Here is a 144,179-nt window from a genome sequence, read left to right as displayed (position 1 = left end):
GATGCTCTTGAACGCTGTCCATTCTCTCACCTTCTGAGCTTCTCTCATCAGACCCCTCTCCCCTCCATCCTCCTTCCTATCCCACCAAAAAGGCAACAGGACAGTCCCATATCAGCATCCCCATACAGAAAGCGACATCTTATGCTAGGGTCAGCAGCCCAGCTGCCTACCAAGAGGTAGAAGCAGCTTCACATCCCAGGCTGCCTTGCCCCATCATCTCCTTTGACTCCCATGATGTGTTTTTGTCTTTCTCTCCATTGCCTTGGTTAAAAGTACACGTGCAGGCCAGGCGTGGTGGCACACGCCTTTAATCCCAGCACTCGGGAGGCAGAGGCAGGGGGATTTCTGAGTTCGAGGCCAGCCTGGTCTACAAAGTGAGTTCCAGGACAGCCAGGGCTATACAGAGAAACCCTGTCTCGAAAAAAAAAAAAAAAAAAAAGTACACATGCTACACACCACTGAAGTCTTTTCCTAGGCCAGGGCATTGTGGCTCCGTCTTGAAGGAACTCAAGTCCCCTCTCTTTAATGTAGACTTTACTATAAGGGTACCTACCAGGCAAACGGGACTGGTTATCCTCATTTCAATGGCAAACTGTAACTTCTGCAAAAGTCAGCTCCAGGGGAACCCAGCCCAACTCTGGGTGACAGAGATAGACAGTGGGCCGATCAGCTACCTGGCTGATTTCTTCCCCAGCCATGCAATTCACCCACCAGTTGGTTTTCCATTAGTTCCCAGGTTGCCTCCTGGAAGTGCTTGTATGTACCATTCTCTCTGTGTGCCTGGTTCCCTCAGTCCTCTGCAGAGACAAGGCCTGCCACCCGCACCTGAGGATCCCCGCTGACCCACTCTGTATAGCTGGAGATGTAGTCACGTGACACCTAGTAAGACCTAATCAGCTGCCCAATGGCAGCATCCCCACACAACACATTTTGTGAATGGAGCATACTCTTGCCTCACAGACACTGGTTTCCTTCTACACTCCTTAACTTTTTAAATGCCAGTTGCATCTTTTACAACTGATTTTATAGGTCATAAATGGGCTTAACCCACATCCTTAGAAACTTCGAACCCCATGGGAAATTGAAGCCGTGGATGGGACACCGGTAAACTAAACTCCATGGGTAGGAAAATTGGAATTTTACTTTACAGGCTGATAAACATCTAAGATGACGTCTCCATCAAAGGCCATATCACTGGCACCTAGCAACTTCTCTGGGGGCTTAAGGTAGCGCCAAGAAAGCAGGGGCCGTGTGAGCCTATGGGTCCAGTACCACCTTAAAAACACTGAAATAAAACAACTCCTTCAGAGGACAGTGAACAGGAGGCTGGCGTGTTTTTTTTTTTTATGACTAGAAGGAGCACACAGACCTTTTATTAATGAGATCAAGTGAACCAGGTCTCGTTTCAGTATTAAGACGACAAGCTGTAACGCAGCGGCAACGGAAGCCTGTGGGCTGCCCACAGCCGCATTGACTTCTCTCACACAAGGTCCATGCAGGCTGGAGAGGGCTTTGGTCAAGGAGTGGCTCGGTATCCAGGTGCCTTAGTGACAGAAGTCATCTCAGCAACAGGTAGAAGTCGGAGGGCAGCAGATCTTGCCTTGGCCTAGAAGGGGCATCTCCCTTCTGTCACTACAAGGACCCAACTAGTCACATGACCTGATCTGTTCTGAAAGGAAGTCTGGCGACATTAAAGCGCAGATGATTATTTGGTGAGCTCTGCTTCTGGAAACCTTCACTCGTGGCGCTCTCTGCACACTGTGTAATTACAGGGCTTTTTAAATTGAGGTCTGCTTTCTGGATGCACCTTGTCTTGGGTACTTAGTCTCACCATGCACCCTTGGCTTCTGGAGTTGCTCTCTGCTGCACAGCTCTCAGTTGGGAATTGCAGCCTTGTGCTGGGTGCCCCTGGAAGGTGATCATCTGGTCTATCACCCAAGCCAGGATACTTTTTAAGCATGCAAGCACACACAAAAATGAGTATTATTAATAATTCTAATAAGACACCAAAATGAATACATTGGGGCTGTTCCAGGTACAGCAAGAGTGAAAATTGTCATCTCAGAACATTGGGTTCAAACAGGTTTGGGAAACGTGGCCCAGGCAGAAATAAGTAAGCAGGTTATGAAACCCAAGCTGCCAGGCTTCCCCATCAGCTGCCAGGCTTCCCCATCCAGAGACAGAAGAGTGAGATTTTTTCACGTTTCTCTCTACTCCACCCAAGAGAGAGATGGTGCCCGAAGTTCAGGAACTATCCATGAACCACGCAAAGAAACAAATGACTAGCCCTTTGGTGAGTACATGATTTTGGCAGGGCTCAAGCCATAGAATGTATATGAGTATATATGAACACACGTATTAAAATGTAGTCTGCCTGAAAGCAGTCCAGACCCAGATGTCTCCCGCCTCTTGGTGAAAACCACCCTACCCCAGGGCCCAGCAGCTGACTGCAGAGCCCTGAAGAGCGCATGTCTCTTCAGCACTCTGGGTGGGCAGCAGGCTCTACCTCTCCCTCGTAGACTCCTCAGAGCCCCATAAAGCTCAGTGTCACAGAACGAAGTTATAGCAACAGGCCCCAAGATCTCAGCAGGATTAAGAACAGCTACATGCAACCGTATTTCTATACGGAATAGAATCATAGAACCAGGCCAGGATTGGAATTTTGGTCCTGGGTTTCGGCCCATGGCTTTGTTTTCTGGACCTCAGTGTGCTCACGAGTGTGTTTAAAGATGCCTTGACACTGCCGGGGCTGTTGTGGAGAGCAAATGGTACAATGTGAGTTACTCTGCTTTTTAAAAAGTGTAAACACTACATGAATTATATCCATAGTTATCTACCTATAATTGCATGTATAATCAGCTGACGATCTTATAGTCATCTTATAATAATTGCTAGTCAAGATAGTCTCAGGGGGCCCTGCACAGGGAACATTTTGCTTCGTATTCAACATCTTGACCAATCTTAGGACATGCTGAGAGCAGCATGAGTGCCCAGGATGGATGGTTTGACTCGCTGGCCCCACTAATGACAAAGTGTTCCTATGCACACGCTGCAGTCAGTTTCATGTTTCCATGTACCATTGTTCTTTGTAGTAATATATGAATGTGGGCTTTAGGTAAGTCTCAAAAATAAATCTAGGCTCAAGAATACCAAGGCATCTAGATTACCTACCATGCCAGCCTCTTTGCAGCCTGAGCTCCAGTCTGGGGACTTAATCTTTCCCAGCAACTGCCACAACCATACAAGGGTCCACAGAGAACAGCGCTGCTCCTGTGAATCAGAGCCATTATGTGGACAGAGTCACCAAACCTGATTTTCAGAGAACGTCTCCATCTTTTAGGCCTCAGATTGGCCTGCATCCTTGATGGGGGGGGGGGGGATGCTGACCCTGGGGAAGTCCTGCATCCTCAGTGAAACCCCATCCTCAATCTCTAGCATCATGGCCACTCCCCCGAGATGATGGTTTATTTGTGTTGGAAAAGCTCCTGCTGCTTTCCACACTAGACTCTCCCCCGGGGGCAGAGAGGGGAAAGTCGATGAGGTAATAACCCAGCTTGAATTTCCCTGCCAGTTTCTGGCACAAGGGCACAGGAGGAAGCCAGTACACAGCCTTCCCATGGCAGTTAGGCATCTGAGAACCAACCAGCTGAAAATAGTCAGCATATCTCCACAGCAAGGCCGCCACCCTGGGCAGCATGTCCCTAAGGCCTGCCTCCGCACCACTGCCCCTGCTCATTGCTACTTTGTCTCTTACAGGGCTACTTATTTTTGCCTTTCAGTTGCAAGCTTTGCCTAAGCTGTGGCCTTTAACACGAGTATCTTCTCAAGCTTCGCTAGTCTTGGCCCAGGACACACTCACATACACACCCCAAAATGACTAGAGCTTCCTTCCCCAAGGCCAATTGGCAGCACTCAGTGGTCACAGAAGCCTGGTCTCCTTTAGTTTCTGCTATTGAAACAGAACACAGCAGGGAGGGGCTGGGGCAAACACAGACAGTTACCTGGCGTGGTTATTTGCATTGTTAACACAAAGGTGTTCCAGGAGTGCCCTCACTATATCGCTCCCTGGCACACAAAGGACAGATACAGTGCAGAGGGGAGCAGGGTGCTGGGACCTGCCTGCCACCACAGCAGCCAGCCTTGTCAGGAATTAGGCCCTTCCTCCCCGACCGACCTCGCTCTTGTCCATCTCCATCCAGTAAGCAGACAGAAAAATGGAGTTTGAAACAGTCACGTTAAGATGTCGTAAACCAGCCCAGCTGGGGTGACTTCAAGGTCAGGTGTGTTCAGAAGGAGAGAGAGTGTGGTATCATTGCAGGCCTTGGAGGGTCAAGGGTCTTTCTCTGTCCCTTAATCACGCATATCTGCAAAGAAGTCTCTCCTCCCCCCTCCACCCCACCCCCCAACAAGGATGAGGCCCAGATGACTTACGGGGACAGCAAGGAGCTGAGCTGAGGGACCTGGTTGGCGGGCTGAGCCACACTGCAGCTCCTTCAGCGTGATGTCTCAGTGCCCTGTGCCTGCTGCCAGGCACATTCTCTAAGCTCAGCCTTTTGTCAAATTGAGGAGGCTTCAAAAACAAAATTATTCTCTACCTCTTGCTGCCTCTCTACCCCTTCTTTTTCCTCTCTCTCTCTCTCTCTCTCTCTCTCTCTCTCTCTCTGTATGTGTGTGTGTGTGTATGTGTGTGTGTGTGTCTTTGCCTCAGTAATAAAACCCACTGCCATAACTACTCCTGTGTGCCAGATATTGTTACCAGCACATCAGATTGCTCAGCCTAGAAATCTGTGGGTAATCTTAGTTGGGTCTCTTACTGCCTCAGTCTCTGCACGTGTGCGCGCGCACACACACACACGATCTTGTCCACACCAGTAAGCTGATCCCCTCCTGGGAAGAAACTGTCTCAGAGCATGTGGAACTCCTTCCATGATGCATCTGGGGGAAGCCAACAGGTGAGCTCCAGAGAGGCCACATTCTAGACCTGGCTCTGAGCTGACAATCATTTGCAGAATCTGTCTCGCCAGGCACCCCTGGGTGGAAGCTGTGTTCCTGCAAGGGTCCATTCTTCCTCCTGCTCTAAGAAGGAGGGAGACAAGCAGAAGGGGGAGCTGAGAAACAGAGGAAGATGCTTCGGTCATCTCGGACAGCTGGCTTGGTGACAGCAGTGCTCACTTGAGACAGGGAGCCTGGATTCTGTCCTGGCCGAGCCACTTCTGACCCCAGGATGTCTGGCAGGCCGTTTACTCTGTGGGTTTCTGTTTTTCCCATGGGGGGATAGATTAGATCTATTTTTATTTCAGGAGCAGAATTGTCCTTTTCAACAAAATCAGAGGCACACACTGTGTAGAAATGTGTGACAACAGGAGGGGAGGGACACACACTTCCCTGCACACTCCTCACCACCCCCGTCTGCACCAGCCCTGCCCGGGGTTTGCCTATCCAAGGAGCCTAGTATGGACCCCACCTTGCACCTTACACAGCATCCAGATAGGAGATGTAGTTGCAGGCCCTGTGCTGGCTAAGAAACACAGCAGAGATGGAAATCGAGAGTCATTGGAGCCATGATGAGCAGGGTTTGTGAGCAGAGTGGACACTGCTCCTGAGATTCTTCTCCTGCTTCTGGATGTGGCGCCTGAGGAACTGAAAGAAGGGCCTGAAGAGAGAGATTCTTGGACAACTGACCTCCTGGCAGCATTAGCCACAGCAGCAAAGCAGGGAGCTCCCAGGGGGACAGCAGCCAGCAGCCGTGAGGTAAACAGACAACCCAAGTCAGCATACTCAGAAGCAGAGCTTTATTCGGCCTTAGGCAGGCAGAAGGTTCTGGAGCCAGCTGCTTCATAGATGAACCTGTAAGGCATGGTACCAGGTAACGTAGGGCTACTTTAACTCATCTGACTCTTAGAGACAGAAAGGAAGGGGGTGGCGATCGGCTAAAGGGAGAGGCTGCAAGTTTCAGCCGGGGATGGGGAAACCAACCATTCAGGAAATGGATTGTGATGACAGTTTCGTGGCTCTGGTGAAGACACTGCCACAGATCTATCCACCTCAGCGCGGTTCGGATGACAAACTTGGCCATGCAGATTTTGACCACAATTAAACACAATAATTTTAAAGGCTGGGCTATAATTCGGTGATAATGATACAAGGTTTTCCGTCAATCCTCATCTCTGACAAATGATGATAATAATTTAGAGGGTGACTCTAGGGATTGGACCTAGAGTAGTGCATGACTAAGCAATTACTTTACTACCAAGCCATATCCCTCGAATTAACCATTAAAAAAATCTTTGTGTCAGAGCTGGAGAGATGCTTCAGTGGTTAAGGTCACTCATTGTTCTTGCAGAGGACCAGATTCAATTCATTCCCAGCACCTGCATGGTGGTCCACAACTCCTTGTCACTCCAGTCCCAGTAACCTTTTGATGGCTCACAACAGTCCTTACCTCCAGTTTTAGGGAATCTAACATCCTCTTCTGATCTCCATGGGCACAAGGTACACATGCAGTATACATACATACATACATACATACATACATACATACACACAGGCAAAACACTCATGAATATAAAAAAAAAAGTCTTTCGAAAAATTTAATAAAACAATCAGGGTTTATGTGCCAAAATATTGCCTACTGTTTGCCATGAGCTGAGGGGAGGTGACAAGGGACTGAGACAGCCACTGTTGAGTCACTGAGCTCTGCCTCTGGCTCTGGGAGAAAGTCACCTCTTCATCATCTTCAGTGTCTTAGGGTTTCTTTTGTTTGGTTGTTTGGTTGGTTAGTTGGTTGGTTGGCTGGTTAGTTGGTTGGTTGGTTGGTTGGTTAGTTGGTTGGTTGGTTGGCTGGTTGGTTTTTCAAGACAGGGTTTTCTCTATGCAGTCCTGACTGTCTTGGAACTCACTCTGTAGACCAGGCTGGCCTCTAACTCAGAAATCTGCCTGCCTGTGCCTCCCAAGTCCTGGGATTAAAGGCGTGCGCCACCACTGCCCGGCTGTCTTAGGGTTTCTATTGCTTCGATAAAACACTTGTGACCAAAAAGGAAGTTGAGAGGAAAGTGTTTGTTTGGTTTACACTTCCAGATCATAGTCCATCATTGGAGGAAGTCAGGACAGGAACTCCAGCAAGGCAGGAACCTGGAGGCAGGAGCTGATGCAGAGGCCATGGAGGGGTGCTGCTTACTGGCTTGCTCCCCATAGCTTGCTCAGCCTGCTTTCTTATACAGTTCAGATCTACCAACCCAGGGATGGTACCATCCACAATGGGCTGGACCCTCCCTGCACCCCACCCCCAGCCCCCCATTGATCAGGAATCAAGAAAATGCCTTTCAGCTGAATCTCATGGAAGCATTTCCTCAGCTGAGGCTCCTTCCTCTCTGATGCCTCTAGCTTTCGTCAAGTTAACAGATAAAACCAGCCAGTACATTGGGCTTTTCCACAGGACCATCCTCTCACTGGATGCACCTTTTATTTCAAATCCATCCCTCTTCACCTAAAACACCACCTCTTCCTGAAGCTCCCCTCCCATGGTGTGGGTACACCACTAAATGCAGGCACGCGCGCGCACACACACACACACACACACACACTTGTGTTAGCTGCCCTGCACACACCCTTGGGGACTCATGTGCTTAGCATATCTTCTATGTTTTGATACACACCTAGCTTATCTGACTCTTTTCTGTTTCTCCTGCTAGAGCATGAGCACAAGCCTATTTTTCCCCCTGTCCTTCACTGCAGTTGTGTCTGGCCTATTGCAGGTCAGTAAACTAATAGTGGGTGATAAATTGGCAGCTAGATGGTTGATACAGCTTGCCAAGGCTCCTTTAGAGACAAAGACTAAATCCCTGCCTGGTCATAGGTCTACGCACCTATGCCGTACCCTTTCCAGTTCCCTCTCAAGAACCTTGTAGAGTTTATAGATTTGATTCAAAATGGCAGATATATATATATATATATATATACACACACACACACACACACACACACACACACACACATATATATATATATATATATATATATATATATATACACACCTCTGGCTGTTTTCTGCCCTATAACTTGGCAATTTAGATATCAAGAGAATAACAGACAGGTAGTGACTCCAAAGAGAAAATTGGAGTTTTTTATGTGTTCTGTGTTCTGTTATGTAACATATAACTCAGCCATGAACCTTACAATTTTGTGTCAGTCAGGCCTGTAGACTGGGATGGAGTTAGAACTGTTGAAGGATCCTTGAGTTGTAAGTGGAGTTTAAGGCCCTGGCAATGCAGGCAGACAGACCCATGTTCTCTGCTGGTCAAGCAAACAAAACCAGGCATTGGCAAGGAGGGGCTGCTGTGACAGTGGGGCACAGCGAGCAAGTCCCAGGCAAGCATCCATGATGAGCTGGCTTCTCCAGGCTTGCTGGAGCCCACTGTACCTGGCCAACACAGAGACCTAGGGTTTCCAGGCACAAACTCTGATGAGCAGGAACTCCAAAAACCGCTCATATTAGCAGCTTGCTTTGTAAGGTCTAAAATTAGATCATTCCTAAATCAGGCTGAACCTTTAAAAAGAAAAGGCTAGCACTGCGTACACCTATGAAACCCTTAGGATAGCAATCGCATCTGTGGCTGATGTTTGTTTTGGTTTGTTGTGTTATGTTTTGTTTTTGGCAATGACACCAACTCTCATTAAACGCATCACCATTAAGATGCTACTAATGAGGCTGGGCTGGTGAGTTCTCTCTGATGGGGGGACTCACAAAGGCGTCCAAGCCAATGCTTTCTAAACTGTAGGTTGAATTGGCTTGTAAGCTATGAAATCATTTTAACACTCTATAATGAGAAGTTAATTGAAAACTGAAATGGAGCAAAATTAAATTAAAAAAAATTACACTGTATCTCACATAGCAAAGATAAGCCCTTTCTCCTCAGCTTCTCAACCTGTGTGTGTGTGTGTGTGTGTGTGTTACATTGCAGTATGATATCTCTTACTGTGAGTCTTAGTCAAAATTTTTTGAAAGTTTCCCAGTTCATTTTTCATATAGTACTTACTATGCCTCATCTTTCATATCGTATTTTTTAAAACATATCCAGCCAATGCTTAATCATTCCCTATTTCCCTAATTTATGGAATGCCTGTGATATAGGAGGCACTGAGCTAGGTCCTGGGATGATAAAGTGGAATAAAAGCCAGTGTTCAGCGAGGAGACTGGCGGAAGCCAGTGGTTTACTCTGACTGTTTAATGTGAGGAGAGCAAAGGGCAGGGTGGGAAAGCCTACAAACACAGAGCCACCCCCAGAATGTGATGAGCAGGAAAAGACTAGAGAGGACAAGTGAAGAAAGCCACATTCAGAGCCCAGCCTGTGTGGGAAGACACACAACAGAGACTGTCACCAATACAGGACACTAAGAGAATGTAAAGTTACAACTACTATCTCCCGTCTCTGGAAAAAAGCTTCACACATGGTTTCCTAAGGGAAACTCAGGGCAGGATAGAGGTGCCTCTGGCTGGGATGTGTTTTACACGCTGAGCTACTTTGTGTTTGAGTCTTGTGTTACCTTTCTGTTACAAGACCTGGGATAACCACCTTGAAGAGAGAAGAGCTCTCTTTATGGCTCAGGGTTTTAGAGTTTCTATTGCATGATTGATTGGCACCTGTGCTTTGTGCCTGGGGTAAAGCAATGCATGATGACTGAAGCAGGAAGCAGAGCTAATCTGCCCACCTGATGGTCAGGAGGCTGGAGGACTAGGTTCCTATGATCTCCTTCAATGACATAGCTTCAATGACATAAGGACCTCCCAGTAGTCCCCAAAAGATCTCACCAATCCCCGGTAGTTCATCCTGGGGACAAAGCCTCAGAGTTGAAACTAGAGCTGGCATTTACTGTGTATGGGTTAATATGGTCTCCTTCTGAGTGAGTTTGAGTGTCTGTCCTAGCTCCCCATGTAGAGGAAAGTGTGGGTGTGGTAAGATGGAAATGAGAAAGGACTTGGCGGGGTATGTGTCCTGCCGAGAGCCTAAGATACTTGAGGGAGGACAAATGTCACTAAGCTAGGCTATAACCATGGGCCTAGGTCAGATCATGAAAGTCTTTTGAGCCAGGTGGTAACCATACAGATGTGTGTTAAGAATCACACCCGGGGGTGATACACATATGATCTTCAGAAAGTTTGGCCTGAGAGTTCTGTGAACAAGATTGGAAGGGTACAAGTCCCAGATGGAATAGAAGCTTGTGGGAGACACATGGGTATCAGAACTCAGCAAAGTGAATGAAGAAAGAGTGTAGAACGAGTAGCAAGGGTTGGCTTGGGAGTGAATGTTTGGGACATGCAGAGGGTCTCATTCTCCTTAGTCCCCCTGAAAGCATATACTCAGCTCCCCCATTTCTCTAGGAAGATAAAGAGGTACACAATGGAACTCCATCTGAGCCAGCCCAAAGAAAGGCACCATGATACATGTTCGTGAACATAGCTGGGAGGCTCTAAGGATTTCCTAACCAAGCATTTCCCAATCCTGACTCATGTGCAGTTTAATTATCCCGCACCTTCCTGGAGATTAGTTCCAGGAACCCCTGCTCCAGTAGATAGCAGAGTCCATAGCTGCTTAAGTCTCTTACATAAAATGGCTTAGTGTTTTCTTATGATTCATTACATCTTCTCACATGTGCTAAAGGATATCTAGACCCTATCAAGCTTCACACGGTGCAAATACTATTCTGTTGTTATACTTCATCGTTTATGGGATCATGACCAAAAAAAAAAAAAAAAATTATACATGTTCACTGTGGCTGCAATGCTTTGTCCAAATACATTCTGTTGTATTGGTTGATTGGGTCTGTGGGTAAGGAAGCCATAGTTATGGGGTGAGGAGTTAAATGCACAGTTTTCTGTACTATAAATCTCTTTTCATGTAGGCTCGGGATTCCCCTTTAACAGACTTGGAGATGTAGCCACAAGTGAATAACTCTTTTTAGAGGACCTCCAATTCAGAGTTTCATCATGAAGTGGACCATGACGTCCTAAGTCCCAGGTAATCCTGTGAACTCAAGAAAGGAGTTGTTGAAGACTCTGGAACAGAGGATGGGAAGAGTTAAGAAGAGAACATGGTCCCACTGTTTCAAAGTACATTCCAATCTGGGAGTGGGGGAAGAGAGACTGGCGGTCACAATCACTGCCTGTGGAATGTTTGTGAGGGTTACCATGGCTTCCCGGCATTCTGAAAGTGCTTAGCCTGAGAGACCCCACACAATCTTCACAGTTCAGTGGTCTCTGAATTGTCACCATGTAACCTTCTTGCCTGTTATCTGTTTACTCTGGGGATGACTCATGATTAGTCACTAGCCCAGTAACTTTGTAACCTTTCCCCCGGAGAATGTGTCTGGATGTCACAGATCTGTGCCACCTTCAGCTTTCTCTTTTCAGGGCTCAACTTGCTTCCAACAATATCACTAGTTTTTATGAGTGTTATGTGAAGCCGCAATAGACAACATCTCCTCATCTGCCCTAGGTAAATTGTCAGTAATTGACCTAGAGCTCACTGTTTTTCTCATCAGTGGATTCCCACCTCGTCTTCTACCTCTCCAGAGGTTTTCTCCAGGGAGCCCTGCCTTAGTAGCCACCGTTTTGGTTTCTCTTGGGTCACCATTTACTCAATCCAACACCTGGCTGCTACTGGGTGCTGTGTCCTCTTTGAAGACGCATTGGGGCGGGGGGGGGGGGGGAGACCCAACAGATCTCCAGACAGCAAGCTCTCAGATCTACTCCTCGCACCCTGCCTCTTCAGCAGGCAGGATGGGGTTCTGTCTTCTGCGTGGAGCATGATGGGTGAGAGGAAGCAGAGGCTGGAGAGATGGAGGACCCACAGTTTGAAAGGAGATGAACCCCACAGGACACTTCCACAGAGTGATGCTGGTCAGCCCACCTTGGACCACAGGAAGCTCCCTAAGGAAAAGGTTGGGTGAATTGAGCAGAGAAACAGTTGTCTCAGCAGGGAAGAGCTTTCCTTCAGTTCTCCATGATCCAGAGGATGAGGGTCTGTGTGAGGGGCTTTGAGAAAGAACCTGTGAGGAGGAAGGCGTTTGCTATAGTTAAGTAAGCCATTGACAAATTTTAAGCCAGAAAGGATAGCCCAAGTGGATTTTATTTTCTTCTTTCACTGACCATTTGGAAGCCACTGGCCTAGCAGCCATTGTGAGACTGGGTATGTACGTAGGAGACTCATGATCCCTTCTGTTCTCATTTTATCCCCTTCCCCAATGACTCGTGCTGTGCTCTGAATATCTCTTTATGCCCCAGTATATGTATGTATTTGTGTATGTATAGTATGTGTGTTATATAGCATAATAGATGATACTTTAGCATATTTACTCTCATAGACCCCGAGACACACATTCAGAACCCTGTTTTGTGGAAGAAACCAAGGTTAACAGAAATCTACTAACTTGTCTTTTTTAAAAAGACATCTCATTCATTATGAAACGTTGTTCAACTCCTCTCTCCCCAGTCTATTGTAAACATGAGGGTAACCACTAGTGCAGGTGTCCATTGTGGTCATGGAGCTTGGGACCACCCATGAACTCTCAGAACCAGTTAGAAACAGAACCCAGGCCCCCAACTCCTGGACAGAGCACCTTTGTTCTGCCCTACCTCCAGCCCTGACTGTGCAGGCTCTGGGCCTGCTGCGGATGGAACCTTCTCTGCTGGCATACAGACATCCCTTACAACCAGAGCCCTCATTGCTCTCTCAAGTCCAACCAAATACTTGGAAACAGGCTTTCGAGCTAGATTTCCATCTAGTCAGAAAATCAACATTACAGAGAGCTTAGCGCAGGCTCGGAGCTGGTGGCTCTTCAAAGTCACACAGCTGATTACCAGAAAGGTCCTCTCTCAGTGGAGGTTGCCACATCCCTTGGAAACATACCCTGTGGTGCTTAGAGTGTGGCTCCGTTCATCTAAAAGTGCAGAGAGTATATTTCATTTGGCTTGCTTCTAAAACTAAGCTATTGAATGTATTTCAATAGAAGAGGTGAGAATTTATTTTTAAAAGATTTTGAGCTACAGTCTTTTAGTCATCAGTTTGGCTCAGTAGTAAACTGAGAGAACACTCTTTTTATTTAATTATTTTAAAGTTGTTGTTGTTGTTGTTGAGAGACAGGGTCTCTTGCAGCCCAGCCTGGCCTCAAACTTGCTGTGTAGCTGAGAGTGGCCTGAAACTTCTCATCTTCCTACTTCCACTTCCTTCCCAAAAGCTAGATCATAGTTGTGTTTTATGTGATGTTGGAGATCAAACCCTGGGCACCAAGTATGCTAGGCAAACACTCCACCAACTGACTATACCCCAAGCCCCAGGAGAGAGAGAGCATCTTACTTGCTCACGGTCCCAGGTGTCCCAGGTGTCCCAGGCTTCTCCCTACTCCGGCTGCCTACTCCTGGGCCACTCCAGCCATCACAACCTTCAGCTGTGAAGAGTTCCAGTCAGCAGCTAACCTTCCTTGAGCTTCCTCATGCACCATCCGGTGTGACCTTCACCACAAGCATCAGCCATCTACCTTTGACAGTGGAAGAAACAGACATGATGAAAGAAAACCAATTCCCCAGCGCTGTAGGAACTTGCACAAGAATGGCCCCTCTGCCTGCCTCTAGCTCTACAGTGGGTCCCTTTCACGTGACAACAGAATCTTTTAAGTTTGACCCTGACTCAGAATTGGTCTGACCTCCCTCCTGAGCTTCAACCCCCAATCCCAGTGTCCACTGGGCTCCCCCAGGGCTTTCCCAGAACCATCTCAATCCCAAGCCTCATCCTCCCCCATCCACGCTCAGCTTGCCTGGTAGAACACAGTCATCCTGGCTCCCTTCTTTACCTTCACATCCTACCTAGGCCCATTACCCCTCAAATCTCAGGGCTGCTCCTTCCTTTCAGACAGGCCACAACCTCACATAGCTAATCTCCCAGTTTTCTGTACTACAGTGTCAGTCAGGTATGGCTTCCTACTGAAACCCTTGTCTTCACTCCACCTGGCCCACCTTATCAACACAGGACTTCTAAAGGTGAGTCTGAGCAAATGCTGTCTGTCTGTCTGTCTGTCAGCTCTTTTGGTGGCCCTCAGAGCCTGTTGCCTGCCCTGCTACTGGATTCCTGCGGTGACCAGTTTTGGCCGCAGGACCCTGTTCCCAAACTCAGCAGCGCTATTTTACAGGGCTCTGCTCTTACACTCTTCCTTCTGCGCAGACCTCTGCCCTCTCCCCAGCCCCTCAGTTTAGCTGCTGTGGCCTTCTTGGCTCCAGCTCTCCTCACTGCATTCCACTTACAGTTGTTTGCTTTCCTGTCTTCTTCCAGGCAGCAGAAATTGTCTGAGGGTGGTCAGGGCTACACAGACTATAGAGTAGTTACATAAGAGGAGTGTGTGTGTGTGTGTGTGTGTCTGTATGTCTATATGTCTATGTGCCTGTGATGTGGTGTGGGCATGTGTGGGGAGAGAGAGAGAAAGAGAGAATGTGCATGTCTGTTCCTGTGTGTACATGTATATGTGTATGTATATAAAGACACATTCTTATGTGTGTGGAGGCCAGAGTTCAACTTCAGGTGTTGGTCCTTAGAAACTGTCTACCTTACTTTTTGAGACAAGGTCTCTCCCAGGGTCCTGGGCTCACTAATTCAGCTAGGCTAGCTGGCTGGCTGGTGGGCCTCTGGAGTCTCTCTGTCTCTGCCTCCCCAATGCATGCATCACCACGCCCAGCTTGTGACATGGGTGCTGGGGCTTGAGCTCAGATCATCATGCTTGCTTGGACCAACCCCCAGCCCCCAAAAGAACTCTTTAGATACAGGTGAAGGTGTGATAGTTAATCTCACGTGTCAACTGGACTGAGCTAGAAGATAGCCAGAGAACTGATGAAGAGTTGGTCCTGGGCGTGTCTCTGAGTAGTTTCTGGAAAGAGCTCAGCATCTGGCTGATAAACCTGGTGGTACCATCCAGTCCACTGAGGGTCTGAACAGAACAAAGACATGGTGGAAACAAGTAGTTTGCTCTGTCCTTGAGGGACATATCCACCCTGTCCCAACCTGGGGCTTGTAGTTCCTGCGTCTGGGAACTCGGTGAGAATCACCAACTCTCCCTGTTCTCTAGATAGAAGATGGTGGAGAACTCTGGCATCCCTAATTGTGTGGCCAGTTTCCATTATAAATCACCTCTGAGTATCTTCTATTGGGTGTTTCTCTGAAGAGTCTTAACACAGGCTTGAAAGCCTACTGATCTGTCCCATGTCTGTGAGCCCAGGTCACTCCTGCAGAGCCCATGGCCTTTACTACTGTGCCCACCATAGTCCCTCTGGGGTCCTTCCATTTGGGCATCACCCCAGAGCAGCATCCACTGAGCTGAGACATAGATTCCTCCTCTCACAATCCATCTACTTTATCTAAGGACCTCCCTTTAACCACACAGAGGAAAACAGCTGGAATCTGCTTTTTGACAATGGAGCACAGGCGTCCTAAGGGTACAAGGAGCCACAAGCCATTTACTGTCTCCGATGAAGATGCTTAGTAAATATTTGTGGAGCAGAGGATGAAGGTACTAAAATGTTTCTTCTTAAGATGCAAACAATCTCTGGGAGCGGTTTCTCATGCGAGCAAAGTACCACATCAGGAATTCCAGACATCTGACGTTAGCAGGTTAGGAGACTCCAGAGGGCTAAGGTCTTATCAGCGGTGCCCCTGCGCTCCTTGCCTGGAGTTGTCTGGACCCTGACAAACACTTCAAAGCCTACCACCCTTGCCTCTCCCGGAGTGAAGGAGGTTGTCTTGGTGTTCCATCGCTGTGAAGAGACACGGTGGCCACGGCAGTGCTTATAAAAGAAAGCATTTAGTTCAGGCCTGCTTACCGTTTCAGAGATTCAGTCCCTTTAACCCCATGACAGGGAACATGGCGGCACGCAGCTAGAGAAGTAGCTAGTGTTCTTCAGCCAGTTCTGAGGGAGGGCGGCAGGAAGAGAAAGACCCTGGCCAGGGTCTGGCTTTTGAAACTTCAGTGACCCATTCCCAGGGACATTTCCTTCAATAAGGCCACACCAACAAGGTCACGCCTCCTATCTCTTCCCAGGTAATGCCACTCCCTGATGAGTAAGCATTCAATTACGCTGGAGCCATTCTCATTCAAACCTCCACGGGGTGGAGAGGAAGGTATTTGGGGTGGTCTGAAGGCAGGAAAAACTCCTCATCCAGCCACAATGGAAGCCTGGGATGAGTGTCCTTGCAAACTGGGAGAGGGAGCTCTCTGCATGGACACCCAGACTTGCTGCTGTCAACCAGGGAAGAATCCTATCACACCCAGACATTCCCTTCTCTTGTGGCACCTTTCCTGTTCCTTGTCTTCTCTCCTCCCTCCCCCTCCTTCTCTCCCACCCCAGCTCTCCCTCACCTTCTTCTCTCCCTCCCCTCTAGTCCCTTCTTTATTTCCCTTTCTTTCCTCTTCTGTCCTGTCCACCTGCCTTCCCTTCCTTTCTTCCTCTTTTTCCTCTCCATGCTGCTCCTCTTCTTCTAGACTGTCACACAATGCCTGCTCTCTGCCAGAACGTCAGAGGAGCAGAAGGTGACAGTGCATGAATCCCTGTAAGGAGAGAGGCAGTGTTCGCAGTGCTGCGGGCATTGGTCCCAACACACGTCAAGTTTTCTGGTATGCTCTGGTATTCTGGTTCTCTTTTGGATCCCAGTAGCATTTGGTTGTGTAGGTTTTGCAATTATATTGTGAGTGACGTCTTTGGTTTTCTGTTTACTTCATTGTTGTTGTTTTTTTTTTTGTTGTTTTTGTTTTTTAAAGCACTGACTGGGAGCCCGGGAGATAGCTCAGTCAGTACAGCCATGAAGACATGAATATAATCCTTAGAACCCAGAAGAAAATGCCAGGTGCATGCTTAGAATCCCACTGCGGGGAGGAGGAAACGGAAGATCCCTGGGATAGCTGGCTGGTCAGCCTAGCTTCCTCAGTGAGCCCCAGGCTCAATGCTTCCTGTGGCAAGCTCCCAGGGGCCCCATCTCAAGGGTGCCTCTTCCTCATGACCACCTGTGACCTTCAAAATGACAGCTGCCAAGGATGCTGAAGATGGTCAGCCTGGCTCATCACCAACTCTGGAACTCAGCAGCTGCATCAATGTGGATGGGGGAAAAAAAAAAACGTCTCGGTTACATTGATCTTTGCCAGTGTCTCCTTCAGCACCATACATTGCCACAACCACATCTCCAGTGGTCTCTGGGAACAACATCACTATTTTCAGATCGGTGACAGTTGTGTCAGGTGGTTGAAAATGTCATTAAACCCATTACTGCTTCAAAATTACAGTCATTATTGAAACCTGCTCCTAGACCTTGTTATTTAGTGTGTTAATAAACAAGGATTCCTAGAACCATAAACTTTATTTCTTAAAATATTGTGCTAACTGTATTTCAGAACAAAAGTTCTCTTTTAGTCCTCTGTGTCGTCTCTTTACCTAGAAAATTTGAAGAAGTTATGTGGGTTTCATAGACACCAGGGGGCGGGGCCACAGCAAAAAAAAAAAAAAAAAAAAAAAAAGGAGCCTTGGCTAAGAAACCTAAGTTTGGGGTTTTGTGGGTGAAAGTTTTCTGTTTTGGGTGCCCAGATTTTTTATTTTTTAAACAAGTCTTGGTAGTGGCCCTTCAGTTCCCTTCCCCAGACATTCAACTGACACTTTAGTATCTATCTACAAACTGCTGAAGCATAGCGCACTCGGCAACCTGTCCGACTCTCTCAGCTGAAAGGAAGGAACCTCCATTCTGAAAAATCAGGGAAAACTCAAATTCAGCTAGCTGCTCATTGCTTTGAAATCCACGGACACTCCCTCCCTAAGGTGTACAGTCTATCAGAATAATTAATGTTTCCGAACCCCCAGAGTTTCCCATCACTCTGTGACTCCCAACCCCTTCTGTCAAAATCCTCCACATTCCTCTGCAGCCTACACCCCCCCCATCATTCCCAGAGGAAGTTAATCCCTTCCCCCCTCTCGCTCTCTCTCTCCTGCCCCTCCCCTGCAGATTTTTGCTCTGTCACTTCCAATTGTCGTTATTCACCCGAGTCTGACTTGCCTCTGGGATCTTGAGCCTTCTGGGTTGTCTAGTGAAGAGGAACGAGCCCCCCCTTCAACCCAGACCCCAGCTCATCCACTCCCGGCTCCCTTTCCTCCAATTCTTAGCAAACAGATTCTTCTCCATAGACAGATTTGCAGCTCCCAGGAGCAAAACTGCTACTCTTTCTCCAAGGCCTCTCTCTCCTCTCCGCCTATGCGGAACTTGATTTTGAGACCTTGCTCTCACACTCCCAAATCCTCCCCGACGGGGCATTTCCTTCTCAGGCCAACTCCGTGTTCACGCTACCCCACCCCCCTCTACTCTGCCACAGACAATGTCCCCTTCTGCTTAGTTCCCCTGCCATCTTTCCACTCGTGGCCTCTTTCAGAAGCTCTTCATGATCCTCAATGTCCAACACCCAGGCCCCAAGGATCCCATCGCCCCTCCATGTCCCCTGGTCTCATAATTCACAACAGCTATCACATGTCAGTGACAAAGAAGTTGTTTGACAGGAGTACCAAGCCATACCCACATTGCTGACCAAGTACCTAAAAGCTATCCTGAGCTAAAATAAGGCAGTGGAGGAAGGACCAAGTGAGCCTGTGCTTCTCCTCTCTTCAATGCTTCTCTTTAACGTGTGCTTCTCCTCTCTTCAACGCTTCTCTTTAATCCAAGTTGGTTTAGAGCTGCCTGTGAGCACATGAGCATGCATAAGTGACGCCACCCCTCTGAGAGTTGTCCCTTTTCAAGGCAGAGGACAGGGTGGAGCTCGGTAGCTCTCCTACTCTTGGTCCTGTTGTGTGTCCCTGTGTGCTGGCCCCGAAGAGCCTTTGAGACAAATCACACACTGTCGTCCTAGGCACCCATGCAGCCCCACTTCCTGGATCTGTGCAGTACTGGCTCATCCAATCCCATCCTGTCCTCTGCCCAGCCTAGAGCACAGTCTCCAGGGCATTAGCTTTGGGAGTTGTCACCTGCATGTAGGCGCTACCAGGAGAACTTCAAAGTTCGGATTTGCTTTTGGGATCACAGGCCATTGCCTTCTGATATCTCCGTCTGTGGATCCTGTAAGTCTCCCTCCTCTGCTTTCCCAACCTTGACTTCTGAGCATCCAGTCCTGCTCAGCTCCAAGTGCTTAGACCAAAGCAGCAAACCAAAAGCCCGCCCGATAGTCACAACAACAGGATCTAAGTTTTCTTCTTTAAGAGGTCAAATCATATGAACCATTATATGATTCAGCCACAAAATTTTAAGGAGCAGCTATTAGGGCTGATGAGATGACTCAGTTGGGCAAAGGTTCTCGTTGCCAAGCCCGATGACCTGAGTAATAAACTCTATTCCCACACAGCAGGAGGGGACCAACCCCCACTGTTGTTCTCTGACCACCAAACGTAGGAATAGCATGCACTCCACCTCAAAATAATTTTTATTTATTTATTTTTAATAAAAAAATAATTAGCTGGTATAATTAGGCTTTTAGAATACAATTTCAAATGCCTGTCTGTAGCAGGTACTGACTGGATGAGTGAGTGGCAAGTAACAACGGTTGATGGTGGAGGCTGCCACCGTGCCTTAGCAAGAGTGGAGGGCTGTGGTGGCTGAATTCTCAGGCCTGGTCCAAGGGAACAGTACTCCTGACTTGGCAGGGGCTGGGGACTGTCAGAGAGAATTAGACTCAAGACAGGAGGAATGCCACAAATTCACGTTAATAAGAGCATATCTGAAAGGCAGATCTGGCCACCGGTCTCGAGATGATCCAAGGACCCCCAGACTGACAGCTGATTGTGGTATTTCCCAAACTGAATTACACATTATGACTTTATCCAGGCAATTCTCGCTGCATAATATTTTTCTAAACGATTAGAAAAATATTTCATCCCCACCACATAGGGAGGCAAGGATTTTGATAACTATGCCAAAGATTACTCTTCTCATGTGTTATTTTCGTTTCTTCCGAGTCAAACTCAAAATTCCCTTAAGGGTCGGGCACATAGCTCAGTTGGTAGAGTACTTGTGCTCAGTTGGTAGAGTACTTGTTTGCTTAGTACCCAGGGAGCCCTGGGATTGATCCTCAGTGCTGCATAAACTAGGTGTGCTGGCACCTGCCTATAATCTCAGCACTCAGGTGGCAGGAGGCAGAAAGAGTTCAAGGTCATCTTTAATATACTCATAAGTCTGAGTACATGAGACCCAGTCTCATTGAAAGGTTTTGCTGTGACAATATTTAAGTCTGGATTGGCTTGTCTTCCTCGACAATGAAACTCCTTGGAAAAACCAGTGGGCATCTCCTTTCTCCCTTTATAGTCAACGCACTGGGTAAACTTCTGTACATGCCCAGTTTTCATTCATTTCGTCCTCTTCCTAACCATTAGGGGCACAGGGACCATCAGAAAGACATCATCTGAAACAGTGGCTCTCAACCTTCCTAATGGTGTGACACCTGAACACAGTTCCTCGTGTTGTGATAATCCCAAGCCCTAAGATTATCTAGTTGCTACTTCATAAGCATAACTTTGCTACTGTTATGAATCATAATGTAAATGTCTGATATGCGGCAGACCTGATATACAACCCCTGAGGATCGGTACCCACAGGCTGAGAACCACTGATCTAAAACAAAGACACACCCCAGGAGCCAAACACTTCGAACCTGCTCTTTGCTAAAGGGAGAACACTGGTCATCTTGGCCCCCACGACACTGGGTAATACTTCAGTATTTACTGCCCTCAGGGTGGTATCCAGAAGCAATGGGCTGGTCCAACACTGGACAGCCCCAAGTTTCTTGCACTATTTATTCTCTCTTCTTTCTACTTACAGAGCAGCAGTACCCTGCTCTATCTTCTCCGAAACAGGAGATGTAACATTGTGGTCTACTTTTTACCACCGAAAGGCCTCTCAGTGGTGCACGTTTTCAAAGCGCCCGGCTGGCAGGCTCCATCACCACAGACCAGAGTTCTACCGAATGGTTTGCCACTTTGTAGTACGGATCTCCGACTCCCGAAAGTTCCACCACCCCCGATGGCTCACCCACTGCATAGTTTAAAGTGTTCGTCAGAAGCCACGGACCTCGGGATACTCATTTCCTCCTTAGCATCCCAGGCAGAAGATTCTAAAATGCTCCATGGTGACCCATGCTTGCTTCTAGGGCTGTGCTTCCTGACTCAGGGCAGCAGGGCAGGGCCTTCTGCTTTGGTCATTCCCTCATGAAGGATGGCAAGTGCCTCACCTCCATGGGCACTAGGTCTTCATTTGCAGATGGGTGGAGACCCAGAGGATCATTGAAAATGATTTTCTTCTAGGCCAATTTGGCAGAATTCAAATCCTTCAGCACTCACTCACCAGGAAGGAAACCCAAGTCTCAAAGTGATACCTAACTCCAAGGCAGGGACAGGGAAGAAGACAACAATGGATCTAAGACAACCATCTTGTCCCAGTTTGCACTGGACAGTGGTACAGTGTTTAGAACTGAGTGCTACCTTCTGGGAAGACCCCAGCCAACCAGTGTGGCCGTTTGTCACAACAGGTCGTCACAGCAGTCCTGCTTAAGGAAAGACACGGAGCACTTATGAAGCAACGGAGACCATCTTCACTGCAATGTATGTTGTCCCTGGAAACTCAGAGAATTGGTTTTGAGAACTACACAGTCTTGTAGCACACACATCCACAGTCACAATCTTGGTCCCTGGGTTGACTAGAGAAGGTGGGGGTAGGGCCATCCTATCAAGAGACATGGCTTCTCGTTTAGCAATACTTTTTTTTGTTTGTTAATTTTGAGAAATGTCTTGTTATGTAGCACTGGATGGCCTTGAACTCAAGATCTTGCTTCAGCTGGATCTACAGGCATGTATTTCCACAGCCTTAACTAGAGCTCTTAAAGATGTCTGTCTGTCTACCTATCATCCCCCCTCACCCCGGGGTTCATACACACACACACAAACATACACGCACACACAAACACACACAATTGGCAGAGATGGATCTTGGGCAGGTTGAAGATACTCGTTGATATTCTCTGAAGAAACTAACACAGCATTCTAAGACCCTGTGCCCAGTCTCCATGAGAAGGGCTTTTCTAATTTGAGCTGAAGTTTAGCCAAGTTATGGGTCTTGAAAGCTCTCACCCAGTGACTTCATGAATGGGGAGGTGGGTCTGTGGATTCCTGTTCCCTCCAAAGATCAAACAGCCGGTTTCCACAGCACCTCAGGCACAGTCGGCTAGTGTCTTTCTCCCACACACCAGAGCAGGAACCTCATGGCACAATCTGCTCCCCAGTTCTGTTGGTAGGCAGTATTTGCAAACGATTTTACCTGGGAGGAAATTTCATTTTCTGCTTGTGTCTGATCTTACTGCTGTGATTACTGTCTGAATGGATGGGAAATGGACAGCTAAAGGCTGTCACTGCACAAGGCTTCATCTTGTATTTCACTCAGCCTGAGGGACAGTAGTGCCTGCATTGAAATTCATTTTCATTCCTAATTATGGTTATAATTAACTTTTATATGTTTCCTGAGCAAATATAAACCCGATTTCAGGCACGCTGTATTCATCACAATTATTTTTAAAGTATGCGAAACCCAAAAGCACAGCTCCTGAATTCTGAACATTGTTAATTTGAAGCAGAAAGCAGGCATTCTTAGAACCACATGGTGCCGTCGTCTCTCCGGCACTGTGCCTGGGTCTGTCCTGCAGCGATGTCACGAACACCCAGTGCTCACACTAGATCTCCTTCGGCTTTAGAAGTCACTCCTGCTCCATGGCAGGTGAAGTGTGACTCTATCAACTCCATAGTGACCCACGGGCCCAGGGTGCCTAGTTAGGTTTGTAAGTTAGCAATAAGATGTGCTTAGAAATCAACTTAGATGTTTAAATAGCAGTCAGTAAAACTGTTCTGAATTTACAAAGGTGAGGAAAGGCCATAAAAATATATCTCTTGATGTTAATAATTCATTACTATTCCACATATCAAGACACCACAATCTTGTGAGATTTCATATTAGTCAAAATAATGTCTATTTAATTCATCAAGGATGGAGACTTTAAATTCTCCACAGCTACATGAAAAAATTTAAGAGATGAAATGGCTACTGTCTAGTTTTCTTTAGAGAATCACCATCTAAGCTTCCCATTAGATCAGTTATGTAGATCTAAGTATGAGACACTGTCAAGTTCTTGCTGCCCTCCAGTTATCATGGCAACTGCCATCGGCTTACAGTGAGGACCACCGCTTTATCCTTCCCCCTAATAAACTATGCCTACTGGCCGGCCATTCTTCCTAGTGAGCCCTGATGTGTGTCCTGTTCCCCAGCCCACCTCCTCCAGCTCTGCATTAGAGAACTGAGGGACCCAGGACTTAGGTAACCCTCAGAGGGTGCACAGGATGGACCCAACTCCCACCACATCCAAGAGCTATTGCCGAGGTCCTGGGGCAGACTACAGAGCCAAGCCTGTCCTGCTACGCCCCTGCTTCTTCCTTAGGTTCCACTGTGTTTACACATCACCCAGAAGGGAGAGAAGTCCCAGGTCCTACCTAGCTCAAACCCAATACATCCTTTCAACCCCCAGAAGAGTGTCTCAAAACACAACTACTCTCCCAGGGGCCAGAAACTCATTCTGGCAACAGAGCTGTCAACGTGGAAACGAACCTGTCCCTCTTCCTTTAACCTTCACACACCAACCAGGCTTGTTCCCTCTCAGTTCAGTAACTATGAATAAATAAGCTCTACATAAACCCTCGAATTTTAAATAGGGGAAGTGAAGATGCTCTCTCTTATCAGTCCAGAGGGGTGAGGTGACTTAGTCACAAGAGAATGAGCCCTTCTGCCTCCCCCCTCCCCCCTCCCAATCAAAGCAATGTCTCCTCTTCTGGAGTCAAAGCACTGGTGTCAGCGCCCTGAGACTTTACTAGGCAAACTGCTGTTGACTTCATGAAGAGCAGCTGTGGAAATGAATGTATTAATGGCGTCATGTAGAAACACGTGTGTATCAACATTTGATATGCTTTATTGAAAGGTGACAAGTAGAACAGGTAAATACAGTGGGGACTGTGTGGGGGACATGCGAGAACGACTATACAGGTGAGGTGCAGAAACCCCTACTGGGAAATCCACTTCCTTAGCAACTGACCACTTCTCCGGGTATCACCAGCTTAACTGACATCGGTCACGGGGAGTTTACTTCGCAAGACTTCAGCAGCTAGATTCCGGGACTACACAGAGTGACTAACTGGGCCAAATCCTTAAAATTTCTTCAGGTGTGGTTTTTGTCACAAAGCAGTTTTTAAGTAGATCTCTCTAGGAAGGACAAGGCACACCTTTTCAGACAGCCAATGGAACATCTACATTTCAATCTGTAGAAGCTAAACAGTAGTTACAGACAGTCCTCTATGGTACAAATTTGTTACACTACATACACAAATATACAACAAGCAAAACAACCTTCATAATAAGATAGCCTAGGTCCCAGCTACCTGTCACCGTTGTGTCACTAACAGTTTTGTGTCTTCTGATGGTTCAGAAAAGAGGGACAGTACTATCGTGTTTTATAAGCTTTGGTGACAGTTGTCGGTTTTGTATAAGGACTGCATCATCCCCCCCCCTCTCCCATTGCAGTCTTGTTTCTGGCCTCTCGAGTTCTTTGAAGGGAGAATCCAGGAGCAGCCCACTTTCCGAACCCCACGCAGGCGAGCCCCACGCAGGCGAGCCACCGAGCTCTCGGAAGCAGGGTGGGCGGCTGGGGAGGGTTGAAAAGGCACAGAGCTCCTCAGGGTCATTTAAACCATTCCTCAGACATCTGCCACGTTGCACAGGGCACATCCATGCTCACTCTCTGATTAACCTTTAATTCACTCAACTAGTACATTTCTTCAAGCCAAAAGCATATGAGTGCTTAATACTGGGGAGAAAGCGAGAACAGCGTGTGAGTCTCACGTCTCTTTCGTAGACAGCAATGAAATGGGTGACTGTGGAGGCGGCTTCTCTCTAGCACATCTCTTCGGTCTGTTCAGTTCAGACAGCAGCAGCAGCAGCAGCAGCCAGTTCTGTTGGGGCCTAGGAGGCTATGCGGTTGATCCCGAGCCCTGGGATGCTGGCTGTGCAGGGGGCTGTGTGGTCCCCTGTGGCTGCGTGGTGGCCGGAGGGGAGCCAGTCTGCAGCTGGGCCTGGAACTGGGCGAGCTGCTCCGGACTGGCCAGCGTCTTCAGCAGATTGTTCTCCTGCTCCAGCTGGGAGTTTTTCTCTATTAGTTCTTTGATCTGCTCCTTCAGAACTTCCACTTCCTCCCTCACCGCATACATCAAATGGCTTTTCACCAGATCCTGAAAACAGGAGGCAAAGAAAGGCTTTAGCTTACTAGGTCCTGGACTCTCCCTAACCAAATCTCCAAAGAGCATTAAAGCACACTTGTGGAAATCTGCGCATAATCACAACCGCGCAATACTTAAGTTTAATGTATACGTGGCCAAGCTCTCCAAAAGTCTCCAGACTTTCTCTGCAGACATTAATGACGTCTAACAGTCCAGTTTCCAATTCAAGATGGCAAACCGCACCACACAGGGGGACTCAGGCCCTGTGTTCGCTCTCCTCCAGGCCCGAGGCCCAGTGGCCGCTTCCCCGCCCCCAAGGCCCTCTCGGAGGCGCAGGGAGCGTCCCCTCCCATCTCCTCCCTCCCTTGGCACCGGCTGCAGCCAGTTCCTACAGAGCGTGTTGCCGCATTTTCTTCCCTCCACCTCTCTTCCCCCCCCCCTTGATTAAGCTGACATCACAGAAACCTGGGCAGACGTCGTAGCCAATGGGAGCCCGAGTTATTTATAGCTCTGAATTAAAGGTTCAGAGTTTGCCTAGCAACAGTGGGCAGAGAATCCCGTGAGAAGAGCCACAGGCGCTGCTCCAATAACAAAGAACGACCAAGGCGGAAATAAAAAATCGGAGAAATCCAGGCGCAGGCCGAGAAAGAAAAAACTTTTCTCCCATTCCCCCACTTTGTGCGGCCGCAGCACCACCGGAGAGGGTCTGGTGGGGTCTAGGGACCCCTTCCCCAGCAGCCCTGGGGGGGGCACCCTCCCTCCCAGCTCCCCAGTAAAATTTCAGGGTTCCCAGTAAAGCCACACTGCTGAAGGTGCTCCCAAGACCAGCAACGAGGAGGCTGGGCCACTGCCTTATCCCGACACAGAGTGAATGGGTCCAGGGCAGGGCCCGCTCACAACCTGGGGCCCTTCTCCTTCCCTGGCAGCCGTGGGGGGATGTGGCTTCTCTCCACGCTGGCAGGAGAGAGAGAACGAGCTAGCGCTGGCATTTCTGACTGTATGAAGAGCAATCAGCACCGTCTGGATTTAGCTAAGGGATGCGCTAGTCGTTTCCAAGACATGTCGGTTTTTGTGCAGTGCCCACATTGAGTACAAGTAATTTTAAATCAGTACATACCATAGCTTGCTCTATTTTGTTGTCGATAGCTACCACACTTGCACCAGAGCTGGAAGAGAGAATAAAAAAAAAAAGAGATCATCGATAAATGGAATTGATCTTTAACATCCAGGATAAGGACAGATCTCTGAATTCGAATGACGTTACTAGCATCCTATTTTGAGTGTTCTTAAACGCTTCAAAATGCATCAGACTCCAGAAAATACCAGCCATACTCTATCCAGGCATTTCCCTATTTTAGGGAGCCACAAAGGACTAAATTACATAATGGAAGAAAGCCTGTTCTCGAGCCAGATCTACGAAAATAAGGATCTTTTGGCCATTTCAAAAAGCAACATCTATGTCTCTGTAACCCTAGGCATGGACAAAGGAATTCGCATGGCTATCCTGTACCTGTAATACCGCAAGTCAATTTTACTCCGAGTCAATTTAAACCAACTATCCCAGCTGACATTTACCTATTGTCAAGTCTCACGGAAGCGTTTTCGGTTCCCAGCAAAGACGACAAGAAAGAAATGGAAAAATGTCTCAGTTGGTAAACTCCTAGATCCATCGCCACTGGTCTACACCATTGGGATTTCATGCAATTGCAGCCAAATTAAAAAAACAGCCCCGTGGAAAAAAAGAGAGAGGGCGGGAGGGAGCAAGCTCCAGCAGCCTGGTTCAAACTAGATAAAACCGCCTAGCTGTCTGCAGCTCGGGGCGTGAGAACGGCGGTGCTGGCTCGAGTGACCCGACCCGGCGTCTGCAGCAACTCAGTCCTACTCGGCTGCCGGCTCCACTCCTCTAGAGGAGGCCGCCCGGCCCCAGCGCCACATATAGGCGGGGAGGCGCCGCGCCGATTGGCTGCGCCATAGGCCCGCCCCGCGCTCCCGGGCTGCGGTCCCTCCCGGTCCCCGCGGCGGCGGCGGTGGGGCGGGGAGGGGAGGGGGGGTTGGGCGCCACCTCCTCCAAGCCTCGCTCGCGTCAGGGTCCCCGAAAGCTCCCGGTGCCCGCACGCTTACGTCTAAGGGAGTCAGACCCCGTCTCCAAAGCAGTCAGTCCCTGCGGCGGCGCTCAACCCTGCCCGCAAGCTTGCTCTTTGCAACCAAACCCAGCCGAGCTACTGGGCATGCCCAGTCCCACCACTAAGACTCAGAAACGCCAGCGTCTCGATTTCAATTATTGGGTTCTTATAAAAAGCACTAGCGGGAGGCTACAGAGACTGTGTTCTGTGCAAGGATAATAATCCTGCTGCAGGAAGTCCTTTTTCATGCTAATGAAATTCATAGGAATATTACATTTGCCTTTTTGGTGGGAGATAGCCCCACATAAAGTTTATCAGTTATGTACAAAAAAAAAAAAAAAAAAAAACCCAATATTGTATTTTTCTTTGGTAGGCAAATAAACAAGTCAAAGGAATCTACAAGATGAAATGCAGAGAACCTTCCCCAAACGGCCCTGGAGTTGTAAGCCTTAAAATCTCATTACCCTAACTGCATCAGTAATTATGTCTTCTTCCATTTATTGCTAGAAAAATCAATCTACAGGTCCAATCCCAAACAGATCTATTTTCAGCTAGTCCCTAGGGCCAAGGGTTCTTGAAACGAGATCGCAATTCCGCCAAGACGCAATGCTCGGTCTTCTTAAATCGGAGAGAGTGATACCGTCAAGGACGTTTTCCAAAAAGCATGCAATTCCTTAATATGTAGCCTTTGTTCATTTGCAGTGTGGCCTGAACCAGTAAAAATGTGGAGAGAATCTAATGGTGGTTAAACACAGTTCATCAGTCAAGAGATGCTGAAGGCGTTCTTCACCTAACAGTCACAGCGAGCAGATTAATGCCATCAAATCATGGTCCTTAGATAAGGGTTAACCCGGGGCAAAATTAATAATTTAAATATCTGTGAAGATGCATCAATGAAGATTATGCTTTAACATACTATAAAACTAAGGGCAGACGTCTGATTACAGGTTATATACAGTCGGCAGTATGGTTGAGGAAAATTTAACCTCTGCAATACTGCCCTCTAGTGGCAAAAGACTACAATAACAAAATAAGTACCAACAGCTTGGGACCTCTCCATACATAGGCAAGTGGTACTCAAATAATTCCAAAATAAAATTTGACTATGATACATAAATACGCACTTACACTCACGTGAAGAGTGAACCCCTCCTCTATCAAGATGAGGCTTCCCCCTCAAGGAATGAACTTTCCTAAACTGTGGTCAGAGTCTCTTAGACAATCTCTGAAGTTTACCCAAGGCTGGAGGGGGCATTTGGTTTCAGAAACTGCATTAATTCAGTTAAACACCAAATATATTGAGCACAAATATATATCAGCACAAGAAGAGGAGAGTAATTCTCTTCTGTGTTGAAAAATGGGTATCGTTACAAAACAATATTCTTTTTTATTGTGTTTCGTGTTAGGCTTTGCTTTTGAATAAAAGTGTTAGTGTATTTGTAGTTTATGATGTGTGTTGTTTGAAGGCATTGCTCTCAGTAATGGGAAACAAAGGAGGACTGGACAATCCTAGTGACTCGTGAAATAGGATGGAGCTCCCATGTCCATGAGTGCTAAGTAGAATTATTATTAGTTTCTGTAATTTTAGAGTTTACATTTTAACTCTATCAACCTGTATCTTTTTAAATATTTTAACTGAGCAGCAATTCCAGAGCAAAGAATATCACAGAAAGGTACACTGTAAATGTAAAAGAGCTAAACACAGAAGTAAAGCCCGCTCAGGACATATGAAGAAATGGGTTAAGATTCCCAGCTGGAATGTAGAAGGATCACATGATTTTATTCTTCATGTTGTTCTTGAACATAAATAAAAGAGCTAAGTCGGTTCTGTTTCCTACCATTTTTAACTGCATGACTACCCACAGTATTAGCAACAGAAGCAAATATGAACAACCAATCTGTCTAATCCACACCCCTACTGGAGAACTGGCTGGACCAAGGAATACTGAAAACAATGGAGGCTTTTCATCTCTTACACAAATGTGCTGGATTCCCTTAAAAACTGGCTTTTTATATGAACAGAAGAATAAATAATCTAAACCAAAGGCAATGGAAACGGAGGAAATCTTCTCGGGCTCTAACCCACTGGGTCAGCATGTCTGAGGATTCCCCTTGAAGGTTCTCCTGTTTACCAGACAAGTGTCCAGGAGTCTAGTGCCGTGTCCGAGACCCCAAGAGGTTGGCTGAGGTTGTAAAGAAATGCAACAGCCCTTCCCGAGAGACTCCTGAAGGTGTGGGCCATATAAGCCAGCCTCACCAAGTCTATACATACAGGGAAAGGTATAGACATTTGAAATTTGCTATTGTGGTCCGCATGAGTGTTTGAATGGATTCAACTTCAATCACCTCTGACTCTTGTATCAAATGTGGGGAATGAAGAGGAGGAGAACAGGAAAGGTCTGTGAGGGACTCAGGTGACTGGAGCACAGGCAGGGTCTGTGAGGGTCTGCCTGACGCAGAGACCCGCACACCTACAACAACCTCTTTTCCCATCTAGACATGTTGTTAACCTATAGGGACTGCCAAGGAAGCAAGCAAGGGATGCATCTTGTAAAATTGCTCGTCTAGGTCCCACCCCACCCCACCCTTGCCCCCAATCATCTCACTTTCCCAGGTTCCTAGGAAGCAGAAGTAGAATACCAAGTTTAACAAAACCACAGATTTTATGGCCAAAGAAAATGTGGTGAGCACAGAGTCAGAACTGGAAATGGGAACAGAAACAAAAATCCTACTTAGCCATTAAACATAAAATCTTAGCCAGGCGTGGTGGTGCACGCCTTTAATCCCAGCACTTGGGAGGCAGAGGCAGGCAGGCGGATATCTGAGTTTGAGGCCAGCCTGGTCTACAAGTGAGTTCCAGGACAACCAGATATATACAGAGAAACCCTGCCTCGAAAAACAAAAAAAAAACAAAAACAAAAAAATCTTATCATGGCTACAACATGGATGGAACCAGAGTCCAGTCAGTCAACAAAAAAATTCCACATGATCTCACTCTAAAGAAGTAGATCTCATTGAGGTAGAGGGCAGAACAGTGGTTACCAAGGTGACCGAGGACGATGGATGAAGAGGGGTGACTGAAGGGACACTGCTCAAAGGCTACACAATCTCAGATCGGAAGCATAAGCCAAGAGACCCACTGACAGCACAGCAGCCTCAGTGAGCGAGGAGCAGAAGAGCGGATGCTGAGCGCTCTTCTCCCGACAACTCAGAGCATGGCAAGGCGTGCAATTGTTAGCAAGCCGTATTAAACTAGCCCACGTACATTTCTATGAACACAGAAATAAATAAAAGCAGTTAAAAATCACCGTGGACAATTTTACCTGTCAATTTAAAGCAGTATTTCAATATATAGAAACACATTAAAAATTCACAGATGAACCATGAATAATGCTTTAGTGATATGATAGTTCCTCTGCATACCACTGGGAGAAATGAATGCCATCAAACGATGAACAACTGCTACGTGCAGCCTTCCTTTGGGTTAGAAGATAACACTGAAAAGTCTTCTCCAACAGAGAACAAAAGGAAGGGAGAATGCAAAGGAGACAGACAGGAGAGAGCAATGTGCAAACAGGATGTGATCCAAAGACACCACGCTGGGAGAGGGAAGTTACCAGACAATCACCTAAAGCAGGAGTCTCCAGGCAAATGCGATGACCAAACACCTAACCAAACCCAAACCCAAACCAACCATCAAAGCTCGTCGTAGTCGTCACACAACACAAGAACGCAGGGATAGAGAGGAATCTCTAAAGCACACAGATAGAAAAGGCAAGTTACAAACACAACAGTAACAGCAGAGAAAACGTTTTTTTCTACCGCTGCCAGAAGACCGTAGAGAAAAAGGATTAGGGTTCTGAGAGGAAAGGGCTGCACTGACCGGAGTTGTCACTTGGCCAAATTCTCTCTCTGGTGCAAAACTAGAAGAATAACATGTTTAGGTATTTTGTACAATATGCTGGAGACCGAAATCAAGAAAAGCAGTGGTCAGGGGAGACTACAGCCAGAGCCAGAGATCAGAAAGGGGGCTGACAGGCCAGAAGGCTGTGACCTCAGGAGAGGCTGCCTGGCAGGCTCACACAGCAGCTGGTGCCTGGGCGGCCTGATGGTGGAGGGAGACTGCAGGAGTGGGAGAGTAGAGAGAATAACCAGGCCTGCAGGGCCTGGGCAGCTGCTGCTATGGAGGTAATCAGTCCTCCTGGAGAGGAATCAGTCGACAAATGCAAAGAGAGCACACACCTCCCCCAGTCTACATGGCCATCATTTTAGAGATTAAAAAAACCAAAATCAAAACCATGAATTTACCGAGAAGGTGGTAGGAAGAATGTTTGTAGTGTGTGATAGCTCAGAGGAGCTAAACCGCATCTACATTGATCACAGCTTAATCATTATTCTCAAAATTGAAAAGTAAAAGAAGAGAAAAAAGGAATGTTACAGAGATAAAGAAAATAAACATTAAGAAGTAGCTGCCCTTGAGAAATAGATAAGGGGCAAAAAGGGGGAAACGCTAAGTGTTTTGAGTATGTATATGAAATGCCTGGATTTAAAATAAAGTCTTTAAGTAAAAGGGAAGAATGCAAACACAGGCTTAGCAAAATCACCCACCAACAAGCTTCTATAAAAACTACCCAAGCTTTGAGACAGTCACAGGCAAAGAGCAGACCAGCAGTCAGAAGTCAGAGAGGGTCCTGGCTGGTGAGGGCTATGGAAGCCGAGTGAAGAAAATCTAAGTCTGGAGCGGCGAATGCTCAGGACACTGCCGCCCAACTACAGGTGTGTGTGTGTGTGTGTGTGTGTGTGTGTGTGTGTGTGTGTGTGTGTGTGTGTGTATGTGGGGGGATGCACGCTCATGCATGAGTCTCTGTGTATGTGTCTGCGTGCATGTGTGTGTAAAGTAGGCATCCTGTGTGCACACATGTATGTGTGTTTTGTTCCTATGGAAAGCTGTCTAAAAGCAAGCCTTGAAAAACTAACAAGTTACTCACTGCAAGGTCATTTGTTAAAAAGTAGCAGACATACAACAGGAAGACAGGACTCATAAAACAAGAAAAGTCAATGAAAACGACCTGCATGTGACAAAGGCAATAGAACCCGAAGTCAAGGATATTACATTAGAGACTTACCTGTGCTTTATACGGTCAAAGGTAGCAAAGAAATTAGGATATTAAAGACAGGTGTAAAAAAACAATGAAAATTTCGATTAAGATAAAATGAAAATTACAGTATCTGAGAAGAAAACTCTACTAGACAGGATGAATGGGATGAAGACGGCTGATCCGAGGGCAGCAGTGTTAGCATGACTTGAAGATGATTCCAAGTGAACCACAGAGGAAAAAACAGGGTAAGGAAAGGACCGAGGGAGAGCACTGGCCACAGCAGGAGACAGGCCCACGGGGACAGCTTCAGTAAGGGAGCCCCAGAAAACAGGTCGAGGAGGGGAACTATGTCAGGAGAGGACAGCAGCTTCCCCAAGCATTATTACAACACTAGCCACAGAAGCTAAGACGGCCCTGATGACAGCCAGGGTAAAGTGCCTAAATCCAGTCACAAAGAGAAACACAGACAGCAACTCTGTCACACAGGGGGACAGCAGTCTACAGCTGGTCTTGTGCTGGACACGATTGCAGGCAGGAAGCAGTTTCAGAAATACATTTATGGTTATCAAAGAAAAAGTTAGCTCAATACACGACATTGAGTTGATTTTCCACACCAATATAAGAGTTCTGCGAAGAACTGGTAACTTTTCTGTAATTGCTCCTTGGTCCTGGGCCAACTGGATAAAGTAAAAAATAACAGAAAAAAGAAAAAGAAAAAAAAAAAACACCTCAAACTTTCCCTCACACATATGAAACATTAAGCACAAACAGGTCACAGAATAAATGCAAAATCCTGAACTACAGTGCCTCTGTAAGAAAACCCAGAAGAAATCTTTCAGTCAGTAGATTAGAAAACACTTCTTAGATAGGACCCTAAAACCACAATCCGTGAAGGAGAAAAAGTGGCAACCGAGCCATTACTGAAATTATTCTCTGAAGTTAACGCCACAAGAATATTGGAAGCAAGTTAACGGTAAAAGGGGCTGGGAACAAAACCCAACAGCCAATAAAAGAAATGAGCTAAGACTGTATATATATAATACATACTTATATAATTTATATATTATATAATTATAACACAATATATTTATATACCGTATATAAATATATTTTATATATAAATAAATGTGAAAAAATACTAAGCAGAATCAACCATTACAAAAATGCAAACCGAGGCTGTTAGATGCTCCCATCCAATATACCTGTATATATCCAGCTGTGAGATGCTCCCATCCGACACACCTGTATATATCCAGCACGGTTAAAATCAAGCCTTCCAGTCCTTTTGTGAAAACAGCAGCACCAACCGTTGGGGTGGGGGTGGGGGCACAACAGACCATCCATCTGTTGGCAGTGGAAATGTAAATGCCACAATCACTTTTCAACCATTAGACACACTCTCTGTATCAAGGCCAGTAATTCCAGTGCAGGTTATGAATTCAAGTCTGTGTGTACACATTCACATCGGCTTTGTCGTAAGCACCATGATGTCATTCAGCTGGAAGAAAGACAACCACATCCCAGCAGCCAATCTAATGGGGTCTACCACTCAGCAGTAACGAGAAGCGAACTACCGACAGCATGAATGAATCTCAAAGTTAACACAGCGAGTGGGAGAAGCCATTAAATGCAAAAGGCTACAGGATACATGGTCCCACTTAGAAGCTCTCCTAGGAAAGGCCAAACAGTAGGGAAGAAGACGGCTCCACAGCTGAGCCGTGAGGCAAGGTCAGAAGGTGCCGGGGGGACCCTACCCGAGGACCCCTGCACTGGGGCCCCCCTCAAAGCCTCTCCTCAATATCATTCAATGGTTAATTTTGTTTTTACATCTCCAAGAGAATAATCATTCCGAAGCCAAATTTCCTCATAAATACCACTTCTGCTAAATGGTGGCAGATTATGAAAATGGCACCCCAGATTTAGAAGCTAAATGACTTCTGTAAGAAACGTCTCAAGTGAAAAGTTCTCCTGATTCTGCTTCTATTCCAGGACCGTCACGTACCTCTCCTATCAAAAGTGACCAGTATTCCGTCTTCACTTTTCTGCAGCCATGGAAATACATGATTTGGCAATATACTTACACCTTACACCTTAAAAATAGTCACTTCAGCCTAACATTTCACGAGAAATTCCTGAGGTAGCGGCGGGAAGCAATAGAGATGAGGCCAGTTTCTTCTATGTACACAGAATCAGTCAGTCTCTTGGTGACCTTAAAGTAGACAAACTTAACTAACGAAACAGTTCTTTTTACAAAGGTAAAGATAAGCTGGAGGGTGGTCCACAGCCACTGAGCGCCTAGGACAGCGCGGACTCGGGGAGAGAGCTCACTGCAGTGTGAGCTCTTCTGCTCTGACTCATTCCCTATGATGGCCTCTCTGGACACTGGTGGTGGAGCTCCGCCCGGAGGCTTCCTCTTCACTACGAATTAGTCAGAATTTTAGAGAGGAAACGAGCTTTGTGGACCATTTTGTTTTGATAGCCTTAAGATACATCGTGTCTACACAATTTATTTACCTACACAATTGGAGGATGGGCACAGAAACAGCTTATCAGTATATTGCCCAAACGTGGCACAGAGCCTACAGTCTAGTGCAGCAGGGTGTCTAGGTCTAGTGTGCAGTGGAGACCGACCCTCCCAGCCCTCTGCTAGGATGATCAGAGATGTCAGTCCGTCCCAGAGGCAGCTAGCTCCTCAGTTAGGCTCACCACAGCTCCAGGCTGGCACATTACAGTGCAGAGATGGCAGAGAAAGGTGTTCAAATGGTGACCTCATGGGCCTCCTTCCGAGAGCCCCCAGGAGCTGTGAGAAAGGCCAGGGGGAGTTCAAGCAGCAGGAAGGGAACGATACTTTGTAAATAAGGCAGGCTGTGTGGCATTAGCAGTGTGCCAAGTACTCCTGTGGATCTTGGCTCACAGCAGGCAGCACCCCTCTAATCTCTAATCTCCTCACACACCGTCTATGTGTGATGCTAACCTTGTTATATTCTCACTAGTGACAACTCAGTAAGGGAAAGGGGACAAGAGGGCAAAGAGAAGTAACAATGGAGTGGGCCCAGGCCAATAAAGAGGGAGATATGGGTCACCTTCAACACTTTAACTTGCTGCCAGTGTGGGCAAGGCGACTCTGCATATGTAAAGGCACATGCCACCACACAATGCCAGTCCCATCCATGTGAGCACCGAGTACACACAGATGTCTCTCTCTGACTTTCACACATGCACCTTTTCTGTCTCTGTCTCTGTCTCTCTCTCTCTCTCTCTCTCTCTCACACACACACACACACACACACACACATTTTAAAAATAAAAATTGTTAACATTTTTAAAGGACTAATATAATACATTTTGGCCGGAAGAATACAAACTAAAATTTTCGAAATTCTCTTTGGGCACTCCTCTCCCATTCATTTATCCATCCTTATTCAACAAGAACTGCGAAAGGCCAGGAACTAAAGTTACAAAGACAAATGAGTCAGAGGGACTGGGGACAGGTGAAGGGGGAGACAGAGGAGAAGCGTATGCTATCTGATGTAACAGGATATACACACTGACCGGATGACGTTCAGAGAAAGAAGTGGAGGGGCGTGTCTAAGAGCTCAAGATGCCCTCCGGACCTTGAAAAACAAGGCATTTATATGGTACAAGGGGGGTGGGGTGGGGTGGGGGGAACGTTTGAGAGAAGGAAATGACCAGACAAATGCCTGGGTCATGAGGCAGCTACACCAGGGCTTGATGTCATTCTGGAACTGACTGGCGGCAGTCCAGCAGTCTGAAGGTGGAGGTTGTAGAGGGGTTGCAGAGAACTAGCAATGGGGAACAGGTTAAAACAGGCTGGGGCCTGGCAGGCTCCAGGAAGACTGCGATTCCTGGTAGTTGGGGATAAAATGGGGTGTGTATTTTATTTAGGAAGGTCACTGCCGATGTACAAGATTCCTGTAGGAATGGCAGAGGGAGACCATGCAGGAGAGAGAGAGAGGTGATGACCAGAGGCAAGTTCAGCAGGTAGGCGATTCTCGGCTTTCCAGGTAGGAATGTGCGGAAGGTGAAGTCATTAACCAATCAGATTCTAGGCCGGCTGGTGAGAGAGACACTTGGTTTAGGGAAAGGATGGTGACTGGTTGGACCCAGCAGCCAGGGGGAAATGTGGTTTGGAACTCAGGAGAGAGTGGGCCTAAGAGAAATGTTTATAGTTGAGAGACGGCAAAACTATCCATAGGACTCGCTGTAACCACCTCAGGGCTGTGCATGGGAAAGAGAAGTGGAGCGGAGGCACAGGTCATCAAGGGCGGCCATTAGGCAGAGACTTGAGCTTTCTATGGGTCTGGTGGACACAACAGAAGGTGGCGTGGTGTAAGCTATGTTTTCAAGATCCTAGCATACAACAGTAGGCTCTTGAATGAGAAGACCAAAATGACAGAGATGATCTCACAGTGGAGGGCAAGGAAGAAAGAGACAACTCAAATAACAATGCCAAGTGGCCCAAATGTTCTTCAGGAAGCCACCAAATGTGTCCTGTGCGAGCCCACTAAAGAGTAGCCAGTCAGACAGGGGCAGACACACACTGTCACAACCAATGGCTGCAGAGAGCACGGTGAGCCGCTGGCCTCTGTTCTCACCTCCTGAGGGCTAGCTGGCACAACCTGCTGGGAAGACAAGGCAAGCACTAGAGTCAAGCCCAGCTCGGGGTCCAGGCTCCCGATGGTTCTCTTCTGTGGGGAAGAGAGGGCGAGACTCCTCACAACTCAATAGGAACAAAACAGGCAGGATCCTGTGCTGACAGGACTCACACTGAAAAGTAAGCCTGATACAAGTGTGTGTGTACATATATATGTGTGTGTGTATGTGTGTACATGTGTGCATGCATGTCTGTGTATGTGTGTATGTGCATGTGTGTGCGTGCATGTGTGTATATATGTGTGTGTATGTGTATATATATATATGTGTGTGTGTGTGTGTGCGTGTGTGTGCATGAGAGAGAGACACACACATAGTGTAAGCACAGAGGGGACAAAGCCTGGAGCCGAGGAGTGAGGTCAGAGAAGATATGGAATTAATCTTCAGGGAAGAACTCCTTGAGAAGCGAGTTTGGGGCGGTCCTGGAATGGAGTGAGTCCATCACAGAAGAGCTTTCACGCAGAAGAGCTAAGGACGAACACCTCAGACACTCAGGGAGCCCATGACAAAGCCATGGCATATGAAGCAGCAGCATGAAAATCTGCAGCAACCAATGCATGGTACCACTGCTTCTCTTGCTCCTTGAGCTGCATATTCCCAGGACGGCCTTCTCTTAGAGGAGAGGGATGTGCGGCTGACATCACAGTGTCCCTAACAACTCCAGTGTGGATGTGACAGCAATGGGTATTACAGCCCTTCCCACAGCCTAGGCTAGCTTCTTCAACAATCATTGTGGGATACGTCTCACCTTCTGAGAAACATTTTCCTGTCCAGAAGTACAAATAACTAATGTTTCCCAACCATAGAACTGGTTGCCTCAGTTTATGCAGTTGACACAAGAGGGAGGGAACTTCTTGTTTGATTCTTGGTTTAGATAATTCCATGAAGCCCTGTGATTCTTATCAGGAGTTCACATGTTTAAGTAGCTGTTAAAAATTACTTCTGACCAAGTAAGGCAGACTCAACACATACGTCAATTTCCACCTACATACTACTAAAGACAAAAAGAATGCAGTTTTAGCCACATAAAGACAAAAGAAATATGGTAAAGATATCAATTCTGTCAATTTTCAAAGACGAGGGGGGTGTCATCAAATCAAAGTCTAAACAAGCCATAAGGTGAACTGGAAGACAGTTGAAAGCCATCAGTGAGCCCAATGTTTAGAACGCACATGCTCCGAGAAGTCCAACATCCAGGTGAGCCAAGCCTGGAGCACAGACACCCACTCACGCCTGCAGCAGCTCACGAGCCTCTAGTGTCAGCAGCGGTCACTGCCAGGGAAACGATGCAGTGTGGGACGCTCACAAGGCTTCACATCTCAAACGTCTGCACAGATTCAACATGGCAGGATAAGAGTGATCAGCATGGAGGAGCTGGCCTTCAAAGTGACACTGTGAACATTGACAGAACTAAAGAGAAACTGAGGACATATCTCAGACAAGAACAGAGTGAGGGAGGGGAGGAGGGAGGACACGAGAGAGCAGCTACTCAGATGAGCTGACATCGTCAAAGAAGAGAACCAGGCAAAGGTTAAGGATCATAAAATAATCTGAGCTTCTACAGCTACAGGTGCAGACTCTGGTCTATCAAGACAGCATGGACCATGGATGTTTCTCATCTTCTCATTTCGTGTGGATTTCGGTCACAAGAAACCCGACAGTGCCAGCAGCAGCTGCACCAAGCCACCAGGAGTGTCTCACAAGGCCGACATTTCACGCTTCTCCAAATCTTAGCGCTTCTATATCAAAAAAGTATGATTCAACATCCCAAAGCTGGCTAGTCTCCCTGTTTTAATATCAAACAGCGAATGCAAAGGAAAAAAGTATTGAGAAGCCAGGGAGAGATCAGACATCTCCCCTGGAAGAGGCAGAAGGGAGAAGGGAACCCTTGCCATGTGCATCGTCAGTGGTCTATACACCCTACCCCTAACCCCAAGAGAGAGACAGAGACAGAGACAGACACCGGGGTGGGGGGCGGGCGGCGGGGTGGAGACTGTTGTTAGCAAGTGCTGCACCATCATTTGGGACAATGACTGAAAAACAGAACAACTGGAAAGTGACTGACATGTAAATGGCAGTGAATAAGAAATCAATCAGAAATAGCCTCTTCCATAATCAGAGAAATAATTTTCTACATAAAGATCAGAAATTGGCAGATCCAGGCTAATGGTGGCTGAGTAGTTTCAGGCCCCTCTGGCTTCCAGAGCCTTCAGCTACAGGTGAGACAGATAAGAAAACAGCCAGAGTACCGGGCGTGGTGGTGCACGCCTTTAATCCCAGCACTCGGGAGGTAGAGGCAGGTGGATTTCTGAGTTCAAGGCCAGCCTGGTCTACAAAGTGAGTTCCAGGATAGCCAGGGCTACACAGAGAAACCCTGTCTCGAAAAACCAAAAAAAAAAAAAAAAAAAAAAGAAAACAGCCAGAGAATTCACCAGTGAAACCAAAGTTACCTGAAGAAGGCAGCCACACGTCCCACCAAGCTTTCAATCTTACTGAAACACCACCTATCATAGTCATATCTATCTTACAGACCCAAGAGACAGGCCCACTGGCACTTCTAGATGATTATTTTATATTACTGGATAGACTTGGAAAACTTTTAATGTCTATTTATGGCAAAATAGAAAAAAATTCTAGGGTTTGCTTTTATTTTCCAAGGACACCAGTGACGTCTTCTTACTTCAGTCACTGTGCCCATCACATCTGATCTTCTCGCTTCTCACGGAGGATGACAGAAGTCACTGTACCCATCACTTCTGATCCTCTCGCTTCTCAGTGGGAGGATGACAGAAGAAGTTACTCATGTTCTCCTAACAGCACAGTCCTACATGGCCTTGGGAGATAAGCCGAAGTAATGCTAACCTCTCCATTTCATCTCAATGTACTGTGTCTCAACTGCGACTTTGTTACTTTGGACCTTCAACTCTCTCTCTCTCTCTCTCTCTCTCTCTCTCTCTCTCTGTGTGTGTGTGCATGCACACCCATGCTTGTGTGTATCTCAAACCTTACAGCACATTCGTGGAGGTCAGAGAGCAATCTGTAAGTGTGGGTGCTGTCTTCCACCCTATGGGTGGGGTGTTCTCCATCAAGTGCACAATGTCAGGTTGGCAAGCAGCCCTCTGCCTGATGTTGCTACCTAGTTGGACAATACTGATTGCTTTTAAAAATACAAGGCCAGCCTGGTCTACAAGGTGAGTTCCAGGACAGCTAGAGCTATACAGAGAAACCCTGTCTCGAAAAGCCAAAAAAATAAAATAAAATAAATAATAAAAAAAAATACAGCCTTGTATACAATCAGATTTGGGGCTCTGGAGTTAGACCCTGATTTAAATTTCCCCAAAACATTTCTTGTGTAAAACAGGGATATCATATTTTATACTTTTGCTCTGACAATGAAAAGAAATGACATAAGAATCTGGAGTTTCCTATAGGAATTCCAGCCATGATCTTGTGCCCTAAGTTACCTGGCTTCCGCCGTAATTGGAGCTATTTAAGAGACCTACACATTTCTCTACATAGTTTTGAAAGTAGAAAGTTTCTTGAGAGTGCCCAATACTCAAAATTATTGTAAATTACCACCCCCACCCTACTTTTTCTCAACTATGACATCCACCGTTTTACAATGTGTTACCCCTTTCTAAACACCGGACCGTTACCTAACTGTCCAGCTGACTCAGGAGTTTAGTGAAGCGGAAGCCTGACGCTGGCTTCCACAGTAGCTCCAGGCCAAGTCTTAGCATCTTTATTTGACAGCTCAACCAGAACACCCTCAACTTTCCTAACACTTAGCTGACATCCTAAACTATGCTGCAGTTCTCTTGGCTTCTGTCAAGGCTACATGGACTCCGTGCCCTCTCCTGAAGGGAGATGTTCTTCAAGGTTCTCCTCTAGTAGAGCGAATGTATGTTCTCCAGAAAGATAATAGACTGTCTGCCCAGAATAAAGCATGGGGGCATGTGTATGTGTGTGTGTGTGTGTGTGTGTGTCTTTCTTCCTTGTGGACTATTGATGTGCAAATATCTACACAAATACTAATTCCACAAACGTGTGACTGGCACAGCATTAATCCCTGGTGCCTCTGAGGGGTAAAATAGACTTACCCTAAAAAGCTTTCACCAGAAATCATTCGTAGAAACTCAAAAACGTTTTAACCTGTGTAATGCAGAAGAACCGCCATTTTACATGGTATTAAGGAGAACCTTAGGCAATCCCAGGATACACGGAGATGTACAACTCCAGAGCTCACCACGCGGACCTACAAGGTGCACCTGGAACACTCCAAGCTGTAAGTGCTATCATGATACAGGCTCTATCTGCACATCAAAATGAGCACAAAAGGGGACCCTCAAAAAGCATGTCCCAGGTACACACACCATAAACACAACCCCTCAAACCTAAAGAGAGGAAAACAGGGCAAAGAGACAATGTCAGTTGGTGAAGATTCTTAGAAATTAAAAACACCTGTTTACCTGAGAAAAGTAAAATGTTGCAAGTTAATGCATAATTTTAATCTAAATTTTAGGTGCACTTATGAACTCGATCATTTAAAACTTTGTAAGAGAGATCGCTTAACCAGACGCGGTAGCATGCACCTTGTCCTCAGTACTGGGAGGCCCAAACAGGAGGGCTGCTGACAGGAGGATTGCCACCAAAAGCCGAAGCCAGCCTGAGCTACATAGTGAGACTGAGACGTGTGTGTGTGTGTGTGTGTGAGAGAGAGAGAGAGAGAGAGAGCGAGAGAGAGAGAGAGAGAGAGAGAGAGAGAGCGAGAGAGAGCGAGAGAGAGAGAGAGCGCTCTTAGTTACCTTTTAGTCCTCCCTCATCTAAGCTAATCTGAACCCTAACTGTAAAAACTCTAGTTTAACATTTACTCTGTCACCAAAGCAGGTCTGCAGAAGAGCGGCCCAAATGAGCTGCAGGTCTGTGGCTGACCGTACCAGGCTCTGAGTTAGAAGTGGATGCGGCTTTACAAGTGGAAGGGGCGAGGCTGTCCACTAAGGCTTGGTCAGAGACACACTTGGTCAGAGCAAAAGCAATCAACTGCTGAATCCCATGACAGGGAGATCGGTTCCTCTGCAGATGGCATAGAACAGCCATTTTGATGTGTGGCTTTTGATTAGAGGATTTCAGAAATTTGATATGAATATATTATACTTAGGACCACATAAACCTCTCTCCAGGGTAGAGGCTGAAAGTGCCAAGCGGTTTAGAAACCCTGACACGGTCTTTCCCTGACAGCCCAAGAGAGAGCAGTGTGCAGCAGTCAGTGAACACAGTCCTTCCACTGTAGCCAACCAAGCTTGGAGTCAAGCTAGCCACCAGGAGTCCTTACCAGGTTTCACCGCCATCCACTCAACCTCCCCCCAGCCTACTGGCCCGAGCCCCCCTTCTCTCTGTACTGCATCAGGCCTGGAGCCCCGAACTTCAAGCTTCTCTCTGTACTGTATCAGGGCCACCTGCCACCCCTGCCCATCACAACGCTGTCAGCATGCCACTCTGCTCTTTTGGGCAGCTTTTATATCAACCATCAGAGCTCACAGATAGAGGGAGCCGGAACCAGCTTTGTATCTACCAGGTGCTCTGGTTACAGGGCAGCTCTTTTTTGTTTTTTTACAGTGTGAACAGTAAACGATAAAGACCTTCACTCAGTGTGGGGACAGCTCACCCAACAGACTACAGCAGGAAGACAGGGTGGAGGGAGTGTCTCCCTGAACCAAGTCGGGTTAAGTGACCTTTTGCCTTACCTTAAAGCCTTTGTCATGAGCTCTCTCCTTACCCACGCAGATCTTGGCAGAGTAGGGAGCTCTAGTCACCTAACAGTGACACAGTCTCTGCCTAATGGAAGGGCTACGGCTGAGTGGTGGCTCTTAACTGTGGCTGAACTCTACAAACAAGCAGGAAGCTTTTATAAAACACAGATGCTCGAATCTGACCCTGACCCTCATTTCCCGGTGTGGAGTTGGCTTCCCAGGTGATTTGCTGGTGTGAAGCCAGGCTAAAAGGCTAATAAACGGGCTCCAGCTGGAGCTCACTGGCTGGGGATGGGTAGAGAAGCCTTACCCAAAAGGTAAGTAAGCCAGTCACAACGATGAGACAGCAGTCCTAACCACAGGGTGAGCCCAAGGCTCTGCAAGACAGAAAGGCTGTATGGCCCACAGCTCTCCAAAACCTCCCGTCCTGCTCCGGCACTGATGAGACAGTATCTGCTCTGTCTGGCAAGTCAGCAGAGGACAGGAATCCCATTTGGCCTTCTGTGATCAAAGGACTCTGGCAAGGACCCATCTTGAGGGGCAACATACAGATACCCCCTGGTGCCCAAGAATGAGAACAGTCCTGAGCCAGGGATTCTGAGTTCAAGCTCCCCAGCCCCATCAGGGGAGACAGGAAGGAAAGGCAGCCATGGCAGGGAAGGCCTGACACTGCCGTACCAAAGGCACAGGCAGTGAAGCGTCCGGGGAAAGGTAGCCTACCGTTGTTGAGAAAGAGCAGATTTTTATCAACTGGCATCAGCTCTGGAGCTGGACGGTCCTGGGCCTGAGGTTGTCAGGTAGATCAACCTCTGAAGCCACCCTCCTGCTTCGAGGCTCCCTGCTGTGAGGCCTGAGAACTCGGGGGGGGGGGGGGGGCTCCCGTGAAACAGCAGACCAGCACAGCCTGGTGATTAGGGTTAAAGTACACTTTCACTTTCAAGATTTACAAAGGCAGGTCCTGTGCGTGAGAATCTCACTGCTACACTCTCTCCCACTCCCTTCACATTTGGAAAGACACCTCAAAGCAACAACTTGCCACAACAGGGGGCTAGAACTGGGGGGTCCTGCTCGGTCCACATAGAACACAGCTAAGGAGGACTAGCAGAGGCCCCTCACAGGCAAGGAAGGAAAGCTTCCAAAGGGCAGGATTCAGGAAAGCCTCTTCCCCACTGCATGCTCTGAAGTCTCCAATCCCCAGCACCGCCGTCTCCACCGCACCCTAACCCTTCGTCCTACTCCTTGGTACTTACTTTACTGACCTGGTCCAGCAGCCTTGCTGTTTTACTTCTCACCCCAGTGGGTGGGCGTCTAACTTTGCTTCTGCACTGTTTCACTTAGGCAACCTTAACTTCTAACCCGTTTATCTTCCCCCTTTCCCAGCATCCTTCTCTGCTCTCCTCCTCTTTTCTTTTCCTTCCTTCCTTCCTTCCTTCCTTCCTTCCTTCCTTCCTTCCTTCCTTCCTTCCTTCCTTCCTTCCTGTCTGTCTGTCTGTCTGTCACATCTTTCTTACTCAGAGCCATCATCTCTACACTCACCCTGGGAAATGAATTGCTACCTCCCCAGTCCCATCTATGTTGACTTCATGGTTCTGTTTCACAGCCGTTGGTAATGATTCTCGGCTTGTAATCAATCCTAAGTGCATTCCGTATCTTGCTCAGCTTGGTGGTGGTACAGCAGTTACAGTGTTTGCCCCTGGCTGGGTGGTACTGGGGATTTACCCTCAAGAGTAAACCGATGGTAAAAAGAGCCCCAAATAACACTGAAAGCTAGCCTCACCAACAGATGGACAAGCCACAGAGCAGGGACCTACACAACACAAGTAAGCACAGCACGTGACTTCTCCAACAGACCCAGCCCCTGACCGCAGATACAGGCCTGGGGAAAACAGGGGAGGATGAAGACTTCAACTCTATTTGTAAAAATGTGAAACGACACCCGCCCCACAAACAAATGAGAGTAACGGAGCAATCAGTTCAGGACCTGGAGCAGAAAGCCAGCAACACAGTGCGTGCGTGGCCAAGTGAATGAGGAAAACCAGCAACTTAGGAATAGGACAAAACCCAGCAAACAAGACGGCAACATGTAACACAAATTCAGTCCAGAAACAAAAATTCTCAAGGACAAATAAGAAATGTGGGGAATGAAAAGGCCATGAATCAAATAAAAGCCAACGGACGGACCAACAGACAAAGGTTACCAGCAAATACTTCATGCACACATCAGTAAGGAGGAGGGTGTGGTCATGAACCCCAGTAAGGTCTAGAGAACACAGCTAAGAACCCATGGGACAGAACAAGGAGCTGAGAGAAAAGCTAAGGGCACAGAAATGCACCCGAGAAAATTCCAGGCACTTGTGAAGTCTGCAAAAGAACAGGCATCTAGGGCCCAGAAGAATTCAGAATCCTAAACAGATGTGGCCAGAGACCGACCTCTCCATCACACACCAGGCAAGATGCCAAAGCACCAAACTAAGAAACAGCATTGAAAACACCAAAGAAAACAAACAAATCAGCCAACCAGATCCTCTCACCTGGGAAAGCAAGCACACTAAGAACACCAGGCTTCTCAACCAAAGCATTACAACTCAGGAAAGTGTGGCGCTGTGCTTCAAGTCCCAGAAGTAAATAACTTTCGGGTAACGGTCTCCCACTTAGGCTAGAGAGGCTGGCTCTAGAGTGAGCTCTCCAGCCACCTGTCTGTTTACCTAATGCCGGGGGCTCCAAGTAATCACAGCCACATTGGCTTTTTGTGCTGGGGAATTCTGAAAGACAGTCTTAACCAAGAGACTACAAGAGGGAACAAATGTTATAAACTAAAAAGAAATCATGTACAACACACTTATATGTGAATATAAGGGAAGAGAAAAAGACTTAATTCTCTAACCAAGCAGAGAAACAATTAACCAAATTAAAGAAATTCACTGATAAGTGGATATTAGCCCAGAAACTTAGAATACCCAAGATACAATTTGCAAAACACATGAAACTCAAGAAGAAGGAAGACCAAAGTGTGGATACTTCGTCCCTCCTTAGAATGGGGAACAAAATACCCATGGAAGGAGTTAGAGACAAAGTTTGGAACTGAGACGGAAGGAAGGACCATGCAGAGACTGCCCCACCCAGGGATCCATCCCATAATCAGCCACCAAACGCAGACACTATTACATACGCCAGCAAGAATTTGCTGACAGGACCCTGATATAGCTGTCTCGTGTCAGGCTATGCCAGTGCCTGGCAAATACAGAAGTGGATGCTCACAGTCATCTATTGGATGGAACACAGGCTCCCCCCAACCCCAATGGAGGAGCTAGAGAAAGTACCCAAAGAACTGAAGGGGTCTGCAACCCTGTAGGAGGAACAGCAATATGAACTAACCAGTACCCCCCCAGAGCTCGTGTCTCTAGCTGCATATGTAGCAGAAGATGGCCTAATCGGCCATTATTGGGAGAAGAGGCTCTTGGTCTTGCAAAGATCATATGCCCCAGTTCAGGGGAATGCCAGGGCCAGAAAGTGGGAGTGGGTGGATTGGGAAGCAAGGTATGTGGGGGTAGGTATAGGGGACTTTCGGGATAGCATTTGAATTGTAAATGAAGAAAATATCTAATAAAAAATTGTTTAAATAAAAAAAATTAAAGGAATTAACAAACATCTCTAATAACATTCCTAAATATAAATTGAAAGATGAAACTTAGTTGAAAGGACAAAATCCAACTAGCTGCTGTCTCACGGGAAAGGGTCTCCTAGACAAAGTCTGAAAGTAAGAAGTCAGTTTACTAAGCAAACGGAAGCCTAAATTAGCAAGCAATCCAGCACACACACACACACACACCATACACACACCATACACACACCACACAGACACACATCAAGGCTGGATACCTTAGAAAGGAAACGTCTAGACAAAATCAGAAAAGTAACGAAGGCAGGTTCACCAGATAGATTCCGACAGGAACAACCCATTCTCATCAAGAAGTCGTCTAGACTAAAAGCCAATGAAGAAACTTGGGTTGATCTACAGCACTGACGTATTTACCAGAACATTGCGCCCAAGGCTGCAGAAGACCTTCTTCTCAGTACTTCCTGGAGCTTTCTCCAAAATGCATCACATTTTAGGTCACAATGGGACTACACACACACACACACTCCCCTGAAATGGTCCCTTGCCTCCAATCAGGTCACAGTGGAACAAGACTTGGATTTAGCAGTAAGATAAACCACAATGGTCACACAAATACTTGGAGATTGAACAACATTGTCTAGAACAGTCATTAAATCAAAAGGAAGATTCTGAAGTTCTAATAATCAAGTGAAAATGAAAGCATGACTTAGCTCTGGCATGTAACTGAGGCAGCTCCAAGATGAAAGGTCATAGTTGTAAGTGCTTACATTAAAAAAAAAAAAAAATCAAGTGGAGGGAGGGGTGGGTGGGGAGGGGGTGGAGGCAGGGAGCTGGCAGGCAGGTGAAGGTACTTGCTGGCCAGGCTGATGACCTGAATTTGTCCCCTAGAGCTGGCACGGTCTAAGGAGAAGGCAGAGGGCACTGCAGCAGGTTACCCTTTGACCTCTGTGTGTGCCGTGGCATGCGCACATAGACAGACACACAAGTCAATAAATTAATGATGGACTTCCAGGTCTTAAAAAACAAGAAGAAGTCCAACCCCAAAGCTGTGGACAGAAAGAAAGAATGGTGGAGCCAGAAGCCTGAAGAAATGCGAACACGTTGGTTCTTTGAAAAACATAAAATTAACAAACTTTTATCCTGACTAACCAAGGGAAAGAAAGACCTAAATTAATAGCCGAGATCAAATTCCAGTAAATTCAAATGAATTCAAATGAGCACTAGTGTTTTGAAAATTATAACAAACAAACAAATCTATGGAAAAGAAATGGAGATGCTGAAGTACAGAGCGCCGACCAAAAACTCAAGTCAGGGGGCACCAGCAAGCTGAGCAGATCCGGAACAAGCAATGATACTGAAAGAGCAACAGAAAGACGGTCCAGGCTTGGAGGCTCTCACTGCTTTTACCACTTTTAATAAACTGAGAGCTAACTGATGGTCTGCAAACAATTCCATCAGGGCGAAGTCCCTTGACCTGAAGGGGGCCTGAGGACTTCACTACATTACAGGGAACTCTACCAAAGCCGCTTTTAGGAAGCCACTACTATTGTGCTATCAAAACCAGGTAAGGATGGGGACACACATGGTCGCTTATGCGCACACGCACCCCCCCCCCCACACCACACAGACACACATCAAGAATCCAGATGAACAACAGCACACACAAAATTTCAATAAAGTACCTGCAAACCAATTTTCAGGAAACAGTAAGATCACGGCTACCATGACCACAGTGGCTTCCTTCTAGGGAATACAGAGATCAACATAGGCAAATCAGTGAAGGACCATATGGATGGCTTCCCCCACGGAAAGGACAATGCCTTGTCCTTGCTGGAATAGAGATCTACTCTGCTTATGCCATTTGCCGTTCCTGATTGTGATGCTTTTGCCAAAACCACCACCGGAGGACTGACAGAATGCCTTCCTTCTCCACCATCACAGCACGCTGCACGGTATTGCTTCTGACCAGAGAAATGCCAGTGGCCTACCTGCCTTCCCGTGCTCCCAACCCCCCTGAAGTAGCTGGCCTGACAGACAGATGGGATGAACTGCTGAAGACACAGTTACAGTGCCACTCATTTAGGGGACAGCAGCTACAACCAACTTGTGTTGGCAAAGCTGTCAGAAGCATACAGTGGGGAAACACAGAGCTTTTAATAGAAGATTCTAGAAGAAATAGGATATCCACATGAAAAAGAAACAAACCAATCCCTAACTCCAGCCCCATTCCCTCCCCCCGCCCCGTCCCTCATACACACACACACACACACACACACACACACACACACCAATTCTAAACTGATAAATGACTTTAATGTGTGACTGGAAACTCTGATTCTGTTACACAAAACCACAGGGAACACAGTTCTAGATACGAGAATAGGCAAGGACTTTCTGGAGAGAATTCGGTTAGTACTGAAAGCAATCCAGTTTCCCCAGTACATGTAGGAAATTAAAAGATTTCTACACATCGAAGGATACAATCACAAAACTGGCTTCTGCTTAAGTGTTCTGTTCCTGACTCGCCCCCCAAATAATAATAAATTCTACTTAACATTCTTTTTCTTAACCTCACCTGGCAAGCCCTGCCACCACCCTGCCACAGCCTTATACAGCAAGGCTTCTAGATTAGTGTTACCCCGTGCTCTAGGGGGATGCAGGCCTATGTATTCCTGCAGCCTGGTTTGCTGCAAGCCCTCGAGCGACTGTGGACAACCTACAGGGCAGCCCTTCAGTCTGAAGCCTGGGACTCACAGTCTGCATCCAGCTCAACTTCTTTATTAGACATACAACAATTCACTCTAACAAAATTCTTTCATTAAAAACAAGTGGATTTTAAGCTATATTAAAGATAACAAAAATTACTTAGGTGTGTAGGCTAACACATTGAGTCCTTATAATAAGATACTAGCAATGTGAGAAGTAAATGTCAGACTCCCTACTATCTTAGACAAGCTACATCGTTGGATAACGTGTTCTAAACACAGCTATATCCTGGACCTGATTCGTTCTGGTTCGTTTCACAGTGTAAAGTTAGTTATACAAAATTCTGCCCTAGAGGCCCCAAGATTTTCGGCCAATGTAAGGCTGTTACAGGATTACTGTATTTATACAGTCTACTAAGGCAGTGGACCAATTACTCAAAAGCATATAATACCTAGCTAAAAGGAAAATGTTTACATTTTATAGTTATGAGATAAAGCTATCCATATATTTTAAGCACCGAGCCACCGTATCTACACACCTGCCCACCACAAGGTTAAGAGTCCTGCTACTAGGGAGAGCTGGGAAGAGAAGCTCAAGTGTCCACCGTCCATGGTCAGGCAAAACGTAGCTCCTGCATAACGGCTGGTGGCTTCTCTATAGTGTGCGTAAAAAAACTGCCTGTCACCCAAGCGAGGGACAGTGCAGCCAGTGCAACACTGGGGGAAACACTCCCATGACTTGGTAACTACTACAGCCATGTGTAAAGTCCACAGCAGAGCCAGTGTTGGGACATTACAGAGACCCAGAAAAGCAGAGGGCTGCCTTGAATCATCAGTACCTTAGCCACTGCTCTCTCAGCGCTCATGAAGCTCATGAAACCACAGATAAGATCTTTTTTTTTTTTTTTTTTTTTATTAATTATATGTAAGTACGCTGTAGCTGTCTTCAGACACTCCAGGAGAGGGCGCCAGATCTCGTTACGGATGGTTGTGAGCCACCATGTGGTTGCTGGGATTTGAACTCTGGACCTTCGGAAGAGCAGTCGGGTGCTCTTACCCACTGAGCCATCTCACCAGCCCCCACAGATAAGATCTTAATCTTGGGCCAGTGAATTCTATGTATTACTTTTTTTTTTTTAAAGAATTACTTATTTTATGTATGAGTACACTGTCACTGTCTTCAGACACAGTAGAAGAGGATATCAGATCCCGTTACAGATGGTTGTGTGCAACCATGTGGATGCTGGGAATTGAACTCAGGACCTCTGGAAGAGCAGTCAGGGCTCTTAACCGCTGAGCCATCTCTCTAGCACCTATAAATTACATTAAGACTGGAAAAATATGCAAATAACTAATGGCGGGAACAAAGTCAGTAGACAACTTGGCTACCATACAGACTCACAAAACCACCACAGACCCGGAAGCAGGGAAGAGTGAAGCTTTGGTGAACACTAATGTTCTGGTCCAGGAGATAGACGACTTACCCAGTGCTGTGTCACCAGAACCACAAACTGCTTTGAACAGCCAAGGGCTGGACAGGCAAACTCAGTGTGAGCCACCCCCGTACTCCGTGTCATCTCCTCCAAACAAACTGTCTACACACGAGAGGCTCAAGGACTGCAGGAAAGATCCCTTAGCATGCTTTAGATGAGACCTTACATCTACAGGCCGCCTCTCCCCGCACCACGGTGTGTCACCTTGCCACAGTGGCCTGTGATAAATAAAACTCAAGACGTCATAGGGCCTTCCTCCCCTCAACTATGTTCTATCACACTAGACTAGAGACCAGCACTTGGCATTATTAATAGGAAAACTAATGCAAATTAAGAAAAAAAAAAAAGCAAGATGGAATCAGGCAGCGTTTAACTGCCCAGGTCCACGCCCTTGCCAGGGCCTCTATCCCTTCCCTTCCACCCCTTACTGCTCCATCTTAGTCCTTAGTCTACGCAGTCACTGCTATCTAGAGGGTTCCCTGATAACAACCACACTACATTGTACTGTTTAAGACACCAGGAAAGCCTGGGATGAGGCTCAGAGAACATTCCATCATAAAAGTTAAACTGTAAAGCTCTGCTATATAAAATGGTTAACATTTAACCATACAGAAAAACTTTTGATTTCTGCATAACCACGAGCTTGCTCTGTACTGAACTGAAGGGAACCTACAAACATACAACCCTGCCACCTTGTGGAACACATTCAGAATTACAACCTCTGAGCTAAATGTACTAAAATATACTAGATATTAAAAAGCAGTAATCAAGATAACATATCCATTCTAAAACATTAAATATTAGTGGAGAGGTTCACTAGCATTCATTCAATTGGTTGTTATTGTTTTATTTAGTGAAATCATTTGGAATCAAAACTAAAGTTTCTCTTTAGACATGAGCACAATTGCTCCCGTAGATAGTGAAATAAACTCGGGGTCTCATCCCCTCTGACAGTTACAATAGCCACCACCTGTGCTTAATAAACACAACACGGCAACTCCACTGCCCACCAACAGCACCACTGGACCAATTTTACCCTATGAAGGAGAATTCCTATACAATCTTTACTATTTCATAATTAGATTGCAGTGAGTCCAAACTATTCATTACTTCTTGATAACAAATTGCCACAAAAGAGCCTGGTCTAAAATAGTGAATAAAAAGACAAAAAGAGCCATTGACTTTTTCCGAGTACCTGCTGCAGTCAGGAGTTTTTCAGAAAGCAGTAGTCTTTGGGGAAACACAGCCTCCTTTGATGCTGAGGGTTAACCGTGGCTCTTGTGAGAACATGGGCTGCCAGGTTACAGAAACGCACAAGGCCAAGACAACATCAGACCTTGTGAATGTGGCTCAGTGTGATCCACAGAGCTTCCGATGACCCTGCGTCTGGTCCTTTCCGGGTTCCTATAACAGTCTGCGTGTCCGCCTCGGGGAGGAAGTAAGCCTACCGCCTAAGGGACTGACAAACTCTTAGAACAGTGCTAACGTTCTTCCTGCTTCCAAGGATTTAGTTATGAAACCTGGACAGGATGGACAAAAGCTACAGAGACAAAAATGGAGAATCTGTTCCAAACGTCTTTTTTTCAGATAAGGATTCCATCTTTTGGCGAAGTGTTTTCCTTTGTTCTGTTTTGTTCTTCACAAACAACAAAACAAAACTTGTAGGCGAGAAGCAGGGAGATCATTACTTCTTTTCCTGCTCTACAATTCCATCTGAAGGAAACTGGAAAACTGGCTATCTCCAAATCTCCTGAGAAAGGCTTCTCTCTCCCGTTGTGAGTCAGCATTCCTCACGATTAGTCAGCATTCCTCATCCCGAGTCAGAGTCTCCCCCACCTTCCTGTCCAGCCCTTCAGCCCCTCAGCCCCTCAGCCCCTCAGTCCCTCAGCACCAATGGCATACAAAGGTATATCTGTGTCTCTTTCCCTCTTACCCACGTACACAGCAAACATCTAAGCACTGGGTCTTAAGAACGAAAACATGAGGAGCCACAGTTACCCTCCAAGTATTAATAATTCAAAATGGTTTAAGCTCTGGTATCAAAGTTAAGAGCTAACTGTGCTATTCAACTCAATTTCTTTTCTTTTTTTTTAAAGTCTCACTCTGGGTGTGTTAGCACACACCTTTAGTCAAAGTGCTAGGGGTTTAGAGGCAGGTAGCTCTGTTAATTTGAGGCCAGCCTGGTCTACATAGCAAGGAGAGCTAGACAGTGAAAGTGCCTGCCTTTAACAAAGAAAGGGAGAAAGGGAGGGAGGGAGAGAAGGAGGGAAGGAAAAAGGGAGGGAAGGTCTCACTGGATGGCACTTGCTGGTTGGGAACTCAATGGAGAACAAACTGTCCACATTTCCCTATCCCCTGCCCCTGCTTCCAAGCTGCTGGACTTGCCCATGGCCTTGTACCATCACACTAGGCTTTAGAAAGAATCTCATGTAATTTATCTGCCAACTGAAGCAAAAGACTCCTCTTGTCACATCGCCACCCAGTCCTCCAAGTATTTTTAAAGTAGCTCTTAAGATTTCCTAACTAGGGCTGGCAAGATGGCTCAGTGGGTAAGAGCATACTGACTGCTCTTCTGAAGATCCTGAGTTCACATCTCAGCAACCACATGGTAGCTCACAACCACCCACAATAAGATCTGATGCTCTCTTCTGGTGTGTCTGAAGACAACTACAGTGTACTTATGTATAATAATAATAAGTCTTTGGGCCAGAGCAAGTGGGGTTGACCTAAAAATTCAGTTCCCAACAGCCATATGAAGGCTCACAACCATTTATACAGCTACAGTGTACTCATATATATGAAATTGTAATATCCAAAATAAATTCAAGACTACCCAGTACCTTCCCCCTTCAAAAGGACTTTCCAAACTGTACTAGCAGGCCAAGTACAGAGTCAGATAAAAAGCTGGCTGACTAAACAAATATAGAGACATAGTTTTGACGGTCAAAATTACTAAGCTTCCAAAACAAGATTAACAATCCCCCTGCCCCGCCTCACACTAAAAACCTCATGGACAGACAAAATGAGAGTCACCCTATAAAAACCAACCAATGTCTAAAAAGGTTATTGGCTACACCAATTAAAATAAGCCAGTCTACTCTGGTGCCTATATCTGGCCCTTACAAAGGTATAAAAACTGTGTTCTTTCTTTGTTCTGGGTCTCTCCTCCAGCCTGCGTGCTGAGAGGGGGTTCCCCAACCTGTTGGATAAGTAAATTCCTCATGCGTTTTGCAACGATGGCGATCTCTGTGGTCTTTGTGAGTGAGGGTCTTTTGATAAGCTACAACAAAATAAATAATTAAAAAAAAAAAAAAAGATTTCCTAACTAGGAAAAAGAAAACAAAATGGCTGATCTGGACTTAATGCCAACCTCCAAGAGGGCAGCAGCCAACTGCCTCCCCAGGTAGAAACCAGTGTGTGGGAGAGGGGGGTGGGGAGCCAGTTCATCCCTTACTAGAGTTAGTACTCACAGCGCTCTTAACTCTAGATCACAGTACAGGTTTCATGTGTAGACACAATGGTGGCCGTCCTCCAAGCCTGCCTCTGCCCCCCCGCTCGCTCCCCCCACCAGGTCCAACTGACACTCCTGGGGGACCAACAAGTGCTTCAGATGAAAGTTCTCAAGTTCCATCTGACCCTCGAGGCAGTTTCTACTTAAAGGGGAAGCAGCCTAATTTATTTATGGTGACACACTATGACAGAGTAAAAAAAAATGCCATATACAATGGTAGAGGTATCTGCCCCATTTCAAGGGGTTAAGGGGCACAGGAGATTGTCATGGGGCTTTCCGAAGTTAACCCTTATGACCTTTGTTGACCATATCTACCCAACCCTAGACCTCAGAGAGATTCAGTGCGAGTTTCCGCAGGCCTTGAAATGTGTTTGTATGGCGAGATGAAAACTAGTGGTAAACAGCAAAAGGATTTAGGAATGAAGGAAGACTTGGGGAGGAGAAAATCTAACAGGGAAGGAGGGAGGAGAAAAGATTAGGAGGGAAGGAGGGTGGGAAGGAAGACATGAAGAGGGAGAATATGAGGGAAGGGAGGGAGGACAGAGGAGGGAGGAGGGAAGTAAAGAGGGGAGGAGGGAAAGAGGAGGGGAGGAGGGAGAAAGAAAAGAGGAAAGAGCTGACAGGGAGAGGTAAGGGAGAAGTTGAGGGAAGGAGAGAGGGAAGAAAGGAGGAAGAGGAAAGAATGGAGGAGGGAGGAGAGAAGAGGGAGGAGGGAGGAGGGAAAAGGACCCAGTGTCCCAAATAAGCCGATGATGACAACTGCCACCAAAACATAGATCATACAGTCACTGAAAATAAATATTCTAACAGAGCTTGAGGGCAAAACAGATTTAGGGTTTTCAAACTCAACCACAATGTGATCACTGGTGTACCAGGAAACGAGGCATTGATGTCCACCCAGCTTCCCACTTCAGCCACCACAGAAGCAAACCCTATGCGAACCGTAAAGCCATGGGTGCAGCTTCTTTCCAAGAACCCAAGGACCAAAACATCAAAATCCCCTCAGAAAACACGAGTGTTAGCTCTACTTCCATGGACAAAGTATACATTTGTAACATAATATATGTAGGTAACTATTAAAGTTGACTCTTTTTGTTGATTATCTAAAAATCGTCAATATGCAAAAGCAATGATCATGTGCGCTAGCTAGTTTTTTACTTTTATATTTTAATTGTGTGTTTGATATCTGTGTGTTTGTGGTATGTATGTGTGAACACAGTATGTGTGTGGGGGAGGTATGTATGTATGCGGTATGCACAGGCATGCTCTCCCTGCGCGTGTTGTGGGGAGGACAGACATCAACACTACCTGTTTCCCCACCACTCTCCACCTTATTCTTTGAGACAGGGTCACTGAGCCGGAGCTCACTGTTTTGGATCTGGTCACCTCCACCCTCCCAGCTTTTACGTGGGTGCTGGGAAACTCAACTCAGGTTCTTGTGTCTATGTAGCAAACTTGGTGCCATCTCCTCGCTACATATTTATTACAAAAGAGTATCCGTAACTACATGACTCAACACATTGACCATTATGAATAAATGCCGTTGGTGAGTACTGCACACCTATAGCCCCAAACACTTGGAAGATTGAGGCGGACAGACCATAAAGTTCTAGATCAGCCTAGGCTATAGTGAGACCCACTAAAGAAGATGCATGGGGGCTGGAGAGATGGCTCAGCGGTTAAGAGCACTGACTGCTCTTCCAGAGGTCCTGAGTTCAACTCCCAACTCCCACATGGTGGCTTACAACCATCTGTAATGGGGTCTGATGCCCTCTTCAGATGCCCTGGTATCTGAAGAGAGCAATGGTATACTCATATACATAAAATAAATTTTTAAAAAAGATTTAAAAAAAAGAAAACACATGAAAAAACAAATAATAGAGGCCTTCTACTCAGAGATAATCCTTAATTTTAAAACATAGTCAATGTTAAAGTATAATCGCTTAAGATTTAATAATTAAAGTTAGCATAAAAATAGACTTTTCAGGCTGGAGAGATGGCTCAGCAGTTAAGAGCACTGACTGCTCTTCTGAAGATCCTGAGTTCAAATCCCAGCAACTACATGGTGGATCACACCCATCTGTAATGAGATCTGATACCCACTTCTGGTATGTCTGAAGACAGCTACAGTGTACTTAGATATAATAAATAAATAATAAAAAATGTTCCTAAATACATCGTACTAAGAAATTAATCGCCATTGACCAATCAAAGTTAAAGTTAAAAATCATTCAATGTATTTTCTAAGATGGAGAATAAAAATAACATCACTAGCCAGGCAGTGGTGGCGCACACCTTTAATCCCAGCACTTGGGAGGCAGAGGCAGGTGGATTTCTGAGTTCGAGGCCAGCCTGGTCTACAAAGTGAGTTCCAGGACAGCCAGGGCTACACAGAGCAGCCCTGTCTTGAAAAAAAAAAAAAAAAAAAAAAAGGGAGAGAGAGAGAGAGAGAGAGAGGGAGGGAGGGAGGGAGGGAGAGAGAGAGAGAGAGAGAGAGAGAGAGAGAGAGAGAGAGAGAGAGAGAGAGAGAGAGGAGAAAGAAATTAAATTCTGGGGGCTGGAGAGATGGCTCAGCAGTTAGGAGCACTAACTGCTCTTCCAGAGGTCCTGAGTTCAATTCCCAGAAACCACTTGGTAGCTTGCAACCAACCCCAACCGTAAGGGGATCTGATGCCCTCTTCTGGTGTATCTGAGAACAGCAACAGTGTACTCATAAATAAACAATTTTTTTTAAAGAAGTTAAATTCAAAAACAATGAAATAACAGCTATAACTTTAGACACAGCTTCCCCATAATTACTGTGCACTCAATACTGGGCAGACCTGTACACCAAGGTAACAACAATAAGTTTTCATGTAGTATAAAACTACAAAATGTGTTAAGAAACACAAGAAACAAAATGTAGCTAACCTTGAGGTTTAAAAAGGCTAGAACAAGCTAACAAAATCTTACATAAATTGTATGTCAACATACTGAGGTTTGGTTAGCCTGAGAATTTGAGATTATTTCTCTAAACCAAAGTATATGGAAGGACCCAGAAATGGTGAATATGAGAAGTGGAAAGGCAGCAAAAGAACTCAAGAAACTCGAAATAACCCCGCTCAGCCCGTTTTAATCCAGTAGTCTTTGTCATTGTGATCGATTTGTGTGTTTTAAACCAAGAACGCCGTGTGAACGGTAGCCTGATCAGTTAGTTATAAAGCTATCGAGACCATTCCTCGGACAAGTCTGAAGCCAAACGTCCAAACACTGGCTAACCTGGAACAGATATCGTCGCTAGAACAGCCAAACACCCAGATTCCACACAGCAGAGACTAAATCAAAGTCCCCCCAGCAATGCGCCAGCTATGGGACAAGGCTTCAGGGGAAAAAAAACAAACAAAAAACAAAACAGATCCAGATGTACACCAAGAAGAAATTATGCCTACAAGACAGCAGGTGGCGCCAACACACCATGTCCTATTAGAATGCCTTCCATATCCTACAACATTTCTATACGTAGTACCCATGCTACCTAATGATTTTATTTATGTAATACTTTGTAATTTTTAGCACATTGCTTTCATTACTCTGAGTACACAGGCATTTTATACACCCATTACAGCTATATTTAAGATGCATTGCTTTAATAAAAAATAAAATTAGGAAATGTTAAATATAAGAAATATATTGCCACAAAGCTCCACGTTTAAAAAAGAAATGCCTTGAGTAGAAAGCCATCTGTGTGTGAAAAGGCCGTGATGAGACCTTACTCTGTTAACCTAAACTTTAAATTTAAAGTACGTGTATATAGTAAAATGGAGTAAGAACGGAGAGAGTACGAGCAGGTAAAAGCCAAAAGTGCATGAATGCACTGAAGCGCCCTCAGCTCAGCCTCACAGTCGGAAGATAGCTCCCGTCAATTCCAGAAATGCTAACATCGTCTTTTAAACCAGTGCCTTCTGTAAGAATTTCATTTCTACATGGGACTGTGCAGAACATGATCTTTTCCAAGCTGCAGAGTACACCACACAGTCCTTGTCCCCTGCCCCACTAACCCATCCCAAGAGCTTCCGACTTAGAAGCCAACAACGTCTCTGATGTAGACGTGCACCGAACTTTAGTTGGTCTGTGGCAAGAAATGTGCCAAAGCATTTCTTTCTTGTTAGTCTAGGATGGAAAGGCAGCTAATGACAGAAATGGCTAAGTCTGTAATAATCACAGCAAACACAACGGAATGTTGATAGCACGAGGTAACGACACACCATTCTAAAAGTTAGTCCAGTTGTAGACTGCTACTGCACCACACTGACAGTGCTGGCTGAGGGGTGCCTCCCACGGCACTGTAAGTCAACAGAGGCTGCTCACCATGGGGTATGTGACTTGAAACCACAGAAAACACATAGCACTCCACTTACATGACATCACAGGACGACGGACAGAAAATAAAACTTAAGAGAATGGGAGCTCTGCCTGTTTGTCATTAAGGAAAAAAAATATGATACAAGTTTGCTGGGGGAAAAAAAAGTAATATAAACAGAATACTAAACAAAAGCTAAGCCCTCTCCTGCTTAAACTTTTAGTTCTCAACATTCTCATTTTCGTAGAAGCCATCTGAAACCCCACTAGTTGGTAACCACACTTAAAATATAATCTTTTTCCAAGAGAGAGTTTGAACAGAAGTACCCTACATTTGTAATTGCTGTTCCCAGAAGGACATGAATTACTAAATGAAAATTTCAGTGGTAGGCAGGAATCTCCTCCCCGAGTGTTACTGTGAGACAGGTCTCAGAGGCACCCAAGGCAGCACAGGCTCCTGTCACCACTCCTACCTATCCACAATAGCTCTGCAGCGACAGCGTGCTGCAGAAACTCCACAGGACGCAGAGAATCAATCTGAAACTGTCCAGAAAGTCCCTGCTGTCACAGTGCTGAAGGGGTGAGGCGGACTGCAGCCAGAGAAAGACATCAGTGCCCTGACTTCAGGGCTGGACCCTCACTTGCTACAGTAGCGCTTGTCATTCCTGACATATCCAGTGGTGGTGCAGCCACAAGACTGTCTATCAGGGTAAGCAACAGCAATCCTGACTGATGCTGGCATGCTCCACGGGAGGAAGTTCATACTTGATACTATAGACCTAGTCAAAATCCTTATCTAGAGATGTAACAGGCCAGGATGAACCTACTGGTATCTGTTGTTACTGTTGTTTTTCTACATGATCACTTTACCAAACTGCCTTCTAAACATTTCTATCCATAGACTGGCGTGGCTCCCAACCTTAGTCAGAGAAGCATCTATGCCTGACTGTTCACAGTGCCGCTAAGAAGCAACTGCAAGCCCTCAGCCATGAATGGGACAGGGGGAGGAAAGGATGTAAGGACAGATCGCGGGGCAGAGTCTCTGGTCACGACGTGGCTGCTGCATGCTTGAACACTCGGGAAGATCTGCACAAGGTCGAACCTGAGCGTGAGGTGGGAGGGGCTCCCGAGGCCCCGCCCCTAGTGGAGCAGCTACTGCCTTGGGAGAGCCACTTTCTCTAGGATGGTCACTAGTAAGGAGCCGCATTCTCCGGTGGATGAGCCCACACCTATGCACACATGGATGCGCTAGCTGGACTCGATGGTTTTCAAAAAACGTACGTTCATTAAAAAATTATGAAAGGAAGGAATGGACTCAGAGATGTGAGGGAGGGATCCTGGGGAGACGTGGCCGGAGGCAGTGACGGTGGACGTGATCCAGAGACGTTGACACGACCTAGACATACACATACTTGTAAGAGGGTTTTAAAAGTAACGTTCCAAATACAGCAGAGGTGGCCGTCCTGACATTTACAGCCGATTGAGTTATTTCGGTCTTTCACCGCGCAACAATTCTGCCAATAGGAGTGGTCTTCTCAGCTAAAAAACAAACAAAACCTCAAAGCCGTATGTAGTAAATACTAGATTTCTGATTAGTTTTCCTAGGAGACATTTCAAAAACATACCGCTGGTTCAGAGAGACTAGCTAATGAGGGTAACTTTCAAAGCCAGAGTGGGGGGCCCACGGACTGAAGACTTGAAGAGAGTGAAACAGAGAGGATGCAGAATGAAATCTTCCTGCCGTTTGTTGCTGTGAAACATCTAAAACATCTCATTAAGAAAAGGAAGCCAACCCAATTAGAAAGGTATGAATCGGAAGGTACAGTTGACAAACCATTGGAATAAAGGGAAATGCAACTGTTGCGTGGGTAACATCAAACTTGTAGAATGACTAAATACGAATTTAAAATTACAGGACGGTAGTTCATGTACATCGTGAGGAGTGGAATGGGTAGTAACTGGGGTTGAAATCTAAGGGATTCGGTTTTGTTTTCCTTAGAAAGCTGGCCTTAGGATAATCTCAGACTTTTAAAGTTGATAATACAAATGGTATGAATGAGAAGACCAGCAGTGTAACCCAGAGCACCTAAGCTAGAAAGGGAGTAAAGCAGAATAGGTAGAAAAGCAAAAAACAAAACAAAACAAAAAACCCCAAAACAACAGATTCCTGAATCTAAACCAAGAATTGGAGGCAGGGGGTCGATGGAAGTCACACCGTGGTCCCAACTCGCCAGGGAAGGGACTTAAGCTGCCACTGCCCGCACCGAGCACCTAGGAGACAAACTGAGCCTCACAGGCGTAGAGTTGGCAAATCTGGAAAGTAGGGAACGGGAGTACTGACCATATTAACCTGGAAAGATTATATGCTTTGCAGAGACAAAAGCGAGTCCAGTAACAGTTAAGATGATAAGCACTACACCTCCATGGTTTATAATATGTTAACTCATTTACCTCTTAACTAAGGCTCTTCACCAAACCACTGCATGCAGAAGACTGAGAGGTGGCTTTCCCACCACCCAAGGACGGCCCTTAAGTAGTGCCATGCTAGGACCATGGAGCAAAGGTCAACCCATTCACACAGACGCCATCAAACTTCCCAAGAAACTCCAGTAAAGAAATCCAGCAGGCAGACTGCTCTGTTCCCACTTGACAGCCAAGTAAACGGAGACTGGAATCGAGTTACCCGACCAAGCTCACCTTGCTGGCACATCACGGAACCAATATGCAGACTGAGCCTGGCTCCAGAACCCTTGCCACTGTAGTCAGGCCCCTCTGCTACCTACTATGAACCCTTCTTCCACATGGCGATTTTCTCTGGCCTATACCTTAAAAACCTGCCCTTTTCAAATCTTTATAAATTAATCTCAGTGATTCACAGTGAACCACCAGACACGTAAACTAAAGACCACAGACAACGTCCCCTGGACCCCTGCAGCAGTGGGCTTACCAAGGGTATTCAGCATTTGCCTGGTTGATCATTGCGACTAACTGCAGTTGTAAGACAGTGATAAACAGAGGAAAGCGAGACTAGGCAGGCAGGCGGGCACGGCTCGCACAGCACAAACACGCCTTGGGAAAGTCGGCCACAGGACCCTATTAGCACAGGGAGCACTCTGGACAGCCTTACAATGCAAACGTCCATAACCGGTACTTCTCAAGTTATCTAAGCCTAGGATGAAGGCTGCTAGCTCTGCTCCCGGGCAGGTACCCCCAAGATACAGATTAAAGCAGAGGACATAAAGATGGAGCCCCTAGAAGTCTGCTGGGGCTCCATTCTTGGAATCTATAAACCTAAGTAAACTTGGTAGAAAAAGGGAGAAAATAAATGGTCTCTACCCAAAGTACAAGAAGCCATATGCAAATACCTTTGAATTTTCACAGAGCTGTCGTTGCTAATAGGTTTGTAAATCATCCCGAGGCCCAAGATGTCGTCAGTTTGAGAAAAGAAGGGGTGAAGATATAATCTACAACATAAAAATTTTTTTCGGTATTTCCAACTCTAATGCAGAGCAAACCCGAGCGTTTGCTGTAGAGACATCTTTACTCTGAGACAAAGGCGGCATAGGCAGGTGACACAGAAGCAGAGCTGGCCACTGATAATGTGGGTCGTAAGTATCCCATCACAGTCACTCGATCCTCTCCCACCCTCCCTCCACTTGAGCTACTCAAACCCAACCTCAGACTCCTGGCTGTTTCTGCTTTTTATTTCAATGAGAAACACTTGAGACACTTCACCACTAAAAATACGCTAATACTGTCCTGGCAAAACAGAGCTTGCATTCCTATAGAGAGACAGAGTGTTTCAAGTCAACCCTGTCAAGCATGCCAGTTAATATGCCTGGACTTCATGCAGGAATCCCAGCCAGGGTAAAACCGAGCCCCTGCGGGTGGTTCCTACCAGTGCTTCCAAACACATGAAAAACCTCCAGCCTGGAAGAGGGAATACATTGTAACCTGATGTCGTCCAAGGGAATAAAACCGGCTCAGGCCATTCAATCCGGCTTTGCTTACTGGGATAAAATTCTTCTCCAGGAGAAGAATTATTAGCATTATTTTTAACCCGTTAGGTACTTTTTAAGCTTCCAGAAACTTTCCATTTAAAGTCTTCAGTGAACTGATGAAAAATAATCTAAAATGAAATGAGGGTATCATTTGCCCCAATGATAATGGCTATCATTCCTTCAATCAAGATCATGGAAAATAAAACCGATACCCAAACTGACATCATACGTTTAAACCGTCAGAGATTTAACATGGAGGCCAGCAGCAAACCTTAATCCTCAACGCCCCTTCTTAAACACCCTCGTTGAATTTGCTAGCGAAATGCATGAGCATGGGAGGGAGCTAGAAACCCTTGTACCGGGAGACAGTTCCACACTGTGCCTGGGCAGCTGTGCTCTGCATACAGGCATGCAGAAGGCTGTCTCCAACAGAGGCCGCCGAACGATTGAGACTATGTTCTCCAAGTATTAAAACTGTGTGCTGTTCTGGCATCCAGGGGCTCCATAGTCGTCATCTTTGTATGGTTTCGGTTAAAATGTGTATTTTTGTTAAAACGACATTAGGCTTGTTTTATTCAAACCATATAATTAAACAAGGAAACCACATGCTCTTTGTTAAATGATCCCAGAAAACTTCAGTGACCTCACTTTGACTGATGAAACTGCCTTGTGCTGGCTTAAATGACCACATTTCAAAACACCCTTCGCACATTTCAATACTCATCTCTGGGCTATTGTGAAGACTAAGTAAATTAATATATGGTTAAAAGACTTTGGCTGTTATTGGATAACTCGGCTTTTTTATAAACTTCAATTTGATTCAAAAGGTACTTCAGGAAGTGCCAACTACGTTTAAGACACCATGCTAGATTCTATGGGGCTAGTCACAGAACGATTAAAACATGCCCCATCCTGGAGGTACTTAGGGGTGGATTTTTAATCTTAACATGTATTAATGGAGCTAGGAAGATAATTCAATCAATATAATGCTTGCTGCACAAGCAGGAGAGGACTGGAGTTCATATCTCCTGCACCCACTTAAAAAAAAAACAAAAACAAAACCAAAAACTGAGCACAGGGACAGACCCTTTGACCTCCAGCACACAGGGAAAAAGCTGAAGTTGGTGGCGGGTATCTGTGACCCCAACGATGGGACGCAGAGGCCGATAACTGGACTATCAGCAAGCCAAAGTCTTTTAAACATATACTAACTTACTTAGTCCTCACAATAGCCCAGAGATGGGTATTAACTGCTCCCAACTTAGAGATGAAGAAAGCAAAGCCCAGAGAGATTGGATAAGCAGCTGGCCCTGGTGCTGGCAAGAGGAGCAGCAGAGGCAGGAAATGCGGAGAGGGTGGTATGAAGCGAAGGTAGGCAGGAACTTGTTAAAAGCACAACAACAACAAAAAATGCATGCTGTGCTTTCAATGGAAGAGGACATCTCGTTGGGTAGAGCCTGCAAGATCGTCCCTTAATGGGGAAGAGGAAGCAAGGATCCTGAGAAAAGATAAACAAGAGAAGGAGCTGTGCGGAGGCGCTGTGTTAGATAGGAGCAAGAGGGCCCCCTAGCGGCCACTAATGCTGTCTAAGCTGAGTGCTGCGAGAGAGGGTTTTAGTAAAGGAAGCTGCGGCTGTGAAGGAGATAAGTGATCTTAGAGCCTAGCTCATCACCAGTTTCTCTCGCTAATAATCAAGTGTGTCGACTGTGGATGCTAAATGAGGACAATGGGGAAGGCCCTGAGAAGACAAAAAGAAGACGACCAAGGCAGTTATAGAACTGCGGGGAATGTGCACTGCCCGCTGTGTCCCAGTGCTGCGGCTCAAGAACCAGCAGGCTGGAGGCCAGTGAAGACAGTCTGAGCTGACCAGGCTGTTGAACATGGGTGACTAGAAGACCAGGGCAATCCCACACGGGGGGTGGGGTGGGGGGAGGCGCTCAGGCCACCAGGAGGCAGAGCGCACGCTTCTTCGAGAGATGGCCAAGAAGAGTTAGGGTCATCTGTGCAGAGCAGAGGAAGATGAAGATGAAAAAAAGGCAGAGGCCTAAGGGAACGACCCTCACATCCTACACAAGAGTGTGTCCGGCGAGGGAAATAGCCAGGAAGAAAACAGCGGCGCCACAATGCCCAGATGAGGGAGGAAAGGCCAAGCCCAGGCAGAACTGTCCCGAATCAAAACAACATCATCATGATGAAAGAATCAAGAACCGAATTATTTTACATTGACCTTAAATACCTTACTGAAAATTACATTTTTTTTTCAAATTTACAAAACGCAAGAATTGGAGGCCAACTTAAAAGCAAGCAAATGTTACAGAACTCTAAAACTCTTCATTTTGAGAGACGAGGGCCCTGTTTCCCCAAAAGATGGTCCCATGATAGAAACAAAAAACAGTGCCCTGCAATGTCAATTTCGTTCAATTTCACTAGGTGAGGTGCTTCCTATCAAACCGCAACACAGAATGAAATAAGTGGATTACATGACTTGGGAGGAGTCTCACCCTGGCCCCTCACCCTGGCCCTCGTACTCCATGTAACTCAGCATAATGGATGCTTAGCACAGGGACCACATGGGTCCTGTGACAACACGGGGAGTACAGAGGCCTGTCCCTGTGCCTGGGGAGTCAGATACATACATGAGGTTGTCAAGATAATGCAGAGCAAAGCACATGTCAAACTCTGAGCTCATCTACTGTGAGCTGAAGTTACGACAGGACTGGGAAAGATTCAACCTCTGATGCGATTCATACGATGCTTGAGGTTGGGAGAAGCTGACAAGCGCTTTCCTTTCTATTTCAGTACTGCAAATGTCCCAACTTTCGGCTCTTCGGATATGAAACAGGAATACGGGCATCTTTCTAAATTCATCGTACCATTTATAGCTAATCTCACAGGGATGTTCAACGACAGCTGACAATAAGCCTCTGAGATTGATGTGTAAACGGGTTTTGCCCGGGTTTAGCTGGTTAGACTTGGGCAATCCCCTGGGTACAGTGTTTCCATTTGGCAAGCTTTAGTTTTCCATGGGGCAAACCTGGCAGTTAGTTATCTTGACTGTCGATGGTCACAATGTGAGTTTAGCTAAAAGTGCAGGGGAGGTGAATGAATCAGTATAACCTTGTCACCAGGACAACAGAAGTGACTTTCCAACATATCTCCCTGTGTCTGGGATCACTTGTCTGTTATCTCCAACCCAGCAGCCAGAAGGATCTTAAGAAACAAAACAAAGGAACAGGAGAGCCGGTTGCCTCCTCTTCTAGCTCCCCTCAAAAGTCCTTAGCATGGCTCCAGCAGGGCACTGGACCCTCCCCTCTGTGTATGCCCCTCCCCTCTGTGTATGCCCCTCTAGCCTCTGGTCTCAATGCTGGCTAAATCGCTGGCCCTTTGCTCCAGACACCCAGGACTCTCTTCTGAGCCCTGAGCAAGCTCACTTCCTACTACAAAGCCTTTGTCTCTCCTGGGCTCTCTGCCAGTGTAGACGCAGAGTCAAGACATGCAGCCCCCATCCTCTGAGAGACTTCTGGGGAGTGTCTCCTTAAAAACTGACAAGACATCACACAGGACACCCCACGTCCTAGGCATGGTGTGACAAGTTAACAATCTTGCCAAGACATGTTAAAGAATGCGTTAAAATAAAAATCAGTAAGTCCGGTCCACTGAACAAGGGGGCTCTAAATTTTTGCGGCAACTCCAGACCCAATATAAGTTAAGTCAATGGTACTTCCACCTCCCCATCAGCCAGCACAGTTATCAGAAACAAAATAGCAATAAAAAGAATGACCCTGGAAACGAAAACTCATGGCAGGACCTAGTAAGGTCTGAAAGGAACCTGCTCCCGCTGTTGCCAGTCTTCATAAAATGATGAAGTCCGTAAGATACGTTTGTATTCTGCCAGCAGATCAACTCCTATGAATTCACCCAAGGCAGCAGCAATCCTGAGAGAATGCGCAGAGGACTGCACAGACTGGAGTACTCCTTACTGCGGGGGGGGGGGGGGGGGGGGGGGGTGGCAGGGCAAGGAGCGGGAGAATGAAATCAACACGTGGCAACATAACAGAGAAGGCAACGCTGGAGGGTCCAGATGTTTTTATACAACAACTAAAAATGTTTCCAAAGAAAATTTTTGATAAAACGGAGACATTTTTTAAGGCGAAGAAGAAGAAGAAGAAGAAGAAGAAGAAGAAGAAGAAGAAGAAGAAGAAGAAGAAGAAGAAGAAGTAACCTGCAAAGTTGTATATACCAAGTGTACTTTCAAACATTTCCAAACAACATGAAGGAAATCTCTGCCCGGTGTTCTGCCTTTCTACAGCTGAGCACACGTCACTATCACGGGGGAGGGGGTGGGGCGGCGGTGGGATTAACAATAGAGTTCAACTTATATGTGGGTGGAGAAAGGGAAGCTGTTAACTTTATACAATATCCACCCGCCCTTTATTTTTGTCATTAAGTTGTTGGTACACTAAGGTTAGGGTTAAATCTGATTTCTAGCATCTAACACACAGCCAGCCTGGTAGTTGTCCAAAATGACTATATATGCAAACAGTCACCCACTCACTGAGCCAGCTAAGCAAAAATACACACACATGCTTTTTTTAAACAGACAAGAAACAGCCTGCCAAGTCAAAAATCTTTTGTGTGGAGTATAGTTGATTATTATTAAGAGCAAATGCTGACTCCTGTAAGTGCCTTTTTAAAAAGCCTTTTGAAAAGAAAGAAAGAAAAAAAAAAAAGATAAGTTTCCCAGCTGACATGGGTTCTAATTTAAACACTGAGGACAGATGAGACGTGACTGGGTTGGAGCCTGGAAGGAAATCTGGATAGTGGAGTGGTCCTGGCCACAGCTCTCCTGAGCAGCCTCCATCCCTCAGGCTGCAGTTCTAACCCCAGACTTCTCCACACACTTCCTGGGCAGTCACACTGCTTCTTACACTGCATTAATGATCACCATTAAGATGGCAGCTCCCAAGCCAATGCCTTCATTTCAGATTCTTCTCTCGAACTTGGGGCTCAGATCTGAACCCCCACCGACCAATGCACTCAAAGGGACTTAGTGTTCCCTCTAGACACAGAACCAAGTCCCCTTTACTTCATATACATCCCTCGGTAAGTCTTAGGAATTCACAGAAATTGTCAACCTCTCCTAGTCCAGGTTGATATTAGCTCTTCCGGGAACCCTGAAGCTGCCTGCTAGTTTGCTTGCTTTCAGTCCTAACCCTTAGCAGCCCTCCCCAGGAGCCATTGTCAATAAACGGGCATCAGTTTCTCAGAAAGGTCTTCCCAGTCTCCAGACCAGGCTGGGTTTAACAGTGATGGATCAAGCAGGATCCCTCGATCTCCGTCAGCCTCACAGTGACCTGGTGTTCTCTGCTGTGGAGTGGGCTTCAGCCCACGGGATTTACCCCCGCTAGCCTGGCTCGCTGGACGGGATCTAATGTGTGACTGGCACTTTGATAGGCCTCTCTCTGCAAACCTCAACCACAAACCTTTTTATTCCTATTTTCAAATGTACACACAATTTTGTGTCTGTCAACTAAAATCTCACTGCTAAAAATGTTTGCCATATACCTTTTAGTCGCTATATGGAACGCAGAGACCTGCAACTGTTGTGACACATGAAAGAGGTCTTCACGGGTCAAAACCTAGAGGTAATCATTAGGAACATACTGACTGAAAGAGAGACTGTCTCATAGGCCTTGCCGCTTGTCCATCTCATAAGCCACGCTTGCTTCCTTAGTCATTCTCCTTTTGATCCTGAACTTGTATAAACCACTAGAAACAGTGCCTAACAGAAGCTATTACCGGAGACTCGATTCCAGTCCCCACGAGTCAACCAGTGCCATGAAGCAGCCCGTGGGAAGCCCTCCCACCTCTTCTACCCGATCCTCTGCTTGGCAGTTTGCTAGAAAAGGCCTTTGTGAAAGATCAGGCTGCTAGACGGCTCCTGCAGGTTCCAAGAAGCAGCTCCCAGCAATGTGGTAGGAAAGCCAGTGTAACTCATGAAGGAAGAGCATGACTCACTAGGTCTACGGTTCTTACAGTCAGGCTCTTGAGGGACATTCTGGCTACAGTGCATTCTGTTGACCTGACGGGCAGTTCCATGGTTAGCACTCTGAACATGATCTGACCATGGAAGGAAAAGTATAAATTATTCACTAAAGGCTGTTAGAACAACTGGGAGCCAGAAAAGTAAACAGACACAGTGTCAGACAGAGACACAGGAAGAGAGAGACAGAAACTGACAGACAATTTGGCCCCCAAGTGGGTCCAAAAAAAAAAAAAAAAAAGGATAATTTTCTTATATCCTTAAAGTAAGTCTTGACTCTTAGCTCCAATCATGGAGGAGAACTTTGATAAATTTTACTATATATAAAAGAAGACATAACCTCTGCATGACCTAAACACAGTACCCACCATAAACAAACTTACAACAGCCAACTGTCAAACAGGGAGAAATATTTACTACTTTTCATATCATGTATAAAAGGCCAACACCAACAAAAAATCCTGGCTGCGTACAAATAAAATACACATGTAAAGAGAACTTTACTTTAGCAAAGAGCATGTGAGTTAGAACCGCTCTGTGCGGGCTTCAGGTCAAGTCGTGCAAAGACACAGCAGTAAGAAAACAGATTCTCATGCATTGTGTCTAAGCAAACTACAACTCTCAGGCTGGGTGGTGGCGCACGCCTTTAATTCCAGCAGTCGGGAGGCAGAGGCAGGTGGATTTCTGTGAGGTGAGGTCAACTGAGTGACTTCCATGAGAGCCAGGGCTACACAAGGAACTAGGGGTGGGGGGGATTCCACTGGGCATTTAACTCACACAAATGCATATGCAGTTAGGAAAGGGCAGGTGCAAAGTCACTCATTACAGAACTCCATTTGTAGTAACAAAAGAAAAGGCCTAAATATGAAAGGGTGACTAAGGAACAAAGGGACTGTCAAGGGACAGGACGAGCCAGCTGTGGTGACATCCTAGGAGATGCAGAACAGGACAGACAGGAGGCCAGCCTGGGCTGCACAACAAAAACTAAGAAGCTGTTGCTGTCTGTAAGGGCTGCAGTGGAGAACAGGACAGGCAAGATGACGTGTCGTCTGATGGCTGCCATCGTGTACAGAAAGCATCCACAAGAACACACAGCAGGCAAATGTCTTCTCACATGCTTGCTCTACAACAGCTTTTCAAATGAATGGCTGGAACAGAAACTGAGGCTGATTCAAACAATGGGGGTGGGGAGGGGGCTCACACCCTAAAAGCAGGTTTTTAAACAAGTTAGCTAGAATACAATGTCCCTGAAGTGATATGTTACTTGGTCTGCAGATTTTTGGCATTTATACTGCTAAAAGAAAAAAAATTAATAAATTACAAACAAAGCCAGTTCCATGCTGAACATCGTTACTACGCCTGAGAATCTTGGAGGGCATTAGAATAGGTCAACACTCACTACCAGCTCTCTGCTACAGTTTTTCTTCATTCTCCTTGTCTGACTTTAAAAGGTCTCTTAACGTCCTGAGGACCTGAGTCTCACACGGGCATGTACCAGGAGGGTGACAGGCACTATTTACATGGCAGGCAGACGACGACAAGCCGGAGCATCCGATCGCAAACACAGCCAGGCTACTTTCAAAGTACACTCAGTGGCTGCATTTTATCAAATAAACGATATTCTTCCTTGTCACAAGAAGCAAACGTCCCAAGTGAAATACTATTTGACTTCTATTTGTGGAAAAACTCAGTGTGCCACCTTAGAAAAGCCCCGGTCCAAAATCCAGTAGGAAAGAATTTGGCAGAGGCTCGGGCAGCTTCCTCCCTCAAAGCCAGGCTCGCCCAGGATCCGCTCCTCGTTTCTCTTTTTATGTCTTAGATTCAGCGACAGTACTATCAACAGGAGCATCTCAAAGCAGAAAATGAAACACTCCATCTCACACTGCACCATGGAGGATGAAGGGAGAAAGGGCGGGAGCCTCTCCCCAAGTCTTCACTGTCGGGTGCCACGCCCCTCTTCTTCCAGCCACCCCCTCATCTCTCAGCTCTCCCATGCCAATCAAGCTATAAAAAGCAACTGACCATGGCAGCTGTCAGATCCAGCACACCCCCTCTGACTTAGGATTTGTACACACGTGTGTTGTGTGTGTGTGTGTGTGTGTGTACACAGCATGTGATAAGATTGTCTGCCTATGTATTAAGTCTGATTTATGGATCGTTTTCACTATTAACCTGTGCTCTAAAAAACCTCAAGTTCAGGAACATGATGAAAATCATAGTTACTTTAAGAAAATACCCCCTTCTCATTAAACATTACTAAAAACACTTGTTGAAAACTGGAAACGTAGGCAGCTCCATCCTTGATCCATGAAACCTAAGCTCCTTTCCTCCAGCCCAATGGCACAAATGGAGCATCAATGACAAGTTTAAAGAAAAAAAAAGTTTGAAGTCCCCGAAAACCTAATATGGTGGCACACACCTGTCATTCCAGCACAAAAGGGGTTAAGGCAGGAGAATCTTAAGTTCAAGACCGGCCTAGGCTGTGAAGTGAGGTTATGTCTAAGAAAAACACAAAATTGCCTGTACACAATAACTGGCTCTGTCAAAATGGAGGTAACTGGGCTTAATATTAATCCACACACTGTTCTTCTCGTTAGGTTCTAGGAATCTTTCTTTCTTTCTTTCTATCTATCTATTTATTTATTTATTGTTTTTTTGGGACAGGGATTCTCTGTAGACCAGGCTTCTATCTATCTATCTATCTATCTATCTATTTATTTTTGTTTTTTCGGGACAGGGATTCTCTGTAGACCAGACTGTCCTCGAAATCCGCCTGCCTCTGCCTCCCAAGTGCTGGGATTAAAGGTGTGCACCACCACTGCCCCGGCACCTTCTTTCATTTCTATTTAGAGACTTAACTAGAGACCACAGCAAAGGATGGGTGAGGGGCTTGCTTTAACCTAACACTGTAAAATTCAGAAAAAGCTATGTGACCCGATTTCTATTTCTTCCCACCCCCCCCCACCCCCCCAGGTAGGGTTTCTCTGTTTAGCCCTGGCTGCTATCCTGGAACTCACTCTGTAGACCAGGCTGGCCTCAAACTCAGAAATCTGCCTGCCTCTGCCTCCCAAGTGCTGGGATTAAAGACGTGCGCCACCACCGCCCGGCTGATTTCTATTTCTTAATCATGGCATTAAGATGGTAGTAAAAATTATGGATTGGTAAGGCTATAATTTATTTTTATATGCAAAACACTTTAATTTCAAAGGGCTGTATGTGGAAAAAAAACCTCAAATTTTTAATTATACTGTTACCCAGTTATCTGCAATAGACTGATGAATTTGGTGCAGTAAGAAAATACTAGAATTTGGTACTTGAAGTTTGGGGAAACTGACAATTGCTTTACTTTCTATTTACATACTGTAAATACCCAACTTTCTGCTCTTCAGATAAACAGGAAAATAATTTTTGGTTAATATTTAAAGTTCAGTTAACTTCACAGGGATGTTCAAAGATAGTTGACAATACACCTCTGAGATTATCACATAAACTGTGTTTGCCTAGCTTTAGCTTGCTAGGGTGGAGAAGGCACTGACAAGCTCACGGTTTCTAATGGGTAAGCTTTATTTTTTCCGAGGAAACAAACTAAGAAAATTAAGCCGGGCGGTGGTGGCGCACGCCTTTAATCCCAGCACTTGGGAGGCAGAGGCAGGAGTGTTTCTGAGTTCCAGGCCAGCCTGGTCTACAGAGTGAGTTCCAGGACAGCCAGGGCTATACAGAGAAACCCTGTCTCGAAAAACCAAAACCGAAACAAAACAAAACAAAAAAACCAAAGAAAAATAAGTTAACACTGTGCTATCCACACATAAACTGGCACTGCACACTTGGCGTCCACTGTCGGGTCTCCTCACACCCATAGTGCACAAGTTCACACTACACATGCCCAAGCTGTTTCCCAGTGGCCTCACCAGGGTGTGGGATGGATCTCTAATGGCCGTTATCTGGTAAGCTGTGATACAGAGCTTTCACTCCTCAGCTGGTGGGCACTGGGCTGAGTTAGACTGTTAATGAAGGAAGCAGCAGCTTCTCAAAGCTCTTGCAAGGAACACAGGGTCAGGACCACTTAATGCCGGGCTGAAAATGGAAGAATGGCACGTCAGACCCATGTCCCCTGTTAATCTCACCAGCTCACCGGAGCACCATGAAAGCCAAACATTCAAGAATTCTTTAGGAAACACATCTGACCGCCAGTAAAATGATAGTTCTAAGCCCATTCTCCATCTCCAGACACTAAAAGCAAGACCATCAACCAGACCTAAAAATTTTAATTTTTACATCCAAGGATACAAACTGGTCTAAAGCCACACAATACTCAATGTAGCTCATTTAACATTTTAAAATACTTACTACATATTACTAACACTGTGGAAAGACTTGCTGTTTAATTTTTGTTTTTTTTTTAAAAGCATCCTACTGAAACTAAATTGCAATAGTGTATCAGTCCAGGGGTACTGGCAACTGTGAGACACAGAAGTTGGGATATAAAAATTAGACACGAGATTCTGGATATGGCTGGGCCGCCTGTAATCACCACACTCAGGACGTTAAGGCAGGCTGATGAGACAGGAGACTTAAGACCTCTTTCTTACACAGCTTGGCCTCTGGAATTGCAACACTGTTTTCCAACACAAACACACAATGGACTTGGTGATGGGTTGAAGGCAAGTTTTACTGAAGATATAAACTCAGTAACAAATTCCTCCTTTTAAATATACACTGTATGTGTAGGACTTCTACTTTAACCAAAGGGCAATTCTCTGATAACCTTAGAGAGCGAATCTAGAGAATTACCATGACTCACTGAGCCATGCAAGTTACTGAGAAGAGAAGCAGAAGTGTGACCTGTGCCCAGGAGCCCATCAGTGGGCTTAACGTACACAGATCTGCGCATGTGCATATGGAAGACCTTTAAACAAAGGAATCTTTGGGACATTTTAGTCAGAGGGTGGAGTTGAAAATTCCCCTTTCTCTCTCCTACAGTTCACCACCAGTCACTTACTATCAATAACTTGAAAAACAATGTGTGAATTAAAAGACAGGCTAAGTGGGTGGGAAAGATGGCTCAACAGTAGTGAGCACTGGCTGCTTTTTCAGAGAAATCCGGTTTAATTCCCAGCATCCACACGGCAGCTCACATTTGCCTATAACTACAATTCCAGGGGAGCAGGACTCACACATACATGCAGGCAAGGCAAAAATGCACATAAAAAATAAATAAATAAATTAGTTAATAAAGATAGGCTATAGGTCTTTCTCTCACGTGGCACAAATCTTAACAGCATCCTGAATCTACCCTCTCTATAAAGAAAAGGTTTCAAGAGTTCATGAGGGCGATTGCTCCTCGAACATCTTGTGGAAAAGCTTTATGGATAGATGCTTGAACACATCTGTATCATGCAGTGATTTGCATTAAACACGGGGAAGGAGTAACTTAAAAACTCACTTGCATACTCAAAAAGCTGAAAGGAGAAATTTAATTTCTTCTTACAAACTCATTTATATTAGGCTTTTATTTCTTTTAAACAAACAAAAAATGTTTTAAACCTGTATTTGTGTGTTTGTATTTGAAGGTCAGAGGGCAACTTCCAGGCACTGTCTCTCCTACCATATGTGCTCCAGGGATCGAACTCGGGTCTTCAGGCTTGCTGGCAGACGCCGTAAGCCACCATGCTCTCACCAGGCTAGGGGTTTATTTCTTAAAATGATGGATACTTATAATTTTCAAATTGGGAGCAAGGGAAAACTGAAGCCAGAGAAGAGAAAATTCACTCGGTAAGATCCCTGGGAAGCAGAGGCACAAGCCAGGCGGTGTTAAAGCCTCAGACCCCTGAGGCAATGTGCCACCTCCTAGGACTGCTCAACTGTGTGAACTGAGCTACCAAAGCCATGAGTGCTAAATCAAACTCACCTTAGATTCATTCAGAAAAACTTTTCATTAAAGCCTGTTAAATCCTGATGAGTGTTTAGAAAAATCACCCATCGTTATTTGGTGCATTGTACTGAGACGTCAGAATGACGTGGGAAAGACCTCACATCTGCACAGGATGAGTGGTGAGCACACACACACACACAAAAAAAGGGCAAAACTCTTGACTCACAGATAAAAAAAATCAACCAGGGTACAAATCTGGTTCTCTGAAAACCTGAAGTGATACCCAAAGTGGAGCCAATAAATAGCACCTAGTTTTCCACTGGAAATTTCAGTTTAAATGTATATGAACCCATTCATTTTTAGTAGAGTTCCCAAGCTACACAATTCAGCAGACACAATCTTTGCAGTGACCTGACCTTTTCAGCTGAGTGGGTGGAGAGGACAATCCAAACAGGAAGCTGATGTATCACCCACCTAGTCCACCTACTAGGGCAGGGCGCTGCTACTAGGGCAGGGCACTGACCGCTGGGAAAGGGATGCTAATTAGAAAATGTGCATACATTGTATCCGGCTGGATCCCAACATCCAGGAAGGGATCGCTAGTTGTTATTAGCACATAGGAGAAGTGGGAGCCAAGCCGTGTTCTAAAACTACATTATCTCCACAGGACTGTTACTATGATCGCTTAAAGTACTGGTGAAAAAATAAGTCTGATAGTATTACAATCACATTTTCCATGGGGGAAAATGAGCCAAGCTTATTTGTCACGGACAGAACGCTGAGATGGTGAACTTCGTATTTGGGGAAGTATCCACTTACGATGTTTCCGTTACAAGTACTTAGGGAAAAGTTACTGCTTTTAGGATTAGAAATTTTAGGAAACATGTAATAAGCTATTTTGCACGGAAGTTTTCTTCAGCGAAAAAATAAACACATCTCTAACTTTATCAAGAAGAAGAAGAAGAAAAAAAAATACTTCAAAGTTGTCAAGCAAGCTGGAGAGGACCAGGGTCCTGTTAACCAATTCTAGAGATTATCTTTTCCCAAAATAAACTTGTCAGTGCCTGAGCAGGGAGTACTAGACTCCAGTCTGCTCTGTGCTCCGCAAGGGGCACCCCGCAGGCCCTGTTATTACTTGGAATAGTTTGTGCTCTAGATATGTATTTTGGCATTCATCAGTTGTGAGGGGTGGCCCACACATTAAACTCACAACTGTCATAAAACATCCCCACTGGGTAAGACAATTCAAGCAAGAAGAACAACAAAGACCTACAATGTAGATGATTTCAAAACCATGACTCACTCCTAATGACTGCCAAGAGGCTCGAATGATACATTTATCCCAAAGGCTAAATAAATGTGAGACTACTGACAGTTTATCACACAGTTTCCTAGCAAGAAGGCCCTCCTATAAAGGCACCAAAGAGTTTTTAAGTTTAAGAACGCTACAAAGGTAAGAGCTGATGACTCTGCCCAGTATAATCTCCACTCTGCAGAACAATCAAAAGGCCCCCAGGGGGCAGGAGTGGAGCCCTGCAAACAGAAATGATGCAGTGATGGTATTTCTCCACCAAAAGCACTGGGGAGGGGGAGGCATGGACAGAATCTAGGCAGGTTTGTGGAATTCCCGGGCTCCCCGTGAATGCACAAGGCTTTTCAGGAACAACCATCCCAGTTTCCTGTTCCCACACTACCGCCAAGCCCGCCAAACCTACTCTGGGCACTTCCCCACAAGTTCACTTTCTTCAGCTTTCAAACACATGAAAAATGGAAAAGTGCCAATCCCTTTCTTGAGGTGCCACCAAGCCTGAAAGGGAAAACATTCAGATTACACACACACACACACACACACACACACACACACACACAAAGCATGCACACACTTAGAAAACAACAACAACAACAACAAAAACCCACTGATACTGCTTTTATCACTAACTAGAGAAATGAAGGAGCTTAGGGGAGTCACGGCTCTGGTTATTTCCTTTTTAAAAGAGAATTCTTTCAAGCTGGAGAGATGGCCCAATGGTGAAGAGCACTTGCTGTCCTTGGAGACAACCCAGTTCCCAGCACCCACAGGGGCAGTTCACAACCACCTGTCACTCCAGGCCCTAGGGATCTGAAGCCCTCTTCTGGACTCCACAAGTTAACTACGTATTCATGGTGTACATATAGACGAGCTCTCTCTCTCTCTCTTCCTCTCTCTCTCTTCCTCTCTCTCTCTCTCTCTCTCTCTCTCTCTCTCTCACACACACACACACACACACACACACACACACACACTTTTAAACGACCTTCAAGCTAAGTGTATTAGATATATCAGATACAAATGAGAAGCAATGATAAGACCGACAACATCATGGGCCTCAGAAAGTCGGGCGGTACACAGAATATGTACTTTTAAATAGAGAAAAATCCCAACGGAGGAGCCCATCCACAAAGAATGAGGGTTAAGAAGAACTGGATGGTACATATGATGACAAACCAAAGGTACTTCTAACATGAGGAAATGTAGCTGAGTTCCGGGGTTGAGGCTGATGAGAAAAGACACTGAGAGAAGAGGTGTGAAGATCAGCTAAGCTTAGAGACCTTGGACTGAGGGGGAAACAGTCTCTCAACACCCGATGCTTGGAACAACTGGGTGGGATCCAGCAGGAAGAGAAGAACTGCAAGAAAAAAAGAAAACCCTGCTCACTCACCTCACTTTCCCGTTCCAGATAGATCACGGACTTCAATGTAAACTCAACTGTTAAAACTTTATTGAGAGCAATACAGGGGGCTGTCTGTGGAGATTACTTTTTTGTTGTTATTGATTTTTGTTTTTTATAATAACTACCAAACTTATGGCATAGTAAAGAGGCACAGCTCATTAAAATGAAACCTTTCTCTTCTCCCAGGTACCACTGGGTGAATGAAAGGTCAAGCCATGAAAGGAAGGCCTGCCATCTGGTAAGGATCCGGCGTTGGACTAGGACTTCAGTGCCACTAAGGAAATGACTTTTAAATGGGTAGCGGTTATGGAAAGCTCGCCAAAGAGACAAGAGGACAAGACTCTGACAGAGTGCGACGTGGACTGGGGACCTGCAGAGTAAAACAATGAAGAGCCACTGTGAGACACTGTGAGCAGACAGACGCAAACACTGGCACTGCCAGATGCTGGGGATGACGCAAAGTGACAGAACCGGTGGCCACAGCTGGCCAAGAATGCAAAATGAAAACGGCCACTTTACAGGACAGTCGCAGCCTGTGCTACAGAGGGAGGCTGAGAATGGGCACTTTGCCAGAATTCAGACTTGGGTCCACATAAAGGAAGCAATGTATGAACAGTCATGGATGGTATTCCTCCTATCAACCCCAAAGCCGCTGTGAGAGGCCATTCAAAGCATAAACAGTAGCAAATATGTACGATTGACAGGAGCTGATCTGCCACCAGAAAAAAAAGAAAGAAAGAAAGAAAGAAAAAAAAAAAAAAAACATTCAGCTAAAAGTGCCAATGAAAGCAAGCCAGTCTGCCCCGTCACACTGAAAGCAGGCAAACTGGCTGGAAAGCGATCGGTGGGTGCCAGAGGTCACAGTGAGAAAAATTAATACGCAAAGACCACGCATTTCCAACTTTGCTACAAAATTAATTTATGCATCATGTGTATAAAACTGCTTCTCCAACTGTGACAAATATGCCACTCACTAGGACAGTAATGGAATGACATCAAGGAAGAGGTCAGGAGCTACTGAGGTGAGGCAGAAAAAGAGCAAGGGCTACACGTCTGTCACCTTCCTTTTCCTCAATGAAGGGTCTGAGAAGGGCAAAAGGGTAAAAACTGGTGGACAGCTAGCCAAAGAAAGCCACTGGTTTGGGTAAAACCATTTAAGCACAGAGAGAAGCGAGGAAAACACGGTGAGCTATGAAGCACATCCACAGCTGGCGTGGAGAGCAATGGCGACTTGAGAGACAGGAGGAAAGATAAGAGAGAAAACATGAAGTCACAGAAGCCAACAGAGTGCACTTCAGGAAGTACAAGTGTTCAAACCAAGGCTGTGCTTGCACAAGGTCAGACAGAGAAAGTCATGAGCTCCTGTGTTTGGCAACAGAGGGGGCCTTGATGACTGACCACAGTCATCACAGTGGTGCAGGTGCAGGAAGCAAAAGCCAGGCTGGGACAGACTGAAGAGAGACAGAATCTGAGAAGCTGTGACAGTACAAATAGACCAGTCTGGGTGTTCAAGCTGCGGTGACTGGAGACAATGTGTAAGGAAAAGTCCTGTGGACTTCCTTCTGCTCTGAGCCCACAGTGAGGTGAGCTGCTTGGTCCCAAACGCCATGGAGCCAGTCAACTCCAGCCTCAACAATGCACTGTAAGAAGCCTTTCTGTGAGAAGCTGCTTGTCTCCAAGGAGTGCTTCTCAGAGCTGGCACTGGGCAGTTTTCAATCATTTCTAAACCTGTTAGACTCCATAAGCCTTCCTTACTAAAAACTGGTGTACGAAAGTCTAACAGATACTTACAGTGGGCCTGGGGCCGGGGCTCAAGGAGAAAGAATGCATGCTGCTCTCAGAAGACCCAAGTTCAGTACTCAGCACCCACAGTGAACGGCTGATAAATGCCTACACACACACACACACACACACACACTTATATAAACAAATACATAGTTAAAAATGAAAAAATAAGTGGGGCAGTGGTGACATACACCTTTAATCCCAGCACTTGGGAGGCAGAGGCAAATGGATTTCTAAGTTCAAGGCCAGCCTGGTCTACAGAGTGAATTCCAGGACAGCCAGGGCTACAAAGGAAAACCCTGTCGTGAAAAACCCAAAAAAAAAAAAAAAAAAAAAGAAAAAGAAAAAAAGAAAAAGAAAAAAATATTTTTAGAAGATACCCAGAGCAATGATTTATCAGGACTATCTGATAGTAGAGGAAAGAGTAAAAAAAAAAAAAAATCCCTTAACAAGATTCAAGAGTCAGGAAAGGCTAAATAAATAAGTCCAAATGACAATGATGGCTTGCAAAGTGCACAGGGAACAACTCTCTCTCCGCGTGGGACTCCAATATAGTCAAGGCAAGCGCAAGCAGGGTCAGCTCAAACTAGGAGAAGCAGGCAAATGCAGAAACAGCGACTGCTGCCTAGCTTCCCAGCTGGTGCAAAGGCCAGGGAATGAGTGAGCAGCTACTGGGAACTAGGAGAGAAAACCTCCTGGCAAAGCACTCCTACATGATCCACCTCCAGGTTCTTGTGGTAAAGAACATACAAAAATACCAGGCTTCTGTGTCTAGCAACACTATCCTGGGAAAGTGAAACAAGACTTCCGCAGACAAGAAGAGATGGGGGTGGGGGGTGGGGGAATGGTCACAGAGACACACCTGGGAACATTAAAAGTTCCTGTAAGAGGAAAACAAGGCAGGTCTACACAAAGGAGACAGTGGGAAAGTGGAAAGGATACTTCTGCGATTCTCAGCTGATCTAAGCCTTTTCTGAATGGCGACCACACCAACACAGGAAAGCTAGCGCAGGATGGAGAGAGGTCTAGGATTCTCTGGGATGAGGCAGCTGCTGGGCTCAGGAACTGAAATAGTTATCCGAAGGTAGACTTTTGCCGTACACGGATACTGTAATCTCCAGGACTAAAATAAACCTTTAGTTAGAAGGCTAAGAGAAAAGAAACATGGAATTTCATAAAATGCTTGCTTGCTACTAGAGAAGAGGGGGGAGGGGAGAGACAGAATAATGTTGAAAATACATGAAAGAAATGAAAAGTTACATACAAGGCAGCTAATTCACGGACTGTCTCTGCCATCACTTCAGCTGCTAACAAACACCTCAAAGGGCGAATACCATCAGGAAAACAAGCGTGAAGATCCAGACGTGTGCTGTCTATGAGATACTCTGCTTAAGTTCAAACGCCCATCTGGATTAGGAAGAGTGCTAAGGGACAGGCATGGGGGTATATACTTGTAGTGCCAGCACCGAGGCAGAGGCGGGAGGATCTGGAGTTCAAGGCTAGCCTGGGACAACAGTGTGAGATGCTAGACCAAACGGAGGGACGACGGGCAAGATACCTCAAGCAAGCTGGATGAGGTAATCCGCATCTGGAACTCTGGCACTCCCAAGGAGAGATGGCTGGTGCAAACAGAATTGCCCGGGACATCAAGGGCCAGCTAGCTAGCCTGAAGCCTGCAGCTTGGCAGAAATAATAGGAGACTACCTCAAAAATATGAGAGAGCTGATACCCGAACACTGTCCTGTCTTCCAAACATGTCCCATGACATGCGCCTACACGCATGAACACCCATCACACGCACAGCGATAATTTTTTTTTAAAGTAGAGAAAAGGCAGTATGTATCATACTTTCACTAATCAAAAGAAACTGGAAGGCTGGGGATGGTGGTAGAGTTCTTGCTGATCATACATGAAGCCCTTGAGTTTGTGTCCCAATACCACATATATCAGGCATAATGACACATGCTTATAATCCCAACACTTGGGAGAGGCAGAAGAATCCCAAGTTCAAGGCCCTCCATGGTTACATACTGAGTTTGAGGCCAGCCATCATAACATAAAAAGAAACACGAGACGCCAGAAAGTTGGCTCAGTGGTCAAAAAAAAATCACTGTTCTTGCAGAAGACCCTAGTTTGGTTCCTAGCACTCATCTGGTGGCTCACAACCGCCCTCAGATCCAGCTCCAGGGCACCCATACCCACCATTAGCACCTGCACTTGCAAGCTCACAGGTCCATTCCCCCACCCCCAGACTCTCACATACACATACATTTTTTAAAATCCTTTTTGAAAGAGAAAAATCTAAAAGTGTGGAAGTACTTGTACTCATTTCAAAGTTAAGTTTGAGGACACGAAAAACATTCAAGATATGGGTAAGAATTAATGATTAAAAAGATCAATATTGTAAGCTGTGAACAGCTGTAGTATGTATGTGCTCACCCCCGAACTCCCCGCCCCACCCCCACAAATGAGACTACGCGGCAAAAACGGACAGATTAGAAAAACAAGCAAATCCTCTATTCCAGTGAAAGTCTTTATGAGAGTAACTGCCAAGACCTATCAGAGAGAAGACGGCACAACCTAGCACATCGTCAATCAGCAGGGCCTAAGTGACAGCTTGGGGTTACTACATCCAACAGCATCAAAATCCATCTTCTTCTGAAGCTCCCACAGCACATTCACCAAGACAGTTCATGTCTGGAGCAATCAGATACCCAAATGTTTTCAGACAACAATGGAATTAAACCAAAACTTAGTAACACTTCCAGCCAGCTGCCGCCCCTCAAATCCTTGGCAACGCTTTTAAAGTCAAGAAGTGGTCTGAAGAGAAACTGAAAGTATTTCAAACTAGAGGCTGCCAGGGTGACTCCCCATGTCAAGACTCCTACTGGACAAACCTGGACAAATCCCAAATTTAATCCCCAGAACGCATACAAAGAAAGGTTGGGGGGAGGGAGGGAGAAGCAACTCAACAAAGCTGTTCTCCGAGCACACGCCAACGTAAACAAAACTCCGCAAAAGTATTTCAGACTAAAGGAAAAGGAAATTCATCAAACTCTGGGAATCAGAGCAGCAAGAATACTACCTGGAGGGAAACGCCCAGTGCTGAACACATGCGAAAAAAGACTCATTGGAAAAAAAAAAAAAAAATCAACAAAACCCAACTCTAGTTCTTTGATCAATGCACTGACTACTGGCCACAGTGACAGCACACACTAATGACACACTTGAGAGACCATGAGATCCAGCAAACACTAAAAGGACAGTAAGCATCAAGAGAGCTGTCCCCAAGCCTGGCAACTTAAATAAAATACACCAATATCTTCTAAGACACAATCTACTTAAACACGGGAGGGGGGGGGTCCCGGAATGTTGTAAAATGCACAGAGCTATACTTATTAAATAAATGAAGACACTAATTAGAAGCCTTCCCAAACAGAAGCACTAGATACTGATGACAGCACTCCTGAACACTATTCTCTACCAACACTCATTGCATTCAAACATGCACAGCCTATTTGGAAAGATGAAACACTAGCTAGCACTACCCAAGTATCTCAAACGAAAGGGAAATTATAGATTCACTTCTCTCATCAACGATGATGCAAGTCCTTGACAAATGAAATCCCACCACACCTAAGTGCCACTCACTATGATTTATCCAATGCATGCAAGGCTGGCTCAACTCAGAAACCAATTAATAGAACTAATGGAATCAAGTTGCAGTCGAAAAACTCATACCATCGTGAAAATAAATGCTCTTTAAAGATTTGGTTTTTAAGGGGTTTATGTCTCTGTATGTGACAGGTATGGGTATGATGAGTGTGTGGGTGCCTTTGAAGAGCGTATGAGGGCATCTGGTACCCGAGAGCTGGAGCCAGGGCAAGTGCTGTCAACCAGAGTCATCTCTGCAGTCTTCAGTAAATAGATGCTTATGCATTTGTCAAGATTCAACAGCAATTCCGGATTAAGAGCACTAAGAGCGACTGGAATGCAACTTCAGTCTCACAAGAGTGCCTACAAGACTGTGCAGCTAAGCTCACAACACCTTCCCCTAATACTGGCTGCACAAAAACATGTCCTCTCACGTGTCCAATATCAGACGCTAGTGACATAAGCAAAGGAAATGGAGGATAGACTGGAGAAGAAATCATGAGTATCTCTGTCCCCAGACACCACTCCCTACCAACCTCTCGGGGAACACCGGTGGGGGAGGGGGGATCTCGACTCTGTAGTTCACTACAAGCAGGGCTGAAGGACATGAAGCTAATAACACGACAAGAAAGCCAGCTGCTTCAAGCAGTAAGTCACTGGAAAGGAAATAAAGACACTGCTTCGCTTTTACAGGAAAGCAAAATATAAAAGGCTGGTATGCAACTATCAAGGCACTTGAGAGGCTGAAGCAGAGGCCTGAGTTTGAGGCTGGTCTGAGCTACAAGTGCTTGCCACAAGTTTTTTAAATGGGGGTTAAATCTTATATTATCTCATATAATTTATATATGTGTGTGTGTGTGTATGTATGTATGTATGTATGTATGTATGTATGTATGTAAAGGACTGAAGTGCTGATAAATGTGAGAACAGACAGGTCCCATCTTCAAGAATGGGAAGACCGAAACTTTTTAGGCTGCAAATTCATCCCAAACTGGCATTAAATTCAATGTAGCCAATCAAAATGCTCAGCTGGTTTTGTGGATGGAGACAAAGATCTGAGACACTAAGAGGCACAGAAAAGCCAAAGACGGAGAAGAGCACAAGACAAAGCAGCATGTGAAGCCTAGCACGGCTTCAGGTCTTCCCCAAAGCTCCAGGCTGAGAGGAAAATGGTAGCATCACAGCATCAGGACAGGACATCGCGCCAAGAGACAGAAACCAAGAACAGACTAGTTATCTCTGAAAAAGCAACGAGCAAAGTCTTCAAATTTCTGCCGTCAAAGGGAAGCAAGCCCCTGTATCCTACAACTTTTGCAAAAAGTTAATTCAAAGTCAAAGAAATACTTGTAAAATGCCAGACCTTGAGGGTGGGGCAGGGGGCATTAAGAGGGGACAGGACAGGGCTAGACAACAAAGAGTGGGGGGGAAATCTATGTGAATGGGTTTGGAATAAATTTTTACCATCAGCACCAAATTATGACTCATTAAAAGGAGAGTGTCAGGATGGACTTCACTTAAAATGAGTAAAATAAACACACTCCTCCGAAAAAGAACATTGTCAAAGAGACTGAAGACAAGCCAGAATTAATTGTGGATAAATTTTGCCAAACATATATCTGACAAAGGACTGGTATTCAAAACACAACATAAATTGTCCAAAGTCAATGAACTGATTTCCAAGCAGGCAAAAAAAAACCCCGTAGGATACCTAATGTCAAAGAAGCTAACAGAGACCAAAAACCCACCATATACAATGGACCTTTCAACAAGGATGGCCAGGGACCTGTGAATTCAAACAATAAGCGACCACTGCAACTCCTACTGGAACAGCCCAAACCAGACACCACCAAATGCTGAGGCGATCTGGACACTAGAGGATACAGTCACTTTGGCAGGGATGCAAAACGGGCCAAAGAATCTGCATTTCTAAGATGCTCGCTCGCCCTCCCACACCCTCTCTGGTGCCCAGGGGCAGCTAGACCCAAACCACACTTTGAAAATTATTACTTCAGAGAAAAACCAAACCCTTTCTGGTTTTTTTTTTTTTTTTTTGGGGGGGGGGTGGTGATAGCTCTGTCAGTAAAGCCCTTGCCTTTAGAAGTTTGACACTTTTGTGTATAAAGGAGCTGAGCTTAGCTTACCATAGGACCCAGCCACGGCACGAGCAGGAGCCCCTAGGGGTCCTAGGTCAGTGAGCTCTTCTGATGCCATCAGTGAATCTGTGACACTGTGTGAGCTGGTAGGGGACTCGGCAAGAACAGTAAGTGCTACACTAATTGAGAAGGGAATTATAGGAAAGATGTCCACCTTACTGTCCAATGCACTTTCCTACAATTCCCAAACTTTTTAAAGCCTCCGAGTATGGACTAAGTGGATCCTTTTGCAGACCCAACACGGCATTCTATGAAAATAACCTGCCTTTCTTTTGGCAAAGATTTTTTAAAATAAGACAATAGATTAATTCTTTAGACTAATACTTTCATATGCCATCTCCTTTGCCCACTGACAGTATACTCTCGGGCAGATTTGGCAGATTTTATAAGCTTGGAGTTGCTTGGCATAGAAAACAGAAATATCCCCAGCTTTCTCACAGGTTAGCTGAACCGTTGGATAAGCACAGGCAGAGCACCCGAGAAGTGTGTCCATTATAGCTATGGAAACAATACTCGTTTTCTCTAAAATCCTAATTCTGCCAAAGTAGGATAGTTAGCCTTCCTCCATAGCCATAGATCCAACATTTCAGACTGAAAGTGCTAGAGGTAAAAACTGTCCCACGACACATGGGGACAACAGGTCTTATTGTTGCTCCTGAGTACCAGTGTATCAGCTGATCTAGAGGTGATCTCAGACACACTGGAAGTTGTAGGTGGGAACACACACACGCTGCATCATTTTATAACAGGCACTCGAGTATCTGTGATTTGAGCCCATCCATCCGCGCTGCAGCTCCTCGTGTCTTCCTGGAGGTCAGTTCTGTAACCCGGTGGAAATCTTAAATAATCCAACTGGCAACTAAAGATCCGTGCTAAGCTCTAACGATGCTGTGCTGGAGAGCATCTGGCCTCTATTTCAATACACAGCACAGCACTGCATCTGCACTAGAACTTGGGCTTCTGCATCTACTTCTTCAACGTCTTCAGTTGGTTTGGTTCATTTCCCAAACTGTTCCAACGAAGCATTGCTCCACATTTCTAATTCTGTTACTAAACACAAGTTCACTTCCTCAGTGCCAGTCATGTAACAATACTTTGGCTCCAAAAGGCCTGATTACCCTTAAATCTGCAAGGACATCCTGGAAAAATAACATTTTATATTACACAGGTCATTTAACACACAATTCAGTTATTTGTGTCAGAACTAAGCAAGCAAACCAAAAATACCTAAGTGGAGATTATACTTGTGTGTCTGATTTTCCAAGGTCTTCCCTATTATCTCAACTCTATTCTTTTAATAAACTATGTGCCTTGTACAGTTTTTGACTACCAATCTGATTCTTACAAATGATTTCTTTGTGCGTTACTACATAAATTATCTGCTTAGGACAACCTCAACATAATAAACTGTAGTGCTTACTGGATACAGATGTTGGGACTTATATAGGCTATATTATCAGTGATGTAAGATCCCATGGACAAGCAAGGTCAGTTTTTAGTAGCCAGACACATCTGTACCCGTTCTGGGTCAATGTTACAATGAAAATCCAAAACATGTTCAGAGACCTATAAGGCTCTCAACAAGACATGCTTCATAAATAGGGGGCATGGCCGTGCTTGATCTAGTAGGAAGGAGGCTCAAAGCCAACAGGAGACTGACCATATGTAGACATCAAGACTGCCATATATGAAAAGGACCAAACTTGTTTTGCCATCCAGGAGGGCCAGGTAAGACCTAGCTAGTAACATGATATCCTGTCCCAGCTGTGGCTGAGAATTCCACACATTTATTATTTATGAGTAGTGTGGAATTAGAAATGGTACACTGTTTCTATATAGCAATCAATTGTATGTACAGGGGTGATAAACTGGTTCACAAAGCAGCCAGGAGCAAATCCTGGGTCAGGTTCTTCTCAGAACTACTCTCTCATCAAAGGCTGAGCTGACAGCGGATTTATATCAGCGACTGTGCCGTTTTACCCTAAGAACTAGAATAACAATTTTAAAATCCCTCTAAGGAAAAGCAGAATGTTGACAAGCTGAAGTCCTTTTCCAAACAGTTCAAATGTGATGTAATTCACGGTGTTTTCTGTTACCTCTCAGAAGTCAATGACATTTGTGACCTTAAGAAAACAATTCTAAGCCAGGCGTGGTGGCGTATGCCTTTAATCCTAGCACTTGGGAGGCAGAGGCAGGTGAATTTCTGAGTTCAAGGCTAGCCAGAGTGAGTTCTAGGACAGCCAGGGCTACACAGAGAAACCCTGTCTTGAAAAAAACAAAAACGAAAAAAGAAAGGAAAAGAAAACAATTCTAACCTGTTTCCTACCAGTCAAGACTGAATTTCTCTCAGATACACCAAGTATTATATTAACACTCAAGTTTTTTAACCTACTAACTGTCCTTAAGGAATATAACAGTATGGCTTTCTCTTTCCAATTACTTTTACATAGTAGATAATATTTCTTACTCTTAGAAATATGGGTTTCCCAACTTACTTAAAGTGAATTTTTATAAAAGTCCTTAATTTAATAAACCAAAATAAAGATTTTATATTTTCTAAATCATAGGTGTAAAGCCATAGAAATGAGAAGCCAGAGGCAAAATGAAGGCAGGTGGTAACTGGGAAACGCCCTCATTTCCATGCCAAGTACAGCGCTTCCACGGTCCTTCACAGGATACAAGGCACCACACTAAAGGCCAGAAGGGATACACACCTGGGATGTACTCAGGAGGCTGAGGCAGGAAGATTACAAGTTGAAGACAGCCTGTGCTACACAGGAAGACTGTCTCAAATAAAACCCACTGAATTAAGTATGGGTCATAGACACTAAGAAAGGAAAGGTAGACGTTGCCTTGGAACTTTATATTAGAGGTTACTTGTACATAAAGAATACAGTGTCTATGGATATATTTCTAGATAAACCGCAAGCATGTAAAAACAGATCTGTGGCTTGTCTATTTCTGTGGCCTGGAAAAGCTTCCGGGAAAACCACGATCCCGCTCCTCTCTCTCTGCAGAGAAGGCAGCCCTGGTAGGCTTGTGTCGTCAGGAGACACTGTGCTGGCCACAGCTGAAGCTCCTCTGCCTGCACCATGCCTTACCTCTTCTGGCGAGAATCCCTTTGACCAGAATTTCTGAAAACTCCGATGCACACTTCCAAGTCCTGTAGAATGTTTACTATAATAATCTAATTTTGCCTCAGATGTATATACTAGTGGAAAAAGACTCCAGGGCACCTCCTGTGTGATTACTTTTTTTTTTTTTTCACATTTAGAACCCAATTAATATGGAATCATTTTTTACAGGTAACAAAAATAACCAAATGGAAAAAAATTTTTTTTAAAAAGACCTTGCTTACAAAGCCCAGGCATTGACATTCTGCTCACCAGGGCAGGAGAATGCACTGTGCGCACACGTGCAGCAAATTTAAAGGTCAGGACGGACTTCAGTCACTGGCTTGTGAGTTTTCGTAGAAAAGAAGTTATCCAAAGATCTATCCCTCTCCAAAAAAAAAAAAAAAAAAAAAAAAAAAACCCAAAAACCCCACCCTCATTTTATCACGTACAAAAAAAAATCACAATCTGTTTATACTACAGCTAAACTATTCAGTGGTGGCGAAGCGAGCCAGAGGCCACGCCCGGCTCCTGAGCCTGTGGGTAAAACCCACATTTCCACTCTGCAGTGTTTGATTATGAGCTGATTATTATTAACGAACAGTATGGGAAAGACTGCAAAGGCGGCATGGACACCTCTCACTTCGTCATTATCTTTGCAGTCATTTTGAAATTTTTGATGCCTATCACAGCCGTCCTCTGAAGCAGGACTGCGGACCTTTCAACAACTCAACTCTAACACTGGGAACTCTGCCCTCTAACGGGAACCTTAACTCCTCTTTCCAGACTTACCCGATGAAGAAGACCAAAGAACCCTGGCTCCATCCCCTGCCTGCCCCAGTGTAGCAGGCATTTCAAATTAACTTCCACTTACAATGCTCATTTTGCTCAGAATAGCATTTCCTTGGGAAGCCAAATCGCTAGGCTGTCAAGCCTCAAGCTCTATTTCTCGTGTGGGACTCCATAGTGTGTGATTTAGTGTCGGAGTCCACTGTCTGAGCCTCACGTTTGGGAAAGTGCCAGGGTGGCTGCTGGGGGAGGTGAATGTACGGCTGTGATGATCAGAGTCACCCGTGTCTGGAGACGTTAAAGGCAAGGGACTCTCAAGTCAAGGTCTACTATTTGTTCAAGCCGAACATTAAACAGAAAACACTTCTCTTGGTGACACCTCATGAATTGGGCCGTTCTCTAACCAGCCGTTATTTTCAATAGTTTCTGTCTTAAGCAGAGGAATAATTTCTGTATGCTATTTTGTAAGGGGTTATATTTTGATCAATCTAATCTCAAAAATTTGATCAAATTACTCCTAATATTTACTATACTGACTCTAGAATTTTAACAGGATTTTTCTTCTAAAATTAAAAAAAAATTAAAAAACAATATATTCAGAAACACTTAGCAAAAGACACATAAATACACTTAAAAATACGGTTGCAATTTTCACTTTCTACTCCTGAAACAAAAATAAGCCATTTATCAGTAAGTGCATTTTTTCCATGGAGAAAATATTTATTAGTTTTCAAATGATCACATAATACAAATATTACACAATAAATCATTCTAGGAAAAAAATCACTTATATTAATATTCATAGAGTAAACACGGAAAAGATATAGGATTGCATATTGTGACACGAAATTGTTCTTTAAAAATCTAGAAAGAAAATGCATCAAAATTAAAATTCAAACAAAACAGTTCACAGTGATACACAGAAAGTTTGACTTTGCAATAACTTGTAGCGTATGACGTAATAGGAATGCACTAACATCTCTTTTGCATACTTTAAGGAACAGAGCTGAAATTCATTAAAGCTTGAGATTCCAAGGGTAAATCACTTTCTGTCTTCAGTGCTGAGACAAAAGGCTAATGGGCTCAGGCATAAAATGGCTCCTACTGTGGTTTGAAGAATACAACAGGACGTCTGGTAAATCCCAGTTTCAGTTCCAAATCCCTTCTAAAGCGTCAGGTAGCTTTTGTTTATATGCACTTGTAAGCTATCTTACTAAGGCAGGACAACAAAGCTGTCATCATTCTACAGGAATTCTGAGTTCTATGGGGAATTTTTCAGTTCAAAATTATCTTTAATATTTACTTTTAAAAGCATTAAAACTTTTGAAAAATGATTTATAGTTAAGAAATAGTTCTTATAGCCAAGACAGACTAAAAGCAGGCTATCTCTTAGCTGATAGATAGTCTTAAATGTTGAGAGGCTAACATTTCAGTTCTCCTATTCTTAATTCTACGATTTCTCTTCTCAAGACTTATTCCAACTTAAAAGGAACTGGTAGCATCAGGTGACTGTCAGTTTTCCTTAGTAGCTTTGACTGGCCAGTTACCTGATAACCAAAGAATGAATCATCATTTTGACAGCTGCGGCCAATTGGTAAATTGGACAATTACTTTAAACCTATTCCCACCTACTGTTCACTAGTCCACTCTGACTGTTCACTACCTCTGCTCTGCCTCACTCAAGAGGCGCAATGCCTGCAGTGCAGAGTCAGCCCTTCAACCCTAACAGGCGTTTACTGCTTAGGAACACAGACTGGGCTCCACTGGGCCTCCAAGACAGCTCCATGGCTTTCATCATTTCATAAACTACAGTAAGAATAAGGCTCAGGACCAGCCAGAGAGGAGCCAAGAGAACCTGCTAACACTTCAAGACTTGGGTTCACCCTTTATTCGCTTTAGCAATGGGTGACAAAAGAGATGGTGGACGGGTTCCTCAAGCTCTCTGTGGTGTTTTTTTTTTTTAAAGGCTGCTTTTTAAAGTGGGGGTTGCCTATGTGATTAAATGATTTTCAGTCCCACAAATCTTTTAAGTCAAACAGATAGAGAGAGCTGCTTTGAAAGACAAGACTCTCAGGCTTCCTCTATTTCAGTCTTCAGAATAAGAAATATTTTCATGGCCATGTAAAACTCCAATATGAAAAGATTACTTCATTATTTGAGCCTTTCCATTTTCAGACCAAAAATAAACCCGAGTATATCTTGGAAGTTTGTAAGTAACAAGATCAGGTGGGCTGGCTCATCCTTGTGTCTTCTAGACATAGTGCATGGGTCCGTTCACCACTGCCTTCCACACTGCAGGTGCTGCCACGGGGACAGATAGCGTCCATGAGGGCTCTGCTAGAGGACTTCCTTTGCTGAAGAGGTAGGATGTTTACCAGTTGAAAGAAATCTGGGCAATTAGAGAACAAATAAACCGGTCTCCCATTATCAAGATACCTGGAGTCACAGAAGAAGCCACCAAGGAAACAATGAAAACTTGCCAAAGCACCAACCTCACATTCTACCCACTGCGAATGTAAGAAACACCTGCACTCACACCCTACCCTTGGCATCAAAGAAACTAAGAAAGAGTCATCTTAATGCCCTAGGAAAAATCTAGTGTTGGCATAAATTACATTCCTAGGGACTAGACAACTACCTTTGAGTATGTATATAGCTTTCAGGAACATTAAATCCTGAAACTTACATTCATATTTGTTTTATTAAAGGATGACACCTCCATTTGACAGTAAAGCCACAACAGTGCTACCATTCCATCTCCTAAGAGACCGAGTGGGAAGGCCTAACATTTACGGTAGGAAAAAAGACCAAAAAGTCCTCTCTAATAGGGCAGGGTGACACCTGAATAGTCAACTGTATAAATTTAGAGATTTCAGGTGTCCAGTTCAAAGAGAAATGACAGAAACTTCAATTTCTGGACTCTACAAGAACTCTATCAAGTCTACTGTTACAATAAAGGCCAAAGCAAGAAATGACTGCCTTTCTTTCATTCCTGTGAACTATGCAGGCATGGAGCAAATTGTGTGTGTGCTCCAGGTTAGCCACTGAATCAATTATCTGGAGAGAAAATTAAATTTTCGGTTTGTTTTGTGAATGGGCACTAGACAGTATTCTCAGCAAACACACAGACTGCAGTCCCACTTGGCTCCTCCAAGAAGCCAAGGGGATTCCCAACAGAATAACGGGGAATGCGAGGACACTCCACTCTATAGATAAACCCAAGTAAATAATGGAAAGCACCCACTTGTTTATTATCCTTTCCCACTCTCTCCAGAAGCTGGATATTCTGTCTCCAAGGGTTCAGTGGAGAAAGTGGAGCCCTGACGTCAATAGCTCTCCGTGGTCTTGGCTGTATCTGTGCTGTGGCTCTAGGATCACTCCTTGTACCTCTGGGAGGAGAGAAGCACTGAAATAGAGCTGAATATAGATTTAAGAAAAAATTCTTATTAAAAAAATGACATACTCTGGTCATTTGAGTTTGTAATGGCTTATCCTCAGGACAAAAAGGAGCGATCTCGGTGCAAACTTTCTTAAGTACCATCTTAATTTCAATTGTAGTCGTCTGTTACCACAAATGATTCATTTCCTCGGGAGCTACGAAGAAGGGGCCTGTACTGGTCTAAGCCATAACATACTCTGTGACAAAGCGCTCAACTTCAAACAGAGATCGGAGCAAAAAAAAAAAAAAAAAATCATAAATTACTATGGGAAACAAGATCACAGTTGTTATAAAGGGCCAGGGAGAAGGCACTCGGCCTGATACACCAAAGATCCCCAGTTAATTCTTCTATGGAAGAGAAGAGGATGGACTGGGAAGTAGAAACAGAATAATCACAGTAAAGAATACTTATCAGGAGCATCTACAGAGCTCAATTTAATGGTTCAAATTCCATTAATTCAGACAGACCGATCAACACTATAGGCCAATATTATGGCTAAAAAAAAAAGGTTAAACTGGAGTTTTATCAAAACTCTGACTAATGTCAATGAAAAAGGTTTCTTTTTTCCAGCGGTCAGTCATCTTTGAAACTGGAGGGTAGCATAATATTCATAGGTAATAGATACTTAAAAAATTTTTTTAAACGCATGATCCTTTTATTTGGAGTCAAGAGGGACCAGGAATAATCATTAGTGGCCAGAATGTAGAGATTAGAACACGGAAGTATACCAAACGATAGATGATGGTGAAGATGCTGGGAAACAGTTTTACTGTAGGACAGAGGTTCAAAAGCTCACAGTGTCTGATCCCTGGAAAACTCAAAGGAGATGCAGAGAGGCAGGTGCGGATTTAAAGTTATAGAAACGAACAGCACTGCCTTGGGGAAAGCTACCTGTGCACAGGGTGGTAAGCTCTGTTTAAGTCTGAAGCCCCTCCTCTCTTCCTAAAGGTGCTGCGTGTCCCTGCGGCACGATGTCAGTCAGCCATGGTGTCCTATTTCTGGGACGTGTTATATTCTGGGTGAGCGAAGGAGGGGAAATGCAGCCAAGTTGTTTTCCCCTCACACCAACTGGTCATCACAAGTTTCCTTACCTGTTAGTGGACCGAGGGTTGTGCTGTCCTGTTCTCTACCAAACAACCAACAAAGGTTACATCTCAGCATTAAGGAGGCAGTGAGCACGACAGTGTCTGTCGCCTGCCTTCACTTCCTCCTGGCTCTGGCAGCCAGGGCGGAAACAAGGCGAAGCTGAAAAGGAACGGTTACTCCATTACCCAGCAACATGTACACTCAGCCTTTTCAGAGCCCGAGGAGAGGAGCAAGCTGAACCCTTCTGCTTCGGAACATACCCAGCTCTGCACAGATGAGGAATAAACAACGTGGCCCAAGGAAAGGAAACCCGTGAGGGCTATAATTTCTAAAAAATTAAAAGGAAAAAAAAAAAAAAAGTAGCAGAGGAGGTGGAATTGGCACCTAAGAAAGACAGGAAATCAACAGCCTGAGCACTTCACGGCCGAAGCGGCAACACGTGGCCCTCCCTAGCTCACAGTGCCCAAGAGACTGCAGGAGGGCTACTCATTGACTGCCCAGGGCTATCTCATTGGGAAGGGAGAGCAGGAATGACAAAAGGAGAGAAGCACACACTAGAACCAAGACCTGAGTACAGACTACCCAGAGAAACACTGTCTAATCCTTTACTAAAAAGAAGGACTGATGTTCCCACGGCTGGAATGATCGTAACATGCTGCGACAACAGCATGGACCCAGGGCATTGGAGCCACCTTAGACACACGCCCCTTGCACTTCTGCAAAAATTACCCCACAATAACCCATCCAATTCTTTCTAATCAATTCTGTTGGCAAACCCTTCCTTTTATGATATTCCAATATAAACCACTGAAGATTACTTAAGAATTCTACATTAATGAAATCTAAGCAAAATTTAACTGTAATAATCAAGGTAGCGTTTTAAAATTCTATTCAGAAATTACAAACCAAGGTTGGGTTTTTTTTTTTTTCCACTTTTCCCAGTCCTGCTCCACCAAATTATCAAATAATGACCAATCATATAACACAGAGCTGGATGGAGACTGGAAAAGGCGAAGGGCCATTCTGAACATTAGGTTAAGTTCACAACTTCTGCAGGAGCTCTAATCACTTCAAAACCTTTATTTTTCACACCTTCAAGAATACATGTTAAAAACACAGTCATCTTAGCTTGAAAACAGCAGAAGCCAAAGAAAGAGAACCTTAAAATCTTTGCGTTCAGTTACAGAGCAAGTTCAATTCGAGCTCCTCAAAGTCCCCTTCTCTCAGCTAGTCCTGTATTCTGTCCTCAGCACCAGGCCTGCTTCATGCTCTGACTCAACAACCAATAAACACGTAGATTTCGCCAAATAAAAATTACTTTGGTATCATTCAAGGGAGGCAGTGTTCCTTTTACTGTAAGTTAAAATTCTGGTTAGATTTGATGGTTTTATACAGGAAAATGTACAATTTCAAGATGGGGTCGTGAAGTGAAGGGCATCAATGGGGTTATCTCATCAGTACACAGCAGACCACCTCGCCCCACTGTCCCCAAAGCATTCCTCTATGTGACATAACTAAGTTTTCTGCAAGACTAAGACCTAGTTACTAGAGAATAAATTTCAAACCAAAGGTAACAAACTCTGTTGTGCTGTGATGTCACAGCAAGGACGGGAATGGCCTCAGTAGCCACGAGCTAGCAAAGTCATCAGTGCTCCCGGGAATTGTCTACATTCTGAAGATTCTTACAGAAAATCCAGCTACGTTCAAATAATAATAATAATAAAAGGCGCTAAGTTAGTTAGATAGATAGATAGATAGATAGAGATAGAAATAGCATTATACACATTTACACATCCTACAGAGAAAGACCCATTCCTGGGAAATGTCTATCAAATGAGGCTATTTGTAAAATTTGCCCTCAGTACTATATTATCAAATGAGGATATGTGGCTTATTGGTTTTATGCATCATCAAAGAAAAAGAGAAAGCTAAACCTACTTATTTTTAGACAACGCACTCGAATCACATTTTCGTTGCTGCTTTTGAGGACAGCCTTGGTCTCCCTCTCTGCCTCTCTAGCGCTAGGGCCACACAACAGTCTGAGTTAGCCTACACATGGGATTCTCCCTTAAAGTCTGCACGGCCACTGATCCAGTTCAACCTGCTGCTTGCAGACTATAAAGCAGACAGTATAAATGACTTGGTCACCCTCCATAGCATCTTTTTCTTACCTACCTTCTAGCACTGATACTTCCTGGTTTAAAAGAACTCCCATTTTAAAAATGAACTTCCCATAGACTCCTCTGTCCATAACTGCCCCAGCTGGTCATCAGAAGAAAACTGACTTTCCTAAATAAATGCAGAATCTTTGCTCTCCAGGCCCTAGAAGTGTGTGTGGCACGCTGAATAAATAATTCAGTAAATGTTTTCCAAATGAAGTGCACTAGTCAAGAAAACCGTAAGAGAGAACTGTGTTTCCTGGCTTACATACAGGTAGACACTACACAGTTCAACTTGAATTCTTAAGGAAACAACTTTATCCACAGTATCAGAGTTCAGACAGGAGATGAGACCAAACCAGACTACCTGCCACGTCAGTGTTGTCTGCAGAGTCAGACCCCATCTCAAACAAACCACCCAACAGACAACAAGATCCCCTCACCATGTAACAAAATTCCATTATAAATGGTTTTTTTCATCCTTTTGAAAAAGTAATGTTCAAAATGTTATTGATACTGAAGTTCCATCACTAGATCTAAATGTCAAGTTTTGTTAAAAGGTAACCAACCAAATTTGTCTTCCCATGAACTGAGGTACAGGATCAAGTAAGAGATGGAGACTGGGACAATCCTTAACACATGATGCATTTAAAGTGGTCATCTTATGCAGACTGAAGGGCAAAGGGCAATCAGAAAACAATCAGAGCTGCTAAGATCTGCCAGCTGTGACCACAGCGAAGGCAACCTCAGAGGAAAGACACAATCATCCCTGAATCGGACTCTCACAGAATAAAAAAAGAACTATTTGACCTGCCCACATCACGGAGTAATCTTAAGTCTCAAGTTACTCAACTACGATTTTTATAGTTAGCCTACCTTTTCCCCCTCCCAAAGCTCCTTTTGCTGGCTTGTTTTCTGAGTATAAATTACTGGCTTTGCTCTTAGAACATCAAAGAGACTCTGAAATATATGTTACTTTCAGACAAAATACCCCTTCTGTTGTTTTTTTTTTTTCCTTTTAATCCTAGGACCCCAAGTTGTACACTGTATGAATACACAGAGTAAGAAAAGACAACAGGTAATATTCATGTTTCATTGATTACATCAATTCCTTTAGTATCTTTATCCATTTATGGCAAAACCCATCATTGGTCAGCAACAACAACAACAAGATGAAGAATACAACTGAAAAGGCCCTGATGCGGAAAGGGTGTCAGACACTAAATCAAGACAGGAAGTACAAGAAACAGAATGCATGATGATGCTGTCCCAGGTCATCACCTCCACTGAGACAACTCCAGTAATGGGGCAAGTAGAGCAGGCAATTCCTGGCCTAGGCACGGGGCAGACAGATCGCAGCAGCACTCCTCAGCTACTAAACTCCTGACCCATCCCATCAGGAGGAAACAAAAACAGGGCGAACAGAAGAAAGCCTTGGCTATATGAAAATCCTGTCTGAAAAACAAAAGCAAAACCAAAGACAGACAGACCGCTTTAAGTTCACAGTGCAGACAGACAGACTGCTTTAAGTTCACAGTGCATTTGACACTGCTACAAGAGCTTACTTTCCTTATATTTATCAAGCCAGCGATCCAAATCTCCACAGAGAAATAAAGCAAGGTGCTAGGACAATGGCTCGGCAGTTAGGAGCACTGTCTGCTCTTCCGGAGGCCTGGGGCTTCGTTCCCAGCACCACATGGTGATTCACAACTGTCTAACTCTAGTTCGGAAGATCCGATACTGTCTTCCAGCATCCCACAAAACTAGGCACAAACACTGTGCAGGCAAAACAACTGCAAACATAAATAAAATTAAAAAGGAAGGAAGGAAGGAAGGAAGCGGGGGGGGGGGGGGGGGGGGAGGGACTGGAAGGATGGCGCCGTGCAACTTTCTTACAGAGGATCTGAATTCAGCTCCCAGCGCCCTATGCCAGGAGGTCTGTAATCCCCAGGAACTCCAGCTCCAGGGAGCTTGAAGTCTCTTCTGGCCTCTTCAGGTACTTGCACCCAAATACATGTGTGTATATACATACACATACACACAATTAAAATAATGTTTTTAATGAAATGAAACTCCTCTAGTGTCCTTCACACATTTTGGAAGTCGCTGACTACTTACCACTCAGAAGTAATGCCAGATTGTGCTATTTCTAAAAGCTAAAAAAAAAAAAACAAAAAAAATCATTCTGTCCTCCAATTTAGAGTTCAGCAAATACTTTAAAGCCTAAGTTGACTTCACAGTTTTATGGCAGCTCAGAAGAGTCAAGAGCTCTCTCCATATTAAGTAGCATTATTTTCACAAACATCTTCTATGGCAAATTTTTCACCTTAAAAACAAACAAACAAAAAAAATGCCTTGGGCTACAAAGAATTTCAAATTTTACCTTGAAATTTGAGATTTTTAAACCTCGAATGGCTCAATCTATAATCCCTGCCCTCAGAGGCAGCCTCAGGAGGATCATTGCTGGAGGATAGCCTGGGCTACACAACAAATACTATTTATACAAGAACCTGTCTCAAAACAAAAATCAAACAACAAAATTGCAACATTTGTATTAGCTAGATTCTGGCAGCCTAATTTGGGTTTCCTGAAGAATAGAGCGCCTACCACATACAGACTCCATCCCTAATAACTGAGCTGTTTACAAAGGCAGGGGCAGCTGGATGAGCGAGGGCGTGTCAACGCAGCCCTGTTCCAAAGCCCGTTCCCAAGCATCTGGCAAACACCTCTGTGGTGCGCTCTCATATGGCAATATTCAAACTTTTATTTCTAATATGAATGTATACTTAGAAAAAACAAGATAGGAAACATCTCCAATTGCTATGGCAGGAGAGTAAATGTAAGAGAAACAGGCTCAAGGACACACAAAACCACCTGGCAAAGCCACTGGGCTCTAGAACTTTCCCTTTCCCATGTGACAAACTAGTATTATTTTAAAAAACAAAAACAAACCTCATTTTGAAAGTTTATAGAGAACTTCCAAATCCAGCTCAATGGATCTACGAACTGAAGAATCCCGATTCCGAGTCATCCCTTATTGATCAGCCTCATTCACTGAGATGGTTGCCATCCCATATGGGGCTGAGAACTGAACAGATGGTCTTCAGGGCACTGTGCCCATCCAAAACAATCTTTACAGAGTTTCAGATCCCGTCATCTGGAAATTGACTCTACTTTGGAGTGTTAAATTGCCACATGACACTGTATATCCCTAAGTCCCCTTCACTTCCATTAGAAACAAAAAAACTGGAAGGCACGTTTTGTAACTACTTTCGCATCTGTGAACGTAGCTAGCCCAAGCACTCATCAAACACTCAGATAAAGGACAGTCCTCACAGCATGGCATTCAGAAAAACAACCAGCCCCTGAGGTCCCCACTGAACAGAATACAGTTTTTGGTTTTGTTTTTAACAAAATGACAATCTGTATCATGCTTGGTAGAAATGAGAAAGAAGCCACTCTGAAGACAAGTTCTTTCGTACACTCCCTGGCGATACAAACTACACCAAACATCACAAAGACCCAGAATGACTTGTTGAGAAGGCTGGAGTACGTACAAGTCTTAGCCTGGTAGGCAAGCTTTCTTCTTTAATTTACAATGCTATAAAGGAACCTTCTTACTCGGCGCACTAGGAACACCAGCCATGTACAGAGTCTCCTCTGATTTTCCCAAACAGTACCAGGGTTATATTCTAGCCCCCACAGAACAGCTAAGAAAACTGGACTAACCAAGTTTAACTCACTTATAAAAGTCAATTAAGAAGTAGAAAAAACAGGCTGGAGAGATGGCTCGGTGGTTAAGAGCACCGACTGCTCTTCAGAAGGCCCAAATCCCAGCAACCACATGATGGCTCACAACCACCCGTGATGAGATCTGATGCCCTCTTCTGGTGCATCTGAAGACAGCTACAGTGTACTTAGATATAATAATAAATAAATCTTTAAAAAAAAAAAAAAAAAAAGAGGTAGAAAAAACAAGACTGGCGACCAGGTCTGATGCTAAAACTGATGTTCCAATAAAATCATTGGATGCTGACAGCACTAACAGCTTTGTTGATCAATTACATGAATGCAAAAGCTGTCATGTGTGCTATGTATGGGACAATTGAGCATATATATACTTCACCTGGAAGACATCAAGATCTAAGGTGCTTAGGACTTGTGGAGATCTCATGGGCTTTCCCCTCCTTGTATCGTTAGCACTTCTGCTAAACACTAGGTTGTATGAAGCAAGCACTCGGTATTTCTGAGACAATACATTTCTATGGAGAGTTCTGTAGAGAGCTTTCTAGACTGACAGACAACTCCTTAAGCTAGCTGCTGTCATTTTCACTCCCCATGGTAGAGACCTCCAGGTGTAGGCAACGAGGGGAGGGCATCCCTGGAGAGTGGGCTGTACCAAGTTACTCCACAAAAACTGTCACAACTGCATCTTTCCTTTCCACCCTCTCTACTGGTTTATCACCCACCCTGGTGTTTGTTCATCTCCTGGTGATGTGTTTAACCTAACTCAGACCTCAGTTATTCACTACTCATGGTATTTAGACTCAGTGCTAATGGGATTTAAGTTTCATATTCAAAAGCTCAGATATAGCTCTGTTATATATATATATAGATATGGCTCTGTTAGAGTAGACTCTATTCTTAAAAGCTTTTGGTTTTACATATTATACCTATTTATAATAAGCCACTGTAAAGCCTCATGGGCTTAGACTCTGAGTACAATTTGAAAAATAACTGAAACTAAGAAAAATTCCAAAAGAAGCCTTACCTTCCACACACCTAACTCGTGAAAACGTTCTCCTGCGTTCAACCGTTGGCCTGGCCCGGGGAGACAGAAGGTCTAGGAAGGTCACACGTGGAGGTAAACTGGCGTGCTTTCAACAGCAGCTACTTCCTCCCACTAGTGACAGTGAGAATTAGGGAGCAGACAGGGTCCAATCAGTACCCAGTGATGACCTAAGCCAGCACCTCATTTCCGGGCTTCATTGCACCCCAGAAACCCCAGCTGTCACTTTCAACAGCTCCAATGCTCATTCACGAAAACAAAAAAAATGTGACTAACTTCTGCAACAACTCTTAAGTCAGACACCTAATGCAACCTCTCCAACAACAAATGAAATTTACATTCCAACAAGGAGAATGATGAATTCCATTTTAAACTGCATTATTAATCACTTATATAAATTAGCACTTTTGTAGTTCATTAACAAACATAAGCTGAAGACCTGAGTCATAAACACGCTATTACGACTCAATTAGAGTAAGGTTTCTGCTTTTAACCTATTTTACTGTTAAGTTATGCTGAGCATAAGGCAGACACCCTCAGTAAGCTTAGCACTGAGAACAGACAGTCCCATTTACTCATCTTCTGTGGCATCAAACTGTCTCCCTGGACATGGTGGCATCTGCCTTTAATTCTGGCACTTGGGTGGCAGGAGGCAGATAGAGCTCTATGACATTAAGGACAGCCTGGGCTACATAGTAAGTTCCAAGACAAGTGAGGGTTTCACAGTGAGAGCCTGTCTAAAAAAAAAAAAAAAAAAAAGAAAAGAGAAGAGAAGAAAGAAAGAAAGTAAAGAAAGAAGAGTGTCTGCAGTTATTCTTCTGAATTGTGACTAGGCTCCCACAATTCCAAGTTAACGCCAAGGCAGTACACTTGGGACTGTTAGCGACAGCAATGGGAGCCACCACTGCCTTCCTCAGGTGTCCATGGGCCCTTATGAATTTATCATCAAGCTGCCAAAAGTTCAGAAGCTAAAAGGTCTGGGATGTGGAGTAGTCTTTAATCCAACAGGGCAGGAGGACAGGAGAGGCCTGGATCTCGACCCACTGTTCTCTCGTGAACTTTAAAACTGAAAGAAGTACTCGCTAGGACCCAAATGTTAGCGATTTCAGCAGGTAAACAATGTGAACACTCAACTTCAGACAGTAACTGAGGAGTGTGTGCTGGGTCTCCATGAAGGACGAGAACAGTAAAGAGCAGCTGGGGCGAGTGCAGGAGAGAAAAGGGAGAGAGGGGCAGATGCGAAGGAAACTCCTGACCATCACGCCGCTAACTACAGCATAAAGACATGGCCCGTGATGGATTCTAAGAGATGCCAGTAGGCTGTGAGAGGAACACCCACCGACGGTGCCCGGGAAGAGCTGCAGATCGCTGGGCTCCTCACACCAGGCTGGGCACGTCAGCTCACACCACAGCTGCTGTGTCCACTCACCAGCTTCATTATCTCTGCCCCCAAAGGATACTTAAGAAACGCCCAACGACATAAACGCTCAGGGCGAAGTGTTCACTTAGCAGCGTATTTTTAAAACTGCATTTGCTAGGCAAAGTCATCCAACATCATCTTTATAAAGTACATTTCAAAAGCGGACTGTGTTCAACAAAAAGAAAGTGTGTACAACTGTCACCAATACAACCAGGTTATCTAGAGAGAACAAGCAAGGAAATGAGCCTCAAGTTAAGCACAAAACTTGCTTATGACGACAATACCTGAAATAGCCACCCCTTTCAACACAACAAATCAAAAACTAAGGGGCCCTCTATTATATCAAAATATCTTTATTAGTCCGTAATTCTACTGTGGTAACAGAAAATGCCCTTTGCCCCAGTGCCGCCGAGCACTCTTTGAGAAGGCAGAACAGTCTCCTGATCACGCGCTGCCACAGCAGGATGGCTCAACTTGACAAGGAGAGGGACCACAAAGTGAAATCTTTGGGCATGAAGCAGTCTCTAGGATAAACTAAATGTGGGGGATCCCATTCCATAGGTGGGGGTCCTGGTGACTAGAAATGGGAGAGTGGGCCAAGTAGTGGCATTTGTATCCACCCCCACCCCCACTGTTTCCTGTCAGTTACATTGTTGCAACCATGAGAAGAAAGTCAAAGTCCAAATCCGGAAACAAGAATTCCATGCACAAATCCCAGATCCCACCATACAGACAGGTGACCCTGAATAAAAGGCTTCTCTCTCTATCCTCAGTTTCCTCACCTGTAAAATGGGGATAAATATGAAGCCAAACTAGATATTCAGAAGATTAAGTAGCAGCCGTGTACTCAGACAACTCAGGACAGTAGTGCTGGTTCTCCACTATTCTACACCAACGCCACCACCACTGATGCTATTGGAGTCTGAACAGCACACAACACACAGCAGAAACTACCAACTCCCAGCCAGGACAGAGCCTCAAGAGGGCATAATCTAACTCAAAGTGCTTAATTAAAAACAAATTAAAAACTACATGCAAGTACCCTTATCACTACTGCTACTGAGATACACCATAATCATGTGGCGATTTTAATTGTAAATACCATTTCAACTGTATGTGTTATCCTTTCAAAGCACTCCTAGTCAATATACTATTTGTTAGTATGTATAGGTACACTAAGCCTAAAGACAAAAAAAGTAGTAACTAAATAACCCGAATAAGCTATTGAGAGAATTAAGTCTTTACTAACAAACAATTCTGAATTTGTAAGTCATTCAAAGAATACTCAGAAATGTACATGGGATATCAAGAATTCCCCAAACCGGACAGTCAGGTGTTACTGCAAAACTGCAAGGGCCCTGGAAGAGTAAGCCATTATTTCTTCTGTCTCAACCACAGAGAGCTCTGAGCTACTCTGCTCCGTGGATTCATGGTTGAGCAAAGCCACGGCATGCATCAGGACCTAACACTGATCTGTCACGAAACCAAGTCACAGTAAGTCTCCCCAGTCAGCACGAAGTGGTTCTGTGACAAGCAACCAGGCCGAACACTGACAGGTTCACAGACATGAAGGGACACTCTTGGAGTGATCCCTGGATTACATCATTTCCCCTCCTGGTGGTGGGAGTGCTGCTGCTGGTATCATTACCCCACCCTTAAAATTGGAGGCCTCATCTATGTCCCAATGCTTCTCAGACACACACACAGATAGTCACTAATGCTTACTGTGAGTTCTGACCACTGCCAGCCCTTTCATGGTTCTTTCCCTCTGAAGAGCCCCTACTGTCCTCTTCTGAATAACAAACAACTAATAATGGCCACAAGCAAAACAGATCTCAGAAACTGTAAGCAAATGTTTACCAAACTGGTTAGTGGAAACAAACAAACAGACCCCCTCAACAGAAGCAAGTAGCATTCTACAAGCTCAAAGATTGTTTTTACATAGCTGACTGCAAAGGATTTCCAAGATAATACCTAGGTATTTTAGAAACATTTTATGGAAAATAACTATGCCAGTCAAAAGTGGGGAAAATACTGATTATTCAGATTATGAAATAAATGCAAGGTTCTTTGTTGTTGTTTCATTCAAGTTAAAAGAATTTTTAACAGCTTTAGAGAATACAAAATAAACAAAACACAGTGTTTGTTTAGGGAAAAAAAAAGAAAGAAAAAAAGAAAAACCCCAGCCAACTCACAAGCAGCGAAAAGCAAGTCTCAATCATATCTACCAAAGGAAAGAACTGATGGCACAGGACAACCTCTAAGGAATTTAATTCTGTCTTCTAAAAAGCTGCATCTGATTTCCCTGTTCTTACACCATGACTAAGAGTAGATTTTCTTCATTAAACAGACTTTCACCATCTCTGTAAACTGAAATAGTTTTTAGGTACGAGTAGATTCCAAACATCCCTCTTCACGGAGGTTAAAATTTTATCAGATAATCACATCAAGTAATAAATTATAACAAGTATTATAAACAAAAATAACAAGGTGCTTTTAATTAGTTTTAATAAACAACCTAAATTTAAAATGGTATGTCAGAGGCCCTCCCAAAAGTTAACAGTTTAGCGGGCTGTAATGGTACATACCTGTAATCCCAGGATTCTGGAGGTTGAAGCAGGAAGATCACAAATTCAAAGCCAGCTGGGGCTACACAGCTAAATTCAAGGCTGGCCTAGGCTACACAGCAATATCTCGTATCAAAACAAGAAAAATAAAATAAAAGGACAATTAAACTTTAAGGAAGAGTTGGGGAGGTGACCTTGGGCACATTTATGTTCAAGAACTGCATGTCCAAATGCCCAGAGAGGAATGGGTGGCGGGTGAGAAAGTTCCTGAAAGGTCATCAAGTGTCATTAGGAATGAAGCAGTGGGAGTAGAAGCCCTGGGCAGAGCGCAGCGTGGGGCCCTAGGTGCCATGCCCTGCACGGGGCAAAGCGACCGTTTACTTTTCCCCTTTATCTGCTGCTTGTCTGCCAAGAACAGCGAACCCTTGCCACATGCTCGCGCCCACCACCAGGCGCATGGGGCCAAGCAACCAGGACAGAACCTTCTAAAACCAGGAGCCAAAATAAACCTCTCCTAGGGAAATGGAGCCTGACGGGAGGCCAGGAGCAGGCCAAGACAAAAGGATCACCTTACACAAGAGGGGAAGGGCTTGAGGGGACCTGGGCAGACAACACTGCCACAGTAACAGCATCATTCGCACTGCAGCACAGTACCAGAGAAGGCAGGGTGTGTGCGCGCACATCGCTCGGTGAGAGAGCTACCACAGGCAGTACTTCCCTGAGTGAAGGCTGTTTTCTCTTAGACTGGAACTGTGCCAGCAGACACGAGATGGGAGACAAAAGAAAGAAGGGATTTTACAGTCAGCATGGAGCCGGAAAGGAAAAAAAGATGAAGAATGCCATCTTAGTGTCTGAAGTAAAATAGTGAGTCTCCAAAATGAGGACAGCAAGTGTTAGGTTGACGACTGGGGAAGACTGAGGCGCTCACTCCCTCTGTAGGCACAGCAGCTCGTGCCTGTGAGCCCAGCACCAGGGAGGCTGAAGCAGGATGGCTGCCTCAACTCAAGTTTGGGCCCAGCCAGTACTAAAAGACCGAGCAGCCTGTGAGAATCAGAAAGGCCGAGGAAAGCTGACACTGATAGTCTGGCAGAGAATCATCTCAAAAATACCAACACAGAATAGCGAGAAAAGTGGGAAACAAAAGAACAAAAAAATAAATAAAAATAAAAAACAAAGAAGGGTGTCGCAGTCAGCCAGAGTGATGCAGGAGGGAGCTCGGTCTGCCAGCAGAAGGCAGCAGAGAAGACTTTGCGGTCCGGATGACTGGGAAGGAAGAAATGGTGGAAGGAAGAAGGGTATCTGTCTGTGAGATCACACCCAGTGTTTACAATATAGGTAAGAAAGGCTTATTTTTTTCTTCTCCTGTACCTTCCTTTGAATGAGCTGTGTGTGGTAGGCCTGATCAGGAGTCCCTGCATCTGGAAGGCTGAGGCAGGAGAACTGCTGTGAAAGACTTGTCTCTGCTAAGTAAGGAGAATGTGACCTCACAAGCAAGAATGAGAAACAAGCACACGTTCTGCCATGACATCCAGCCTTGATGGTGACGATTGAACCCAAGGAACAAGGAAGGCTCCCACTGTGACTCCAGACCGGGGCCTTTTCAGTTTCAAGTCTCAAATTTAAATTTCTAGACAAGAAATCACATCTATTCTTTTGCTGTTAAAGTAAATTTTTGAGGCCCTATCTCAAATAAATAAAAGGGAAGATATAAAAATGAAGCCTATAAAAAAAAAAAAAAAAAAAAAAAAAACAGGCCATGAAAAGACAACAGTAACACGACTCTGGACGCTGGAAAGTGGACGGCTGACTTCGCAAACAGTAAAAACAATCAGATTAGGTCAACAGTGGAGAAAGCCAAAAACAAACCCAACTTAAACTTCGCAAAGCCCCAAAGGCCCAGGAACTGGCAGCCAGAGCCACTGTAGGCATGGAGGCTCTGAAGAAGGCAGGTGTAACCAGCTCTCAGCCCTACTCCTTCCCCAAGGGCCAAGTCTGCAGGCTGAAAGGGGCCTTGCAAAGCCAAGACTAGTGAGCGCAGCAGAAGCTCAGCAGAAGGCAAGGGGAGAGAGTGGAACATGGCTGAATGATGGCCTGCTGGGGACCCAAGGCTCCCAAGACTTTTCACTCCTCTGCTCCCTGCAGCCCCCGTGGACACGTCTTTCTGCCTAGGCACTCCTTCCTACCATAGCTAATCAAGTACAAAGATATCCCGACCCCTAGTCAAACAGCCCAGTCAGGGTAGCAGCTATTGGGGCCACCAATGGCCGACAAAAGCTCTGTTGAGAACCTGTACCCAACACTTCCATCTCTTACCTTGCACACAACTGCCAACTGTTTAAAGGAAGGGAATAGAACATGAAAGATACAGACCAAGGTACAGAAGAAAATGAAACCTGGAAAAAGCAGCTTGCACACAAAGGAAACATATAAAGAGCTAAGCGTGATGACACACTACAACATCTACACAGAGGCGGGGCTGGAGAATGGCAAGTTCAAGGCCAGCCTGGACTACACAGAGAAACCTTGTCATAAAACAAATCTAACATGTTCACAGAGCTAAGAGAAAGCTCTATTAAGTTAAAATGGAGCGGTACGCAGCTTTAAAAAAAAAAAGGCAAAGATCAAAAACAACAAAGCTCTTGGAAATTAAACGTAAGAAAAACCCAACAGAAACAGAAACAGTGCAGAAATAGAAACCAAGGAAATCAGACCAGCCAGAAAGGCCCATTATGCAAATAAATTTGAGGAGAAAATTTTGGGATGTAGTTCACCTGGCAGATCCTTTGCCAAGTCTATGAGGCACTGGGTTCAAACTCAGTACCCGAAACTTTACAGTATGAAATAGCCCACAGCAAAACTTCATGAATGGAAGCAGAACCGTCCTCCCACCATGAACACAAGTCACCACTGGAACAAACTTTAAAAACTTTCATAGATTTTTAAAAATGAGGAGAGGGAAGAAGGGAGGAGAATGAAAGAGAGGAAAGACACTAAGACAGGCCACATAAGGCCTAAGACACCAAAACGGCTATAGAATTCTCAAAAGCAATATGGAAGCTTGAAAGTGGTGTCAGTGAAGTTGTAAGAGAAGACAAATTTTGCGACCTGTTATCCTTAACCTAAACAAAGAAGTCAACTGAGCGTAAAGGTAAGCTGACACCATTTAAAAACAGCAAGCAAATCAAGAGTGCTGTCAACACTGACTGTGGAAATGAAGATGGACCACTGGAGAAATGAATCCAAGAGCAGTGAGTAGCGAGCCTCGGTGACAGGCCACCACAGTGGCCAGAGTGACACTGGACTTCCTAGAGAAAGGCCGAGTCAATACCCTGATGTTAAGGCTGAGGGGCAGGTAATACGGACCATTCGTGAAAAGCGGTGACTAAATGCAGGTACGATGGGGACCATACACTCCAGCCACTGACGCTGACCCCAAGCCAAGTTCCACACTAAGAACAACCACAGCAAATGTTCTAAGTAGCTCTCCAGTCCTCTGGCACTGACATGCAAGCACACAATCACCAGAGAGCTGAGGAAGGCCTCTATCCAGGTGGAGACCAAAGCACACACAAGTTGGAGACCAGGAGAAAACAGTGTGCTGATGAAGGAATTCTTAGAAGGGAACCCACCCCTTCCAATACACCAAGAGTCTGGGGACGGCAGGCCAGCCACTGGACACTGTACGGTGGACAGAAAAAGGAATGATCTTTTACAAGGCTTATGAATATTCAAGAGTGACATAGCGGTTGGGAGAAACTCCCGGAACAAAGACAACCAACAGGCAGGTCCAGTTTTATCTGAGAAATGTAAAAACACAAAGTAAGGACAGTTCTTATTTGATAAACTCTTAGAGACAAAATGAGTCAAGTTCTGAGAGTCTTCTAAATTCAATTTCATTTACCTGATTCTGTGAGAACTGCTATCGCCTTGTTTTCAAATGAGGGAACTGAGGCACAAGCAAACCAAACAAGCCCCCTGAAGTCCTATGAAAGGAGCAGAGGACAGAGAAGACAAGGCTGGGCAGTCTGCCTTCTGAGCTGCTCCTGACCGGCAGGCACACTGTTGGCCAACCGGGAGCAAGACAGGCTTGTCAAAGACGAATCATCTACACAAAATTAAAGGGATTTTAGGAAGGAGATCTGAAAAGGAAGGAGGTGGGAGGTAGAGACTTTGATTCTTTAAATTGTACATGTAAAAAATAAATACTTCCCGTCAGGCGTGATGGTGCACACACACCTCTAACCCCGGAAGCACTGGGGAGGCAGAAGCAGGCTGATCTCTGTGAGTTCAAGGCCAGCCAGGGCTACTGGGTCAAAACAAAAACCATTAAAAGGTATTTGGTGTTTTACATTATTTTAATTGATCTGTCCTACCACTCCCAGTAGATAAGCAAAACAAGTATGGTTCCTTTTTCTGTAAGAAACCCCTGATTTCCAGGCTGGGGAGAAGGCTCACTCTCCCATCTTACAAGATGGGAGGCGCTTGCTACAGAGCCTGTGAACCTGAGTTTGGACCCCAGAACCCACATAAAAGCCTGACACTAGAGGCAGGTGTATGTATTCCTGAAGCGCACTGGCAAGCCAGCCCAGACACAGTAAGCTCCAATCTAATGAGACGGAATCTCAAAAAATAAAGTGGACACCGCTGAGGAAGAAACTGAAGTTGACTCCTGACTTCATAATCACATACATGCTTGCAACACAAAAGTAAACATTAAAAAAAAAAAAAAGCCCACTCATTCCTGTATAATTTAAGGACTTACTATAAAACAGACACTATTTAGAACGCTGGCATCATGTCACCTTAAGGAGCAAGAAGATAGCAAAGTCATACTGCTCATTTCATTCTATTACATAAATTATAGCACCTGCATTTCTAATGGTGTGGTTAAGATGACAGACAATAGGAACTGAGCCTTGATAGGAAAAACAGAAAAAGATCTGCTAAGTTTGTTTTAAAAAAAAATTTTTTTTTTTTGTTCCTGCCCTTGTGGGAAAGACTGGTAAACATAATTATCACCAAATATACAGTACTTAAATAGAGACAGTAAAATGTGCTAAGGAAATACCCCCTGGGGAAGAACAATCTTTCAGAGGGAACATCTGAGCTTTGCTTATAAACAAGAATTTCACATAACACAGTGCTAACAAGTACAGAACATTATAGTAAAATAACTATCTTCCTGTTCCTGCAAACGTGAAGTTCACATTAAAGGCTAAGACATCAAGATCGTTATAATAAAATGGCCTTTTAAAAAAATAAGTCACATAATCTTCCATCCCGTTTCTGTAATGTTTATAGTCTCCTCTGAGTATTACAGTTGGTAAGTGCACAACTGAAAGCAGTTTCCACGTGTCTGACTGAGCATTTACATCTAAAGCGCTAGAGTGTATCGCAATATATAGAGTATATCGCAATATTTACTCAAGGATAATCTCTCTCTCTTCTGCCACCAAACATTTCCATGCTAACATTACTTCCTGGGTCATAAAATGAAATGAGGGCACAACCCTTTCTTCCAAAGGAGATCAATGGTGACAAAGCCTGAAGGATGCAGGTGACACAGGCTGGCACGGAGGACAGGCAGTAGCTGGTTCACTTTTGCCTCTCCTAGGTATTTCCCAATTATCTCCCAAGGGCAAATTTAAATGATTTTTTTTAAAAAATCAAACTACAATGAGATAAAAACAATCTGTAATAAATCACAATTAAAACTAGACCTGGATGGTTGGTCCAGCATGCTCCTTGGGGGGTGGGGGTGGGGCGCGACACTTAGAGAACTTGGAGACCTGGCAAACAGTGTGTCCACTCCACTCTTGATGACTCAACTCTGATGTCAACTGACACGAACTTGTAATAAAGTTCAAAGACGGTCTGAGGACTGCTTCCGTTGGTTACTGCAGACAATTGCTTCCCAGTGCTTCCCTGGAACATAGCTCTACCCCACTGACTCCTGACCCGCCTTGACCTCAGTCAGTACGCATCTGTTTAGGAAAATGCTCTGCACTCTCACACTGGGATTCACTCTACGGATAAAAACCAGTGTGCAGTATCCTCTGACTTAACCGTGGACAGCAGGTCTTCCCAGGCCTGCCTTCTCCCTACTAACAGGAGGAAAACAAAGAATGAAGCCCTCCCAGGAGCTCACAAACAGTAATTAAGAAAACCTTCCCAGGTGTGTAGCCAGTGTGTGGTTCCCATTTCTCTAGGTCATCTGTCTCTCGCGTCTTAGGTTAGCATCTCTATTATATAGTTATTTTAACAAGGAACTTCACTCAGTTCACACCCTTTTGGTTTAGGAAACAAAAAAATTAGAGTAAATAGTTCCTTAAACTAAAATTACGGGTGAGGATCAGAATGATAAAGATAAAATTAAAGGTTGAACAATAGCTATAACTGCACGTAAGAGTCCATCTTGTGAGGTACTTTTGTAGGAGGGTAAGGACTACATTTAGTTAGTGACAAAATTTAAGTATATGACTGTTAGAAAAACAAAAACACTAAAAAAGTATTTTCACCTGTTTCAATTATCATAACCTTTTTATCTTTTAAATGACTTGGGAAAAAAAATAGTGAAAACTTCACCAGAACACATGGCCTTGTTTTCTCTTTATAAAACTCTTTTGCAACATTTTCAGTTTTTCAAAGTAAACCCACAAATATACAAATAGAATATAAATGTTTCAACTAGAAGAGTTGAAAGTTTAATGTCAAAAATCTCCAAAAAAATCCTAAAATAATTAACTATCTTAAATGTTTTTTCAAAACTTCAGTGAAAAAGAAGTCTTTTTACAACTACTACACTTCTATTCTCTGTTTATATACACTGGCAAACTTGCAAAAAGAACTTTCCTTTTTTAAAAAAAAAAAAAGAAAGAATCTTAAAGTAATATAAAATCAAAGTTCACAGCTTCTTGGCAGTCTGACTCACAAGTGTGATTTAGCATATTATTTCCAGCATAATTGGAAAAAAAAAAATGCTGGCCTAATACTGACTTTTAGCCTCTCTGTCTTTTGGCGAGAAAACAGGTGGGACAGATAAGCCAGTATAAAATCAGCCCTTGTAAGACAGACCTCACTCTTTAAAATGGCTACCACGGGTATCTACTATCAGAAGACAAGACTGTACAGCATCACTGACTACCGAGGATAAATCTAGGTATTCTGCCCTTGGAAAATACGCTTTAAGGCGCACATTCCTCTTCTGTGCGGACAAAGTTTACAGAAGCTGGTACAAAAGCTAACAGCCGTCTGAGGGCAGCCTATATCACCCAGATTAGGTCATCTTTCCCACAGTGCCTTAGGAGGGCAAGCAGGTAACTGTATCTTTCACAGCGTGAGATCAAACCTACTAGGAAAGAAAAGGGCTGTACAGCAAGAACGGACGTGGGAACCACACCCCCAACAAGAAATCACCATCAAGATTTTAGTAGCTCCAAAGAATAGCTTTAACTATTTCGTGGGATAACAAAATGTAAGCCGCTTTTCATAATCCTCTCAAAAGCACTTTATAACTAATAAAAGCTACCTGGTAGCCCCAAGTCTATTTGTCATATTCACTTTATAACTACCGTGAACATTATTGTCATAACCTAGTCTGCCTCCCAACCACTCAAACCATTCCGTGACATTCTTCCTCTGGGAAACTTACCATGAATATGCACTTCTCACATGCAAACGAAAAGGTGTAGGTATATATACATATGTATAGATGTGTGTATATATCTTCAGACTAACTGCACCCACACATATCGCTACTTGAGAGATTAACCTGGAACTGCCCGATGGCTGCAGAAGCACGTGATCTTACCTCTCGTCCTCGCCATCCACCAGGGGTGTTGTCAGCGGTAGCACCTTCAACGGGAAGAGAGAAGCAGGGGCTGCTAGGCTGCTGCTACTCCCATCTGAAACTGCTGACATTCCCCCACTGTCACCACTCATAGTCTGAGGTAAGCCGCCTAAGGAGGGCTCCGCTGGGCGCCTGGCATCTTCCATTTGGCTTCCAATGGCCTGAGCTAATGATTGTGTAGAGAACTGAGTAGAACTTAGTGGTATCTGTTGTGCCAAAGGCAAACTTACGTTAGTGGCTATCAAGGGAGATTGACTAACACTTTGAACCAAACTGCCATTTTGGGTGGCTGGGGGTTGTGCTATATTCTGTGGTGGAACTAAGTTTGTTGGGACAGAAGGCATTCCAGAAGGAGCGGCTGAACTAACCTGATTTGTAACAGAAATAGTGCTAGCAGAGGGCAGAGGGCTACCTGTGGGCAACTGCTGGGGAACAACCCCTTGGGCCACGGTTTCTATTCCCTGTGGCTGGGGAGGCACAGTTACCAAGGTACTCTGGGGTGCAATGACCAATTGTTGTGGAAGGCTTGAAGCACTGGTTTGAACTCCCTGATGAATGATCCCGGTTGGAGCAGGTAGGACTACTTGTGAAGATGGAGGAGCACCTTGCGGAATAACTGAAGGTGTAACTTGGGTAGAGGGCTGCTGTACTGCACTGGGTATGTTTGCCTGTTGACCGATATTTGCAATCTGACCGCCAGTTGGTACAGTGGACACTGCTGTTTGAGCCTGGCCAATGGGCTGCCCAGGTGCCCCTGCAGGTTGTGTTTGTACTGCTGTGGGCTGCCCTGGCAGCTGGATCCCCTGTGCCTGAGCCACAGGAATTACCGATATTCCTGCCCCCGTGCCCGTGGAACTGGACTGCCCAGAGGACATTGCTGCTTGAAACATTGGCTGCTGCTGCTGCGGCTGCACATACTCTGAAGTTGCATTCTGAGTCACTGGCTGGCCATGGCCTGGGGCTATCTGCGCAGGAACCATTGGTTGCTGCTGCCCGTATTGTAACTGCTGGGGTGGTGCCCCTGGAAGAGGAGTTTGCACGGGAGGAGCTGTCTGAGAATACGGCAGCTGCGGTTGAGCCAGGCTGGAAACGGAAGGCTGCTGACCTATAGCCGCCGTGACGCCGACCACGCTGACAGGGGAAGGCTGGATACCAGTTGCGGCACTCATGGTGGCTTGCAGAGGGACAGGCTGAAGAGTCTGCTTCTGCTGAAAGCTCAACTCTTGAGGCTGTAACTGTACTTGTGACATCTGTGACTGAGAAATACTCTGTGGAGCAGGGCTACTGAACTCTAGCTGTTGGAGGGCCACACCTTGAAGACCCGGAGGCGCTGGTGGTAGCGGCGGCTGCTGCGGCGCCACCACAGCCGGGGCTCCCATCATCTCTCCACTTCCCACACTCTCCGTGTAGTGACTCAGTGTGCTCACACTACTGCTCACGGAACTCCCACTAGTGCTCTCCCTCTCCGAGGACGATGCTTCGGTGGGGGTTTGCTTCACCGTCTCCACCACTTTATTGATGGCCACGCCTTCTGTAGCTGGCACAGCGTTGTCCTTCTCATAGAATTCAGTGCAAGTCCATCGACCTTTTTTAAAGGGTTCAGAAGTAGAGTCTAACTTCACAACCCTGAACCTCGATGTGTTAACTGTTGGTTGCTGCTGCTGCTGCTGACTGGAAACCACTCCCACAGTGATACCTGCAGCTGCATTAAGGACACTATTAGCAACAGGAGAGGAAGAAACGGTACCATTGCCCATGCCACTCAAGATACTCGAATTTACACCACTGGTAACTCCAGGCCCACCACTTATGCTAGCAGCATTAGGGATATTGCTTGTATTTATATTAGCATTACCATGCACGCTGTTCGTCACACTGGGACTGAAACTACCCACAGCAGCAATGTTAACATTATTCGTCGCACTCGTGCCAGTAACCGAATTTATACCTAGGCTGCCTGTAGTACTTGGAGTACGGATGTTCGTCATCACTGATGCTGGTAAGCCACTCGATGGTACAGCAGGAGGAGGTGCGACTGGCACACCACCATCAGAACTTCCAGTTGTAGAGAGTTTCCTGGACACTGGGCTCGAGGGTGGCCCTCCGGGAATGGATGGACCGGCCACAGCAGCATGTGATGAATGATGGTGCCCATGGTGAAGGTGGTGCCCATGATGAGGGTGATGGTGGTGATGGAGGTGGTGGGGATGGGCATTCCCATTGATCACAACGTTCTGTTGTGGAAGGTGAGGCAAATGAGGCTGAGGAAGGTGGGGCTGGTTAGGAGAGACTGCCCCAGGTGTCTCAGCTTCCTGGAAGTTATTCAGAGTCTCCTCTGAGGAGCTGCGTTCAGGCTCACCTAAGTCAGTGGCCCTGGAAAGGGAGACGTCGAGGATCTCGGAAGAAGAGAGATCTTCCGTGTGCGACTCATCCAGATCGTCGTAGCTCTCGGTGTCCTCCGCGATGCTGTTGTTAGAGCTGATGCTGGCAGAGATCTGAGCCGGAGTAACGCTAGTTATCTGGAAGCCACTTTTCTTTTTCATCTGAGTTCCTCCTGGCGCAAGAGGCTGTCCCTGCAGCTGAGCCTGCGAGAGGAGGTTCAGGCTTTGTGGAGGCGGAGGCTGTGGTCCCTGCGTGGAAGATGCAGCAGGAGGCGGCGGCTGGAGCAGCGAAGGAGGAGGAAAATCTTCAGAAGATGGAGCAGCACCACTGACGCCCGTACCTGCTGCATTGAGAGCAGAGGCGCTGCCACCACCGCTGCCCCTTCGAGGGAACATTGCCGGGTGCGCCATCTTCCTAGCACTAATGTCTGCAGCAGCGGCCGCCGCGGCGGTGGACTCCGGCGGCTGGTGCATTGTGCTGGGTACCGGGGGGCGGAGAAGGCAAGAGCAATTTCCTTCTGCACCGTAATCTTTGTATGGAGAAGCCGGAGAGGCGAACAGGACCTGAAGCTCCGCCCGACGCGATCCCTCCTCCTCCTCCTCCTCCTCCTCTGCCGAAGGCGCCGGCTGCTCGTGCCTTCGAGGGCTAGCTTCGGGAAGGGAGGATGAACCGGGTGAACCAGGTGGCTGGGGAACCGAAGGGGGACCCCTTCAGTCCTTCGCCATTCACTTTCCCCTCCAGTCACACACCCCCCTTTATATTCCGCTTCACGTGGGGTGCGGGGCGGGAGGGAGGGGAGCCCAGGAGGGGGCGGGGGAGGCGAGGAGAAGCGAGAAATGCCCACCTTCTTTGGCCAACTCCGGAGCCAGCTCAACCCCCTCCTCCCGCGGCGACGGCCGCTGCAAAGCCCCTCCGCTCGTCCTGCACCGAGGCAGCGCGGAGCGAGCGGTCGCCCCGGCCCTCGCCACCCCCGGCGCCGCGGCCGCCGGCGAGCCCTGAGCTCAGCGTCGCTCCAACCTCCCCTGCCGGCGCGGCCGGCCCCGCTCGGGCCTCCCCCCGCGGCCCGCGGCCCCTCTCAAACCCCCTGGGCTCGCGACGGCTGCTCCGGGAGGAAAGGCTGGCCGCGGCTGGGGCCCGGGCGGTGCGGCTGCGAGCGGGGCGGCGGCGGGGCGCCCGGTACGGTGAGCCCAGCAACGAGGCGCGGGCGGGCGCGCAGAGACGCCGGATCCTCGCGGAGCGCGGCCGGGGCGCGGCGGCGGTGGCGGCAGCAGCAGCGGGAGCCCAGGGACCGCTCCATCACTGGCAGCCATGGAGCCCGAGCATTTTCCTCCCTCGGGGCAGGCGCTCGGCTCGGCACACGTCCTCGGAGAGGAAGGGCGCCGGCGCCCGGGCTGCTCCGGCGGGCGGCGGGACGTGCGCGGGAGCGGAGGGGCGAGCTCGCGTCCTCTTCTCGGCCCGCCGGCTGGCTCGGCACCGAGCTGCTCCCGCGACCGGGAGGGAGGGAGAGAAGGAGGGAGGGGGCCGCGGGCGGCGGTGGCTCCTTTTCGCGGCGGTGGCGGCCAGACGGGGCTGGTGCAGCGGCTGCAGCCGACGCCGTTCAAAGAAATGAGAGGTGGGGTTGGTCGGTGGCGGCGCGGGGCGGGGGAGTGGGAGGGCGTCGGGCGAGGAGGGGGCTGTGATGGTTGTTACTAGTGCTCTTCTCGGGCTGCTCCGTATCCCCTGGTCTCTCGCGGCATCAAGAGAGGAGGGACCAGCGCCCCAGCGCGAGAGGAGGAGGGTCGAGCTCTGACCGAGGAGGAGAAGGAGGAGGAGGAGGAGGTGGCGGGGGGGAGGGGTCGCGGAGGAGAGGAGGGAAGATGGCGTCTGCGCGTGCGCGCCGGCGCTGCAGACATAAAGCCGGGTCTGACCAGGGGAGGTGGCCTGTCTTCGGTCCGCGCCGAGCTCTCGGCTCCGTCTCTCACGGAAATTGCCGAAGGCCGGCGGAGTCGCCGACGCCGGAGGGCGGTGGGGGGTGGGGCACTCGGGCGCGCGAGCGAGCGAATCCGGGTCGCGTGGAGAGGCTGGGGTGGGGCTGGGGTGGGGGGGAAACCACGCCGCGCGCGTGCGCGCAGGTTAGGCGTGTTCCCTGCTGTCTCCCACGCGGACCCCGGCGGCTAGGCGGGTGCGGAGCGCTAGGTCTCGGGTGTGCGCGCCCTGGGGCGGTGGCTACCCCGCCCCGGCCTGCGGAACGGGTAATGAGGCTTTTCTCCTCAGCAACAGCAGCATCACGAGTTGCAGCTCCCAGGAGCCCTCCGCTGCTGCCACGACATGAGTCAGGCTTTCTTCCTCGGCGCGTGGCGGAGCCCTCCTCCTCCTCCTTCTCCAAGCAGCAACTTGGGCTCCCCCTCGACCCGCACCACCCTCGCCCCTTCCGGGGATGCCCCGATGGAGTCGGGTGTCTTCCCCCACAGCAGTGGTACCTTTTGTGCAGAGCGGTGGTAGTTGCCACGCGGTCCCTCGCCCTTTGACGGGCAGGGGCGAGACTGCTAGCATATGGCACGGATGTTTGCAGGGAATCTCCCAAGCCCCTCCAAGGGAAGGCTCTTACAAAAGGGAGTGGTCCTTGCTGTCCCTCCTTATCGGGTGGGAAGAAGCCAGCCAGCCCCACCAGCTAACCAACCAACAGGTGGAGCTTCCCTCCAGCCATTTATTGTCTTTGTGTCCTTGCTGTGGCCCTTAGAGAGGTAAAAGGTTAGGGCTTGGGTTTAGTGGAATTTAAAGGAAATTTGTAAAGAACGCCTTTTAGGGCTAGAAAAGCAAAAAGACTGCTAAAGTGCCGCCCCCCCCCTTTTTTTAAACTAAAACTAGATTTAATGGATTTAGGTAGGTTTGCTTGGAGACAATTTTCTGTTAGCTGCCTCGGAAGTATTACATGTCAAAAACCTCTCAAAGCAGGGCTTTGCTTCTAACCAAGAATGTAAATCTCACCCAGGAAATTTTTTAAGCGGAGGTGAAAGGGGTTGAGAGTGGTTTGTTTCCGTTCTAATTTAAGTTTCGGGGATACAGATTGATCAGAAGATAGACCTCTGACTCGGGAAATCACCAATTTCATTTCTGAAGCTTAACACCCAACAAACAGAAAACCAAAACTGTTACCAGCAGCTTAGCACCCCTCATTCTGTACATTAAAAGTTTGAATGTCACCTATATACTGTTGATGTTGATAGATATGACATCTTGGCATCGTTTATCTGGTCTGTACCAAACTGTCACACGTGCCACCTCATACATGTCCCCTACAAAACAGGTGAAATTCACATTATTTTGATTTTTTTAAAAAAATGAGATGAGGGTCTCAATAGAGATGGAAGGGTAACCTTCAACTCACTGTACCCCGCCTTTAGGTTCTGGAGTGCTGTAATTACAAGCCTTCACCAGCCTGTCCACTTCCTAATAAGAGAGTTCCCTGCTAGGTAAAAAGTATGTGCTCACAAATTCTGGAAGTAATAGATGATAAGTCATTTTGAAAAACATAAAACTGTGTTGTGTCTCAGTATGTTAATACCTGTACAACTGAAGCCATTTGAGTATTTTACAGATTTAATCATTTAATCATTTCACTGGGTATGGTGGCATAACTTGTAACCCCAGCTCTGAGGAGGTAGAGGCAGGGGGACCTTAAGTTCTAGGTCATTCAGGCTACATAGGGAGACCTGTATTTCAAAAAGAAGAAGAAGAAGAAGAAGAAGAAGAAGAAGAAGAAGAAGAAGAAGAAGAAGAAGAAGAAGAAGAAGAAGAAGAAGAAGAAGAAGAAGAAGAAAGAAAGATCTCTTGTCTTGCACTATCTGGAAGTCACCTGCATCTGTGGACATAACCCCCAGCAGCTTTTGTTGCAAGTGACTCACCACTTTCTGAAATGCATATTGGACATGCTCTTTCAGCAGTTTTTCTAATAGACACTAGAAGCTGCCCTAATGGACTAAAGCTGCAGAAGGATGTAGATGGACAGAAAGACGTTTCTCTGGACTGTCGTGAGAAAGAGCATGTCCCTTAGACCCCAAAACGTTGCCTTAAGTCAAAGTTTTACATGGCAAATGGCAGTTTGTCATCCCTTGGCCAAGGCAAAGCCTGCTATCACTTTGATGATACAGCTAAAAAGTAAAGCACACGAAAGCCTTATGCAAAGTTGGAAAAGGAAAGCCGTGTAGAAAGGGCCTCATGGGATGCACGTGTTCCTTCTGATAACCCAGCATCCCACTGGGTTTTGATTGGGAGGAGAAATTCCTTTCAAAAGAAAGGTTTCAAACAGATTCAAGCCAGCTGGGCATGGTGGCACAGTCCTTTAGTCCTAGCACTGGGGAGGCAGAGGCAAACAGATCTCTGAGTTTAAGGCCGACCTGGTCTATACAATGAGTTCCATGCCAGTGAAGGCTATATAGTGAGACCTTGTTACTCTAGTTTCTGTTATATACCTATAACTTGAAGAAAAAAAAAAGTTTTAAGTCAAGAGCTGAGATGATATCTTATTCCAGTACTCAGGAGACCAAGACAAGAGTGCCCAAATTTGTGGGTAACCTGGACTACATAGTGAATTCCAGGACAACCTGGGCTCTGGTGTAAGACCTCCCAAAAATGTTAATTTTGTTTTTTTTTTTTTAAGGCTTTAGTCATGGGATGAGAATGTAGCTCCATTGTAGAGCACTTCTGTAACATACAGAAAGCCCTGGATTCAGTCCCCATATCTCCCTCCAGATCTCACCAATAATAACAGCCCATGCTTAACGCTCTCTATAACTACACCATTGTTCTATGTGCTAAGAGTTTCAGCTCACTTAATCCCCACAACTGTGTAAAGTGGGCACTATAATTGTCCCCATCTGACAAGTAAGGGGAGAGAAGTTGTGGTCTTAGGGCTTGGCTACTAGCCAGGCCAGGATGCAAACCCTGGCAGCCTGCACACCAAAACATAGTTCAAGATCCTGTCAACTCAAGCACTCAACTCAAGTTTAAGTTCTACCAAAGACACGAGTTTGAATTCTCCTAGCTAGACAGCTCCAGAGAATCTATAAGTACTGTTTTCTCCTAGTGGAGAGACATTCCAGGGAAGGACATAAACTGTAGGGACCTGCTATGGCCACCTAGGAAGTGGCCATAAGTGAGCAGAGCAATGGTTTGGTTACCTTGGATGAGCCTTTACTGACTGAAAGAGATGCCAATGCTTGGAAGAAAGGTGTTAATCATACATAAGTAAGGCATATTTTCTGTATAGGATACCATAAATGCTTTCGTATTTGAGCAATTAGCATTCCGATGCTCCTAAGAGCCTATAGACAGAGCATAAGCTTCTCTTCCGAACATGTTCTTTTTAAAGGACCGTTAACATCTGTGCATCTTTTTAACTGTAGAAAGAAAATCCTGTATCACGCTTGCTGGTATCATGATGCTAATAAGACTCAAGCCACTATGAACTATGTGGTCCAAGTACCACAAATAATCCAAAGCAACCATCGTCGTAATTACCTTCCCAAACACTGAAGTTCATTATTAGTCTTAACTCTCAAGAATGTGGGTGTTTTATTTCTGGCATACACAGCTAGCTTATATCATAAGTATATATATATATATATATATATATATATATATATATATATATACATATATATACACACACACACACATATATATATATGTGTGTGTATATATATGTATATATATATATATATATATATATATATATGTCAATGTAAGGTGTATCGCTTTGACAGACAAGAAAACACACATGATTATATCAACTGATTCATAACATCGAGTCATCTGTCATTATTCAACATCCTTTCTTAATAGAATCTGTTGACAGTTTAATTATATAAGGAAAGTTATCCAAGACCATTGGTGAAGAGTCTGTAACTAGTATTCTAGTGAATGGGAAGACACTGAGAGTCTTTCCTGTAAGATACAGTATAAGATGTGGATGCCCAGTCTAGTCACTTAAAATTATACAATACTGAAAGCACTAGAAAAAGCAAGGAAATGAAAGAAAACTTATCCGAATCAGAGATAGACAAGTAATATTATCTGATAAGGTTTCTGTAATGGCTACTCCTGGTTGTCAACTTGACTAGATCTGGAATAAACTACAATCCAGAATTGGAGGGCCCACCTGTGATCCAGATCTTGAGACTAGAAGACACAAGTTTCTGACTTGAATCTTGGCACAGATATCTTGAGGCATAGTGGCTATGAAAAGTTTAGGCCCAGGCAAGGTAGTATCTGCCTTTAATCCCAGAAGACTAAGGCAAGGAGATTTCTGAGTTCAGGGTCAGCCTGGGACCAAACAAGTCCCAGATCCAGGCGTGGTGGCACACACCTTTAATCTGGTCCACACCTTCTGCTGGAGACCTACATAAGAACACGGGAAGAAGGAGTCTCTGCTTGCATTTACTTGCCAGCACATCTGTTGGAACCTACTTCTACAGAAGACCAGCTGAAACAAGACTAGCCTCTTGGGACTATTAGATTAGCAACTACTAGATTCTTGGACTTCCGATTCACAGCTAAGGGTTGTTGGGGAGTTGGACTACAGACTGTAAAGTCATCATAATAAATTACCTCAATATAGAAAGACATTCTGTGACCCTAGAAAACCCTGACTAATACAGTTTCCAAAAATGAAGTTATAAATTTATACTCGAAGAATGAGAGAAGTTTTATTGAGGAAGAGTGAAAATTTTGTGAAGAAGAGTAGAAAACAGAATTCTGTGGCTATTGCTGTGGTTAGTAGTTCTGTTGCTCTTGTGAAAACATACATTTGGTTTACTTTAGTTTCATGTGTGTTGAGCACAGGGACTCATGCACGCCAAGCCAACATTCTACCCATGAACTACATGCCTAGTTTTGATCTAGCTTAAATTTAAAAAAAGGAAAAGGATGTTGCTAGGCTTTGTGGTACTCCTCTTTAATCCCAACACTTGGAAGGCAGAGGCAGGTAGCCTGGTCTACATAGTGAGTTCCAGGACAGCTAGAGCTGTCACAGTGAGACCCTGTCTCTAAAAGGGGGGTTGAGGGGAAGAAGAAGAGGAAGAAAGAAGAGGAAGGGAAGGAGGAAGAGGAGGGGGAAGGACAGGTTGTATTCCTTAGGAAATACCTTTTACTCACTCATTTTCTCTGCTCTAACAACCTTCAGGAAAAAAATGATAACGATTTTTAGTAGCATGTTCAAATTACTGTTTCCATTTAATTTTGTTGTGGAAGACAAACAGAAAGTCAGTATCTTAGGGTCCAAAATAGTTTGAGGGCTTTTTTGTTGTCGTTTCAGTTTGGTTTTAATATTTAAATGCCATTAAAAAATAAAATCTTCAAAGGTATCCCTCAGAGTTTGTGACCTGGCTACAAAATTTCAAGATAGATAAGGTGACAGAATTAGGTCACGCCCCCAAACAGGGTGGGCAGACAGCTAACAACATAGCTCAGAGGGGAAAAGTGTGTGCTGAGAGCCTGAGGACTTGATTCCATCTCTGGAATTCACGTGATGGAAGAGAGAACCAATGCCTGCAAGCTGTCCTCTGACTTACACATACACACACACACACACACACACACACACACACACACACACACACACTATGCTGCTCCCCCCACAAAAAAATGGTTTTAAAATACCTTAAATACATGCAAGCTAAATTGTGGTCAGAAACACAATAAAATTCTGTTAGCATCACGAACATTTAGAAGTAACTTCTATTTCACTACTAGGTGACCTACAGTGTTGTTCTACATGAATGATAAAATAGACTCAAATATCTGAAGAAAGTGCAGGATTTAGGAGGAAATGCTCAACAAAAGTATTATATGCAACACAAAGATACCTGTCACATACAAGAAAATGAAATGTAATCCTGACTCGGCCTCTTCACCAAGTTAAATCTAAAGTTAATTGCCAAGCTGCCAGCAAAACCTTCCGACAAAGATGGGAGGAGAGAACCCGGGCGCCCTGGCCCCGTTAGGAACAGGCAAGTCTGACACCACGTGATGATTCCAAACCAGCGGCGTAATACTGATGTCTTCAGAAGGCCTGCCTGCCTGTAACTGAGATACAAAGGCTAGGTTACAGTGATCTCAGTGTTTATTTCGGGTGAAGACCGAGCGACATTCAACTCTGCCCAGTGTTGATCCTAACTGGCTGGTAAATTAAAACACAGTTTTGAAGTCCTTCTAAAGGAAGATATCTTGAGAAAGGGGCTAAATGTGCTTTATTCTTTCAGGAATAGGATAGAAACTTAATATATGCCTGCAGGGAGTTTGTTTTTGAGTCCCACATTATACAGCAATGGTGTCAATATAATTTATCATCTGACCTTTACAAGTAGGCTTTTTGGGTGACTCTGAAAGAGATTGGGCTTGGAAATTCTAGCATCAGAAAGCGAGCTCATTACTAAGATTTTGACCAGGGTATCCGATACTGTCGCATTGACCCGATCTCTGTAAAATTCATTATGCCCAACAACTTGCTGACTTCTCTTTCTTATGTAACACCATCCAAAAAGCATTTCTTAAGAGGCAGAGTTGAGTGGAAATGGCACATCTGTTGGAGTTGGTGTATGTCCTCTGATCACTGCCTGCCTAGGTGTAGCATTTGATGTGGGGACAGGAGCTGGGAGCCCTCTGCCTTGGTGAAGTCAGGAAATGCTCTCCTTACATCTCCGACCTTTGGACGTGTGATATCTATATCTATCTTCTGGTCAGCTGAGCTTGTGGGCATTCTCTAAGGCACCTCCTTGGTGATCTTTGTTTTGTGACTGGTCACATTGCTCACAAGACACCCACAGAGAACAGAGTAATTACAGACAAAGTGGATCGTTGGACAAGTTTGACTTACTATGTCTAAAACATTTACAACCTGTTTGCTGGTCAGAAGTCTCAATACCTAATGAAATGTCTGCTATTTTTCATTTTTTCAAGTAAACTCTTTTGTACTTCATTTATGACCAAATCAATAAAACACACACACACACACACACACACACACACACACACACACACACATTGGAGCCAGGAGGGTGGCTTAGCAGGGGAAGGCACTTGCTACCAAGCCTGATGATCTGAGCTCAGTCCCCCAAACCTGTATGATGGAATTAGACGACTGGCTCCTACAAGTTATCCTCTGACCTCCATACCTCTGTGGAGATATGTGGGCATGACATACATGTGTTAACACACACACACATACAAATAAATACACAAATGTAAATTTTAAAAGAAATATCTTAAATCACTCTATTATATAACTAAAGTTAGAATAAAGAAACTAAATTGCTGATTATAATAGATCCGTTTTCAGAATTAAGTAGCTGTGGTAGCACATGAGTTTAATCCAGCACTCAGGAGGCTGAGGCAGGAGGATTTCCATGGAGGAGTGTAGCCAGCTTAGTCTATATAGCATGTTCTAAGCCATTGCAAAACACTCTTAAACACATTGCATATTGCAAATGTGTGCAAGCGCATGATGTTTTAGTATTCATTTTCCCCTCTTGTAGTAGGTTCTTGCTGTGTAGTTCAGGCTGACCTTGACCTCTTGATCCCCCTGCTTTAGCCTCCAGAGTTGGGGGATTACAGGAATAGATCTGCCATGCTTAGTTTCAATTTTTTTAATGATAATTACTCTGTAGCCAAATATATTTTTAGTGAATATGCTAATTGATTGAAATATGACTTTCTTGCTTCCTGTTCCCTTATTATATATAATACAAAACGTGTGAAATTCAAGAAAAATCTAACAAGAAGATTCTGGCCCCATACAAGTCACTATTCCTGCCCAGTCCTGCCCGTGGCCCTGTTATCAGGATTGTGTTCTAACGACACATTAATTCAGCATCCATCTTATAAACCACTTGTACTGAATTAGAAACTCATGTAATACCTAATATGCTTTCAAATAGCTGGGAAATCAATGCTTCTCAACCTGTGGGTCCAGATACTCCAAATATCAGATACTTACATTATGATCCATAACAGTAGCACAATTACAGTTATGAAGTAGCAATGAGATAGTGTGTTGTTATTTTTTTGGCATGAGGAACTATATGACGGAGCCACAGTGTTAGGAAGGTTGAGAACACTGGCTTAGATGCATCCTCTGAACGTGAAGTTGTTGACGATTGTTGAAGAGACAACAGTTCAATCCCTCCCTTTCTTCCCTTCCCATCCACTGCTGTGCCCCCTCATTCTATCTCCAAATTAGAAATTACAGTCATTTCCATGTTAACAGAACCCCAGACCAGTAATATTTTATTATCTGCCTGTGCTAATTACGCCACAGGAGTCAACTACTAATGCCTTTTGCCAGGCTGCTGATCCTAGGTGCTCGGTGAGTTGTGTTCCTGGACTGATACATGCATTACTCCTATGTCATGAATGGTACTGCCATAGAAGCACGGAGCTAAGAAATGAAAGGCGAGAAGAACATTAAACCTCCGGCAAATGCATGTTGACAGCAGTGGCTGATTTCATCTGAATCAAACAGCAGGTATTTCTTACTTCATTAGGTTAAGAAATGTTACTCCCCACAAAGTAAGTTGAATTTGTCAAAAATATATAACAATTCATGAGCTGCCACATCGGTAAGGACTAGAAGAGGGGAAATATGGATTATGATTAGATCCAATTTTTTTTAAAACATTTATTTATTTATTTATTTATTTATTACATGTAAGTACACTGTAGCTGGCTGTCTTCAGACACTCCAGAAGAGGGAGTTACAGGTGGTTGTGAGCCACCATTGGTTGCTGGGATTTGAACTTCGGACCTTCGGAAGAGCAGTCGGGTGCTCTTACCCACTGAGCCATCTCACCAGCCCCTAGATCCAAATTTTATGTCATTAATTCAGTGTCTGCTGGCTGGTTTGGAGTGTGTGTGTCTGTTCTTTCCTTGTTGGCTTCTTGGGGATTGGTTGGTTAGCTGGTTTGGTTAATTGGTTAGTTTTTGTTTGTTGGTTTTCAGGCTCAGGATCTCCCTGTGCAGTCCATGAAGACCTTAAACTCACTGTGTAACCCAGGCTGGCCTCAAACCAAAGGCAGTTCTTATGCTCCAGCCATCTGAGTGGCAGGTACATAGGCATATGCCACCAAGCCTGACATTGGTTCTTTAGGGGACAGAATCACATGTGACGTAGTTTGTTTTCATACATATGGGCAGTGGAGGCATGAGGGGAGGAGCCTCCCTGATCCACCCCCAGAGTCTACGCAAACTTATTGAAAGCAGGAATACAATTTGGTTGCACCAAAGATATTTTTTCTCTTAAAAGTGATCAGAGTCATCTAAGTCATTGCAAACCCTCTGGAGTTGCTAATTTCTTACAAGTACAATAACAGATCTTTGGAAATTAGAAAGATTGCTTTTAATGTGAAATAATAGCAATACCGTTCAAGACCTATGATGCTGAGACCTCACTGGCACATAGGACCACTAGGGAATGGGCATATGGTGAGGGTCTGATACAAGTGGCAACGCTATCATGTCACCAGTAAGATGGGATCCTGAGAAAATGCGCGTGTTGGTTAGCTGTCTCAATGTGCTGTTTCACTTTTACTCTTTGATTGTTTGTTGATGACAGAAACTTGGGCAGAGACAGCCCAAAAGGAAGACTATGTCTGTGATATACCTAAATTTAACTCTTATAAACCAGGAAAGTACAGGACACTTACTAGGAAGTGGGGACACTGACAACACACCAAAGGACGGACACACACAGCCAAGGCTGTTAAATGTCATAATAGCACCCAGCTGTGCAGAGAATAAAATAGTATCCTTTTTATATTGGCAATCACCAACTTTATTCCATGACAAAGCATTATTTATGTAATGAGAGAACAGTTCACAAGGAGAAAGTGTGCTATGTTTACAAGTTACCCTAAGTTATCAGCTGGACTGGACTGAAATTTTCTCCCATCCTCACCAGGGACAGGGGCCATCTGAGATGTTCAGACCCACTTGCCCTGTGACATTGACAGGGCTCTCCATGGCAGCCCAGAGCCAGGAGATCAGAGCATGTGGACAAACTGAACTGCATTCTGCCCTGTATTTTTTGATACAACCACGTCCTAGTTTGCTTCCTACTGCTGTGATAAAACACTGACCAAAACCAGCGTAGTGGGGTGAGGAGGGCTTGCTTAGCTTACATTTCCTCATCACAGTCCATCCATGCTGGGATTCAGGACAGGAATCCGAGCAGAAACCTGCAGATAAGAACTGAAGCAGAGGCCGAAGAGGGGTGCTGCTTATTGGCTTGCTCTCCACGGCTTGCTCAGCCTGCTTTCCTATATCACCCAGGATCCCCAGAGCAGGGTGGTGCCACTCAGACTGGAACAAGCCCATTAGGTGCTAATCCGGAAAAATCCCAGATTTGCCCACAAAATAATTTCCTGGAGGCAATTCCTCAGCTGAGACTTCTTCCCAGAGACATGTAGGTTTGTGTCACCTTACAAACCAACCAGCACAGACTCTGACTGTGAACACCCGACTCTCTGAATGTGAATTCCCCTTGGGCCATTAATACCAACCACAATGAATACCTGTGGGGTCCATCCCCATGTCACATGCTGCATGTGCACAAAAGATTGGGAATCCTTCCAGGTTTGGTCTAGACCAAAAGAAAAGAGTTTAGGCAAGCAAACCCATTGACTGAGAATACAGTCATTAAATTTAATTCAAATTCTATTATAGTTTTTAGCCCTATTTTAGGAAAATTCTATAAATGTTTTTTTTTCCTAGTAGTAAAGTTAACAAAATTGATTTCTATTGTCCTGAGGCTTCTTCACCATCAAACTTTCATTAAGGAATTGACTAAATGTAGCTCCTTTTTAATGTGGAACAGAACACGCTACCTTTTCCTCCATACTTCATTAGAGATCATTATGGAATGGCTAGAGCCATGCACTTCATTAGGCTGTGCTAAGCTTAGGCAGCCAGCAGAACCTAGAGCAACAGTTATCAGCATCAAGCTGACAGGGTCAGGTGTGGAACAAGTAGTACATTCTAGAAAAAGGGAATGACCAGAACTCTCCAGTGCTGCCTTGTGAGTGGCTCTTAAGATTGTAACAACTCAGGGAGGGAGAGATGGCTCAGCAGTTAAGAGCACTGACTGCTCTTCCAGAGGTCCTGAATTCAAATCCCAGCAACTACATGGTGGCTCAAAACCATCTGTAATGAGATCTGATGCCCTCTACTGGTGTGTCTGAAGACAGCTACAGTGTACTTACATATAATAAATAAATCTTAAAAAAAGAAAAAAAAATGTTGTAACAACTCTCACATACTCTTCTGCACATGGGTGGAGACTGGCTTAAAGTCTGTCAGAGGAAGAAGCCTACCCCTGGCCAGACAAACCTTTAAAGGTTAAAGGCCCCTGGCTTGACTAATTGCTGTTGTTTTAATTTGGGAGACACAGCCGTGCCTTCATAAACTAAAAATAAAGCCTAGGCACACCCGACTCCTGAACATAACCTGTTGTCGCCGTTGTCTTTCATGGAGGCCCTAGCTGTTTTCCTAATGACTGTAACCTAACATCCTACCATTTGGTGATTTGAATGACAGATACAGTCAGAACTACATGATTTTTTTTCTTAGTACTTAAATTTAAAATTGTACATCAAAATGCATAAGCGAAATTAGCTCTTAATCTTCTTTCTAGAGTTTTCCATATCGGGATTATTCTCATGTGAGCTGATTGTCCCCGTTTCTATCATTTTTCCATTTCCTCAGTTCCACGTATTAATTCCATAATTTCTCTTTTCCTACCAGCTCGTTGTGGGATTTGCATAGTTTCATTCTGTTATTGAGACAGGTTCCTGGCTATCCTGGAACTCACTGTGTAGCCCAGGCTGTCCTCTAGCTTTCTAATGCTTCTGCTTCTGCCTCCTGAGTGCTGGGACTCTGGGAGGGCATCACCATGCCCAGTGTCTGCTAGTTAGTTATTTTTTTATGGAACTTTTGTTGTTTTCTGAAATAGTCTCATTCTGAAGCCCAGTCTGGCCTGGAACTTGCTATGTAGCCTAGGCTAACCTTAAACTCATGACAATCCTCCTGCCTCAGCAGCTCCAGAAGTATGATTATAGTCACAAGCCACCACAGCCACTCTGACTTTCTGAATTGCTTATGTAGCTCATTATTTTCAATTCATTGTATGCTTAAAATGAGTTGATTTTTACTTATGCATTTCATTTTAATTACCAATAATCACCATTATTTTCCTAACCCATAAGTTTTTATATAATGCACAAGTAAGGGGAGTTTGTAATTTCTGTTATAATTTTTCTCTTGAGTCCTGGAATTCTGGGTTTGTTGTTGTTGTTGTTGTTGGGTTTTTTGAGGGGAGTGGTTTTTTGAGACAGGGTTTCTCTATGTAGCCCTGACTGTCCTGGAACTCACTCTGTAGACCAGGCTGGCTGGTCTCCAACTCAGAAATCCTCCTGCCTCTGCCTCCCAAGTGCTGGGATTAAAGGCGTGTGCCACCACTGCCCAGCAAGTCTGGGAATTCTGTATGAGACTTTTTGTTTGTTTGAGACCCCAGGGTTCTATTTTACAGATAGAGAAATTAAAGTTGAGCGTAACCAAATGTCTTGCTCAACATTTTATATTAACATGCGACTTGACAATGATCAACACTTCAAATCACAATTCCACTTGTGACTCTCTGCTTTCTTAACTTAGATCCTTTCTCAGTCTGGAAGCTTTCTAAAGTTAAACAGCCATTGTCTTTAACTCGTGTGGAACCTACAGTTCCACTTTTTTTTTTTTTTTTTGGTTTGGTTTTTTGAGACAGGACAGGGTTTCTCTCTATAGCCCTGGCTGTCCTGGAGCTCACTTTGTAGACCAGGCTGGCCTCGAACTCAGAAATCCGCCTGCCTCTGCCTCCCGAGTGCTGGGATGAAAGGCATGCGCCACCACGCCCGGCTGGTTCCACATTTTTATTAACACTCTCTGTTGAAATTTTCATTTGTGCCTAAGCCTTTCTCGGGTTATCTTGAGACAACTCCCTTTCACTTTCTTGTGGGTCAGGACCTATTTAATTCCTAGATGTATGACTTCCAATGCTTAGCATCTGCTGTGACAGCTAGAGGAACTCCAGTGTGTGCTAGGCATTCAGCTTAGTACCCAGCAGCCATTTGTCTCTGACTCTAATCCCTACAAGATAAGTTCCCAGTAACCCTGGCTCAGTGACTCCCACCCAAAAATGACCATTTACTTTGTTATGATAAGATGGACTGCCTTTTTGGCATCTATGAACTCCTTATGCTGACATTCAAGGACAGTATTGAGGTCACCTTGAGTACCTGATCTTGGCAAAGCAAAATATCTCTTGGCTTGCTTATGTAGATGCTTAAGATCCTTTTGTGGCACCTTTAACAATCCTTCCCTCATCCCACTTCTCTCAGCAATCTCAAATTTGGCTCGGAGACGGTTCTGTTAGTAGTATCAATAAAGTTGGTGAATTATCCCAATTGAGTCTATGGTCTTCTGCAGATCATGAACTCCATAATACTACTACAATACTGCTTCAGTTTAAAACAGTTACAACCAGGGTAGAACATATCTGTAATCCGGCACTCAGGAAGTAAGGGCATTGCTAGGAGTTAGAGGTACCTGTGCTGCATTGTGAATACCAAACCAATCAAGGTTAGATGGCAAGATATCATCTCAAACATCATAAATAATTGGAGAAATTGTTGTTCCATGAATGTTTGCGGAGTGTGATTGGTGTCGCCTCTGAAATTGATTCACCACCAAGCAGCAAGTCCTGGGGTAGAAGAATGGTTGCTTAGCACAAACAACAGATCAGGGATAATGGAATGAGCAAGGACGAGAACCTGTGAGCATACTAAACCGACCCACATTTCCGTGGTTAAACCAAGAAAGCAAATAGAAATGTGTTATATGATTGTTGTGTCACTGAAAATGGTGATGCTACAACAAAGTGTGAAATCATGAAAAAAAATAACAATAATCAACTTCATAAACACTTGTTTGAGAAGTAGGTTTTACTCTTCTCATTGTATCAATAGACAGAGAAGCCTAAAGTTAAGGGACTTGACCTGTGAGAAGAGTGGCCGCCTGTGGATTGGAGTTCAGCTTGTACCTGACTCCATAGCCCAGCACGGCAAGTGCCCACAGTCTTATCTTTTCCATCCCCCCTGTAGCCTGGAGCTGCTATCCATGCCCCACCATGCACATCCCGGGTATACCTGGGAAATAGGAGATAGCTCTGACAAGACTGGGAGTGGGGGTGGCCAGCTTCCTGCAGACACAAAATACTGAGGATTCATTTTTTTCTCTCTCTGTCTTTGAGAATACCCTTTTGGTTACAGGAAGTACAATTGTCTAAGCATCAGACACAGACTGTGTGGTACTACTTACCTCTGTGTGAGTCTTCCCTGAAAGTGGTATAGGGCTCTCCAATGTCAGAAACTACACTGTGTATTAAAAAACTACTGTGCTAATGTGATGTCTGAGGATCTTTGTATATGTTTTCTCTAGGCACTACCGAGAAAGCTGGGGATTTCTATCTTTTAACAGACTATGCCAATCTTTCCCATATGATGTGATTTTTTTTTTATACTACATCCTTCCTGACAACCAGTTTTCATCATTTCACAGATGTACCGAAGTAACCTCTTTGGTTTTGTGCTAGCAAACTGGGCATAAAGGGAATACAGCCTACAGCATAGTTTCTAAGTTTTCATTTGTGCTTTCTTCCCTGTGACCACGAGAATTTGAAAACTGGTAACTGGGATCGTATTTAACGTTTAGATTAGCGTTCCTACCATTTTTAGCTTCCTGTTTGATCTCTACAATTATTATTTTATAACAAGTATGTACAATGATTACAAAGAATGCTATTAGAACACAAACCTTCACAATTTAAGGTTAAAGGATATATATATATATATATATATATATATATATATATATATATAAACATTTACATATACAGTGAGCCCAACTAAATGAACATTTGCATTTTTATTTAGATAAAATGTTGTGCCAACCCAAAATATTGGCAAGCATCACTCTAGGTTGTAAGACTATGCGTTATTAGAAATATATCTAAGTATTTGTCATGTTCTCTACAATGGGTTACATATGATTTTTTTTTGGCAGATGTAGGTCAGAGCCAAAAGCCAGAAGAGAGGCCAAGAGACAGTTTAGCTGAACAGTTCTTCCTGCTGCCAAGGGTTCTCCTGCTGTGGCAAGGCCTCCTGACTGCCCTACCTGGAGGGAGCTGGAGTCCTAGCAGCTGCTGGGATGATGAGGGCCTTAAGTTTGAGTTTGCATGGTAAGGTGAAGACTCGAATAGCCTCCTTTCTCTGGGGCAAGGTTTGTGCTTCTGAGGCTGTGGTGAAAATAGCTATCCCATTATGGGTTACATAGAAACTACATCTGCACCCAGCCAGCCACTGAATGTCTCCTATCTGTCTTGCCCACTTCATTCTTCATCTTGAAGTTCAGTTCTCTGAGCTAGGACAGTTGATCAAGTTCAGACAGTTTTGTTTTGTTTAGTGTTTTAAAGCTTATTTAAAATGTATCTTATGTCCATTGCTGTTTTATCTACATGAATGTCTATTTGATGACGTCAAATGCCCTGGATCGGGAGTTATAGACAGTTGTGAGCTGCCATGTGTGTGCTGGGGATTGAACCAGGGTATTAAGGATCTAATGATAATGTTCTCCCACATGAAAATATCATGGGGGCCTAGAGTATGTGTCTCCTGTTCATTTTGCCATTTAAATGTGGTTTTTTGCCATTAAATCATGTCACCTTTCAAGAAAGACATATGTGCACACATCCCTGTGTATGTGCGTGCATGTGTGTGTGTGTGTGTGTGTGTGTGTGTGTGTGTGTGTATGTGTGTATTGCTTGGCCTCTTTATCTTAACTTTTTCTCTGAACTCAGTTTCCACTGCTCTTCTTTCTTCCTGGGAAATGAGACAGAAGTGAACTCCTGTCATCTTTCAAGGTTTGTTCCATGTTTATCCTATGTGAACACAAGTAGGCATAGCTGAGAAACATGATGGATGTGACCATATTGGTCCATACGATGGAGTCATTCATCAAATATTAATGATTTGTTTCATAAAATGATGTTTATAATTGCTTTTCTAGAGTGAAGGCCCAAGCAGTTCTAAGAACAGTAAAGGAACCTCAGATTTTTCCACTAAGGGAGCTCTGACACAACAGCCTAAGTGGTTTTCCTTCAAGTGACATTTTCTCACACAGAAAAATTTGATGTCATTTCATGTAGCAAATGAATATACATAAAGGATATTTCCAAGGAGCTGCTAAAAATAAAATAAAAATAAGAGCTAACAGCTACAGTTTAATTCTTGTTCATCACACTGTGTTCTGCCCTATACCCAGCCTCTGGCTTACCGTGAGCTTTTGGACCAATAGACCAAACAGCTGATTAAAGTTGAGTTGATACAATTTCATCACTCTGACATGACCTTTCTTGTCATGAAGTCTAAACAGGCCATCAGTTTCCTTTGGAACAACTTAGGACTTCACAAATGTGAGTAAATAAAATTTGAAACAGCCATATACAATGGGCTCTTTAAACTCAACACATCTCATGTTTATACACGTGTGGTTTGAGAAGAGAAGATGGGGGTCAACTCTCACCACCCAAACAGGACTCAGTAAAACCAGAACCACAAGCAGAATTAGGATTGAGTTCTAACTCAGCATTCTGCCTGAAATCACTTATTCACCAACATTAACTGTCCAACTAACTGGCAGCACGAGGAGGTGGGTCATTCTATACAGACTACTTTCTGATCAGGATGGGGATAACAGACCTTCATTGTGCAGTAAGTGTAAGAACCAACAGCCATCCCATTCCACATTTTGAGTTGTTGAAATCATAGGTACTTTGCCTTTTAAAACATTTAGACAGCTGATTAAATCATGTTTATTGCTCAAATATATGGAGAGTCTGGCATGTTTGGTTGAGCCTTGGATATGACATCATTTAGGATTCCTGGACATACCAGATGTTGGCAGCAAGCCACTCACTATGGAGATGTTTGTTTGGTACTTAGATATGCCAAACTTTGGCATCTTCTTTCAAAGGAAGAGTAACAGTTTCTTGTTAGGCATAAATGATGATTCTACTATGACCAAAAAAGTCAATAAGAAACTCAGTTTGAAAGCAGACTTTTTCCCAGTGTGAATGAGAGTCCAATTATTTTCTCATGTAAGCCTTGACATTTCTTTTCTCTTGTTGGACAGTTTTGTATCTCATTTTCTGGACAGATGTCTATTGCCTTCCAGGCTTTCACAGAGAATTTAATCCTTGGCAGTGAAAAGAGAGAATCCCAAGGTGTCAAGTCAGTAGGGAAGGGAGAGAGAGACTAGACAAGTTGAGAGGTTTAATTCAAACTGAAAATCCTCTAGCCATGCCAAAGATGTGTAATTATCAAAGAAACATACCATTTACGTTGTAAAATCAGGAGCTAAAGCTCTGTCTTGCAAGAAACATTTTCTCCTCAGAACCTAAAACTGTGATGTAAATCCTGAAGTGAGTTTTGGTTGTTTTGTTTTGTTTTGTTTTGTGACTGCATCTCACTTTGTAACCCAACCTGGAATGCTTAGCCATCCTCCTGCAGCAGACTCCCCAAGGTCTGAGCTGCCACTTAGAGCAAATTCTTTTTGAAAAGGAATATTACTCTTACCTTACCATCGCTGTCTTATGGCATGATTATTTTATCCTTGGAGATGTGCTGAGATGATTGAATGCTAATTTGCATTTTGATTCAGGGTTAAGCTGGAATTGTTTGTTCTTAGTGGCTGTCTTTGGAACGAAAATAGGCTCAGTGGATCTCATCCCAAGCCTTATTTTGCATTTATCCCCAGTTGCCAGTTAGTTTTGGTTTTCCAGCCTTGTAGACTTAAGCAAGAACAATTGTTGGACAAATTGCAAGGAAATGGAAATGGAAAAGAGGATGGGCCTGCATTGGGGAAATAGATCAGGAAGTTCACTTAGGTCTCCATACTCTGAACACCTTACCAACGGCTCGTTATGGAATCAGTGACTCCAGAAGACAGAACTAGACTGGGATAACTAAAGTCAACTCCTCTCTCCTTGGCTAGAGGAAGGAGAGCCATCTGAACATCAGGCCATCAGATGACAGCCAAATGAGGATGCCACCACTGAAAGAAGGTAGGCTGGGTGCTAGGCAGCCATGGTGAATAAATAAGAAGTGAGAGCCAATGGGATGGTTCAGATGGTAAAGGTGATTGCCTTGTCTCAAAGGCCTGGTGACCCAAGTTTGCCTCCCCAAAGTGAAGGTGGGAGGAGGGAACCATCTCTGCAAAGTTGTCTTCTGGTCTCACTTGTGCAGTGTGGCACACATGCCCACAAATACACCCTTCTCACACACACACACATCTAATAATGAAAATATATGACACAGAATCAACCATCCCCATTTTACCCTTTCTTCTCCCTTGTTGGCTGAACCAGGAAGACCTTGAACTGAGATACGCCTTCTATGCGTCTCCCAAGTAGCTGACATCATATCCTGCTCCATCAGGCCTGGCTAAGATCCTTCTTTTAGAAAATATTGAATGAATACCTACTATGCCCACCCATAAATGTTCCGGAGATTTACAATGGGAGAAAATAGGGTTGCACCCATCAGAATCTACTATTCATTAGAGGCCTATGAATAATGGCATTCATACAACATAAATACAGATATGAATTAATTAAGGAAAGTATTCACAGTCAAGTTGAATTCACTGGAGATATGTGGTTGATAAGTCTGGGATCCAGAGCGAACTTAACACAAAGCCGAAGAGGATTTTGTTAAAGAGGTCATAGTTCTATACTTGTATAAGAAAAAAAGAAACATGGTTTAGCGTGCCTGTGTGTGTGTGTGTGTGTGTGTTTTGTGTATGTGTGCAGGCAGGCATAAAAAAAGAAACATGGTTTAGCGTGCGTGTGTGTGTGTGTGTGTTTTGTGTATGTGTGCAGGCATGCTTGTTACCACACATGTGTGCAATTCAGAGGACAGCTCTGTGTTCTCCACATTTATCTGGGTTTTGAGGATTATACTCAATTGCCAGGTTGCATTGCAGGCACCTTTCCCCACTGTACCGTCTTACAAATCTGGTGGAAAGATTCAATTGTATATAGCTTCGCATGAGGGGTCTTTGGAATATTTGAATGATTTAGGCACTATATGAATTAGTCTGTCAGTAGTAGTTGAGATTCAGACCACACTAAGTTGTAACACTTGGGCTGATAATGCTCCCTCAGGAGCCATAAACTATCAAAAATTCTAGTACCAGGCACGAGAAACCTCCTTCCAAGTTGTTGGACTTGGTAATCCAAGTGATTCCCCCAGAATATAGGTTATTGCTGTTTCCCGTGGTTACCTGTCAGAGGTTAAAGGTCAGTCTCCATTGCTGCTGACGTCATACACTTAGGACACGGGATTTGGATGAGCCCCTTTCTACAGGCTAACTTCCATTGTCTGAGACATCACAGTGCAAGCTGCCCAGGGCGGCAAGCAGTCAATAGTCCTACCCTGCTGTGAGGCCTGTGGACCACAGCAAGGACCAGCATGGCAAGATATCCCTAAAGATGGAATCCTAGCACTTGTATCTTGGTGGTAACCAAAAGCTGTCTAATTGGATTTAAGGCCCATTCAAGAGCAAGGAGATCATGCCTGGTATCAGAAACCTACCCATGTACCTGGGGCTGGTGAGGTTGTGGGTCTTCGAAGACCCTAACACCATCATTTTTCTAAAGCAGCATAATTCCTAACTGCGTTCTAGAACTCATCCCTCATGCTCTCAGGTGTGTAACTGTCAGCCCTCATCAGAGAGGCTTACTGTACAGAAAATGGAGACCAGTACAGAAAACCATAATGGGACACAGTGCAGAGATGAGCAGATCATGGGAGCATAGCCCCAAATGGATACACCTATAACACAACCCCTGTGTGTTAAGCTCCAGGAACATCATGAAGAAGAGAGAGAAAATTGTTCTGAGCCAGAGAACTAGGAAGTCAGCTGTGAGACTTAACAAGACCTGAACAACGACAGTATCGGTAGACTTGGTGGTACAGGAGAGGGAAAACCTCACTAGGCCCCATCCCTACACAAAGAATTACATCAAGCAGCTAGTGACTGCTGAGTGATGGGGAAGTAGCTGTACCAGGAACGAGCCCCGAGTTGGTTATTCAATATAAATGGGTCAACCCTGAAATCATATACACAGAAACCACAAATGTGGGCTTGACAGCTTATATTTATATATTTGTGCCTCTTGTTCTTTCTCCCTTCCTCACTCCCCCTCTTTCGCTTCTTTTCTGTGTGTTTGCCTCTGTGTGTGTGTGTGTGTGTGTGTGTGTGTGTGTGTGTGTGAGTGTAACAACATGATGAAAGAATAAGATGATAAATTTGAGAGAGAGTGGGAGATGCTCAGGAGGGCTTAGAGGACATTGGGCATGCACATAGTGAGTACACATACTTGCAGGCAGAACACTCATATGCATAAAAGAAAGTCAGTCTTTGCTGAAATATTGTGGCATGGTTATAAAACCAAATTATATAGTGCTTACAATAAACAAAGTGTGCAGATAGCAAAAAGGTCAAGACTACCAGGACAGAAAGCAATTATCATGCAAACCGTGACGGAATTATTCTGAGGATATGAATTGTAACTGGCTAACAAAGGCAAACTGGACACAAACACAGGATTTCCAGTGGACGTACTCAAAAGTGAAGTAAAGCCTGGGGATCACAAGTTCAAGGACAGCCTGGTCTACGTAGCAAAACCCTGTTCCGAAAAACAAATAGCAACCCAGAAACTGCATTAAAGTAAGATTCTCTTTGCCTGGTTGTGAGTTTGGAAGGAAAGATGAATGCTGCCTCAAGACCCGACTTTATTAGCTCACTGGAAAGCATGTTTACACTCTGTATCCCGCCTGTCAGTGGGCTCTTTGCCCTCTACTAATGAGCTGGAGTGGCACAGGGGCTGCATCACAGCGGTTTCATCATCTAATTCATGTCCTCTCACACATGGGCCTTAATGCCAAAGTAATCATGTTTTATATTGCCCAAAATTACCATCCTTTAATCGTCATATGATGTGACTTGAAAAATCAAATAGTCAGATTATTATTACTTTTATTATGAGTGAATTTTGTTGAAAATTTGAAAAAAAATTAATAAAAATATTTTTTTATCTGAGAAGATCAACTGAAAGTACACCATTTCCATTTTGTGTTTTACTCTATAATGTTGTACCAACACGGAATCCATCCATTGCTTTTCTAGTGTTTTTTAAGATGGAATACAATTTCCGTTCACCTCCTTAAGGTAACAGACCTTCCTGTAATGCTCAGGGCATGAGTTCAGGTCAAAGGAAGGGCAGACAGCCTTCCAAATTGAGCTTGTCATGGAGTGAGCATTTTATTGTCCCTTCCACTTTTACTGTCTGTATTCATTATTCCACATTCATCTCTTCCTTCCTGAAAGCCGAGAAACAATCTTCCCTGTTAACCTCCAGGGATGCTGGGTTTGAAGTCCGAAAGCACATTGAAAATGAGGAATGATAACCAGAAATCATTTTTCGAGGTTCAGGTAAAAACAGTTTACTAAACTATTAAAAGAGGTAGTGGGAGGAGAAAAAACAGAAAAAGGAAAATAAAGTAGGGAAATACTAAACCTAGTGGTCTGCTATGGGCTTCATCAAGAATGGGGTTCCCTGGGTTCCTCTTAAAAGGAAAGAGTTTATGTCCCTGATGATCCTTCCACTGTTGTCCTGGGACATCCAAATGAAAGGGCCCTGTAGGCTCTGCCTTGATAGAGGGTGGAGGAGAGTACATCATCTCATCACATTTTGCGTTGAAAGCTGTGAGGCCATTATGAACAAGGCTTGTCACTGATTCTATGTGCACGGTCCAGTCCAAGACAGCTCTGTACCACCCAGACACTGGAGGTGAACTGACAAGGTGGTTGTCTGTCCCCACCCATGTTTGTTTATCTTCCCCTGTGTAGAAGGCCACAGGCTATTTATGGCAGACATCTTGTTCTGATGTCTTTTGATTTTTATTCATCCACTTTTATAATTTTTCTAGTTGTTTCTCACACTGCATAGAACTTAGGATCCTAGTATTAATATAGCAAACATAATTTTCGCTGCAGAGATTGCCATTTGAGAGCTGTATAGCTTTTCAATATGTCATCAAACACCATTAACTGAAGGGTTAGTGGCCGCCATGCTTGAAGTCCCTGGGTATTGAACCCACAGAAAGTGCTACCATCAGGCAGAGATTTTGAACTCTAAAAATTCATAACCAGTATTATTTTTGTTCCCTCTAAGATGTTCATATATTTATTATTTAACCAACCGAGGATTACAGATCATAGATAAGAAAAATCAGATTCCCAATTCAACACATCCAACAGTCTAGAGGAGGTGTTTTCAGCTTTATATGGTAAGGTGATAATGACCTCAATGTGATATAAATATGGGTGCCTTTTATGTAATCCCTGTTAGAGCCAATTTTGCTCTCATCCACTTATTGGAATTCTGACCCTTGTTTGTTTGTTTTTAATAGAGACACATGTTTTTTAATAGGCTCACCTTAAACTCCAGATTCTATCTCAGTCTCAGGATACTGGTGTATACCACCATGGCCTGCTAGACCTTGTGTTTATCATCTGTTTTCATTGAAAATTGGGATGGTTTTGCTTTTGTTTGTTTGCCCAAAGGTTCTTGGTCCTGTCAGAGCAAGAAGAGGAGGCGAGCACAAACACTATGCCGCAGAGAGAAGTCCAAACATACTTTTATTTTTAATCACTACTATCCAATGAGTACCGGGGGTGGGGTGGGGGTGGGGTGCCTGGGAACTTGGTCTATTGGTTGTGTTAGGATTTGACCCTTCTTATTTTAAGAACAGTCCCAACCTGTAGTTGGCAACATTTCATTAGCAACATGTCCTTGTCTACTATCCAAGACTTCTTTACCGTGAGATTTGAGAAGTCAAATTGGTTTAAATTAACAAAGAGAATGATAAACAAGAAAGTAGCTAAAAATAAAGGGCTGTCATGAGTTAATACAGTTTATGAGAAATTATGTAAAATAGAGAATGAGCTGTGCTCTTGGCTTTACTGAAGGTGGGTGTATCCAAAGCAATAGTATTTGATTTGGTCAGAACACAGGAGCAAGACCTAGCAATTGAAACCAAAGCATTAGTATTAGAGGCTGTTTAGCCACTTCAATATCTTTTCCTTTAACAATCTTTAAAGCCAAGGGAAAGTGGGCAAGCCCAGAGTATGCCTAAGAGGTTTATGTCTCCTTTACTCAGGCCTAGCAGGGGTCAAGTGAATTTCCTGTCATTGGAAGGGCGCCAATTTTTCTATTTTGAATTAAAATGTTCTCATCTCTCATTTTATTGTTATCTAAAAATAAATCAGTTCAGCTCAAATGGTACAACTCTTCATCAATTATTCACCCTTATGGGGAAAGTTTTTACACTTATAAATGTACAACTTATAACAGTGACTTAAGAATGTGCAAAGTATCAACAGAAACCAGTCAGATACTGCTGGCCACGATAATGGATGAGACCACGCTAGTTCATCTGCGCAGACCCTGGAGAGTATCTGAATTCAGGTACAGGTGCCAGGAGAAAAAAAAGTGGGATCTTCTTTAAATCTTTTTTAAAAAATCAAACTATTAAATTCATAAAATTATGGAATCTTATGATTATTTAAAGCAATAATGGATAACACTATTCCTATATTACTTTGTCCTTGCTCTATTACACAAAAGAGATTTTTTTTTTTTTTTTTTTTTTTTGCCTCTTAAGGCAGGGTTACTCTGTGTGTAACCCTGGCTGCCCTGGAACTATGTCTGTAGATCATGCAGGCCTTGAACTCAGAGATCTACCAACTTCTACCTCCCAAATGCTTATGCCACCACTGCCTGGCTGAAACCAAACATTTTAAAGAGTGGGACAAAAAACAGACAAGTGAATATATCTCCTAAGACTACATCTATCAAAGGCTATGAAGTTAAAGTGATTATGAAACTGACAATAATAAATTGGGAAAATTAGTATCATTTTATTAGTGTAAGCTTTAATCTTATTTTATTTAAAAATCATTTTATCTTGGAGAATTTCATAGATTATATTTTGATTATATTCACATACATGTGCGCATACAACCCCTCCCAGCACCATCCACTCCTCACTCACCGCTCTTTGAGTCTTACTCCTCCTTCCCTTCCTGTCCAGTCCAGTGGGTGTTACCTAACTACTCTCGGGAGTATGGCTGACCTACCATTCCTCTGGTTTAATAAAACAAATTGTTCCCAACCAAGAGTGGCGGTGGGAATGAGACGGGACTATGGTAAGGTGGCAAGGAGTGGTTTGTGCTTACATGGCAAAATCGTTCCAGCACTGTCTACCTTTAAAAAATCCGACCCTTCCTGCTTCCCTGACATTTCCTCAGATGTGAAGGTGTCAACCTCAAGTCCCAGACACAACAACAAACATTTCAAACCAGAATCAAACTGTCTTAACTACTTCTCTATCCCTGTGACAAACGCCATGGCTAGGACAACGTAGAAGAAAGTGCTCATTAGGGCTTACAGTGTTAGACGGTTAGAGTCCATGACCATCATGGAAGGAAAAATGGCAGCAGACAGGTAGGCAAGATGCCTGAGCAGTAGCTGAGAGCTCACATCTTGAGACAGCCATGAGGGAGGGTGGGAAACAGGGGGGGGGCAGGGAAGGAGGGATGAATGGACAGGGGTGGGCAGAGAGACAGAGAGAGAGGAGAGAGGTTGGGCACGACCCACATCTTTTGAAACTTCAAAGCCTAACCTCTGTGACACACTTCCTCCAACAAGGCCACACCCTCTAGTCCTTCCCAAACAGTTCCAGCAAGTAGGGACCAAGTATTCAAATCTATGAGCCTATGGGAGCCACTCTCATTCAAACCACACACACAGAGAAAATTCAGGCAATGGTAAGACGGACATGTCTTGAATAAAAATAGGACTCTTATCAACTTTTAACCTGTAGAAGAAATACATCTTGAGCTCCAACCTTGTAATTACAAGTATCAGTCATTTTAATACAACCTGTTTCACTTTCATTGCTGTTTCAACCAAAATAGTTTTGTCAGTGAGAAAGCCAACAATTGAGCAAGCAATCCTAGAGACACAGTTACATTTCAGAAAGTTCCAGGCTTTGCCTGCACCAAGCATGGAGTTGGTCTGGAAAAATTATAAGACATGAGGTCAGAATGGGTTGGAAAGAGATTACCAAGAGCCTTATCAGGCTGATAACAAAAGGAGCTCTGGGTGAAGCTGCAAGCTACACTGTGTGTTAGGCACTGCTTAGTCTCCCCTTGTGTTCTTTCATTATCCTTCATAAGCAGGCCTGCTGCACAGTAACCATGGAAACCATTGTCACTTCCGTCATAGTCAGGGTTTCATTGCTGTGAAGGGACCCCACAACCAGGGTAACTTTTTTTTAACTAATTTCTTTTTTTTAAGATTTATTTATTTATTTATTTTATGTATATGAGTACACTGTATCTGTATAGATGGTTGTGAGCCACCATGTGGTTGCTGGGATTTGAACTCAAGACCTTCGGATGAGCAGTCAGTGCTCTCACCAGCTGAGCCATCTCACCAGCCCCAAGGTAACTCTTATAAAGAAAACATTTCATTTGGGCTGGCTTACAGTTTCAGTCCATTATCATCATGGTGGGAAGCATGGCAGTGTCCAGGCAGGCATGGTGCTGGAAGAGCTGAGAGTTCCACATCTTGATCAGAAGACAGCCTGGAAGAGGGTCTTTTCCACACTGGGTGGAGTGAGCACTAGTAGACCTCAAAGCCCACGTACAGAGTTACACACTTTCTCCAACAAGGCCATAACTCCTAATCGTGCCATTTCCCATGGGCCAATTATATTCAAACCACCACAGTCCCTTATTCAGAGTTTGGAGAGCTAGAGCAATCTGTCCAATGTTAAAGCTTATAAGTTGTAAAGCTCGTAGTAGAATAAAGTCAGTATGACTCGATGAACTGAGTTCCTCCTCAGTTAGGAGTCTGGGTTTTATCCTACTAGTTTGGGGAAATTATTTTTGTTTTTTCTTGTTTTTGTTTTGTCAAAATTGAATATGGGAAAAAGGATAAATGACTATGTAAAATCATAGTCCTCACCCTATCTCTATTTTTTTTAGCCCAAAGGCAAACATTCTTACCTTTTAAATTATCATTATTAACCATCTCCAAGTCTTGGTTTCTTGATCACCATTTCCTGATTTTACAATAGTGTATATGATCTGTGCTGCTTCTGTTTTTTGTTGTTTGTTGTTTGTTGTTTTGTTTTGTTTTGCTTTTGTCAACTTGACAGGAGTTCAGGTCATCTGGGAAGAGGGAACATCAGCTGAGAAAATGCATCCATCAGATTTGCCTGTAGCAAATGTATAGGGTGTTTGCTTGACTCATGACTGATGCTACCCTCTTGGACATGTGGTCCCGGGTTGCACAAGAAAGCCAGCGAGCAAGCCATAAAGAGCAGACCATTCCTCCGTGGTCTCTGCTTTAGTTCCTGCCTTGGTGTCCTGCCTTGGCTTCCCTGACAATGAACTATAACTTGTAAGCTGAAGTAAACCCCTTCCTCTCCAAGCTCCTTTCAACCACCATCCTATTGTAACAACAGAAAACAGACCAGAACATTATCAATTTCCATAACCCATGATAATGATCCAGGTTTCACTCCTATTCTCACCACAAGCAGCAGCTTTCACATGAATATTAATCCTGTTAAATAATATTGCTATTATCTTGGCAGTAAATATCCATTGCTTAGCCAGGCATTCGGATCAACGCTATTACTTTTCCCTTTTACTTTTCTTGGATTTAATTATTTACTTGCTTTTTAAAACATTGTCGTCAGTTTTCTATCCCCAAACCATGCCCAAGAGATAACACATCTCTTACTATGTATTTTTGTCAGTGTTCTATTACTTATGAAGAGACACCAGGGCTACAGTAACTCTTATAACAAAACAACAACAACAACAAAAAAACCCCACTTAACTGGGAGCTTGCTTACAATTTCAGGAACTTGGTCCAGTATCATCATGGGGGGGGGGGGGGCGGGGAGGGGCAAAGCAAAAGGCATGGCAAGCAAGCGCTGAAACAGTCGGTGAGAGTTACTTCCTGATTTGCGGGCACCGAGAGAGGGAGGGAGGGGAGGGGGGAAGGGGAGGGCAAAGGGAGGGAGAGTGGGAGAGAGATTAGATTTGGCTTGGATTTGGACTTTTGAAAACTCAAAGCTTACCCCCTTGACTCACCTCCTCCAAGCAAGGCCACGCCTCCTAATCCTTTCAGATAGTGCCACTCCCTAATGACTAAGCATTCAAATGGCACACAGGGGCCATTCTTATTCAAACCACACTATGTTTACACTTAAGAGATTCCTATCCCTTGAGGCCTCTTCTCTAGAATCTCCAAGGTCATGCAGTTTGGACCAACAATTTCTATCTAATGCAGGTATAGTCTGGAATCCCCTATAGCATCCTGCTTAGTATTCCGGGCCTTTTGTTCCCTGCATCTGTCAATCACTAAAGTGTCCCGCCCTCCTCTTTTTTCATTACTCCTTTTGGAGGAACCTTACTGTTTCCATT

General features: G+C 44.9%; 1 protein-coding gene and 2 long non-coding RNA genes across 12 annotated transcripts; 2 read left to right on the top strand and 1 right to left on the bottom strand.

Annotated features, from left to right (window-relative positions):
- Positions 1-11,082: 11,082 nt before the first annotated feature.
- Positions 11,083-17,324, top strand: LOC110309769 (uncharacterized). Its single transcript, XR_002379739.3, has 4 exons — positions 11,083-11,492; positions 13,953-14,032; positions 15,424-15,549; positions 16,795-17,324. It is a non-coding gene; the product is annotated as an uncharacterized LOC110309769 (long non-coding RNA).
- A 6,717-nt stretch (positions 17,325-24,041) lies between these two features.
- On the bottom strand, positions 24,042-115,600 carry Tsc22d1 (TSC22 domain family member 1). Of its 8 annotated transcripts, none has more exons than XM_085828783.1 (4): positions 115,327-115,600; positions 112,062-115,127; positions 26,475-26,523; positions 24,042-25,369 (listed from the first exon to the last, which is right to left on the bottom strand). In XM_085828783.1, the coding sequence occupies exons 2-4, from the start codon at positions 114,953-114,955 to the stop codon at positions 25,112-25,114; spliced, it is 3,201 nt and encodes a 1,066-aa protein (XP_085684909.1). In that variant the 5' UTR covers positions 114,956-115,127; positions 115,327-115,600; the 3' UTR covers positions 24,042-25,111. The 8 variants fall into 8 exon arrangements, 6 of the variants coding, with proteins under 6 accessions (XP_085684909.1, XP_085684908.1, XP_085684912.1 ...); XM_085828782.1 differs by having other exon boundaries at positions 112,062-115,168; positions 115,327-115,435; XM_085828786.1 differs by lacking the exon at positions 115,327-115,600 and having other exon boundaries at positions 112,062-113,802; positions 114,049-115,281.
- LOC147001916 (uncharacterized) lies at positions 112,086-135,406 on the top strand. 3 transcript variants are annotated; one of them, XR_015044688.1, is made up of 4 exons: positions 112,086-112,200; positions 124,804-124,983; positions 131,613-131,787; positions 132,615-135,406. It is a non-coding gene; the product is annotated as an uncharacterized LOC147001916 (long non-coding RNA). The 3 variants fall into 3 exon arrangements; XR_015044687.1 differs by lacking the exon at positions 132,615-135,406 and having other exon boundaries at positions 131,613-132,347; XR_015044689.1 differs by lacking the exons at positions 131,613-131,787; positions 132,615-135,406 and adding an exon at positions 125,457-127,684.
- The last annotated feature ends 8,773 nt before the right edge of the window (positions 135,407-144,179 follow it).

Source organism: Mus caroli, unplaced genomic scaffold, assembly GCF_978045245.1.
Source record: "Mus caroli unplaced genomic scaffold, Mus_caroli_1 scaffold_12, whole genome shotgun sequence".
In the NCBI taxonomy this organism is placed as follows: Eukaryota; Metazoa; Chordata; class Mammalia; order Rodentia; family Muridae; genus Mus; species Mus caroli.
The sequence above is the reverse complement of the archived record's forward strand: the minus strand, read 5'-3'. Positions and strand labels throughout refer to the sequence as shown.

Excerpts from the sequence above, each read along its gene's own strand:
- Tsc22d1 (XM_085828783.1), bottom strand. The coding sequence starts at position 114,955 with ATGCACCAGCCGCCGGAGTCCACCGCCGCGGCGGCCGCTGCTGCAGAC. Across the intron at positions 26,524-112,061 it reads GTGGATGGCGAGGACGAGAG|CTCTGGTGCAAGTGTGGTAG; the intron begins GTAAGATCACGT and ends TCTCTCTTCCAG. Across the intron at positions 25,370-26,474 it reads ACAAAATAGAGCAAGCTATG|GATCTGGTGAAAAGCCATTT; the intron begins GTATGTACTGAT and ends TCCTGTTTTCAG.